General features: G+C 33.2%; 7 protein-coding genes across 10 annotated transcripts in view; 4 read left to right on the forward strand and 3 right to left on the reverse strand.

Annotated features, from left to right (window-relative positions):
• Window positions 1-57,754: 57,754 nt before the first annotated feature.
• Window positions 57,755-58,078, reverse strand: LOC129885132 (protein SRC1-like). The gene has a single exon (XM_055959337.1). It carries the CDS (start codon window positions 58,004-58,006, stop codon window positions 57,755-57,757), a length of 252 nt encoding a protein of 83 aa, XP_055815312.1. The 5' UTR covers window positions 58,007-58,078.
• Window positions 58,079-60,218: 2,140 nt separating this feature from the next.
• LOC129884376 (inactive protein RESTRICTED TEV MOVEMENT 1-like) lies at window positions 60,219-61,087 on the forward strand. Its single transcript, XM_055958686.1, has 2 exons — window positions 60,219-60,480; window positions 60,550-61,087. The coding sequence occupies exons 1-2, from the start codon at window positions 60,284-60,286 to the stop codon at window positions 60,860-60,862; spliced, it is 510 nt and encodes a 169-aa protein (XP_055814661.1). The 5' UTR covers window positions 60,219-60,283; the 3' UTR covers window positions 60,863-61,087.
• A 6,364-nt stretch (window positions 61,088-67,451) lies between these two features.
• LOC129887638 (60S ribosomal protein L30-like) lies at window positions 67,452-70,301 on the reverse strand. Its single transcript, XM_055962806.1, has 5 exons — window positions 70,156-70,301; window positions 69,951-70,056; window positions 68,707-68,808; window positions 67,798-67,866; window positions 67,452-67,667 (listed from the first exon to the last, which is right to left on the reverse strand). The coding sequence occupies exons 1-5, from the start codon at window positions 70,174-70,176 to the stop codon at window positions 67,627-67,629; spliced, it is 339 nt and encodes a 112-aa protein (XP_055818781.1). The 5' UTR covers window positions 70,177-70,301; the 3' UTR covers window positions 67,452-67,626.
• A 16,371-nt stretch (window positions 70,302-86,672) lies between these two features.
• LOC129885133 (serrate RNA effector molecule-like) lies at window positions 86,673-92,134 on the forward strand. 2 transcript variants are annotated; one of them, XM_055959338.1, is made up of 2 exons: window positions 86,673-87,230; window positions 91,959-92,134. In XM_055959338.1, exons 1-2 carry the CDS (start codon window positions 86,785-86,787, stop codon window positions 91,969-91,971), a joined length of 459 nt encoding a protein of 152 aa, XP_055815313.1. In that variant the 5' UTR covers window positions 86,673-86,784; the 3' UTR covers window positions 91,972-92,134. The 2 variants fall into 2 exon arrangements, with proteins under 2 accessions (XP_055815313.1, XP_055815314.1); XM_055959339.1 differs by lacking the exon at window positions 91,959-92,134 and adding an exon at window positions 90,577-90,600.
• Window positions 92,135-100,052: 7,918 nt separating this feature from the next.
• On the forward strand, window positions 100,053-113,980 carry LOC129887639 (serrate RNA effector molecule). Of its 2 annotated transcripts, none has more exons than XM_055962808.1 (12): window positions 100,053-100,610; window positions 104,161-104,276; window positions 104,940-104,997; window positions 105,876-105,950; window positions 106,123-106,197; window positions 106,279-106,326; window positions 106,491-106,559; window positions 106,647-107,447; window positions 107,528-107,576; window positions 110,227-110,504; window positions 110,625-110,792; window positions 113,412-113,980. In XM_055962808.1, exons 1-12 carry the CDS (start codon window positions 100,165-100,167, stop codon window positions 113,470-113,472), a joined length of 2,244 nt encoding a protein of 747 aa, XP_055818783.1. In that variant the 5' UTR covers window positions 100,053-100,164; the 3' UTR covers window positions 113,473-113,980. The 2 variants fall into 2 exon arrangements, with proteins under 2 accessions (XP_055818783.1, XP_055818784.1); XM_055962809.1 differs by having other exon boundaries at window positions 104,161-104,273.
• A 1,202-nt stretch (window positions 113,981-115,182) lies between these two features.
• Window positions 115,183-118,598, reverse strand: LOC129887640 (uncharacterized). The gene is made up of 5 exons (XM_055962810.1): window positions 118,321-118,598; window positions 116,820-116,884; window positions 116,663-116,723; window positions 116,408-116,554; window positions 115,183-115,467 (listed from the first exon to the last, which is right to left on the reverse strand). Exons 1-5 carry the CDS (start codon window positions 118,559-118,561, stop codon window positions 115,364-115,366), a joined length of 618 nt encoding a protein of 205 aa, XP_055818785.1. The 5' UTR covers window positions 118,562-118,598; the 3' UTR covers window positions 115,183-115,363.
• Window positions 118,599-124,367: 5,769 nt separating this feature from the next.
• Window positions 124,368-129,838, forward strand: part of LOC129887641 (transcription factor GAMYB-like) — a 6,367-nt gene continuing 896 nt past the window's right edge. Inside the window, exons 1-4 of one of the 2 annotated variants that reach the window (XM_055962812.1) lie at window positions 124,368-124,839; window positions 126,386-126,424; window positions 126,528-126,892; window positions 129,236-129,838. The exon at window positions 129,236-129,838 is cut by the window's right edge and continues 349 nt beyond it. In XM_055962812.1, the coding sequence (XP_055818787.1) occupies window positions 126,542-126,892; window positions 129,236-129,838 (954 nt within the window). In that variant the 5' untranslated portion in view covers window positions 124,368-124,839; window positions 126,386-126,424; window positions 126,528-126,541. The remainder of the gene's footprint in view (window positions 124,840-126,385; window positions 126,425-126,527; window positions 126,893-129,235) is intronic. The other variant, XM_055962811.1, reaches the window with a different exon arrangement.

Below are 129,838 nucleotides of genomic sequence, written 5' to 3' on the forward strand. Positions count from 1 at the left end.
GAATAAAATGAGGAAATAAGGTAGGTATTTATAGGTGGGAAAGAGGGACCTAACAATAAATAAAATAATTATAAAGAAAAATCTAAAAATTTAGTGGAATATATTGATGTCATGGATGATATTAAATAGAGGACAATTTATGTCATGAGTGATGTCAAATGTATCTAGATCTTTCTATGGTAGGTAAAATGAGTTATCTTTGACAGAATACTCTTTTTGGGAGCTGCGTTTGAATAAGATAAATTCCTTATTAGGATTTGGTGTCTGCATAAGAATTGTAGATATGGAAGTCTAGTTTCATATCGTTTAGGAATCAACCAATTTGGATAAACCTACAGTGAGATATGATTTTTCTTCTATAAACACTCATTTCCGTCACAGCATCCTACCTTACACAAATTAATTTATTTGACCTACTTAACCTCCGAATCTTAAAATATGGTCTTCATAAAAGTTGTAGGTAATGATCTTGTGGTTTCTCAAAAATTTGAATCACGCAATTCGGAAATTCCTATGAAACGTTATGCCCAAAATACAGAGGTTGTATCATGTTTAGGCGAAAATTGAAAGATCGTATACAAAGTTTTTAGGGGATGTTACATCAGTACCTCTCAAGGTCATATGGAGTTGTCCGATAAAGAGGTGTACTCAAGTCCTACGGTGGCACGTAGTTGTAACATCTCCTAAAAACGTTGTATACGATGTTTCAATTTTTGCCTAAACATGATACAGCCTCTGTATTTTGGTAATAACTTTTCATAGGAATATCCAAATTGAGTGATTCAAATTTCTAAGTAACCATAAGATCATTACCTACAACTTTTATGAAGACCATATTTTAAGATTCGGAGGTTAAATAGGTCAAATAAATTAATCTTTGTAAGGTAGGATGCTGTGACGGAAATGAGTATTTATAGAATAAAGTTCATATCTCACTGTAGGTTTATCCAAATTGGTTGATTCTTGAACGATATGAAACTAGACTTCCATATCTACAATTTCTATGAAGACACTAAATCCTAATAAGGAATTTATCTTATTCAAACGTAGCTCCCAAAAAGAGTATTCTGTCAAAGATAACTCATTTCACCTACCATAGAAAGATCTAGATACATTTGACATCACTCATGACATAAATTGTCCTCCATTTAACATCATCCATAACATCAATATATTCCACTAAATTTTCATATTTTTATTTATAATTATTTTATTTATTGTTAGGTCCCTCTTTTCCACCTATAAATACCCACCTTATTTCCTCATTTTATTCATCAAGCTTTCTCAAGCAAATCTTCTCTCTTTACACTTCTTTACACATTCTCAAATATAGTTTTAGTTCTTAGTAGTGAAGAAATACTATTCCGATGATTCATATATTCCGGGTAGTACACAAAATGTTCCGGCAAGGAGAGAAGCTAGGACTCAAGAGTGGTCATTAAGTCTTCCGGTACCAACTAAAGCTTCGGTTTCCAGGTATGTAAGGCTTCAATGAGAGTATTCCTTCCACTCTCATGTCTAAATTATTTTGATTATATGATAAATTATATTTATTTTCTCTAAGCTCTACTCTAAGTTATGTGGGTATTTATCCATGGGTTCTTTCACCCATGTAGTCCAAAAACTCTTTCAATTAAGTCTTTTGATTTCAAGTAATATTTTCTTATGATAATTCTTATTTTTACTTAATAGTATGAATCATGGTTAAACTAATGATTATTGATCTATTTTAATGCAACATAATTTTATATGTATGAATTGATGGTTTACAAGTAATTCCTCTATTTATCTATTTAAAGGTTCTTGAAATTCATGGTGGGTTGTTTAAAGCATGATTTTTAATTAATGGATTTCAAAGTATTTATGTATATTTATTTACATACATATTTGCAAGTTGAAGTGATTTGAACCTACTTAGTTTTACTATGTTTTTAATAAAGTTTGACTTGAAAGCTTTGACTCCAAATAAATGTTTATGAAAGCAATATCTATGATCAAAAAGGGAGTTTTATGAAATGAAAGAATGATGAAATGATATGAATGATGGATTCTTTATGCAATAAGGACAATTCTTGCATATTTGAATTATCAAATGTTTTAATACGCTATTCTACCGAATATGATGTTTGAATTCTCAAGTTATATGCTATGAATATTTTGAAGTATTAAACTATTCCGTGGAATTGACTTAGCACTGAATGAGGCATTGAGGTGGGATTCGGTAAGGAAATCCTAGTAGCAACCCCTTGTCTCATTAACTATGTGCCAACATAGGAGCCCTTGTAGGCTTAGGCTAATGGATCCATAAATAGCCCTTAAAGTTAAAGTTAAAGAAACGAATGAAGTTGACGGAGTTCTACCCGGCAAGTAGTCTCCCCGGCCAACGTAGGGGGTTATGTTGGATTCTATGTAATAGCTCGCATGGTCTTAAATGTCGGTTATGGTTAATTTCCCACAAAATGAATGTTTTAAAGGATATCTATATGATTTATTATGCATACATTAAATTATGTTCCATATTACATAAATTTTTTAATGTTTCCTCAATGTTCATGCATCCTTACATACTTAGTACATTCAAAGTACTAACGCATACTCTTTTGCCTACATGATATCACCATGTAGGGATCGGTGCTCCTCCTCGTTCTCCTCCACGTGGCTAGTTGATATTCCATTGGAGACTACTTTTGGTGAGTTCCCATGTTCCGGGAACAATACTCCTTTATCTTTCTAGTTTATGATATGTTAAGATATTTTACTATGACATTTCTTCTATTATGATTGAGGGTGAGCTAGGGACTTGTCTTAGCCCCGTTAAATCTAATAATTAGAGGTATTGTTGGACATATGTAAGTTGAAGATTTACTATTATGATTTCCGCTTATTTATTTATCATCATTACCTATGAAAGGCTAAAAGAATGCTAAGAGGCTTGTTTGAGGTACTTTCGGGTTCCTCATTTGCCATGTCACGTCTAGGCCCTAGGCTTGGGTCGTGACATTAGTTATGGAACTTAGGGGTTGCTACTAAAGGTCCACGAGCGCTAACGGAAGCCTTCATCCCTAAAGTCCACTCGGTGCTTAATAGTCCTCCCAAAATAACATAAATACATATTAATCTTAATAAGTATAAAAACTGTCAATATATCTGAATCATATGTGAGACTAAGCTCAAAAGTCATGTCTTAAATCATAAGTGAGACTAAGCTCAAAAATCATATCTTGAAGCATAACTGTTGTGAGGCAATGCTCAAATATCTCTTTTACAAACATATCTTTACTTCTATGCATATGACTTTAAACATGAGACAACTTACTTGAAATTATGCGTAACCAGTAAATACTCAAAAGTAGCTTTCATAACTTCATAAATAATGTTGAAACATTGTTGGAGAATCACAATCATACAATAAAACATGTAGTTCATAGTAATTCATTGATATGCATGAGAAATCTTTCACAAAAGCTTTAATTTTGCATAAAAATCATAGCTTGAAGAAGATTGGGTAAAACCATAGATTTAAACAAAATTCATCATATAATCAAAATATTTAGGCATGAGAGCGAAAGGAATACTCTCATTGAAGCCTTACATACCTGAGAGAACGAAGTTTGAAAGAAAAACTTGCTTGGAATCCTTGAAACCCTAACTTTTGCTTTTCTTGCTATAGTTTCTGAGTTGAAAGAGTTGAGAGCGTAGAAATTTAGGAGTGAATGAGAGGTTTTAATAATGAAAACTGATTTCCTACACGTTTAGGGTCATTTAGATAACTCCCCAAAGGTTTTTAGGACAAAAATACCCTTAAAAGATTAAAATCGATGAAATTCGTCCTTCTGATGTCGTCTGGGTGATAGACCGTCACTCAGGCCGTCAAAACTGGCCCAAAAAATGGCCTTTCTGTCTAAGTGTGATGGCCAAGTCTGACAGGCCGTCACTTTTTCTGTCGAACACTAACAACTTGCAGCGTCTCTGATAAGATGGTCATAACTTTTTACTCCTAACCTAGATTGATACAAACTTGGAGGCATTGGAAAAAACACTCAAATACCTTTAATCTGATAGGTCACGGGATACCTAATTCTTTATATTCTAGGAGATATGATCATTTGAAGTTGACCCTTATATGACTCATGCGAAAACTTAGTCAGTAGGAAACATTCGCACTTGGGTTGGTATTTGAGGTTTCTTATGACCGTAACTCACATCTAATACACTTCAAATACCTAGGAATGAACTTTAACATACATGTAGAACTTAGAAATCTTCAGGTTCAGGCCTATACACATACGGAGAATGGTTTGAATATTTGCTTATAAGTTTCGGGCGTTACAGGCATGATCCTCTTGACTTATCTATTTGACTTGACATGGCACGTCACTTGATACGTGACACCAAGATGAGCTCATCTATTATAGCCCAAATCAATGAATTTGGATTTTAATTAAATCCATATTTATTGACTTAAAAATTAATTCAATTATATTAATTCACAATATTGATCTGGACTAATTTATCTTGAATTTAATATAATTCGAATCATTTATAAATTTATAGTTGATAAATTTAAATGATTATGCCAGCCACCACGGATTGGATCGTTACATTCAACTTGACATTTGGAGTACAAATATCGCTTAATTATTCATTAATTAACTCTTGATTTTGAAGTTTTGTAGCTTTTCCTCAAGAGTATTTCTCTTAGCATTTTTTTAGACATGGCTCCAAGCTCAAAAAAAAAAAATTTGATACGATGAAATACATCTAGAGCCAAACCTTATAAATCAACTTCAATTTATATAGCTATATTAATTAATCAACTTTGAATTAATTTACAAATTGCCTCTACTGGGAAGGAGTAATGAAGCTATTGTGGGCTAGCTTTCTCTTCAATAATTTACAAATTAAATGTAATTTTCTTAAGCTCTCCTTGTTTACATCTACAACATAACCTACTCAAATTTTGTTGTGGTTAAAAATTAACTTGGTCACACTTATGGGTAGTTTCGTTTAAAGATAAGTTATGATGGAATTAGTTATTCTGATTTTATGTTTTATTGATTGTTTAATTTGCTGTATCATATTTTTTAGAGAACGTTAATTATGTATAAAATATGTATATTATATGTATACAAATAAATAAATATATATACATTCAGATTATTATTTTGATGTGCAAAAATCTCTTAATTTTACCTTGCTAAGTATCACAGGAACTTAACAAAAAAAGGAAAATGATATGTTTTGTAACCTCTAATTGGAATCATGTCTTGTAAGAATAATTTGTCATAGGAACGAAACTATACCAATTTACTATTATCACTATATAAGTATCATATATATGATCGTCAAAGACATTGTGGACATATATAACATTATAATGAATAGTATCTTGTAACGGTGCTAACTTGGGGCTATGGGGTTAATCCGAACTCTATTCGACGGAAATTACATTATTTATATATGGTTAAAATTATTTGAATAATTTATCGTTGGAATAATGTTTCTATGTAACATAGAATGAAATTGCAACATTATGAATGATTCACCTACACAAAAAAGGACAATCCTTCCCCAAATAGTTACACAAATTTCTTTTATAACCTAAAAGACACTCAATTTTGGTTATTTTACCTGTAAAGTCACTTTACCTATTTAATTAATGTTTTCATTAGAATTTGCTGATATGAAATTTTTATTTAAAACCAAAACGGTAAGAAATAAAAAGATATTCATTTAAACCATCTAATGATATGCCCCACTTAACCCGACCTACTAAAAATACAGTATTAACCTTTTTTGTTTTACCCATTTTCCTCCTAAATTGATGATCTTGGCCGCACCATTGGTGGTATAAATTCATGGAGAAATCTAGTTTATGAATAAAATTAAATAGGAGAATTGAAGAGGAACATGAGGAATTGAGGATAAGAGTCAATGAATAACAAATTGTTTCCTGTTTATCCTACTGTTTTTCATCTATTGCAAATTGTTTCCTGTTTATCTTACAATTTTGGCATTAAATAAAAATTGCATTTCAGCCAACTATAATGAAAAAATCAATTAAATAAATTGGTGATTTTGTAGGTAATTAAAACATTCATAGTTGGGTGACTTTAAGATCATAAAAGAAAGTTGAGTGACCATGTGCGATATTATCTTGAACAACTACTAACGGTTTTTGTGTATGGAAAATGACAATTATTTAATTAGGTTTGAAAATTTTCCTATCATGCTCTAGAATTTCTGTAGATCCGGAAAGAAGCAAGCACCAACTGATTAGGACAATGCATTCGAGAATGACCCATCCCATTTGACCTGCCTTGTTAAAAACCTATTTCTTATAGTTTTGATTTTAAATAAAATTGTGTGACAGTAAATTCTAATGAAAAAATTAATTAAATAGGTTGGGTAATTTTGTAGGTAAAATATTCATAGTTGAGTGACTTTGAGGTTTATAAAAAAATGAGTGATTTTTTGAGAAAAGAATCCTAAGTTGAGTGATATCTCGAACAACAACTACCAGTTTTTCTGTGTGGAAAATGATAATTGTTTAATTTTGTCTGAAAATTTTCCTATCATGCTCTAGAATTTTTTATGGATTTGGAAAGAAGCATGCATCGACTGAGGAGGACAAAGTGTTTGAGAATTCCCTAGATATAATAATCAATTTACAAAGATTGCAACATCATTTTAAGAGATCGTATAACATGAGTGTTGGAATCCCACATCGCTTGTGAAATAAAAACATAGGCTCTGAAAAGAGCTTAAAATATTTTTTTAACTATGCGAATTGGTACAAAATTACCCTTCATCTACCTATCGGGCCTAAAATGCCCCTCACATTAACCTTTAGGCTCTGTTTTACCCTTATCTCTAACAGTCTAAATATTAAAAATAATTAACAATTTCATTAATGATGTGTCACTATCTTATTGGCTAACCTAATATTTAATTAAACTAATTTTAAAACCCTAAACCCATACCCACTGTAACGCCCCGAGAGGGTACCCTAGGTGTGGCCGGAACTCAGAAACCATCTCTAGACTCCGAGAGAACCACTTGGTCTCATCACTCATTCGTTCATCAGCTAAAGACTTAAGTGAAAATAAGAATACTTATGTGGGCTCGCCATCATCAACGTCAAATGAAAGAAATAATCCTTAGAAGAAGTAGTTTCAAAGGAGAACTACTCCAATTACATCATCAAACTCTGTCTATGAAGCTTCTAACACCATCAGTCGGTGCCAATGATATGTCCATGGCTACCTCAAAAGAAACATAATACTCAACAATAATAAAAGGATAAAGAGCTCCTCCGAATACAAGAAGGACTCACTAAATAGCTGAAAAGTAATGATCTTTAACGATGCGTCTGTTGAGGATCTCTAACACATGTATTTGCATCATAAAACGATGCACGTCGAATGATGTCAGTACATGAAATGTACAAGTATGTAAAATGGAAATAAAGTAAGGACAGATATCAAGTAACTCCTCTCAGGAAGACTCGACTCAGAACTCAACATTGTAACACCCCTAAAACGTTGTATGTGGTGTTTCAATTCTCGACGAAAATGATACTACTTTTGTATTTAGGGCATAACTTTTCATAAAATAGTCCAAATTAGGTGATTCAAATTTCTGAATAACTCAAACGGTATTACCTACAACTTTCATGAAGACCATATCTTAAGATTCGGAGGATAAATAATTGGTCAAATAAATTAATTTTTGCAAGACATGGTGTTGAGACGAAATAGAGTATTTGTAGAAGAAAATTCATATCTCACGGTAGGATGCTCCAAATCAGTTGATTCTTAAACGATATGAAAGTATATTTCTATATCTACAATTCATATGAGACACCATATTTTAATTAGGAAGTTATCTTGTTCAAACGCAGCTCCGAAAAAGGATATTCCATTAAAAGAAGGATCATCTCACCAACCATGGAAAGATCTAGATCCATTTGACATCACCCATGACATCAATAGTCCTCCATTTGATATCATCCATGAGATCATAATCCTCCATTGAATTTTCAAGATCATCCTTTGTAATTATTTTTATTTATTGTTAGGTCCCTCCTCCACACCTATAAATACCCACCTTATTTCCTTATTTTATTCATCAAACTTTCTCAAGCAACTCTTCTCTATATAAACTTCTTTACTTATTCTCAAATATAGTTTTAGTTTTTAGTAGTGTAGAAATACTATTCCGATGATTCTTATACTTTGGATAGTACACAAAATTCTCCGGCGGGAAGAACAGGCTAGAGGTTCAAGAGTGGTCATTGAGTTCTTCAATTCGGAGTAAAGCTTCGAATTCTAGGTATGTAAGGCTATTCATAGCATTGGATTGAGCTCGTCCATAAACTCAATAATTAAATTCATCATAATTGAGTTATAGTTGAGTTTTACTCTAATTCTTGAATTCTAAATGAGCTAATTCTTCTTCTATTGAGTTAGATATATCTATGCATTAAGATTATTATTATTTTTATCTCTCATATTATTAGAATTATTATTCGTGGCTACTTTTCCATGAACTCTAATTGATTTGATGTTGATGAATATTTTTACACGTGTTTTGAGTAAAGATGTTGGCTTTTAATATTTATTGACAAAAAGAGTGATTTGAATTAATACTATATATGTATTTTATTGAGTTTGAAAGAGCAAAAGAATTGAGTTTAAATGATATTTTGAGCAAGATGTTTTGATGAGATATAAATAATGTTTTGAAGTGTAATGATTGATGAAGAGGTAATAAGATGAGTTTGATATTTTTTCAATAAGACTAGATGATGATGTTAATATGAGCACATATTTTGGGAGTAGTATTGAGCACCGAGTTGGGTAAGAGTTAGATTGACTCAAACCTCAGAACTACGTAGCCAGCGTAGGATGGAGGCTATACCTCTTAAGTCCCAAAAAGAGGACTTTGATTATTAGATCCAAGATGGTAATGTCCTTTACCCTGGCAAGGTATTGGATGGAAGTGGCAACGACATCGCTTTGTTATATCATCACTAGCTCATAAGTAATGGTTGTCGGTTAGAGAAACTCCCAACTGAATAAGCGTTGTTTATTATTATTATTATTTTTAAACTTGCATTACATATTGATGTTGAGATGATATTGAGTTCTGAGTCGAGTCTTCCTAAGAGGAGTTTCTTGATATCTGTCCTTACTTTTCTGCCATTTTACATACTCGTACATTCCATGTACTGACGTCATTCGACCTGCATCATTTTATGATGCAGATACATGTGTTAGAGATCCTCAACAGGCGCATCATTGAAGATCATTACTTTTCAGCTATTTGGTGAGTCTTTCTTGTATTCGGAGGAGCTCTTTATCCTTTTATTATTGTTGAGTATTATGTTTCTTTTGAGGTAGCCATGGACATGTCATTGACACCGACTGATGGTGTTAGAAGCTTTATAGACAGAGTTTGATGATGTAATTGGAGTAGTTCTCCTTTGAAACTACTTCTTCTAAGAATTATTTCTTTTATTTGATGTTGATGATGGCGAGCCCACATAAGTATTCTTATTTTCACTTAAGTCTTTAGCTAATGAACGAATGAGTGATGAGACCAAGTAATTTTCTCGGCTAGGGTACCTTCTCGGGGCGTGACAATATACATACTAATTGATAGTATATTATGAGTATATTTGGTATATTTTATAAATATATATATAATATATAATTAATTATATCACTATAATATATAGTATAATGTTAGTATATTAGATATAGATTGTAAGTATATATATAATATATAATTAAGTATATCACTATAATAGATAGGATATTGTGAGTATATAAATTGTTATAATTATTTTTAAATTAACTAGATAACGATACACTATACTGACGATTGAGTCAAATTTTCGAATATATAAATGCCGCAAAAAAAATTAAGCCCAATGGTCCCGGTTCGGCCCATTAAGCCCGGACCATATACCCTTAATGGATCATGGGCTGTGTTTTTAACCATTTCTTTACTATTGAGATCGGACCGAATCGGCCCATTAAGGGTCCGGTCTAATCCAGCCCGGTCCAGACCCGTTAATCTAAAAAAAGGTGGGCCGATCTGATCTGACCTGGCCCACTTAACATCCTTGGTTATGATAAAGGCATTTGTCAAAACAATATTGATATAAACAACAACTACATGTCAATTCCAAGCTAGTTGGGGTCAATTCTCTTTGTTTTTTGGATCAGGGCCAGGTGGAATGGATATATAGGTGGCATGTATAAGTTATACTTCTAATTTCCACCACTACCTTAACCTAATAATTGGATTTGGAAGACATAAGGAACTTTGGAGATTGAAGGTGCTCCAAATTCACTTAATACCTACCTAGATTAGAAGGGTTCATGGAACATAATGAAAAGGCTAATCAAATATATTGTTCATGAGAGGAAGGTTCCTTTTGCATCAAAAATATATTTTTTTTAGCATACAACCCAAAACATTACCTGATCATCGATGAAATGAGTTAAAAATCATGATGTATCAAGTACAATTTCTGACAGAAGCAAAAAATCTAGGTAATTTCTTTTGTTTATGCCTTGAAGGATAGAGTTATACCTAGTACCTATGTTGGTGAGATGATGAGATTCTAGATGTAAGAACGATAAAGTGAACCACAATCAAGCAACCAAGATATATGATTTAGAAATAGAAAGAAAGAGGGAGATATACCAATTAATGTTATTCTAGATGCAAGAACAATAAAGTGAACCACAATCAAGCAAGCAAGATATATGATTAAAAAAATAGAAAGGAAGACAGAGATTTAGAGAAAAAAAGGATGATCTAGCAACAAACGACATTTAATTACTAGAACAAATCTTAGGGTGAAAGATAAATTAAACTCATACAAGTAAAGACTTACCCAAGTAATCAAGAGGGTTCAGTTGAACATATATGAGGGTTTCCCCAAACTCACAAAGGAGGCTAAACATCAAATGATCATTCAAAAACTAACCTGTAACAACCCCTAAAATATTGTATGTCGGTATTTCAATTCTCGACAAAAATAATACAGCCTCTGTATTTTGGGCATAACTTTTCATAGGTTGGTCCAAATTAGGTGATTCAAATTTCTGGGTAATCACAACATCCTTACCTACAACTTTCATGAGAACATAACTTCAAATTCGGAGTATAAGTAGGTCAAATAAATTAATCTTTGCAAGATATAGTGCTGTGACGGAATTGAGTGTTGATAGAAGAAAATTCATATCTCACTGTAGGTTGCTCCAAATTGGTTGATTCTTGAACGATATGAAACTAGACTTCCATATCTACAATTCTTATGAAGAAACCAAATCCTAATAAGGAATTTATCTTATTCAAACGTAGCTTCGAAAATGAGTATTCTGTTAAAAAGAACTCATCTTACCTACCATGGAAACATCTAGATGCATTTGACATCATGCATGACATAAATTGTCCTCCATTTAACATCATCCATGACATCAATATATCCCACATTAGTATTATTAAGTCTTCCGCTGATGAACAAATGAGTAATGAGACCAAGTGGTTCTCTCGGAAGCCAGAGATGGTTTCTGAGTGCCGGCCACGCCTAGGGTACCCTCTCGGGGCGTGACATAACCCCTCAAAATAAACCCTAGTTTCTACTATTTATAATAGTAGACAAACTAACCTAAGCTAGTTAAAATAATACCCTTGAGCTAACACCAAGGAAAGTCTAGCCTATTAATTATTTAAAATGTACATATCTCTTGCTTAAATTTCCACTTTGGTATATTGTAGATCTTCCATGCTTCTTTCATTAATCTTCCAAGGTCTTCAAAATATTTCGAATCTACTTGATGGTCTTCATATCCATGATGACTAATCCATATCCCATAATAAGAGGTATAGGAAACCACTACACGAATAGAATTTTCTTTTAAGTGTTAATCTCAAAATCACAAAATATATTTATATATGTGTGTGTGTTTGTGGGAGATCTATTAGTAATGTGTAATGACTACATGTGTGATTTGGAATAGAGTAATTAAGATCTTCTAAGTAAGAGATTGAAAAGTTCCCTTTGATTCTCCCCATAGATGACTTTCTCTTTTTAGCCCATTTTTAAACTCGAGAAAATTTCAAAATTCTAGAATAGGTTTTTTGGGGTATGTAGAAGTATCGGAATATGGTAAAGAAATGTCAATCAGGTAATAGTTTCAAAACAGTTCAAATATGGAACTTCCAAGATTTCATGAGTTCCTCATATAGATAGTTACTTCATCCCCCTTTCACAACTACTTACATTCGAATTGTGCAGGCATATAATCAATCAAAAGTCCATCTAATAGATGATGATAGTATGGGACATTTCTTGAACATTAAAGATGACGTAACCCTTAAGAGTTTTCTCCTCCAAATATTTGAGAACAATATGAAATTAAATTGAAATTGTTGATTCTCTGATTGAACTCTCATGCACTATGACCAAGGATGATTTACTCTTTAGCTATCAAACTCTTATACACAGTATTTGTGAAAATCTAAGGAATAAATGCCCCCCTAACCATTAAACTTCCATAGTAGAGGAGTCTGGTAAACATTGAAACCCTTCTCATGTTCAAGTACTTATGTCATGGACTTAAATATAGAAAATTCTCCTTTTGGTTTGGATCGCCTTGCATGAAGAATGTGCGAACAAGTAAAAGTACACCAGGATGATAGATCGATGCGAGGGATCCTACTTATAGATTATACCTTCGACCTTTATTTTGGTAGCAACAAAAGGGAATTACGCACATCAAATCAAGAGGGCACAATATTATCATCTGCGGAAAAATGGTCCACATTCTCTTTCATCATTAGCTAAAAGGAATATGGAGAATTCTTACCTTATAACTACACTTCCATATTCAATATTGGCGTATCTTACTTTCTATAGACAAGATTATTTAAGTTAGAAAAATGTATTGCAATTAAAGAGGAGTGAGTCTTAAATGGAGATGAAGAAATTTCAAAGAATTTACTATTTTGTATGGACAAAGTGATTTCACAATATCGTTTTAACAATAGAATAATGAAAAGTGCCAAGAAATATAAGTGAGATGCTTCCTCATAAATATACGGACAACATATCGGAATTACTCAAAAAACAAATAAAATTCATTAATTGAGGACAAAGAATGGGAGAAAAAAGAAAGAACTCCTAGATTAGCACAATGGAATATATGAATAGTAATTAAGAGTTCTTTAAGTTACAATCCTACTAAGGTCAAGAAACAGAATTTTTCTCCCGTTTCTGACAACATGATTATTTTTGAACTATTTTTCTTAACGAGATCTAAATTGAAATAATAGCATATAAAAATTCTACTTGTGCAAATCACTCAAAAGAGTCAATATGTTAACACACTTGAAAACCCTTCATTGTGACAAAATACAATTTAGCTAACTTTGGTAGCTCACTCCATCTAAGTTGACCTGCTTAATGGATAAACTACAGTTTCAAAGCTTCATTGAAAGCCTACGGGTGTCAAATGAGTGGGTTGAGCTTAATCTAGTTGGGTTAATATGGTTGACTTAATAAATGGTCGAATCATTAACTCACCCAAAGGTTACTTATTTTGAGATGGATTGAGTCAAGATGGACTAACCAATGGATTTCAAATAAGTGTGTTGGGCGAATTTGGGTAGGTCAACATGGCTGAGTCAATAAATGAATGGCTCTCAACCACATGGATAGTTCAATGTACTCATAGGCGTCTGACCCTGAACCTGACCTTGAGATGTGGATCATCCAAGGCATATTAGCATGAAGTACTCCTCGTGTTTAGACCGAGGTTTGAAATCGACCTCCTTCTCAGAAGAATAGATGGGAAGATTCGGGTGGTCATTAGCCCACCCAAAGGTTTTTTTTTTTTGAGATGGATTGGGTCAAGATAGGCTAAACAATGGGTACCCAAATTTGAAGTTTCACCATAAAAATAAAGTTTTTTGTTTTTGAAAATTTGCTATGCAAGCTTTTGACAGCAAATCCATCAAAATTAAAACATGAAACAATGAACATCTAAAAATCTTAGTTTTGCCAAGTTAATGTTTGTGTTATGACATTTGTTTTCAATTAGGTGCCAAGTTTATGTTGAAGTTGGGGGGCGATAATTACAATGGTTTATGCCTGAAAAGTGAACAGGGAATTTTCTCTCTTTTTGTTGGGTTTTGATTTTTGATTTTTTAAAGAATCAATTTCGCGAGGTGAGTTTATTTCGACCTCTTTTGAAGTCGGTTTTTAGATCGGTTTGAGGCATTTTTTTAGTAGTGAACAACATATTTAATATAATCTTACGGTTAAATCTAAAAGATAGGATGGACAGAGATCTTACCCAGATCTTTGCGGTATAAAAAGGTTGTTTCTAATTGAACCACAATTCAAAAGATGGGTTTACTCAGACATCTTTTGATGTCGGTTATTTTAGTAGTGAAAAACATATTCAATATAATCTCACAATGAGTTCGAGGAGAGTATGTGTAACAACCCCTAAAATATTGTATGTCGGTATTTCAATTCTCGACGAAAATAATACAGCCTCTGTATTTTAGGCATAACTTTTCATAGGTTAGTCCAAATTAGGTGATTCAAATTTCTGAGTAACCACAACATCCTTACCTACAACTTTCATGAAGAACATATCTTAAGATTCGGAGTATAAGTAGATCAAATAAATTACTCTTTGCAAGATATAGTGCTGTGACGGAATTGAGTGCTTATAGAAGAAAATTCATATCTCAGTGTAGGTTGCTCCAAATTGGTTGATTCTTGAACGATATGAAACTAGACTTCCATATCTACAATTATTATGAAGACACCAAATCCTAATAAGGAATTTATCTTATTCAAACACAGCTCCGAAAAAGAGTATTCTGTTAAAAAGAATTCATCTTACCTACCATGGAAAGATCTAGATACATTTGACATCATTCATGATATAAATTTTCCTCCATTTAACATCATCCATGACATCAATATATTCCATTAAATTTTCAAATTTTTCTTTATAATTATTTTATTTATTGTTAGGTCCCTCTTTCCCACCTATAAATACCCACCTTATTTCCTCATTTTATTCATCAAGCTTTCTTAAGCATTTCTTCTCTCTATATACTTCTTCTCAAATATAGTTTTAGTTTTAGTGGTATAAAAATACTACTCCGATGATTCTTATACTCCGGGTAGTACACAAAACGCTCCGACGAGAAGAAAAGGCTAGGGGTCCAAGAGTGTTTCAATTCGGAATAAACCTTCGGATTTAAGATATGTAAGGCTTTCAAAGCATTGGATTGAGTTCGTCCATGCGTCCAATATTTAAATTCATTATAATTGAGTTATAGTTGAGTTTTATCCAAATCTTGAATTCTAGATGAATTAATTCTTCTTCTATTGAGTTTGATATATTTATGCATTATTATTATTATTATTATTATTGTTATCTCTCATATTATTGGAATTATTGTTCATGGCTACTTTTCCATGAATCCTAATTGATTTGATGTTCATGAATATTTTTACACATGTTTGAAGTAAAGATGTTGGCTTTTTATTATTTTCATTGATAAAAAGAAAGTTATATGAATTAATATTATATATGTATTTTATTGAGTTTTAATTGAGCAAAAGAGTTGAATTTGAATGAATTTGAGCAAATGATATTTTGAGCAAGATGTTTTGATGAAATGTAAATGATGTTTTTTGGAAGTATAATGATTGATGAATATGAAATGAGATGAGTTTGATGATTTAAATTAAAGTCCAATGAGACTAGATGATGAGTTTAATATGAGCACATATTTTGGGAGTAGTATTGAGCACCGAGTTGGGTAAGAGTTTAATTGACTCAAACCCCAAAACTACGTAGCCAGCGTAGGATGGAGGCTATGCCTCTTAAGTCCCAAAAAGAGGACTTTGATGAGTGGATCCAAGATGGTGATGTCCTTTACCCTGACAAGGTATTGGATGGATGTGGCAACGACATCGCTTCATTGTATCATCGCTAGCTCATAAGTGATGGTTGTCGGTTAGAGAAACTCCCAATTGAGTAAGCATTGCTTATTACTATTATTTTTATTATTATATTTTAAACTTGCATTACATATTGATGTTGAGATGATGTTGAGTTTTGAGCTGAGTTTTCTTGAGAGGAGTTTATTGATATCTGTCCTTACCTTCCTTCCATTTTACATACTCGTACATTTCACGTACTGACGTCATTCGACCTGCATCGTTTTATGATGCAGATACAGGTGTTAGAGATCCTCAACAGGCGTTTTGTTGAAGATCATTATTTTTCAGCTATTTGGTGAGTCCTTCTTGTATTCGGAGGAACTCTTTATCCTTTAATTATTGTTGAGTATTATATTTCTTTTGAGGTAGCCATGGACATGTCATTGGCACCATCTAAGAGTATTAGAGGCTTCATAGACAGAGTTTGATGATGTAATCGGAGTAGTTCTCCTTAGAAACTATTTCTTCTAAGAATTATCTATTTTTCTTTTGATTATGACAAGCCCACATTAGTATTCTTAAGTCTTCCGCTGATGAATAAATAAGAAATGAGACCAAGTGGTTCTCTCGGAAGCCAGAAATAGTTTCTGAGTGCCGGCCACGCCTAGGGTATCCTCTCGGGGCGTGACAGTATGATATACACAAATTTTACCTCTATTTTTGTGTGATAAAAATGTTGTTTCTAATAGACCCACGATTCAAAAGAAAAGTTTGGAATATGGTTGGAAGAAAAAAATATGACAACAAAATAGCAATAGAGAAAACAAATTTAGATTTACTCGTAGATTTTCTTTGAGTGATCAAATAGTATAGTGTTTGTAAAAAGTAAAATAAAAAATTGTAGGATGATATATATATATATATATATATATATATATATATATATATATATATATATATATATATATATATATATATATATATATATATATATATATATGGGAAAATCAAGTAGTTTTTGTTGGTGAAATTACAAAATTACAATTGAAAATAAATTTTCTTCAAGTTGAGATCTTTTCACTGCAGTAATCATCTTGACTTATCCCCCCCCCCTTCTCCAGGATACAACACAGCCCAATCTCAAAATACAATTCAACAAATTCTGAATAAGAGTTGAGTTCAAAGACCCACGTAAGGATAATAGGATAGGAGACAATTTAATAATAAAATAATATTAAAATGCTCAAATGTACGAACAGTTTTATGTTTAATATTTTTTTCTGGGTCAAAAACTAAAAGAGGTTGACGCAAATCACATACCAAACAATTGTTCAAATCATCAATTAAATTATGTTAATTCAATTATGTGACTTTTTTTTTTATTCAAAAAACACAAAACCTAGAGAAAAAAAAAGGCACTTGACGAGGGTTAGGAGATTAATTATAGTCTCCAATCTACATTGAAAATAAAATGTGAAATATTACCATATCAACAAAACAAAAAAAAATTTAATACACCTAAAAATCATCTATAAACTCGACCATTTTCTAATAAGCTTCACTCTTTATTCCAAAATACTCTTATTTTCTCTTTGTCTTTCTTCTTTGTTTCCCTTTCCCATTATAATCCAGATCATTCTTGAATTCCCAAGCCTTAGTTCTCACTCTTGCGCTCCTCCTGACAGATGACTCACCTTCTTGAGCTTTGTTACGCGCATTATATGCCCTTTTCTCCAATTTTTGTTTGGCCAACATTGGGTTGCCTGCTGCAGCTAATCCACACACAATTTCGCGACAAAATAAGGGTTTCTTACCCATTTCTCTCACAACAATGGCTCTGAGTTCAAGCGCGACAGAATATTGAAGAGTTTCATTTGGGTAATAAACAATGGCGTTGTTGAACATCAATAACAGATCTCTAAAGAAGCTGGATATTTTCAAGTTCGAATAAACATCTTGTTCTAACTTGTTTTGAATAATCTGTAAATCCATATGCACCTTAATCTGGTTAATATAATCTCGATCTTCCTGGAAAAATATAAATATTAGCACTAATAAGGAATAAATAATCCATGTCTTATGATCTTTATAAATTTGACTTCACAATGAGTTTAAAAAGAAAAAAAATGACTGTTGGTATTAAACATGTCAGATACTTCCTTCTTTCCAGTTTTATGTAACACCATTTTATTATTAATCTGTTAAAAAAAATGACATATGTCTATATTTGAAAATAATCAAGCTATAAACTTTCCATTTTTCCATTAGATGGGGAATTGGCAATACTTTGGAATGTCCTTTATGTGTCATTAGCAAACCACAACATATAAATTAGCAATGTATTTACCTGACTGGGAAGTGGAGATTCAAAAAGACAACAATGCTTGTGAGATCTCACCACATCAAGGATTTTTATGAAATCTTGATTAATATGCTCCATTTTGTCATTAGATTTATCATAACTTTTTTTCTCATTTAGCTTTATTCTTTCTTCAGCTTCCTGTTTGAAAATATTTGGAGACTTTTTCCTACATAAACATAGCATAAATAAAGATATCAGTAATCAGATTACCTTTTTGCTGTCCAATTTATTAAAAAAAAACGGGGAGGATTCGACTCCTACCTTGAAGAATTTCTAGTTCGGAAAAACGCCATAAAAATATGAAGTTTTTTTCTCTTGAAAGATTTAAGCAATTTGACTTGTCAAAATTTTATTTTTTCCTTTTTAGTATTATTTTTTACAGTGTAACAAAAAAAATAGATTTACAAACATAAATTTGGACAACAAAAGTAGCCAAAACTAATGAATAATTTCATGGGGCAATTATCAAAGCTAACAATCAATTAGTGATTTTTATAGGAAAAACATGAATTAACTACGAAATTCGTTGTCAAAAAGTATGTAGCTAATAGTATTGTTTGACAATTTTTCCCTAAATATGATTAACGATAGAGTTTTGATGTTTAGTGATAAAGGTTATTCTTCTTTTTTTTTTGTGATGATAAAATTGGAATCAAGAACATTTTATTTGAAAGAAAAAACAAATATTTTAGTGCAGATTGTACCAATTAGTGATACTTTATTTGTGTCCTAGCTAGCTAACTCCTAAGCTTTAGTCTCCTAAATAATTTTGTTTTCAAAAGGACCATCATATAAATGTGGATCACACAAAAAAAATAGTGAAAACCCACAAATCTCCAAACATCATAAGTAAAAAATAATCAAAAAAAGAATTTATGAAAAAGATAAATCATACTGAAGTGGAGTATCCCTTAGTTTGATTTTCTCTGTCCAATAATCTGTATAAGTCTTTGTAAGTTTATCTGCCATCAACTTTATGAATGCACTCTCATCATCATCTTGTTCAGTAAAATCTGTCTGATATAAACTCTTAAAACGTTCTTTTAAATTTTCGTACTTGGCCTGACATTCTACAGATGAAAATTGAAGAATACAGCGACGTCGATCGGAAATGGAATTAGAGAATTCGGCAGCCACCATTTTCCAATTTTCTAATCCATGGCGTCGCACTGAACATGCCAACACCATATCTTCTTCAACTTTCTCCATTGTTAAAGAAATATTTTGAGTGATTTTTTAGAAGAACTAAATCATTTGGTGAATTATAATACAATTTTTTTTCTTCTTAAAATGGAAATACCTTGCATTAATGAGTAGATGTTAGATTTTGTAAATCTGATTTTGGTCAAATATGCATTGAATAAACCAAAACCAGCTAATGCAAATGTGGCAAAATGAAATAAGTGTTTTCTTGTTCTTTGTTATCTTTTCATAAAAACCATGGTCTATAAGTTATATTCACTTTTCTTTAAAAAATATAGGGATAATACATAAGTACCCCCGAACTATAATTGAAATCTCAACGATACATCTTAACTTAACTAGGGTCGTACAATTTTTTCACATTTTCGTGCATCTTTTGTATTGTTGTGGCACCTTCAATCAAGTAAGTTTGTTGTGTTTGTACACACGCGCCTACAACGTCAGTAAAAAAAAAATCTTTTTTTAAAAAAAATAGATTTTTTTAAAAGTTTTTAATTCTTTTTAAATCTTCTTATTTTCTTTATCTTTTATTTAAATTAAGTTAATACACATATTGTTTTTAAAAAAAATCCTTGCATTTAATTTTTTTTACCTTCATTCATTGTCTTTTCTCTTTTATTTTTCTATTGATTTTATTTACTCTTTTAATTTTTTTTGTCTTTTCTTTTGATTTGATTTCAATTTAATTCCAAATTGTCATGACCCAAAAATCGAGGTCATGATGGTACACATCCCAATAGTCAACCTGATGTGTAAACCTAAAAGTAAAACTCATACAAGACTCCTAAAGGGGAAGTCAGGCCACAAAATAAATGAAAAGAAAGACAACGAAGAAAAAATATATCAAAATCTGGTGTCATAAGTATAAAGATCATCTAATATAAAATCTGAATCTGAATATACATCATAAGTCTTCGAATACTACAAAAGATTGAAAAATAAAGGATAGAACTAATGGCAACCCGAATCCCGAGATCTCACCATTAATCTGAGTGTGCAGAATCCGCTAGAACGATCGACTACCACGTGAGGTTCACTGACTAGTATCTGCATCACAAAGAGACAAAAGTAGGGGTGAGTATAATCCACATGTACTCAATAAGTTTGACCGACTGAGTGTAAGGAATTAATAAAACCTATGAAATAAACTAAGGAACGCTTCCACCTGCATACAGAAAAGTCTTATTCCAACATTGATGCCGCCAATTTATATAGAACGACGCAATAAAAGTAAACACATAAGGACAGTTCATTATTATAATTAACCAGATAAGTCAAGTAGTACAAATAGCAATGCAGTACAAATAGCAATGCAATATGATGATGTAATGATGTGGTGGTATAGTGGAATCAAGATTGTCGCACAACTTGTCGTATACATTTGTTAAGCTAAGGCTTCCAAACAAGGACCCATGGGGGACTCGCAGTCCATATTCTAAATCACAATCTCAATATCTCACCAACTTGTCACTTAACTTGTGGTCAAGAATATAAAAAGGTGCCACATTTTCTTTCTCAAAAAGAATTTCACAGTTCTCAACTTTCCAAGATTAATGATGTAATGGAATGAGGATGAATGTATCACAACACATATGGTATGGAGGCAATATTCAACTCAACATGTAGTACAAAGTTCAAATTCCTCAAAACTCAACCTAAATTGATATCCACCCTCAATAGATAGTAATGGAAAGGAAATACATTGAAATAAGTGTTCACCTTTTTTTGAAAATGTTTCAATACTCAAGTATGCTCAAAACCCCCAACTCAACCCCTCAGATGGCAATACAAGTCAAATAGTCTCCTCACACCTCTCTCACAGGAAAATCATGAATCACATGCTCTAAAAGCAATTAAGATAGTAAATAAGACCCCACAAGGGCTACATAACACAAATAAGCTCTCACACGGGCATCACAGTATAAATAAGCCCCTACATAGGAATCAAAATAAAAATAACAATCTCAAATCATTCTATAACCCCATCCCAAAGTCTATGAATAACGAATGAGTAAATTACCCAATCTTAATCTCAAAGAAAGATAGCCAAACCTAACTCGAATGTCGAAACTTTGCACAAATACTCTAAATGGAGCTCAACCCATGAATACTGACTCTGAAACGATTATCCACCTCAAGAATGACAAAACTACATCAAAAAGAGACTAATAATATTCATATTGCTAGGTTTAGCATCGGGGTCAAAATCGTCCAAACACTGCTTCAAAATCGTAGAGGCCGAATCTGAAATTTTATTTTAAAAAATATATTCTACTCATCAAGGGGAGTTTATGGTTGAACATCCATAAAAATAGGCCAAGAAATGAGTTAAAAATTATCAAAACTCTCATTTTGAATTTGGAAGAAAACCCCTCAAAAACCCAAAAATCAAGACTTTACAATGATTTAAGAAGATATAATTGATAGAAAATGAGTTAGGGATGATAGATGAACTTATCCAAGTGAAATTCCTTAAAATATTAAATCAAAATTGCCTCCCCCAAAGCTCCAAACAAATGAAAATGGTGGCATTTATATAAATGGTCTATTTTTTGAAGTTATTGTTTAGGGACGCCAGATTACTCATCGCAATCGCAGGCTACTAACCCCCTAAATCGTGAAGCGCAAGATCAAAGACTATCGTGAATGCGAGATGCCTGTCCGTGATCACGAAGCACAATGACACTATACATCGTGAATGCGATGGCCTCTCTGCGATCGCGAAGCACTCACTCAAGGACAACTCACCGCAAACGAGGCCATACGGTCTTGAATGCGAAGAACAATGAAGCAAGCACCAGAAATCATATTAAAGTAGATTTAAAAAGTCCAAAATACTTCTGATTGGACCCTCAGAAATTATTTGGGGTTTGATAAAATTAAACCGAACATTTTACTACACTGAATTTGATATTTCGTACTCAATAGAATCGTCGGATTTTCAAAAAAAAATTGTTATGAAAAAATTACCTGTCACGATCCAAAATCCGAGATCACGAGGTCATAAAGAGTATCTAATACAAAGTCTAAATCTGAAAATACAACATAAGTCTTTGAATATTACTAAAGACTGAGAAATAAATATAGACTAGTGATGATTCGAATCCCGAAATCTCACCACTAATCTGGAGATATAAAACTCGCTAGAAGATCAGTTTTTGCGTGGAACACCCTGACCAGAATTTACATAAAAAAAACACAGAAGTAGGGGTGAGTACAATCTACATGTACTCAGTAGGTTAAGCCGACTAAGTATAGGAAATTAATCAAACCTATGAAATAAACTAAGGAACGCTTTCACCTGCATACAGAAAAGTCTCATTTCGGCATCAGTGCCGCCAATTTATATAGAATGGCGCGAGTAAATTAAACACATAAGGATAGTTCATTATCAACAATAATCATATAATTCAAGTAATATAGATAACTATGTAATGCAATACAGTATGATGATGCAATGATATGGTGGTACGTTGGAATTAAGGCTATCGCACAACCTGTCGTATATACCTATCGAGCTAAGGCTTTTGTACAAGGACCCATGGAGAACTCACAGTCCATATACTGAATCACAATCTCGAAATATCATCAACTTGCCCCCTATCTCGTGGTCAAGGATCAAAAGGTAACACATTTTCCTTCTAAAAAATGACTTTCACAATTCTCAACTTCCCAAGATCAATGTTGTAATAAATGAGGATGAATGTATCACAACACATATGGCATGGAGGTAATATTTTACTGAACATGTATATACATGGTATAAGTTCTATAAAATCAACCTAAACATAATATTCACCCTCAATAGATAGCAATGGGAAGGAATTTTACTAATCATAAATGTTTCCCCCTCTTTCGGATAGAGTTCAATACTCAATTACGCTCGAAACCCCCAACTCAACCCCTCAATCGGGCATTTCAAGTCAATAGTCTTCTCACACCTCTATCACAGATAAAACATATCATATATTCTCAAAAAAGATAAGATAGCAAATAAGGCCCCACGCGGGCTACATAACACAGATAAGCCCGCACACGAGCATCGCAGATAATTTAACAGTCTCAATCTACAATACAACCTCATCCCAAAGTCTATAACATAAGATTGATAAATTACCACATCCCAGATTCAAGAAGGATAGCCAACCCTACCTCAATTGCCGAAACCGCACCCGAAAATTCCTACCAAACGAACAACCCTCAAATTTAATGTTCAAATTGACAACCCACTATCAAGAATGAAACATACACGTCACAAAAAGTTCAATGACACCCATATTTATAGATTTTAGCATCGGAGGTAAAATCTCTCAAAAACCGTTTAAAAATCAAAAAGGTTGAATCTGGAAATTTCTATCAAAAACACATTCTAATCATTGAGGGGAGTTTGTGGGTGAAAACCCCACAAAAATTGACCAAAAAATCATCAAAAATCATTGAAAATCCGAAATTAAAATTTGGGAAAAAAAATTCCAAAACCCACCTTTGAAAACACAATTTTTGAATGATTTTAGAAGGAAAAAACGATGCTGAATGAATTAGAAATGAAAGAAATATTTACCCAACTGAAACCCTCAAAAAATTCAATTGAAAATCGCCTTCTCTAAGCTCTAAATTGATAAAAAATGGTGGAATGATGAAAATGGGGAAATTTTCCGAGTTTGACAATATTTAGGCGAAAAATGTGCATGGCGATTATGAGCCACTAATCGCCTACAACACCTTCGCGACTGCGAAGAGTAAAGGGGAGGAAAGACCGTCGCAATCGCGGAATGCAATCGCGAAAAACAAAGATATGCTGCACCAAAACTAGAAAACTATAGATCACCAACATAGAAAATGTCTCTTATTGGACCCTCGAGATTCGTTCGGAATTTTGTACACACAAATCATATATGTACTCCTACCTACATCAACGTTCTAGACTCAATGAAACCATCAGAATTCGAATTCGAGGTCTCCATGACTCGAAACTCGATAAGTCGTAACTAAACTAATTTTGAACTTCAACAAGACCAAAACAAGCTCAGGACCTCCAAAAATTATAATGAAGCCGCTTCTAGGCCTAAAATCACCCACTGAAACCAACAGAATTATCATAAATCCAATCTGACTCACCGAACTTGAATTATTGACCAAAGTCAAACTTAACTCATTTAAAATTAAACTTTCCGACTTAGGACCTCGATTTCACGAAAAAACTCCGAATTGAAAAATGAAGACACTCTTAGACTAACTTTCATATTTCGGAGCTGATGGAACTGATGGAATTCAATTCTGAAATTCGTAGCTCCAATTGATAGAGAAAACCACTTTTTGAGTAACTTAAACCTCTAAAACCCACACAATTCACAACCTTTTAAGAATTTATCAAAATCAACTACACAAACTGGTCCAATAACACCCGGAAAACTAACGAGAGAGGTAAAATGGTAATTTCTCAAGAATTTCTGAAAATGACACTCAAGATCATTACATTACCCTCCTGGACCCTTTTTAGGCTATACTCAACTTTTAGCCTATTTTCCCAAAATGAAAACTAAGATTTCGGGGCTGTAGTCAATACTCAACTAGACTAAACTCAACGTTTTTGTCACGACCCAAACCTAGGGCCTAGATGTGACATGGCGAATGAGGAACCCGAAAGTACCTCAAACAAGTCTCTTAGCATTCTTTTAGCCTTTCATAGGTAATGACGATAAATAGACAAGCGGAAATCATAATAATAAATCTTCAACTTACATATGTCCAACAATACCTCTAACTATTAGATTTAATGGGGCTAAAACAAGTTCCTAGCTCACCCTCAATCATAATAGAAGAAATGCCATAATAAAATATCTTAACATATCATAAGCTAGAAAGATAAAAGAGTATTGTTCCCGGAACATGGGAACTCACCAAAAGTAGTCTTCAATGGAATATCAACTAGCCACGTGGAGGAGAACGAGGAGGAGCACTGATCCCTACATGGTGATATCATGTAGGCAAAAGAGTATGCTTTAGTACTTTGAATGTACTAAGTATGTAAGGATGCATGAACATTGAGGAAACATTAAAAACATTTATGTAATATGGAACATAATTTAATGTATGCATAATAAATCATACATATATCCTTTAAAACATTCATTTTATGGGAAATTAACCATAACCGACATTTAAGACCATGCGAGCTATTACATGGAATCCAACATAACCCCCTACGTTGGCCGGGGAGACTACTTGCCAGGTAGAACTCCGTCAACTTCATTCATTTCTTTAACTTTAACTTTAAGGGCTATTTATGGATCCATTAGCCTAAGCCTACAAGGGCTCCTATGTTGGCACATAGTTAATGAGACAAGGGGTTGCTACTAGGATTTCCTTACCGAATCTCACCTCAATGCCTCATTCGGTGCTAAGTCAATCCCACGGAATAGTTTAATACTTCAAAATATTCATAGCATATAACTTGAGAATTCAAACATCATATTCGGTAGAATAGCTCATTAAAACATTTGATAATTCAAATATGCAAGAATTGTCCTTATTGCATAAAGAATCAATCATTCATATCATTTCATAAGACTCCCTTTTAATCATAGATATTGCTTTCATAAGCATTCATTTGGAGTCAAAGCTTTCAAGTCAAACTTTATTAAAAACATAGTAAAACTTGGTGGGTTCAAATCACTTCAACTTGCAAATATGTATGTAAATAAATGTACATAAATACTTTGAAATCCATTAATTAAATATCATGTTTTAAACAACCTACCATGAATTTCAAGAACTTTTAAATAGATAAATAGAGGAATTACTTGCAAACCATCAATTCATACATATGAAATTATGTCGCATCAAAATAGACCAATAATCATTAGTTTAACCATGATTTATACTATTAAGTAAAAATAAGAATTACCATAAGAAAATATTACTTGAAATCAAGAGACTTAATTGAAAGAGTTTTTGGACTACATGGGTGGAAGAACCCATGAATAAATACCCACATAACTTAGAGTAGAGCTTAAGGAGAATAAATATAATTTATCATATAATCAAAATAATTTAGACATGAGAGTGGAAGAAATACTCTCATTGAAACCTTACATACCTGGAAACCGAAGCTTTAGTTGGTACCGAAAGACTTAATGAACACTCTTGAGTCCTAGCTTCTCTCCTTGCCGGAACGTTTTGTGTACTATCCGGAGTATATGAATCACCGGAATAGTATTTCTTCACTACTAAGAACTAAAACTATATTTGAGAATGTGTAAAGAAGTGTATAGCGAGAAGATTTGCTTGAGAAAGCTTGATGAATAAAATGAGGAAATAAGGTGGTTATTTATAGGTGGGAAAGAGGGACCTAACAATAAATAAAATAATTATAAAAAAAATTTGAAAATTTAGTGGAATATATTGATGTCATGGATGATGTTAAATGGAGGACAATTTATGTCATGAGTGATGTCAAATGTATCTAGATCTTTCTATGGTAGGTGAAATGAGTTATCTTTGACAGAATACTCTTTTTGGGAGCTGTGTTTGAATAAGATAAATTCCTTATTAGGATTTGGTGTCTTCATAAGAATTGTATATATGGAAGTCTAGTTTCATATCGTTCAAAAATCAACCAATTTGGATAAACCTACAGTGAGATATGATTTTTCTTCTATAAACACTCATTTCCGTCACAGCATCCTACCTTACAAAAATTAATTTATTTGACCTACTTAACCTCCGAAACTTAAGATATGGTCTTCATAAAAGTTGTAGGTAATGATCTTGTGGTTACTCAGAAATTTGAATCACTCAATTTGGATATTCCTATGAAACGTTATGACCAAAATACAGAGGTTGTATCATGTTTAGGCAAAAATTGAAACATCGTATACAACGTTTTTAGGGGATGTTACAGTTTCTGACGCAACAGAACTGATGAAATTCCCATCTAGCGCTCAAATCTCAATATGTTGACCAAAGTCAACCCTATCAATGAAACTTCCCACTCAAGGTCTCAAATCGCCAAAATCCCACCCGATCGCTTCAGGAACTGTGCCAACCATCCCCAATCACAAACAGAGTATGAAAACACCACGGAGAAGGGCAAAATGGTCATTCTCAATGAAAAGTAATTTCTCAAGAATTGACATTACACAAATGCATTGTATTTAAAATAAGTTAATTTCGAATGGATATCAAAATAAGTTTTAAAAATCAAATAAAACATAATTAAAACGTTAAATGAAACAAGGAACACTCTACTATTTTATGTAGTTATTTAATACTAAGGATAAATATAAAAAAATATCCTGATTAGTAAAAATGAACAAGTGAAATGAAACATTTATTCTTAGTATAGGGAATACTCTCTCTGTCGATCTTTACTTGTCTATTATACTATGAATAATTGTCGAATTTTACTTTTTCAGTTTAGAAAATCAAAAGATAATTTATCATGTTATGTTTATTTTATTCTTGTTATTAAATACTATTCATTCCCCAATATTTAAATAGCTTATAATTAATTGGAATGATATAGTAAAATTGTCGTTTTATTTATTGTCTTAGGGAGTGTATTAAATGAAACATTTACTGGAGCACATCATTGTTATTCCTTCACAAATGGAGATTTCGGAAAGAAGGCTAGAACACAAAATAGTTAATTTGTAGAGGTACAAGTGGTTCTTTAAAGGGGAAAAACAAGAACTTCTATCTTGTATTCTTATGAATTCTACTCGAGGAACTAGCTTCATATTTAATGTTACTTCGATTGAGGTGTTTAGGATTGTGTTATCAAGGTATTTATAGTTGTTCTTTCCTCATATTTGTATAGTTTATTGTACTTACATTGTGTTGCATAATATGAATTTAAATGGAGAAACATGAGTTAAAAGGATTCATATAATTGTCCCCAACTTATCTGGAACTAAGATGCAGTTATAGTGTCATACTTAAATTGACCATCTCTATCTATTTCCATAAGTATCGAAGTGTAGAAAACATAAGATACATGGAATGACAATCTCGGAATGATCTCTCTTTATTTTCCTGAAAATCTATCTCTTAGAAAGGAGGACTAATCATGAATAGCTTGGTGCTGGGGCTTCAAATTTATCTTTCTCCAGACTCCACTTGTGAAATTCTGTTGGGTATGCTATTGTGGTTAGTGTCTCTCACTATTAACTTTTTTAGTAAGATTGTAATTTAAATAATTATTTTTCTTCCTTATTTCCCCATTCTTTGTCCTCAATAAATTGAGATTTGTTGTTTCTCGAGTTATACTTATCTTTTATTCGTTATTTACATAAAAGCATCTCATCTATATCGTGAAATCAGTTTTGCAATACAAAATTTATAATTTATCTCAATTTGAGACTCTCCTCTTCAAATATAATATGAGTTTCCTACTTAATTAGTCGTGCCTTTTCAAAGTAGGAAACACCAATATTGAAAATGGAGGTACAGTTAAGGTAATAGTCATCTATAGTCCCATTAGCTAATCACGAAAGAGAAAGTGAATTTGGATTATTTTTTTTCTGTTGATAATGATAACTTCCTTTTTGATGCTACCAAAAAAATGATCGAAAGCATAACTGATTAGTAGTAACGCTCTCATCAATCTGTCATCCTTGTTTACTTTTACTTATTCACCCATTCTTCATTCAAGGTGATTCCAAACCAAATGGAGGATCTTCCACCTTAAGGCCATAACATAAATACTTTAACACAAAAAGGATTTAAATAGCAGCTAGACTCCATTAATCTGTAAATTTGTTAACTATGGGGATGTCAATTCCTAAAATGTTCTCGGCTACCATGAATAAAAGTTTGGTATCTCAGGAACTACTTCATCTTTGATCATCATGCATGAGAGTTAATCAAAAAATCTACAAATTCAATTCCACGTTATTTACAAAAAATATTGACGAGAGAGCTTGGAAGGGCTACTTTACCTTTGGTGATCGCAGAATGATCCATACATCGATCACTAGCTACAATAGATGGAATTTTGATTGATTATATTTATTAAAAAAAAATCCAAATGAAAGTAGTTGGGAAGGAAACAGAGAGTATTCTATATGAGGAACTCACGAAAATAAATTTAAATACATTAATCAAGAAAACATATATGGATCTGATTTATTGAACTATCTTTATCATAATAATTGAACTTAAAAAAACTGATTTCTCTCTTTTGCACTGCACTCTTTTTCATGTTGTATGATGAGTATAACCTTCAATTGTAGTTGAGAGAGGACTAGTTTAGTAAGACTACTTTATACTCCAATTACACATAGAGTAGATGCATATAACATAAAATATTATTTTCTTGATGTATAACAATGAAGTCATAATGAGTATTTATAGAAGAAGGATGATTGCGCCAACGCGACATATGTGTGACACATGTCACATATAGGGCTGTTCAAAACCGTCCGCTACCGATAATCCAACCGCAAAATTGGCTTATTGGCTTATTGGTATTGGGTTATCGGATTAGCGGGTGGGAATGGATTTAAATTTTATAATTAATGGCTTGTCGGCGTGGGGGACGGATTACTCAATTTTGTTATTGGGTAAACCGTTAATCCATTAAGAATTTATTATATTTTAATATATTTTATCCCTAAACATATAAAATATGTATAATATTGATAATTTTTATTTGTAAACCTAAAATAAGGGCCAAGCCCATTTAATTAAACAGGTCAAACCAATTTAATTAAATAGGCAGTGCCATTTCTACTAGAAGCCCTACTTGGCTACTTCAAGTCTTCAACTCTTCTACAGAGTTCTACAAAGACTTACTTCAGTTCCGCCCCTCTTTAGACTTTAGGTTTAGCGAATTTGTGACTACTTCCGCCTCTGTCTCAGTCTCTCTCTCAAATTCTCATCTTGCGACGCCTTGTCTCAGGTTTAGCTACTCCATAGTTCATGCAGCTTTCTGAACTAAGAACTGTTTCTATCTGCTATGAAGAGATACGAAGAAATCGTCGGATTGCGGTGATGTTTTTCATCTCCACAAGATGAGGTTCTATCTTCTATGGTTCGTATTTCCTGAGCAGATCTTCTTCTAATCCCTAATCTTTTTCTCTGAAACATTTTTTCTCTTCTTCTCAAACATGAAAAGATTTTGCAACAGTTCCAATCTTTTCCCTCTCATTCTGGGATTCTTGTTATGTTAGTTTATGTTGATTAGTTGAACCCAATTTTCTTATTTTTTCTTTAGCTTCTTGCTTTTGTAAAGCTTGATTTGATGTTCATATTAGTCCTGTATTTGGCTCAAGTCTAGTCTCCTTTATATTTTCTCCCGTCTTCCTTTTTTAGTAATCGTAACTATATTTCATTGAAGTAATGGTTGGTAGTTATTTTAAAATATAAACTCAACAATTATGTTGGGACTTGTATACATTCAAATGGTATCTTTGCTTGAATATTTGAATATCATGTCTGTTGTTTAGCTACTTCTTGAATACAGTAGTTTAAATTAATTAAAGTGCTTCTTGTTTAGCTATCTCCTTTGTTCTTCTATTTTAGTTAGTGATCGTCAATAAGGGATCAAATATTTCATCTTTGTTTTACCTCCTGTTCAATTATTTGATTTAATATAATTTGTATTCATTTGTTGAATGCAGGAGAACTGGAGAAGAATGTGCTTCCACAAGAAAAGAAAGACGAGCAGAAAGCTGTTTGAGTTGATTTTGATCAGTAATGGAGTTGCAGTTGCTTTTATATGTTAGTGGTTTTATGACTTAGGATATCTTCAATACATTTCTGATAAAAAATTCCAATAGATAATGATCTTTTGCACCACTTCAGGAGCAAGAGTGCATTAATCTCAGTGTAGTGTTAACTGTCAAGTTGTGTGTAGTGTCAACTGTGAACTCTTCTTGAATCTTGACTGCCATGGACCATGGTGGCTGATCTGAAGCCCTGTATATTGTTGTTAATCTGTTCACAACTTCACATATGACATATTGATTATCTCCTTACCTAAATTACATTGTGCATGCCTGGTGTGAAGGGGAATTGAAGTAAGTGGCAGAAATTTTACATGTTATCATACCACCGATACACCGCCCGATAACCGTCCAATAATTGCTAATCCGATACCAATCCAACCGATATCTTATAGGTTGGCTAGCGGATTAGTACTTTTAAAAGTCGATAACCGTTAAGTCAAATCGTTAAACATAATAATCTGTCTGATCCGCCTGATAAGCACCCCTAGTCACACATGCAAATCACCTTCATGCATGTGTGATAAGTGTCATACATGCACTTTACAATGTGTCAAGTGACACCTCTTATGCATGTTTTGACAAGTGGAAACCATGCAACACCCCTCTCTTCATGTGCAACACATGTTCATCATGTATGGTTCGTGTCATGCGACGTGACATTTGTCATGCTGACATGTATCACATTTCTTATCCACTTTCATACATGGGCACCTTCAGTGGTTCATGCCTCTTCCATAACTTTCATTTCAAAAATGATAGCGAAAAACAATATTTGTATTATACATAATACCAAGATCATTAGTAGTAAGAAAGATGTTATCAACATGCAAGACTAAAATAATAAACTTACTTCACAGACCTTCAGATATACATAATATTTTTTAAAATTGAAAGGAGACAATAATTTTAACAAACTTTAAGTATCATTTGGAGGTGTCTGTGCATGATAAAGTAGCTGAGAAACGTGATACATGTTAGCATGATTAGTTAGTGTGATATGTGTCACGTCGCATGACCTGTGCCATATATGGTAGTCATGTGTCGCACATGCAGAGATGGGACTTGCGGGGTTTCCACTTGTCAAATCATGCACAAGAAGTGTCACTTGACACATTACAAAGTGCATGGATAACACTTATCACGCATGCATTAAGGTGGTTTGTGACATGTGTCACACTTATGTCGCACTTGCACAATCATCCTCCGTCTATAAATAGTTCATTATGACTTCATTGTTACATATCAAGAAAAGAGTAATTTCATTTTAGCTATATACATATACTCTATGTCAATTGAAATATAAAGTAGCCCTAAGAAACTGGTGTTCTCTCAACTACAATTCACAATTATTTCCATCAAATAAAGAGAGAAAGAGTGCAGTGCCAAGGACAGAAATCAATTTCTCCTAAAATTCGTTCATTCCTCCAAAGATAATTGAAGAAAATATCATGGATCCATGTATGTTTTCTTGATTAATGTAATATGATGTTTCTTTGTGAAAATCATTAAGTTCTACAATCCTAAAGTCATGTCGGATTTCAATTAGATTATTCAAGTTCACTATCTATAACCGAGTAAATCCTAACACTTAACTTATATATGTAATCAGAGGTGGATCTAGTATTTCTAGACTATTAATTGAGAATTGTTCTTTGTTCCTCAAGGTAAATAACTCAACACTAAACCAAGTGCATCATTTAAGCTCTTTAAAACATGGGAGACAATCGATAATATTAGATCAATTCTAGGAATATGAAACTTTAAAAGTGAATATGTCCAGACCTTTGGCACATTATCACTAATTTGAGAGTAAAACCAAGTTGTGGATTTAAGCGTTAGCTTTTGGTATTGATGCCGCTATAAAGAAATGAATGCCAAATATTTGGTTATTGCTCTCGAGTATTTAGTTTGTGATTGAAAGATTTTTATCCTACTTCAATATTCTTGTTTCAATTTAAAATAACTATGGAAAGTTGGGGCAAACCTAGTATTTATTTTGTTCATTCACTTGCATCAACTTATGAATTTGGACTTCATTACATATTGCTATCTATAGAAACACTAACTATTCATTCAATACTACACAGTAAAGTTGAGAATAACAATATGTTCCTTGTAATTTTGCATTCATACAAAATTAGATAGAATTAAGCAAAATCACATTCGATAGTGATGCAAATAACAGGCAGAGAGGGTGGTTTGGATTGGGCTTTGACATATTTTTATCATTTTAGGTTGAAATCAAGTGCACATAAGCACTTTCAAAAATTAGTCAAACGCTCCAAAAGTGCTTAAAGACTATTTTGGATAAAAAGCACTTAAAATAAGCTAATCCAAATAGGCTCATAGCCATGTTCAATGTCAACCTCCATATGCTACGGCCAATAGGTTGGTGAGTGAAGGTTTTAAATAGAGAGGACTAAAGTAACATAGAAAGGAGTTGTCAGGAAAGAAATACAATTTCTTGAATTTGGTTACAATGGTAGGAAAACATCTATGTAAGTGATACAATTAGTTAAGATTAAGTTTTTAAGAATCTTGTATCTGATTAGATATTTATATGTCAATAGAGAATTGACCCCAATTTGCTCGAAATTGATGCATAAGTATTGTTTATATCGATATTTTTTTCACATATATATCTTTATCAAAACTTCCACATTATTCCTAATTGTGTAAACCTTTTATACTAATATGATAGTATACTTATAGCTTCAATAGTTCATTGAAATTTTGCTTAGCTTGGTATTGGATTACTTAGAATTGCAAAACATATACTAAGTAATGTTCTTTAGTATGTACAAGTTATGTTTAAGAGTTTTTCTTCCTTTAGTAGTGATTAAACAATAAGTTTAGATGTATATTCGGGATTGAAAATATTTCAAAATCATAATGTCATTGTATCATATTTTTTGTTGTTGAAAGGAATTTTTTTGTAACATTACTAAAAAAACTGCTAAAGACGACGGACGAAAAAGTGACAGACTACATCGCAAGTAAAAAGTGACGGCAAAAGCGATATTGTTCATCATTTTAATATTTTATTATTTATTTTTTTAAAAAAACGACAGACACTGTTCATTAAAAGCGCGGACAGCATTGCTTTTAATTAATTTTAATTTATAAATATTTTTTTAATTATTACGACGGACTGCATCGCTTATGTAACAACCCCTAAAATGTTGTATGTCGGTATTTCAATTCTCGACGAAAATAATACAGCCTCTGTATTTTGGACATAACTTTTTATAGGTTGGTCCAAATTAGGTGATTCAAATTTATGGGTAACCACAACATCCTTACCTACAACTTTCATGAAGAACATATCTTAAGATTCAGAGTATAAGTAGGTCAAATAAATTAATCTTTGCAAGATATAGTACTGTGACGGAATTGAGTGTTTATAGAAGAAAATTCATATCTCACTGTAGGTTGCTTCAAATTGGTTGATTTTTGAACGATATGAAACTAGACTTCCATATCTACAATTCTTATGAAGACACCAAATCCTAATAAGGAATTTATCTTATTCAAACGCAGCTTCGAAAAAGAGTATTCTGTTAAAAAGAACTCATCTTACCTACCATGGAAAGATCTAGATACATTTGACATCATTCATGACATAAATTGTCCTCCATTTAACATCATCCATGACATCAATATATTTCATTAAATTTTCAGATTTTTCTTTATAATTATTTTATTTATTGTTAGGTCACTCTTTCCCACCTATAAATACCCACCTTATTTCCTCATTTTATTCATCAAGCTTTCTTAAGCATTTCTTCTCTCTATATACTTCTTCTGAAATATAGTTTTAGTTTTAGTAGTATAAAAATACTACTCCGATTATTCTTATACTCCGGGTAGTACACAAAACGCTCCGGCAAGAAGAAAAGGCTAGGGGTCCAAGAGTGTTCCAATTCGGAGTAAACCTTCGGATTTAAGGTATGTAAGGCTTTCATAGCATTGGATTGAGTTCGTCCATGCGCCCAATATTTAAATTCATTATAATTGAGTTATAGTTGAGTTTTATCCAAATCTTGAATTATAAATAAATTAATTCTTCTTCTATTGAGTTTGATATATTTATGCATTATTATTATTATTATTGTTATCTCTCATATTATTGGAATTATTATTCATGGCTACTTTTCCATGAATCCTAATTGATTTGATGTTCATGAATATTTTTATACATGTTTTGAGTAAAGATGTTGGCTTTTTATTATTTTCATTGATAAAAAGAAAGTTATATGAATTAATACTATATATGTACTTTATTGAGTTTTGAAAGAGCAAAAGAGTTGAGTTTGAATGAATTTGAGCAAATGATATTTTGAGCAAGATGTTTTGATGAGATGTAAATGATGTTTTTAGAAGTATAATGATTGATGAACATGAAATGAGATGAGTTTGATGATTTAAATTAAAGTCCAATGAGACTAGATGATGAGTTTAATATGAGCACATATTTTGGGAGTAGTATTGAGCACCGAGTTGGGTAAGAGTTTAATTAACTCAAACCCCAGAACTACGTAGCCAGCGTAGGATGGAGGCTATGCCTCTTAAGTCCCAAAAAGAGGACTTTGATGAGTGGATCCAAGATGGTGATGTCCTTTACCCTAGCAAGGTATTGGATGGATGTGGCAACGACATCGCTTCGTTGTATCATCGCTAGCTCATAAGTGATGGTTGTCGGTTAGAGAAACTCCCAACTGAGTAAGCATTGCTTATTACTATTATTTTTATTATTATATTTTAAACTTGCATTACATATTGATGTTGAGATGATGTTGAGTTCTGAGCTGAGTTTTATTAAGAAGAGTTTCTTGATATCTGTCCTACCTTCCTGCCATTTTACATACTCGTACATTCCACGTACTGACGTCATTCGACCTGCATCGTTTTATGATGCAGATACAGGTATTAGAGATCCTCAACAAGCGCATCGTTGAAGATCATTTCTTTTCGACTATTTGGTGAGTCCTTCTTGTATTCGAAGGAACTCCTTATCTTTTTATTATTATTGAGTGTGATGTTTTTTTTGAGGTAGCCATGGACATGTCATTGGCACCTTCTAAGAGTATTAGAGGCTTCATAGACAGAGTCTGATGATGTAATCGGAGTAGTTCTCCTTAGAAACTACTTCTTATAAGAATTATCTATTTTTTCTTTGATTATGACAAGCCCACATTAGTATTCTTAAGTCTTCCGCTGATGAAATAATAAGAAATGAGACCAAGTGGTTCTCTCGGAAGCCAGAAATGGTTTCTGAGTGCCGACCACGCCTAGGGTACCCTCTCAGGGCGTGACAAACTTGGTATCAGAGCACAGAGTTTAATAGTCCTAGGGTGTCTATAAAGCCATGTCTAGTAGAGTCTTGTTTATGGGTGTGTCGTGCACCACACTTATAATCAGGAAGCTATAGGACAATAGGAATTATTTCACTTCTTTCATAATTTGAGTTCGTGCGATAGAGTTTAACTCTATAAAATCTTTCTTTCTAATTCGTGCGTTGACACATTTCAGACATGCCTCCTAAACGTTCAGCTAGTCAGAGGAACGCTGCCAGCACTAAGGTTCAACAGTCAGTGATGCCTCCACGGAGAACTAGGGGCCGACCTGCAAGGTCTACTGAGGTACCCCAAGTACCTACTGTTCAGACCACTCCTACTTCTGAGGAAGATTTTCGAGGAGCGATTGCTATGCTCACCCAGTTGGTGGCTGCTCTAAATAGTAGCCAGAGATTTTCTGAGAATAAATCCGCCGGTCTTCACGGGTTCCAACGTTGATGAAGACCCCCAAAATTTCATTGATGAGATGTGGAAGATACTAAAAGCGATGCATGCTACAGAGATTGAAGGGGTTGACTTGGTGTCTTATCAACTCAAGGATGTGGCAAATGTCTGGTATAACCAGTGGGAAGAAAGTAAAGGTGAGGATGCAGAGCCTGCTCTTTGGGATGAGTTTGAAAGAGCATTTCTTGATAACTTCTTTTCCCAAGAGCTACGTGAAGCAAAAATTAAGGAGTTTGTCAACCTCAAGCAAGAGAGTATGACTGTGAAAGAGTATAGTTTGAAGTTTATTCAATTATCCAAATATGCCCCAGAAATGATTCCTCATATGAGGTCTAAGATGAGGAAGTTTGTCTCTGGCCTAGGCAAACATGTAAAGAAAGAATGTAAGGCAATGCTAATGATTTCTGACATGGATTTTTCTAGATTGATGGTGTATGCTCAGCAGGTTGAGGATGACAAGAAAAATGACCGAGAGGAACACCTAAGCAAGAAGGCTAAGTCTGCTAGGCATGAGAATGAGCAGAAGCAAGGGAAGGGTAACAAATCTTTCTTTCAGAAAAGGTCTTCCAATTATGCACCTTCCCTAACAAATGCTTTTACACCTAATACCAGGTATGATCAGAGATTGCTAAGTCACCAAAACTTTCGATCTCAAGGTTCTCAGTCCCAATTAAGTGTGGCTCAAGGTTCTAGAGGGAAACCACCATGTGCTAGATGTAGGAGGCTCCATTTGGGAGAGTGTCGTGTGGGAACCAATGCTTGCTATGGATGTGGAAAGACAGGTCACTTCCAGAATGAGTGTCCTTCAAAGAGGCAGAGAGATGGAAGTAGTAGAGCTCAGTTTTCTTCTGCAGCTCCACAGAATAGAGGTAATCATAGAGGTGCAGCTTCAAGTGCAGGTGGGAGAACCAACCGTCTGTATGCTATGGGTAGTCTCCAAGATCAAGAGAATGCACCCGATGTTGTTACTGGTATGCTCCGAGTCCTTTTTTTTGATGTGTATGCATTACTTGATCCGGGTGCTACATTATCTTTTGTGACTCCTTACTTGGCTAGTAAATTTGAGATCCTTCTTGAGTGTCTTCTTGAGCCTTTCAGTGTGTCTACTCCTGTTGGTGATTCTATCTTAGCTGAGAGGGTCTATAGAAATTGTACTGTGTCAATCTATCATAGGGATACCATGGCTGACTTAGTTGAGTTGGACATGGTTGATTTTGATGTGATTCTTGGTATGGACTGGATTTATTCTTGTTATGCTTCAGTTGATTGTAGGACCCGAATTGTCAAGTTTCAATTTCCAAACGAGCCTATCTTAGAGTGGAAGGGGAATTCTGTAGTGCCTAGGGATAAATTTATTTCCTACCTTAAGGCCAGAAAATTAATCTCTAAGGGATGTATATATCATATAGTCCGAGTCAAAAATATTAATTATCAGACTCCATCTCTTGAGTCAGTTCCTATTGTGAATGAGTTTCCTGAAGTCTTTCCTGAGGATCTACCCGGAATCCCTCCTGATAGAGAGATAGACTTTGGTATTGATGTCCTTCCTGATACACAACCTATCTCCATTCCTCCTTATAGGATGGCTCCTGCTGAGTTGAAAGAGTTGAAAGAACAACTGAAAGACCTCCTATATAAGGGGTTTATTAGGCCAAGTGTCTCACCTTGGGGCGCTCCTGTCCTATTCGTGCGAAAGAAAGATGGGTCCCTTAGAATGTGCATTGATTACCGACAACTAAACAAGGTCACCATTAAAAACAAGTACCCTCTTCCCAGAATAGATGATTTATTTGACCAACTTCAGGGTGCCACATGCTTCTCTAAGATAGACCTCAGATCAGGCTATCACCAGTTGAAAGTGAGAGAATGTGACATCCCGAAGACGGCTTTTCGAACCCGCTATGGTCATTTTGAGTTTCTTGTTATGTCCTTTGGATTGACAAATGCTCCAGCAGCTTTTATGGACCTCATGAACCGAGTATTCAAGCCATACCTAGATACGTTTATAATTGTCTTCATCGATGATATTTTGGTCTACTCTAGAAGTAAGAGTGAGCATGCTAATCACCTTAGGATTGTCCTTCAAACTCTTAAGGAGGAGGAGTTGTATGCTAAGTTTTCAAAGTGTGAGTTTTGGCTTGAGTCTGTAGCATTCCTAGGCCATATTATATCTGGAGATGGAATCCAAGTTGATACTCAAAAGATTGAGGCAGTTAAGAACTGGCCCCGACTCACCTCTCCAACCGACATAACGAGTTTCTTAGGTTTGGCTGGTTACTACAGGAGGTTTGTTGAGGTATTTTCATCTATATCCTCACCATTGACTAAGCTGACTCAGAAGAAGGCTAAGTTTCAATGGTCTGATGCTTGTGAGAAAAGTTTTCAAGAGTTGAAAGCTAGATTGACTACTGCTCCAGTACTATCCCTACCCGAAGGAACGGATGGTTTTGTAATCTATTGTGATGCTTCAAGAGTTGGGTTGGGATGTGTATTGATGCAGAAAGGTAAGGTCATTGCCTATGCCTCCAGGCAGCTTAAGACTCATGAGAGAAGCTACCCCACTCATGACCTTGAGTTGGCAGCTGTGGTATTTGCTCTTAAGATCTGGCGTTACTATCTTTATGGTGTACATGTGGATGTGTTCACAGACCATAAGAGCTTACAGTATGTATTCAGCCAGAAGGAGCTGAATTTAAGGCAAAGGAGATGGCTAGAGTTGCTCAAGGATTATGATATGAGCATTCTCTACCACTCAGGTAAAGCAAATGTAGTTGATGATGCTCTTAGTAGGTTATCTATGGGGAGTACAACCCATGTGGAAGAGGAAAAGAAGGAGTTGGCAAAGGAAGTGCATAGACTTGCGCGTTTGGAAGTTCAACTTATTGACTCTAGTGAGGGTGGTGCAATAGTACGAAATGGAGCTGAATCATCTCTGGTTGCAGAGGTGAAAGAAAAGCAAGAGCAGGATCTCATTCTTCTTCAACTGAAGGATGAGGTTCACAAGTAGAAGGTAATGGCTTTTACCAAAGGGGGAGATGGAGTATTAAGATATCAAGAAAGATTATGTATTCCAAGTGTTGATGGTATTCAGGAGAGAATCATAAAAGAAGCACATAATTCTAAGTATTCCATCCATCCAGGTTCAACAAAGATGTATCATGACTTGAGAGAAATATACTGGTGGAGTGGAATAAAGAGAGATATAGCAGAGTTTGTGTCCAAGTGCCCGAATTGCCAACAAGTTAAAGTTGGGCACCAAAGGCCTTGTGGAGTAGCTCAGAACATAGAGATCCCAGAATGGAAGTGGGAAATGATCAATATGGACTTCATTACCGGTTTACCACGAACCCGCAAACAACATGACTCTATTTGGGTGATTGTGGATAGGATGACCAAATCGGCCCATTTCTTGCCGGTTAAAACTACGAATACTGCAGAGGATTATGCCAAACTGTATCTTAGAGAGATTGTTAGACTGCATGGAGTTCCTTTGTCTATCATCTCTGATAGGGGAGCTCAATTTACTGCTCACTTTTAGAAGTCATTTCAGAAAGGCTTGGGTTCAAGAGTGAACCTTAGTACTGCTTTTCATCCGCAAACAGATGGCCAGGCAGAGCGTACGATATAGACTTTGGAGGATATGTTAAGAGCCTGTGTCATTGACTTCAAAGGTAATTGGGATAATCATTTACCTCTTATTGAGTTTGCATACAATAATAGTTTCCATTCGAGTATTCAAATGGCTCCTTCTGAAGCTCTGTATGGGAGGAGATGTAGATCACCAATTGGTTGGTTTGAAGTTGGTGAAGCTGAGTTGATTGGACCAGACTTGGTTCACCAAGCTATGGAGAAGGTGAAAACCATACAAGAGAGGTTGAGGACTGCTCAAAGTTGCCAGAAATCCTACACTGATGTTAGAAGAAGAGATTTGGAGTTCGAAGTGTACGATTGGGTATACTTGAAAGTTTCACCCATGAAGGGTGTGATGAGATTTGGAAAGAAAGGGAAGCTTAGTCCCCGCTACATTGGTCCTTATCAGATTATGAGGAGGGTAGGTAACGTAGCCTATGAATTGGAGTTGCCTCCAGAATTAGCTGTTATTCATCCCGTGTTTCACATCTCTATGCTTAAGAAGTATTTGGGAGATCCTTCACTTGTTGTCCCAGCTGAGAGCATTGGGGTGAAAGAGAGTTTGAGTTATGAAGAGATTCCAGTTCAAATTCTTGATCGTTAGGTTCGCAAATTAAGAACTAAGGAAGTGGCATCTGTTAAAGTCCTATGGTGAAATCAATTTGTTGAAGAGGCTACATGGGAAGCTGAAGAAGATATGAAGGCTAACTATCCTCATCTATTTATGCCTTCTGATGACGATATTCAAGGTAATATTCCTTACTTCTACCTTTGAGTCGATGTTTATTCTTGAGTTTGAATCATTGACCATTTGAGTATCGGAGTTTTTGAGAAATTGATGTATTGATGATATTCATTCTTTATGTCTCCTATTTTTGTAACATCCCCTAAAAACGTTGTATACGATATTTCAATTCTCGCCTAAATATGATACAGGCTCTGTATTTTGGGCATAACTTTTCATAGGAATATCCAAATTGGGTGATTCAAATTTCTGCGTAACCACAATATCTTTACCTACAACTCTTGTGAAGACTATATCTTAAGTTTAGGAGGTTAAGTAGGTCAAATAAATTAATTATTGTAAGACAGAATGTTGTGACGGAAAGGAGTGTTTATAGAAGAAAAATCATATCTTAATGTAGGATTATCCAAATTGGTTGATTCTTGAACGACATAAAACTAGATATCTATATCTACAATTCTTATGAAGACACCAAATCCTAATAAGGAATTTATCTTATTCAAACGCAGCTCCGAAAAGGAATATTCTGTCAAAGATAACTCATTTCACCTACCATGGAAAGATCTAGATACATTTGACATCACTCATGACATAAATTGTCCTCCATTTAACATCATCCATGACATCAATATATTCCATTAAATTTTCAGATTTTTCTTTATAATTATTTTATTTATTGTTAGGTCTCTCTTTCCCACCTATAAATACCCACCTTATTTCCTCATTTTATTCATCAAACTTTCTCAAGTAAGTCTTCTCTCTATACACTTCTTTACACATTCTCAAATATAGTTTTAGTTCTTAGTACTGAAGAAATACTATTCTGGTGATTCATATACTCCGGGTAGTACACAAAACATTCCGGCAAGGAGAAAAAGTTAGGACTCAAGAGTGTTTATTAAGTCTTTCGGTTCCGACTAAAGCTTCATATTCCAGGTATGTAAGGCTTTAATGGGAGTATTCCTTCCACTCTCATGTCTAAATTATTTTGATTATATGATAAATTATATTTATTTTCTTTAAGCTCTACTCTAAGTTATGTGTGTGTTTATCCATGAGTTCTTCCACCCATGTAGTCCAAAAACTCTTTCAATTAAATATCTTGATTTCAAGTAATATTTTCTTGTGGTAAATTCTTATTTTTATTTAATAGTATGAATCATGGTTAAACTAATGATTATTGCTCTATTTTGATGCAACATAATTTCATATATATGAATTGATGGTTTGCAAGTAATTCCTCTATTTATCTATTTAAAGGCTCTTAAAATTCATGGTGGGTTGTTTAAAGCATGATATTTAATTAATGGATTTCAAAGTATTTATGCATATTATTTACATACATGTTTGCAAGTTTAAATGATTTGAACCCACCTAGTTTTACTATATCTTCAAAGAAGTTTGACTTGAAAGCCTTGACTCCAAATGAATGTTTATGAAAGTAATATCTATGATCAAAAGGAAGTCTTATGAAATGAAAGAATGATGAAATGATATGAATAATGGATTCTTTATGCAATAAGGATAATTCTTGCATATTTGAATTACCAAATGTTTTAATGAGCTATTCTACCGAATATGATGTTTGAATTCTCATGTTATATGCTATGAATATTTTAAAGTATTAAACTATTCCGTGGGATTGACTTAGCACCGAATGAGGCATTGAGGTGGGATTCGGTAAGGGAATCCTAGTAGCAACCCCTTGTCTCATTAACTATGTGCCAACATAGGAGCCCTTGTAGGCTTAGGCTAATGGATCCATAAATAGCCCTTAAAGTTAAAGTTAAAGAAATGAATGAAGTTGACGGAGTTCTACCTGGCAAGTAGTCTCCCCGGCCAACGTAGGGGGTTATGTTGGATTCCATGTAATAGCTTGCATGGTCTTAAATGTCGGTTATGGTTAATTTCCCATAAAATAAATGTTTTAAAGGATATCTATATGATTTATTATGCATACATTAAATTATGTTCCATATTACATAAATGTTTTTAATGTTTCCTCAATGTTCATGCATCCTTACATACTTAGTACATTCAAAGTACTAAAGCATACTCTTTTGCCTACATGATATCACCATGTAGGGATCAGTGTTCCTCCTCGTTCTTCTCCACGTGGCTAGTTGATATTCCATTGAAGACTACTTTTGGTGAGTTCCCATGTTCCGGGAACAATACTCCTTTATCTTTCTAGTTTATGATATGTTAAGATATTTTATTATGGCATTTCTTCTATTATAATTAAGGGTGAGCTAGGGACTTGTCTTAGCCCCATTAAATCTAATAGTTAGAGGTATTGTTGGACATATGTAAGTTGAAGATTTACTATTATGATTTCCGCTTATTTATTTATCATCATTACCTATGAAAGGCTAAAAGAATGCTAAGAGGCTTGATTGAGGTACTTTCGGGTTCCTCATTCGCCATGTCACGTCTAGGCCTTAGGCTTGGGTCGTGACAAACTTGGTATCAGAGCCCGAGGTTTTGAATGATCCTTAGAGTCCAACATACTGCGTCGAATAGGGTCTTGTTCATGGTTGTGAAGCGCGCCACAATTATGAATAAGAGACTGAGGCGTTTAGGAAAATTTTCACTTCTTTCAAATTCATGTCGTGCCTTAGAGCATCCTAAGCTTTCCTTTAACTAATGACCCATTTTATGTTCTTTACATAATGACTCGTGGAAGACCACCTCGAAGAGCAAGGGTTGACGATGAGGACCAAACTCCTCCGGTTCCCAATACCCAACATCATGAGGATGGGGTAACCCATGCTGAGTTTCGCAGTGTTATTACTTTGTTAGCTCAAGTCGTAGCCAACCAAGGGAATCTAGGTGTTCCTCCTCCCCAAATACAAAATCCAGCCTCTAGGATTCGGGATTTCCAAAGGATGAATCCGCCCGAGTTTGATGGTTCTAAACTAGATGAGGACCCTATAGAGTTCATTAATGAGGTATACCAGATTGTGGCTATTATGGGTGTGCCACCAAATGAGAAGGCCGAGCTAGTGGCCTATCAACTCAAAGGTGTGGCTTGAGTGTGGTATGAACAATGGGTTGTTGAGAGGGATGAAGAAATAGGGCCGATAGGATGGGAAGAGTTTAAAGGTGCCTTCCTAGATCGCTTCTTCCCATTGGAGCTAAGGGAGGCCAAAATCCAAGAGTTCATCAACCTCTGTCAAGGGAGTATGAGCGTGAGGGAGTATGCTCTCAAATTCACTAAGTTGTCAAAGTATGCTCCCTTCATGGTCTCTGACCCAAGAGCTAGGATGAGCAAGTTTATTTCCGGTGTGTCAAGCTTGGTTTCCAAGGAGTGCAAAACGGCCATGTTAGTCAAGGAGATGGATATCTCTCGGTTAATGACTTACGTAGAACAAATTGAAGAAGAGAAGCTTAGAGAGAGATCAAGGGGGTTCAAAAAGGCTAGAGTGGATGGTGGAGGGTTTAACCCTCAAAGGTCCGATTATGGTAACAATGGCAAAGGCCAAGGTGGGCAACGATTTATGGGACAAGGTTCCACCAATACTCCTTCTCCAAGGTTCAACAAGGACAAGAGTGGTAAACCAATGATTCCAAGAGAGAATATTGCTACTCAAACTTTCCCCGCTTGCAAGAAGTGTGGAAGGACTCACAAAGGAGAATGCTTAGCTGGCTCCAATGCATGCTTTAAGTGTGGCAAGCTGGGCCACCATGCTAAGGATTGTAGAGATGGTGGTGGTAGGACTCAAGGCCAAATTGCTCATGGTCAACAATTCCAAGGAGGTGTCCAACGCACCAACCGTTTTTACGCCTTGCATGGGAGACAAAAGGTTGAGGATGCACCCAATGTCATTACCGGTATGTTAAAGGTCTTTTCTTTTGATGTGTATGCACTATTAGATCTGGGTGCAAATTTATCTTTTGTTACTCCATTTCTTGCTAATAGATTTGATGTTTTACCTGAAATATTATTAGAGCCCTATTTGGTGTCTACCCCCGTTGGTGAGTCAGTTATTGCAAGAAAGGTCTATAGGGGTTGCCTTGTGTCTATCTTGCATAAAGTTATTCCTTGTGATCTCATTGAGCTTGACATGATAGATTTTGATGTCATTCTTGGGATGGATTGGTTGCATGCATCTTATGCTTCCATAGATTGTAGGAATCGTCGAGTCAAATTCCAATTTCCAAAGGAGCCTGTTATTGAATGGCAGGGTCATGATTCGGTGGTGAAGGGTCAGTTTATTTCTTATCTTAAGGCCCGCAAAATGATTTCTAAGGGATGTATTTACCATATTGTGAGGGTTAGGGATGTCAACTCCAAAAGTCCTCCTCTTGAGTCGGTTCCTATAGTCAATGAATTCCCCGATGTCTTTCCCGAAGACCTTCCTGGTGTCCTTCCCAAAAGGGAAGTTGATTTTGGTATCGATCTCCTCCCTGATACCCAACCTATCTCTATTCCTCCTTACCATATGGCCCCGGCAGAATTAAAAGAGTTGAAGGAACAGTTAAAGGACTTGTTAGAGAAGGGGTTCATAAGACCAAGTATTTCGCCATGGGGTGCTCCTGTGTTATTTGTGAGAAAGAAGGATGGATCGCTTCGAATGTGCATAGACTACCGTCAATTAAATAAGATGACCATTAAGAACAAGTACCCACTCTCTAGAATAGATAACTTGTTTTGAGAAAATGATATTTTGAGCAAGATGTTTTGATGAGATGTAAATGATGTTTTTGGAAGTATAATGATTGATGAACATAAAATGAGATGAGTTTGATGATTTAAATTAAAGTCCAATGAGACTAGATGATGAGTTTAATATGAGCACATATTTTGGGAGTAGTATTGAGCACCGAGTTGGGTAAGAGTTTAATTGACTCAAACCCCAAAACTACGTAGCCAGCGTAGGATGGAGGCTATGCCTCTTAAGTCCCAAAAAGAGGACTTTGATGAGTGGATCCAAGATGGTGATGTCCTTTACCCTGGCAAGGTATTGGATGGATGTGGCAACGACATCGCTTCGTTGTATCATCGCTAACTCATAAGTGATGGTTGTCGATTAGAGAAACTCCCAACTGAGTAAGCATTGCTTATTACTATTATTTTTATTATTATATTTTAAACTTGCATTACATATTGATGTTGAGATGATGTTGAGTTCTGAGCTGAGTTTTCTTGAGAGGAGTTTCTTGATATCTGTCCTTACCTTCCTGCCATTTTACATACTCGTACATTCCACGTACTGACGTCATTCGACCTGCATCATTTTATGATGCAGATACAAGTATTAGAGATCCTCAACAGGCGCATCGTTGAAGATCATTTCTTTTCGACTATTTGGTGAGTCCTTCTTGTATTTGAAGGAACTCCTTATCCTTTTATTATTGTTGAGTGTGATGTTTCTTTTGAGGTAGCCATGGACATGTCATTGGCACCTTCTAAGAGTATTAGAGGCTTCATAGACAGAGTCTGATGATGTAATCGGAGTAGTTCTCCTTAGAAACTACTTCTTATAAGAATTATCTATTTTTCCTTTGATTATGACAAGCCCACATTAGTATTCTTAAGTCTTCCACTGATGAATTAATAAGAAATGAGACCAAGTGGTTCTCTCGGAAGCCAGAAATGGTTTCTGAGTGCCGGCCACGCCTAGGGTACCCTCTCGGGGCGTGACAAATAGTCCAAAGTAGGTGATTCAAAATTTTGAATAACCCCAACGTCATTACCTACAACTTTCATGAAGACCATATCTTCATATTTAGAGGATACATAGGTCAAATAAATTAATTTTTGCAAGATTTGGTGTTTTGATGAAATGGAGTATTTATAGAAGAAAATTCATATCTCACGGTAGGATGCTCCAAATCAGTTGATTCTTGAACGACATGAAAGTATACTTTTATATATACAATTCATATAGACACCAAATCCTAATTATGAAGTTATCTTTTTCAAAAGCACCTCCAAAAAAGGGTATTGCGTTAAAAGAAGGTTCATCTCACCAACCATGGAAAGATCTAGATGCATTTGACATCATCAATGACATCAATAGTCCTCCATTTGACATCATCCATGATATCACAATCCTCCATTGAATTTTCAAGATTATCTTTTGTAATTATTTTTATTTATTGGTAGGTCCCTCCTCCACACCTATAAATTCTCACCTTATTTCCTCATTTTATTCATCAAGCTTTCTCAAGAAACTCTTCTCTCTATACACTTTTTTCCTCATTCTCAAATATAAATTTAGTTTTTAGTAGTGAAAAATGTTATATTCCGTATTTTTGCATCATGGACTATTCGTGAGCTAACGGATATAAATTCAAGGACTTTGAATTTTGAATTTTAAAATGGCAAGATTTGTTGTAAATGACAAGTTATATGGATAATATATGTGAAGTAAAAGACATCTCAAGAAGTACACTTGAGTCAAATCAAAGTAGAAGCCATCAAATATTTTTTTCTTAACGTCACAATTTCGGTTAAGCTGACTTTGGGAAGCCATAACCCCTTTATAGTTTTTTAATTTGGGAACACTATCAAAATTAAAGTTGTAGAAAATTTAAATATCTTTCCAACCATAGGTCATGGGTCTGGAGACGACATCGGCATAAGGAGATATGGATATTTTAAGGCAGAAGGGTCAAGCTGAATAGTGGATTTGGCCCAACCTGATTCCAACTCGGGTCAGGCCCAATACCCACATCATCTAAGGGATATTTTCAACTTCCTTCTTTATTATCAAACAAATAAATATCCAAAAAATTCCAAAGAGAGAGAGAGGAATATCTTAGAGAGAAACACCAAATCTGACCAAAATCCGAGTCGAGAAATCCGAAGCTCATGAAGAGAAAAGTGTTGTACGTCGTGTTGCCTTCAATTTGAGCTAAAAATAAGCCAAGAAGGAGAGCTTTAATATGGTTGCTGCACACTTGAGGTAATATTAAAGTCCTTTTTTCATTCTTAACAAGTTTATTTAGAGTTCTAACAGATTAGAATGGAGAAAATAGCGTTATAAACTCGTTTGGTGATTTGTTGAAATTTATGGGTTAAGGGGCTGTTTTAGGTGGATTAAATGGATGGAATTAACTTAGTAATGATGTATAATAATGGTTGATATTGTTTTGATGTTGTTGATGAGTTGTTCTTGAATTTGGAGGATTAAGGTGTATGGAGATTGTAAGTGTTCAAATTCGTTTTTGGAATTGCGTAGCTTGTAGTAATTCTTGAATATCTCATTGTTTAGACCTTTGATTTTAGAAAATAAATATTTTTTGGAAAGCTAATACACGTACCTACAACTCTTATGTTTATGTTGGAGCCTATATCTACTGTTATTACATTGAAAAAAAAAGATGAATAATAAGACAAGTTCTGTTCATATTCTTGATTGAAAAATCCCTCATGTATAGCTGTTAGTCTTTTGATGATATCTTTTTGTACAAAATGAGTTTTGAATTGATTTCTTTTGAATTAAAAACTTAAGACATAGATCGAAAAGTTTCATGAAGGTCAGCAAGTCCAATTTTTCCATTTTTAATTTCAAAATTTAGATACAACTTGAGGTATTCGGCTTTTTGAACTTACTATTTTGGTAACATAATTTGGGTGGCTACATTCTAGGCTTATTGTCAATAATAAATCTTATTTTATGTCAATATTTTGGATTGTTGATATTACGTGATGATTATATGGCTAGTTTGGAAGTGGAAAAAGTGAGCGGTATAGGGGAGATGTTGTCCAATTATTTTTGAAATAACCTACTAACGATAGAGTACGTTTTATTCCTATCCATAGCTTAACCATAGTGCTTAATGTTTTAATATAGGTTGAGACAATATTGGTCAGCATATACGTATAAACGCTAAAGATATGTAAAGCCTATCCCTTCTTTCTTTTGGCATGATCCATATGAAATCAACGGACGACGAATGCATAAATTCCAAAGAACCTCGTATTCTTAGATACACTAGGATGGCTAATGTTCTTGATTTCCTAGAACTTATATCATTATGACTTGATACATGTGTATGACTCCAGCCATCCTAATTTGGTATAATTCATATTTTGGTATACATCATGATTCTTATTATCTCCTTAATATTAGAACTCTTACAATAACTGAGCTATTGCTTCTCAAGTTTTTTTTTCTATACGTTGGGAAGTAGTAAGCATGTAAAGCTAGCCCTTTCTTCTCCTTGGCATGATATTTATGAAATAAATATATGATTTTTATATGATTCCAAGGAAGTTCCTATTCATAGAGCCACTTGGATGGCCAATGATCTAGATTTCTAGAGGTTCTATTTTGATGCAATCCATAGTGACATTCAAAAGGTACTTGATATGTCTATTCTCTTGATTTTGAATGATAGCTCATTTTGATTATTCCATCGAGTCTCAAATATGATTTAACTTGCATATGGTCGCTCACTACTCTGCTCGTTCATGTCTCAATATATCTTTCACTGAGTCCCAGGCCAGGTATGTATTCGTGCACAGTTTCACTGCATTGTTCACCGAGTCCCTCACTAAAGGGCCGAGTACGATATATATATATGATTATATGATATGATGATATGATGATGTGATGATGGCGTCGGGCCCCATGATGGACCAAATATGATAGATGTATATGACAGATTTACCGAGTCCATAATGGGCCGGATATGATATATGATATAATCATGCATGATTTTATTTCATAAGGCACAGGTACAGTGATTTCTTGAGTATCATACTTTTCTCCTGAATCTCTACTTCAGATGTGATCTCATTTATAATATGTTATGCTTTATATACTCAGTACATATATCGTACTGACCTCCTTTCTTCGGGGAGCTGCATTTCATGCCCGCAGGTACAGATATTTATTTTGGGGATCCGCCAGCTTAGAATTTCCACTCAACTATTTTGGAAGTGTTCCATTGTCCCGAGCCTAGAATCTCAGTATAGATATTTTGATGTATATATTTATTTATCCATGGGTACGGTGGAGCCCTGTCCCATCATATGTTACTATTGATGTTCTTAGAGGTCTGTAGACATATATGTGGGTGGTATATAGATGTTATCCAGCTGTACTAGTATGACATATATTTTGGAACGTTCCTATTCATAGTGGCAGCCTTGTCGGCTTGCGTATATACATGTATATTTTGGAATGTGATGTGTAGTGGCAGCCTTATTGGCTTACATACTATATTATCTTTTGACGATTGTGACTCCCCAAGAGACAGGTGGTTTATATATATATATACATGTATGACAGTTTTGAGGCGATGTTCTACTCGTATAAGTCCCCTATCATGTTTAGTTGCTAATTGATTATAGATAACAGGTGTATATACGAGTGTCTAGTTCGGGCACTAGTCATGACCTATGGGGTTGGGTCGTGACAAAAAAGACCCTCCACCACTATCACTGACATGACAACAAATTTGAGAGAGAGTTTCTCAATTGCCTAAAGTTATAAAAGTTCCACCTTCTAGACTTTCTGGATATGGTATTAAACATAATTGAACCAAACAGAGCATATTCTAGGAGTTGTTGTATTAGAAGGATAATCTTCTACGATATAATCTTGATGTGATGCACATTGAGAAAAATTATTTTGACAATTTGTTTAACACAGTAATGGATGTTAAGGGCAAGACAAAAGACAAGCCAAGAGCTAGAATGGACTTAAAGGAATATTGTAGGAGAAAAGAATTGTGGTTGCAAAAACTACAAAATGGTAAAATTGTCACGACTAAAGCTAGTTTTTCATTCACATTGGATGAGAAATGTGAAATATGTGAGTGGGTTAAAAATTTGAGGAAGTTAGGGGATATGCTTCGAATTTGGGTAAGCAGACAGATCTGAATGAAGGAAAGTTGAGGTATGAAAAGTCATAATTATCATGTATTCATGAAAACTTTGATTCCTATCGCTTTTTCTTTAGATGGTCTTTTCTATTGTATAATTTTCTATTGTCCGAGTTGTTAGCCATCTACTTGACAGGATATGGAAGCCAATCACAAAGATAGGTTTTTTTTTAGAGATTTATGTTCAGGAAAATAGTTTAGACATGATGAAGGAAAATATTCCTGTTGTTACTACAAAGATGGAGAAGATCTTCCCATGCGGTTTCTTAGATGTGATGGAGCATCTTCCGACTCATCTTGTATAAGAAGCCTACCTTGGAGGTCCAATTCAAACAAGGTGTATGTATCCATTTGAGAGGTAATAATTTTCTTATATAAGTAATTGAGTTATTTATAGTATATATACTATAATTATTTGTCAACATATATTGATGTATACATACAGAAAAATTGGAAGTTGCAAACAAACAATTACGCAGAGGCGAAAGATCGAAGGATCAATTGTTCAAACTCATATTGTGAGAGAAACTGGTGATTTTTATTCTTGGGGATGAAGTGCCATGTAGGAGCAATAGGCCTGATCGCAATGATGAGGGTGATAGTGATTCGATGTTCCCACAGATTGAATTTTTTAATCAAAGTGGACGAGGATCTAAAAGGCGTGAAAGAGAGGCATCACTACTATGGAAAGACAATTAGTTGTGACCCATATTCTGCTTAATTTTCCAGAAATTCAGCCATATTTTAAATAAGTGTTAAATTATATTATTAAATTACATAATAATAAATGTTTACTAACTAACAAAGTTGTACATATCAATATCAGCTTGTTCGTAAACACATGGAGCAATGAATTCATATATACGAGGTTTTCCAAATGGCTAAAGGATTATGTAAGTGTGAAAACTTATATTGAATCAATAAGCATTTAATGTATTCATTTTATAGTAAATTGTAATATTTTGAAATCAATTTGTAGGTTTATGATGAATACTCAAATGTCCAACATTCGCCATTAGTGAGAGAGATCGCACTCGGGCCTGAATCTTCAGTACATACAATGAATAAATATTGTATGAATGGTTTTAAGTTTCAAACTGAAGAAGTTTCAATGTACAAAAAAACTAATAATAGTGGTGTGTGCGTTCAAGGCAATGTTGACGGTAATGGCCAAATTGTTGATTATTATGGTGTCATTCAAGAGATTGTTGAAGTAAGATATTCAGGTTGGCCTAAAAAAGATAGTATTGTTTCGGTGTAAGTGGTTTGACCCATCACACAGAGGCACAATGGTGGACCAATAACATAATATAATTGAATTTAAGCACACCAGATAATACGAAAGTTATGATCCTTTTATCATTGCTCAAAATGCTAAGCAAGTCTATTACGCTCCATATTCATTGTGTAGAGATAAGACTAATTGGTGGGTTGTTATTAAGACAAAATCTGTGGGAAGAATTGAAATTGAGAATGTATTAGATGTGGCGTATCAAAATGATGTTGAGTTGGAAACCACACTAAAACATCCTCAACACATACTAGAAGAGGCTTTTGATGATGAGCTTATAATGCCAAATGTTGAGAAAGAAGTAAACAAGGAATATAAATCATTTGCGGAGGAGGAATGGGAGGACAATGAATATGAAACAATTGAGGAGGAGGAATGGGAGGATGACGAAAATGAAATAAGCGAGGCAGAATAAAGTGGTGAATACATAGCAAATAGTCCCTAGGTTCCTATGTAGTTTATGAACATTTTGATTTTTTTGGTTAAGTTTGAAAGACTTTAAAACGTTATAAATTATGACTTTATTCATTTTGAGTGATTAATTATATATGTTTGTTATTATGTATTTTGCGTATTTTGTTTGTTGTTAGTTGTGTTGGAATAGGTTGAATTGAATTGAATTTTACTTGCAGGTGGACAGCAGAAACTAGTCAAAAAAAGTTGCAGAAAAAACGACAAATAGAGTCCTTTAGTGCATCGCTTTTTGGGATTCTTTTTTTAAAAAAAGAAAAGAAAAGCAACGGACAGTGTCCTTTAGTCCGTCGCGTTTCTGAATTTTTTTTAAAAGAATTTTCAGAATAGCGACGGACAGGGACCCTTTTTCAAATACACCAAGAACAAAAGCGACGGATGGAGACCCTACTGTCGTCGCATTTCTGAAAAAAATAATTAAAAATTTAAAACGTAGCGACGTTGTCCGTCATTTTTCGACAGTTTTTTTAGTAGTGTAATTTCTACTTGTCCTTTGATAAATTTTGATAACATATGTTGTTTGGATTGCGAAGATATTGACACTTCAAACGTAGACTAATCTAAACGTCATTGTCCCATTGAAATTTAAGAATCTGCTTAGAATTTCACTGTACTTTTGTTATCAATGAGGTTTTTAAATTAAGAAACAGATAAGATCCATTTTCAATGTGTTACTGCATTGTTCTTTTAAGAAAGAGTGACTTGAAACACTTATGGTTCCTCCATGTCACTTAATGAGTTTGTAGTTTTAAAAAGTTTGGACTTCAGTTATCGCAAGCATGATAAAATTTTACGTTATTTATCTATGTTGCTCAACTCTTCAAATATATCGTTAAATGTAAGCTACCAAAAGTATCTTGTTCTATTGGAAAATATAATGTTATCTCCAAATGGAGTTAATATTCATCATTGCTTTGGAAAAACAATCTTCTTGGAATATTTAGTATTTAGTATAATATTTTATCACATTTAATGCAGTCAAACTAGCCGTTAATTTGCCGTTATAGAAACACTTATATATACACCACTTTGATGAACACAAGATAGATAACTTTTTCTATCTACTTTCTTCTTCCCCTGTGTGGGCTTTATTTTTTGAAGTTTATTCTTTCTGCTTCTAATTAATCACTGAAAAACTCATTGAATCCTGAAGAATACACCTAACTATATATATATATACTTGAGGAGATTGTCCATAACAAGACTCTAGGTAATTTCTATTCTCCGCGAAGTACTATTTTACTATGACTACACTTGTGGCTTAATTATTTTGTCAATTAACTCTTGTATTCTGAAATTTGCCTTTTTTTCCCTTAAATATATGAATATTTTCAGACTCAATAGCGTTTACATCTTTAGTCAATTCTTTATAATGATATATAATCACTTTGATATCCAAACTCGATATTTATTTTACATTTTCATAAGGTTACTTGTGTCACCATTGTTGATCATATGATGTTGCTAAGGCTTCATACTTGTTTTAAATGAACTATTTATATATATTGTTTTAAGTGTGTCATGCATTTATTAATTCATATCTCTTCACAAGTTTATAGAGAGGTGACATAGAGTCTCCCACATCAAAAAAATGGAAAATAGAAAATTTTGATTTTAGAGCAAAATAACTATAAGTGTCTTTTATAAAAAAAAAATTATTACTATCTTAATTAACATCCTACTTAAAGTTTGTACTGAATCTGATTGTTCAAATGAGATATACATGAAATTTAATTGACTTTGTGAAAACAATTTAAATTTATTTGGTCAAAGTCTAAGAACGGATTTAAATTTGGTCAATGTCTAGGAACGGTCAACATTTATTGACTTAGGTAGTGAGTTTGATTGTTCAAATACATATTTGATTAACACTTTTGGAACTATTTGAATTCATTTTGACATAGTCTAAAAATTATAGACACTTGTGAACTAGAATAAGAATATTACTAAATTCATTCAACTTAAGTATTAAGGAAATAGCACATCGATCAAAAGGAGACATATAAACACAATTGAGATAATATTGATTTGCTTCTTTATTTTACTCATTATTATTGTTTGTTAATACTCTTACAATGAAGGAATTAGCTTATGTAATTGCACTTGTGTTCACTTATATATTGATGGTTTGATTAGCATATTGTCATTGCTTTATTAGATATGATAACTCAGATTTGCAATTCTTTTTTGATTTCTTTTTCCTTCGTCTTTTTTAAGTTTTAATAAATGTTGGATGAATAGTAACAAAATTAACAAAAGCTTCATTTTTTCTGTTCTCCATTTTCTTTTATTTCATTATTTATCTCTCAATTCTATTGATCTAAATACGGTATATTATTGCAAGTGCTCACATCTTACACAAACACACACAAAAGGGTACACCAACATATATTTGATTTCTCTTGGTACAGAAAATATTTGTTCCCACTTTTTGCCTCCTTGACTTTGTGGTAAAATTGATTCTTTTCTTATGTTCGTTTTTAGATTTTGATCCGTTGGCCACATGTATCAATGTTTTAGTGTCGGTGTTTTATTGTTTTGTATGAATATATACTGAATTTAATTAAATTTAAGCAAAGCATAATGATGATTGGAAAAAAATTTCCTCTTTTTAGATTCTTATTGATTCGTTGATGAATTATGAATTATGAATCAAAAAAGGGGTAATTTTTTTTTCATTCATTGTTATGATTTGCTTAAATCAAATTTAATTAAATTGAATATATATTCATACAAAAATACTGACACGAATGCTGATAAATGTGACCAAAAAAATCAAAATTTAGAACTGAACATAAGAAAAGAATCAATTTTCTACAAAATCAATGCGGCAAAAAAGTGAGAACAAACATTTTTTGTACATAGAGGAACCAAATATATGTTTTTGTACCCTTTTGGATGTATTTGTGTGAGATGTGAGGACTTGCAATAATTTATTGTATTTAGACGAATACAATTGAGAGATAAATAAAGAAATAAAAGAAAATGGATAATAGAAAAACCTAAGATTTTGTTAATTTTGTTACTTGTCGTCCAAAATTTATTAGAACTAGAAAAGAGAAAATGAAAAAGAAATCAAAATAAATGCAGATATGAGTTAACATCTTTAATAAAGTAGTGACAATATACTAATTGGCCCATTAATATATAGGTGAACACAAGGACAAAGAAGAGGAAAAAAATCATTAAATGTCAAAATGAGAATTGGATAGAATGAAAGTCATCATCACATAATTTAAGTCATTAATTGTAAGAAAATTAATGAAAATACTGAATTAAATAAAACAAAGAAACAAATCGGTATTGTCTTAGTTGTGTTTATATGTCTCCTCTTGGCCGTTGAGCTCTATTTCCTTAATACTTAAATTGAATGAAGAAGCAAAATAGCATTACCCTATTGATTAAAATGCCTCCTCTTGGCCTATAAGATATTCTATCGAAAATAACAATTAAAAAGAAAAAGCGAATGAGTCAGCGTCTCGTGTTTTATATGTATTGTCTTGGATGTTTAGTTGTAATTCCCTTGTATATTAAAAGTGGGAAGATGTCAAGTCTAAAGTTGAATTATTGATTTACCTTTAAGCTTATTTTGAGAGTTAGAAATTAAGGTTTACTTTCGTTTTTTGTTTTGTTAACGCATTGAAAACTTACCTCCTATTAAATATGATTAATAATAATCAGATCAAAAGTCACTCTCTTAATTCTTGTAATTACATCTCCTAATTATGTTAATCACTCACTTCCCATCTCATCTACAACCGGTTGTTTATCTTTCTCTGAAACTAATTAATGTAGAAGTTGAAACATATTTGTTTCAATTAATGAGAAATTGAAGGGAAAGAATCACATAGTTACAGAATATGAGAAGTTTTTATCATTGAACGTTGAAGACTACTATATAAATATGCATATAATTCAGTCAATGATTTTATCATATGCCTTTATTTTATGCTATGCTAGACATTAAGATTTTACACATCAATTTATGCTACTGGTCGAAAGTATTTGGTTCAGATATACCCAAGACTATAATGATGTATTCGCCCCTGACCTTATGAGAGTATTAGTTGGAATTTAATTTAGCATTGATAAAGTATTCTTTTTGTTGGAGCTTTCATGCAGGAGGAATGGCTGAAGATTCAGAGGAGTGAATTAATCGTGAATGTACGAGTTCTTTCTATCAGCAATATCACATCTGAATGTATATTAAGTACCCTAAACAATCTTCAAAGTAAATTAAATGTCACCTTATAAATACAATACCATTTTCATGATTGAAAGGTGATATACACCCACATAAGTGACACCTTTATAACACTTTGACAACACTTCAAATAGAGAACGACTTTAGTTTTCATTCCTTTCGTCTTCTCCATTTCACTCATCTTCTTCATTATTTCAATATAATACAAAAGTAAAAGTTACCCTTGGCAAAAATCTAACACCCACATGGCAACTTTTAACAATTTGACGAACATTATGGCTGGAGGTTCTCCTAAAAAGCAAAAAATATAAAAACACCTTTCACTTTGTATTAAAATTAATGATAACTGTTTAAATTTGGTAATCTTCAATATTAGATCATTTTTTTCATATTATTATGATCATCTATAGAAATATCACTTCATATTTAAAATCATAAATTTAAATAATAGATGAAGGAAGGAAGGATTAGATGAGATCTAATCGCTATCGCTTCCACTGCTGCTATCATCGTCGTGCTTCTTCTCCTTCTTCTTCTTCTTTTTCTTCTCCTCTCCGTCCTTGTGATCTTCCCCATGAAGCTTCTCTTTGATCTTCTCCCTATGCCCTTCCTCACCCTTCTCCTTCTTCTTATCCTTGTGCCCCTCACCCTTTTCCTTCCTCTTATCTTCAACGTCCTTGTGCTCTCCCATGTGGAGTTTCTCCTCTATATTGTGCATTATTCCCGACATTTTATCTGATTGCAGTGATCTCTATATTTTACGAGTACATGATGCTTCCAACACTATTATATACTGGTAATTTAGGAAATAAAAAAAGTCATAGAACAAACATTTGTTGCATCACCATCTCCATCGGTTACGTTGAAGGGAATAATTCAACCAATTGTGTTCCCTACCCCTCTTCTTGCCTCTTGTTACTCCATTATTTACGCAACGATAACATCTCAAAATAAAGTGAATAATATTTTCGTAGGACTACATAACATGATTAATCTAAATCTAAGTAGATATCATACATAATTTATAAAACAGAATTAACTTGTTTTTCTTGCAGCGGAAGCAGAATATATATGTATAAATAATTCTTTATATATTAAATTTAAAATAATAAATATAAAAAAAATTATCTTGAACCTTGACACTTGAATCTAGGGATGAATTTTATTTTTTAAAAAAGAATAAAATAGATAAAATAGATAATTTTTTTAGTTTCATAATTGAAAAAATAAAGAAAGAAAGAAAAAATAAAGATAAGCAAAAATAAAAAGGAAAAAAGACAAAAAAGAAGGAATGAAAAAAATAGAAGGAAAAGAAAAGAAAATTAAAAAAAAAACATAAGGAAAAATAATAACGAGAAAAAAAAAGATAAAAGGAATAAAAAAGAAAAGAAATATAACTTTTTTAGTTTCATTTAGTTATCAAAAGTACAAATTTTTTTTATTTTGTTAAGCTTAGAGGGCAATTTTATCCAAAATATTTTTATTTAAGTTAATGGAGGCTATTTTTGTATGACTTTTCTTACACAGCCTATATTCTTATGAAAAATAATTTGGGTCTTAGAGTAGAATTTGCGAGGTGTTATATTTTCCAAGAACTTTTTTAACCTACCTTTTTATGTAGCTGATGTGAGAGCAACATATTCGACTTTCATCATAGATAGTGATATATATGATTATTTTTGATACTCCATGATATGGCGTCATTACTGAGTAAGACAACATATCCTGAGGTAGACTTTCTCTCGTCTATATCTCCTCCATATTCAGCATTATTGTATTCAAATAATCGCAAATCTTTATCACCATGATAACAAAATACATAATCAACAGTTCCCTTCAGATATCTCATGATTCTCTTTATTACATGTCAATACGCTAAATTTAATATCTACAAAGAGTAACAACTTGGTATGAAAAGGGTAAAGGAGAAATTACAAAGTCTATGATTTAAATACACTACAAAATAAATTAGAGTACTAATAATAATTAACATCTATCGTCAATATATATTGAAAGTTGTGTTGGATAAAAAGAAAATTGGTATAATTTCTTTTTTTACCTACACACGATTTTAATTCCTAGTATTTGTATACAGGATTTGTACATGAGGTAAAATCCTAGAGGCATTAGAAGTATTAAATATTATGATTTTTTATCTAGAAAAAATAATTAAATCTAAAGAAATTACAAATCCATTTAATTGTGAAGAAATTTTACCCAAAAAGGGCACGTGAGGGAAAACATAAATTCTATAGAACTTTTACCTCAATATACAAGAATTTTCACATTTAATAATATATAAATTGGTAATTTTAGGACTCTAGTGAAAACTACTTAATTTTAATATATTTTAGGAATCTAGTAAAAGAAAATTACTTAACTTTTCTTTCCATATATTTTTTAAAAGTCTAGTAAAGAAAACTATTTAATTTTTAATTTTTAAGCTATTTTTGGGACTTTATTAGCTATATTTTTTGGACGTTTTTAAACCCTTTTTGACTATTTTTTGCCTAATTATTTTTGGGACTTTTTTTAAACCTAGTCTATTTTAGTTGAAAAATTATTCTGTAAAAATTTTCCTATAATAAAAAAATCTTCTCCATTTAATTTTTATTATGTTTATTATAATAAATATTTAATATCAATAAAACAATAGTATAATAATTAAGAAAAATAATGAAAAGAAAAGATTTTTTCTAAAGCGAAGTCTTTTAATGAAAGGGGGAAAAAAATTAAATAGTATTATTAAGAACCTTCATTCTTTTAATATAGTAGTTAAGTTAGAGTTATTATTATTGTTGTTATTATTATTTTGTTGGTATTAATTAATTTTGTTGATTTTCGTATACTCTAGAAAAAAGGTAAGGTAAGTACTAGATAAGAACGTGTTAAACTAAAAATCACATTACAATCGTTGAAACTTAAAAGGACTCTAAAAGTTGTTAATATCACCCTCATATAAATTAACAACTATATTTCATAGAGCAAGAAATAAGTTAATATTAATATGAATTTGATAAAGGTTGGCCCTGCTGGAGGGAAAAAAGGAATTGCTTGGGATGAAAAGGGTAAAGGAGAAATTGCCAAGATTTTTATTTCCTACGATGAAAACGCAGTTTATTCACTTCAATTCTTGTTCTTTGAGAATGGTAACTTTGTTTTGTCTAACACACATGGCGCTGCACACCACTATAACTTTACTATGGTAAAATACGGAATCTACGTACGAAATATATTTGTATAATTAACATCTATCGTTAATCTGTATTGAAGGTATATTGTGTTAGATCATCCATCAGAGTTTCTTACTTCGATAAAAGGTTTCTACGATCTTGAATCATTTTGTACGTCTATATATTTGAGATCAATAACGTTTGGCACCAACAAGGGTACGTATGGACCATATGGCATGAAGACTTGTGTTAATTACAAAGTAAAAGAGCTCAACCTTCAAATAGGAGATGATGATCGTACGTTTGGTGGATTTCATGGCACTAAATATGGTGATAGTATTGAGAGTATTGGGGTCTATGTGAAGGCCATCACATCCTCCATGATCACTCAAAAAAGGGTTAAAACGGAATAAGGTTAAATCAAAATATATAGTTATTATCTTATAACTATGTATTTATTTGGACTAGTTATACTTTACTACTCATCTTTAGGTATTTAATTTTATGCGTATTTGACCATCTTTCGTCTATCATTTATCTTTGCTTAAATTTATTGATTAGAGTTTGCTTGAAAATTTATATTGTAATTGGATTTGAGTATAATTAGTTGAAGACTTGGAGTGGTAAATGTTCATTTATTCAAGGTTTTGGATTCGAGTGTTGTAGGGTACGGAATTGTCTTTGTTAGAAAGTATTTTACCCACGATGGGATACTTCTCAAGTATGGATTCCTCTTTGTTAGGGAGGGGTGTTCTACCCCCAGTGTGAGACTTTCCTATGCAAATTCGAAATTTAGTCCAGTGAATATCGAATACGAAGTGAATTTAAAAAAAAAAAATGTCAAACCTTTCAAATTTGTAATTGTGAACTTAGATTGCTAATTTCATGAATGATTACCAAATTTCTATTATATTGCTCTAAGTTATTAAATTATCTTTTGTAATGAATAAATCTTTTGAATCTACATAACTATTCAAGAAAGTCATTAAATTATTTTTTGCAATCAACACGATAATTAACGTTGTCTAAATATCATAGCGACACTAGGCAAAAATAAAGAGACTTTCTATATTACTTAGGCATAAATTAGAATTACGATAAGATATTTTGAACCTAAAAAAGGGCATAAATTAGAATGATTTTTTTTTTGTAACAAAATTTATTTAGAAATTTTTCGTGATATTTGAGTAAAGTTGAGTGACAATGAAGAGGCAGCTTAGAATGCTTCAGTTGTTAGGGATGGTAAGGTGACTATGGAATTTGTTCTTATGCACCTACCGATGCGATTAGCAAAGCCGAATCATATTACATTGTCAACAACATTTAATAAAATCAAGAAGAAGTGAAAAACTATCAAGTGTTTATTGAAAAAATTGGACAAAGAAGACAAGAGGAAAATATTTCAAGCTAAGTTGGACTGGCAAGCTATCATTTGAGTTCATAGATATATAAAATGAAATCTGGGGTTGATAGCTCAACTTTATTTTTGGTTTTTCTATTTTTGCATTACTTAAGCATCCTTATTTGTAATATCATCCTAGAGTATATTATAAACTCTAAAAAATTTACATGAGAACGTTTTTCAAAGTATTTAGAACCCATTTGCGAAAATCATTTCGAAAAAGGAGTTAAAATCGACCCACAATCACCATTTTTTGTAATATTCAACAAAACCCCATTTTGAAGTTCAAAATCATGATAAAATCAATGGTTTGAAGAATATTCGTTAAAAATACTTACCAATTGAAGAATCTCAAAAATCTTTTAAAAATTCGCCTAACCCGAGCTTAGAAACTCAACAGGAAATATTTCACTGATCAATGAGTTTTTATCTCTGCAACCGCGGAGGCAAAACACTGAAACTCCACGAACGCAGCTCGAACCCAGTGAACATGGAGAAGAAACCCATCCCATCTCCGCAAATGCGGAGGTCAGTGACCTGGCCTTGTACAAATGCTATATGCCTCTGCGAACGTGGAGAGTGACGCACCATACACCAGAAACAACACCCACCTCAATGTACAAATCTCTTAATGGGCCCTCAGGATTCGTTCGAAACCCCGTACATACAAACCAAATATACTACCCCACTAAATTCGACGTTTTGGACTCAATGAAATAGTCAGAATTTGAATTTGAGGAATCCATGATCCGAAATTCATTTAGTCGCAACTAAACTAACCTAAGGCTCAAGAAGACCAAAACGCCCTCAAAGTTTTCGAAAAATACACTAAACCTCTTCCTAGGCCTAAAATCCCTCCTGAATCCAACGAAATCATTGGAAATCCAATCCAAGCATCCGAACTCTGAACGTTGTAAAAAGTTAGTCCAGAACAACTTAAACTTCCAACTTAAGATCTCAAATCCCCAAAACAACTCCAAATTCAAAAACGGCAATTCTCCTTGATCAAATTCCTCATTCCGGAGCTGATGGAACTGACGGAATTCCATTGTGAAACTCGTAGCTCCGGTTGATACTAAATACCACTTTTGAACAACTTAAGCCTTCAAAACTCAAAAACTTCCAAAAAAAAATCTAAACACCCTCCTCCCCCTTACTTGTACTCTTCTCTTTGAAGTTGGCTTTTATTTATTAATTAAAAAACTAGGCTTAGGCACCTTGTCTAATGGATTCGATTAAAAAAAAAGACAAACATGACTAAAACTTTAACCCCTTTTATATGTATTTTGCTCATACATCACTTAAACGCAGATATTCATGAAAAATAAATATCTACGTGGCTAATTATCATGTTCAATAAGTAAATTAAGGATAATCCGGTGCATTAATCTCTTGCTATGTCGATATTGAAAGAAAACTTGGAGAACAATAAATCTGTTGTACATATACTTTTACAAGAGACATTATTTCCAAGACTTAAAGAGTTCCTGTTTACACATCACAACTCTTCACGTTGCGCTAAAATTTATTATGAAAAAAAAGAGTTAACATCTTTACGAGATTGATTGACGCAATATGACAAAAGGCAAAAATTGGATGAAGACGGTACAACAAAATAACAAACTACACTACAACAAATAAAGAATTTTGCAGTAATTATTTAGCAGCAATAATATAACTGTCGTTATATTATATTTAGTGTCAATAATAAATATGTGCATTTATAATCAGCACTCTGTATAAATATCAGTAAATAGTTTAGCGACTCTGAACGGAGACGGTAGGTTCATGAAATTGATCTCCTTTGTTGGTTAATTGATGAAGTTGATTTCCAATGGCAGTGGGTTATTTGGTGGTGGCTTAATGATGTTTGTCAAAGTATCGACGCTCCTTTTTATGTCGCTCTGACTTCTCTCCTTTCACCTTCCCTTCATATAACCTTAGGAGCCAGTTGGTACCTCAGTTGGTTGGTTACTTGAATTTTTATCTTGTTGGTGAGAGTTCGATTCTCCATCTTATAATCCCCTTCCGTTTTTTCCTTGCCTTTTTGAAATAAAAAATCACCAGCCAATAATATGCTTGCTCTGAATACTCATATAGGAAAATGTTAACTACAGCCAAAGAAAAGTAAAGGCTCAAAAATTCTAAATAACGCATTTTTTTAAAAACTAAAACGTGAAATAATTAAAATTTGAGAATTGGAAATCACAAAAAAGCAAAGTAAAATGCAAGTCTAGAAACACAAACTAACAAACTAAAAAATTAGTACCTCTTTTTGCAACATTTAGATTTTTAGCTCCATGTCTCACACCTTCACTTGCCAATTAATTTTTAGACACTAAATTCTCAAGAAAACTTTGGGAAATTTATTAGAAATTTTCATTGTCATTGTTTTTTTTCTTTATTGAAGTTCTAAGCAGAGGGAGGTGAAAGGAGAAAATAATTATGCAATCGAAGTTCTTCTCTTTGAAGTTATAAGTAAAGAGGAGTTTTGGGGCGACAATAACAATGTAACGTATTTGGTCGTATACCCTTTCAGTTGTTATCTTCAATTGAATTAGAGGCGAGAATCTTATTTTTACTTTTTATTCAATTGTGATTTGGTGTACAAGTTTTTTTGATCGTATCCTTTCTGTTGTCACATTTTGTCTTCAATTGAGTTGGGGGCGAGAATCTTGTTTTTACTTTTTATTCAATTGTGATTTGGTGTGCAAGTTATTTTGTTCGTATCCTTTCTGTTGTCACATTTTGTCTTCAATTGAGTTGGGGGCGAGAATCTTGTTTTTACTTTTTGTTCAATTGTGATTTGGTGTGTAACGTTTTTTGTTTGTATCCTTTCAGTTGTCACATTTTGTCTTCAATTGAGTTGGGGGCGAGAATCTTATTTTTACTTTTTGTTTAATTGTGAGTTGGTGTGCAACTTTTTTTGTTTTCCCAAAACATGCATTACAAATAATAAAGTAATGGATGTTACTTTCTACAAATTTCACAGATATTTTATCCAATTGCCCTCATTTAATACGTACTTAATTTTTAAACAAGCTTGTTTACGGACACGTGCATTACACGTGTGTTCCACATAAATATTTTAGATATATTAGAACGATTAAAATTCTATGAAAATATGCATATAATGAGTAATAAAGCGAGAATTTTGTTCTTACTTTTTGTTTAATTGTGATTTGGTGTGCAACATTTTTTGTTCGTATCCTTTAAGTTGTCATATTTTGTCTTCAATTGAGTTGGGGGCGAGAATCTTATTTTTAGTTTTTGTTTAATTGTGAGTTGGTGTGCAACGTTTTTTGTATTCCCAAAACATGCGCTACAAATAATAAAGTAATGGATGTTACTTTCTACAAATTTCATGGGTATCTTATTTGATTGCCTCTTTAATAAGTATCTAATTTTTAAACAGATAGTTTATGGACACATGCATTACACGCGTGTCCCACATAAATTTTCATACATATATTAAAACGATTAAAATTCTATGAAAATATTCATGTAATGAGTAATAAATCGAGAATCTTATTTTTACTTTTTGTTTAATTGTGATTTGGTGTGCAACGTTTTTTGTTCGTATCTTTTCAGTTGTCACATTTTGTCTTCAATTGAATTAGGGGTGAGAACCTTGTTTTTAATTTTGTTTAATTGTGAGTTGGTGTGCAACATTTTTTGTTTTTCCAAAACATGTGTTACAAATAATAAAGTAATGGATGTTACTTTCAATAAATTTCACGGGTATCTTATTTGATTGCCCTCATTTAATACGTACCTAACTTTTAAATAAATAGTTTATGGACACGTGCATTACACGTGTGTTCCACATAATTTTTTATACATATACTAAGACGAATAAAATTCTATTAAAATATGCATATAATGAGTTATAAAATGCAATAATTACAAATAAACTTTAAAATATGACAAAAGACATCAAATGAGGAGCATATTTTAATGTTTAAAATTAATTTATTTAAGCAATCAACTGTGAATTTTGAACTTTTGTCAGTAGTTAGCTAACTTCTAATAAAGTCATATATGGCTCATTTGAGCCCAAATAAAATAAAAACTTACGACAATTAAAAATCCATATAAAATTAAGGAAAAATTACTTGGGTAAATATTTTTAATAAATAATTATTAATTTTAGCGATACTTTTTATTTATTATCATTTATAGCAATTCATAGCAATATTATGATATATTTGCTATATATTAAAAGTGAATTATGCATGCAATATAAATGTATTATAAGTGTTTTAAAATATATTATGCTTGTTTGGTAAGAAATTGACACAATGTATTATAAGTGTATTAAAGTGTGTGATAAATATATTATCCATGAATAAAACTTGTATTGTATGAGTTTTATAAATTATTCTTGGTAATATGTATTAAAACTATATTATAAATATATCATTTGTGTCCAGTGAAAAGAAATATTATTGTTATAAATGGTAAATATTTTTTTTAAATATAGTATATTTATGTAAGTTTCCCTAAAATTAAATTGAAGAAGTCTAATAGAACGAAAACATAAAAAAAAATTGAGAAGAAAATATACAACGTATGCTTTCTTTAATCATAATAATATACGAAAAAAGAAATACAGAATTATAAGTGTTATGAAAAAAGAAATATAGAATTATAGGTGTTCACTACTTTAACTATAGAATGAAAAGAACAAATTTGGATAGGGATCTCATTAAACAAAAAGGATGAATTTATATAGATGAAAGTTGAGAAATACTAAAAGATATCTTAAAATTTTAAATTAAATATTTGAAGGTTATGGAAAATAAAAAATATGAGAGTTATAGATATTAAAAGTAGCAATTGAATAATTAATTAGATATGAGATATGAATTGAACATTTGAAGTAAATAAAAAAAGGATATAAATTCTGTAATACCAAAACTAAAAAATAACAAATATATAACATAAGACATACCATTCTTTTTTGAAAAAATATTCAAACGTAAGGGAGTTGGCCGGAAAAAAAAAGAACAAAGAATGAAAAACAAAAAGGGATATATGTAACACCCTAAAGTTCCTAAGTACCGATATCAGATCGGGAATGTACAGAAAATCCAAGTCTATAGATTTTTTTGTGTTTTATGGACAAGCAAACCGTAAGAGGATCCACAGACAGTAAATAGCATCCGTAAATGGACGTCAAAAAAATTAATCTGAAATTTACAAGTCTTAATTCATAGATCAACTTCAGAGACTTGAACTTTCACTTGAACAAGACAGACTAGATTTATGAATCCTAAACCCTTTTATGGGTCACAAATGGCTCTGTAGACCAAAGTTTTGAAACTCAGATTTCTGCAAACAGGGATTTACAGCCCGTAAATGAAACCGCAGACCATAGATGCCATCATGAAAGTTACCAAACCCAGTTTTTAGTCAGGGTTATTTTGGTCTTTTTCCACATTCCTATACCGTCTTTTTGGACTATCCTAAGTGGGATTAAAGAAAATTAGTCGACCTAAACCCCTCCTCAATAGTAGGTTGAATTTCATCATTAATCTGGAAGACAGCTTACCAGAAAGTAATTAACACAGGAATATGGGAATTCAACAAAGAGAACAGGAGGAACAGATCAAAGTCTACATAGTAGATTGAAAGATAACTCGGAAAAATTGTTAAATTAATCAGATTAAAACATCATCAAAACTTTCTTCCAAGTGATAAATGAAGTTGCCAAACTCATCAAATAGTAGCTACTTTTCTTAATAACAATGGAGCAACTTCCGAGAACGCCTCTCACTGGTCAGAAGGCAAGCTCTTAATGATATCAGAATCACCTGTAATCCAGAAAAGTAAATGGGGGGAAAATTAAGAAATCAACAAGACAGAAACATGCTTTTTATGATAGCAAAAGCAAGAAATACAATTAATTAATGGACGCTATGAGGAACACCACTATATGCCCACCTGGGTCAATAATACTGAGGCAACAAACTCTGAAGTATTTACCACAGGCAGTCCCCAAGTCTACGTTGTCTGCAACAATGGAAAACATACAAGCATAAGAACAATAACATCACCGAAAAATTGAAAACAATCTACCAATGTGATGACCTCCAATCATCACAAGAACAATGAAAAAATTAGAAACTTAGTTTCCACTAAGAGGTTTCACAACGAAATGTAGTTCTCTACACAACTAAAAGCATAAACAACTCACTAAATTTTTTGACAGGTGAATCAACAAAATCACAGCATAAGAAACCTTACAAGGCAAGAGAAACTATGCAGGCATAACCAATATACATCTGAACATAAGCTAATCTAGAGGTCTACATTTTTTTTTGATAACCGAGAAATCCATCTGTGGCCTGCCCTTTGGACCAACCATAGCCTTCTAAACGCTGGATGATGCGCCCACACCTCTACCCTTCTACACTCAACTACCAAACAACAAGCAGGATTAAGTTGATTGTTAGCCCTGTGACAGATATTATCAGGTTTTCCCCCTCAACGCACAATATATAAACTTAGTTTGCACCCCAGACTATTTATGCTTAGATATCCTTTTCATGATATCAATCCTATTAATAGAGGAGATTTTTGTGGAATTCCATCCTGATCACTATTATGAGCACCTTTAGTGAACCCATATGCAAATCCAAACAAAAATCTTTCCAAAACAATACCGATACAAGAACTTCAGACAGAAATCAAATGTTATGAAAGAATTATTATCAAAGAGGCACCCAAAAGAAAGTAAATCACTTCAGTGAAAGCCATATGTTGAGAACAATATCAAAAACACCAAGGCCACTTTGGGAGCACAAAGAGATATTGGTATCCAAAAGAATGTAATAAATGACAGGGACTCACTTCCGTTGTAGTGGTGAACTCCAACCTTTGCCAACATAGCATAGTACTCTATCTCGGACTTCCTGATAGGAGGACAGTTGTTGGCAATGATGACAAGTTTTGCTGTAACATTCAAAGATATAGAAACCCAAGTTAGAAAACAACAAAGACTACTCCCTCTCTGACAAGGAATCGATAATCAGGAAATATGCATCCTTCCCCTCTTATTTTAAATAAAAAATAGTCCTATTAACCTCACAAAAATTTCCAAAGACCATTCACATGGAAAGGGAGTAGATTTCTAAATTGCGATGTACTATTTGCAAGAAAAAAAGGACATGAATAAGTTGTTAACACAAGAATCAAACTATATAGCCCAATCAAAGCAAAATGAATAGAGGATCCATAAACTGACACCAACCACATGAGGTTGATGATACAAACATTAATTCCTAAATAACCTTGCTATAAAACCTAGCAAGAATTGATATAGTCACACATTACAGATTTCTCCTTAATTATATGAATGTTGATACCAGAATTTTTCATCTTCAACTCCTCAATTTGATCAGTATAGGTAAGAACTATGTGGTGACCGCTTCTTGAGACAGTGCTCATTAAATTTTCTTCCTGTTTAATTGGTATAATTAAAAATTAAAACTAAGATCTGATTGGTTAAAAATTGAGAAGTCATTTTCAAAATTAACAGCTTAAAAACCTCTCCACAAGAATACTAGCCAGCCTTAGTAGTTTAGGGTCATCTTAATAATATCACAGATCAAGGTAAATATTTTAGAAAAATTGATCTATTTTATGCTCAAAGAGAAAACCCCCAAATTATATTTACCAATAGTCATCAATAAGGGTCTCTGTTATATTTTGTTGACTCAAATGCTACAACAATCCTGCATCCCAATTCGATATTAACCCTTCTCCCCTAAGGGATTAGTCTTTTATGGCTACATTTCAAACACAGAGAACTGATACATAGCAAATATTATGCTGAAAGAGAAAAAACACCAAATTAGATCATCCAATACTCATCCATAAGGGTCCCTGTTATATTGTTGGCTCGAATGCTACACAATCCTTTATCTCAATTCGATATTAACCCTTCTCAGCTAAAAGATTACTCTTTTATGGCTACATTCCAAACACAGAACACTGATAGTAATACAACAATCCATAGCAAATCGCACATCAAAATTATACCAGATGACTTTTTGCCGAAACTGAAGAGTGATTGAGTTCACTATAAATAATACCTTTGGAGCTTCTAATGGTCTTGAGAACAGTTTTGTATCCCAATGTGTATTTCCCGCTCTTCATAACAAGAGCGAGCCTGTTGTTAATGCTCTCATGAGTCTTCTTCTATAAAATTCACAATCATCGGGAGAAAAAAAACCTAGTTTAGCATTTTCATGATCCGATTAGTACACATATATTGATTGATGAAGAACAGATACTTACGGTCTTCTTTGCAGCCACCATCGTGGATTCCGGTGAGGATGAACGATGTCGGAGATGGAGGATTGAAAGAAGCAAATTGCGTCGACGGCGGCGAACGAAGCCAAATATGTGCGGAGAGGCTTTCAATATATAAGCTGATGAGTGCTCTCTAGGGTTTGGGTTGAAGACTGATAAGCCCAAATTCTTCTGAGCCCAAACTACCAAGGTAGTACCCGGTCCATATTTATCAACCCGCACTTTTGTTTGTATTTTACGTTGATTTTTAATTTTTATCTTTGAACGCAAATAACTTCTTTTATGGAAATATAAATTTTAAGTATAATAAATAAACGCATTCTTTAACTTGATTTCAAATAATATTATGATCTCTAATTTTGAATGTACATCAATAGACTTTTAAACTATCCAAACATTAAACAAATAAAATAGATTATAACCAATGAATAGGCAAATATTTAAGCATACAAAAAAAAAATACAAATCTTGAATAATTTTTTTTTTGATTCAAAGAGAATGAGCGATGAATTTTAGAAGCTTAGGATAGGTTCTATTGGAGCAGAATTAATGAAGTAAAAATTTATTTTCTAAATGAATTTGTTTTCACGTTTCACCCTATTATATATTATTATTATACATCATCATCATTATTATTATTATTATCTAAAATCTACATGTAACTTTATAGTTAGTTGGCAATCATAAAATGGCTCACTAAACACGTAAGATCTTGAAAAAATTGATAAAAATAATAGATATACGACTTTTTCAAAAGCAAAATAATCAAATATAATAATAGATTAAGTGTTGATGAAGAGTTTATTGGCTTATTAGATGAACCAAGTAAAAATAGTGATGCGGAGCTAGATGTTTTAACATAATTTATTATATTTTTTGATGAATTAATTTTTTATATAAAAATAATAATATATATTAGGTGGCAAGGTGCGTGCATCAACTTTGAGCACAAATTTAGGTGTGACTCTTTAAAAGGTTATATATTTTTCTTTTAAAATGTCTAGGGGTAATAGGACTTCCGTGAAATATAAATATATAGTAACAACAACAATAACAACATATCAGTGTAATCCTAATAGGTAGGGCTGCACCCTGAAAAAGGATAAGTGTGTGGTAAGAATCCTATAATAGATTAGGAGGTATTTGACTATTTTCTCATTTTTTTTCCTTCTTTCATAATTTCATCCTCTTTTTTTTTAGATTATGAGGTGTTGTAGTCTTCTTAATATCTTAAAATTTAACACTTAGGTTCAAGAAATACCAATTAAAAAGATTAAAAAACTAAAAAAGTTTCACTAAATAATTTATTTTTGAATTTCATGTTTATTTGTTTTTTATTCAATAAAATAAAAATATACGTAAACTTACTTCTCTCAAACATAAAAAAAGCAGTTAGGTGCACTAAGCTTTCACTATTCGTGGAGTTCAGCGAAGGATCGGACCACAAATGTCTATTGCACATAGTCTTACTTGCATTTCTACAAGAAGTTGTTTCTATAGATCGAACTGACACTCCAAATCACATGACAACTAACAAAACGAACCATTAGAAGGAGATAATAGATAACTAAGTGGGAGCTTTTTTCTTTTTTATGTTTTGACGAGTTTCAAAGTCGAAAATTTCAACCCAATTTTGACCTCAATTTACATTGATTGTGACTAAATGAAGCATATTACCCTTATATATAAGCCATTAAGAGAGGGACGAACACGAATGTATCGTAAATGCCTTAAATTTTTTCCTCTGTCTGTCCCAATTTTATTAGCTATAGTCCCTTTATATCCACGTGTAAGCAACTGAAATTATCTCTTCTTTTTTATTCTCTATTACTTTCTCTTTCAAGCTTGAAAATGGTGAGTCTTTTTGCCCTTTTTCTGCATCTATTTTTTTCTTCAAAGATTTATGTTTACCCTTATATATAAGCCACTAAGAGATGGACGAACAAGACTTTATATAGTAGTACAAATAGTAATCTAAAGTGTACCGTGAATGCCTTTAATTTTTTCCTTTATGTCCCAATTTTATTAGCTATAGTCCTTTTATATCCACGTGTTAGCAACTAAAATTCTCTCTTCCTTTTGATTCTCTATTACTTTCTCTTTCAAGCTTGAAAATGGTGAGTCTTTTTGCCCTTTTTCTGCATCTATTTTTTTCTTCAAAGATTTATGTTTACCCTTATATATAAGCCACTAAGAGATGGACGAACAAGACTTTATATAGTAGTACAAATAGTAATCTAAAGTGTACCGTGAATGCCTTTAATTTTTTCCTATATGTCCCAATTTTATTAGCTATAGTCCTTTTATATCCACGTGTTAGCAACTAAAATTCTCTCTTCCTTTTGATTCTCTATTACTCTCTTTCAAGCTTGAAAATGGTGAGTCTTTTTGCCCTTTTTCTGCATCTGTTTTTTCTCTTCAAAGATTTATGTTTTTTTTTTTGGTAACTAGCTTTCCATTAATCACCAAAAGTGTTCTTTACATTCCGTAGCAAGCTGTAACTCAGCATTGCTATCTCAAACAAAAAACAAATCAGATCCACAGCCTATCCTAGAAAACAAAACTTTGAACTAACAAACTTATTCTAGGAGGACTCTTACACAACTAACTTATGTAACTTCTCTAACTATAGCTTCTCAAGATTGGTTTCGTTTCTCAAATATCCTCATATTTCTTTCTTTTCATATCTCACTAGTTGTTTCTGCATATACCATCTTAAATATCAGAGCTTTCTGTGACTTGCCTTTTGCATTGTTGATTACCCATTGCATATGTTCATCCCATGTATTAGCATTATAGGTTGAACTTTGCATCCAAAATAGTATCCTGTCCCATAATCTTCTCACATATGTGCACTGTACAAAGAGATGCTCCCTTGATTCCTCTTGTTGTTTGCATACGCTGCATGTTTTCTCTACTTCAATCTCCCACTTGCTTAGTCTGTTAGTTGTCAGCATCTTACCATGCAGTTGTAACCAAGTTGTGAATTTAGATCTTGGTCTAGCTGCATTCAAAAACATTAGACATTTTCAAAGGACTCTAGATTTGTAGGAGTCAGGTCTGCGTACACTTTACCCTCCCCAGACCCCACGATGTGGGATTTCACTGGGTTGTTGTTGTTGTTGTTGTTGTAGACTCTTGGCAGGATTGCTGAAGGGGATTTGGGCCATTAGTCTACTTGTTTCCAATAATTTCCTGATCATCCAACTAGCCTGTTGTGGTATTTTGTTGTTCTCATCTTACTCCTCTTTTACGTAGTATGCATGGATCCATTTAATCTATAATTTATCAACTTTATGCTCCACATCCCAGTAGTTATTTGCTATAGCAGTCTTATTCCATAGCCTCAGATTAGTAATATTCAGGCCTCCCATACATTTAGGAGAACACAAAATTCTCCAAGCCACTAGAGCTTTCTTAGTGATTGTGTTGTAACCTGACCATAGATAGCTCCTACAATATGCTTTAATCATTTTTATCACCTTTGTTGGTATCATAAAGAGTTGTGCCCAGTAAGCTTGTATGCCAAAAAGTACTGACTGGATGAGTTGAGCTCTCTCGGCATAGGATAGTTTCTTAGCTGTCCATGAAGATATTTTCTTAGTAATATTTGTGATGAGAGGTTGTCATTGGATAAGAGAATTTTTTTGAGTACTGAGAGGAATCCCAAGGTATTTGAATGGGAACTCACCCTTGGTGAATCCCAATCTAGCTAAGATTTCCCCTTGTTCATCTTGTGAGACGCCCCCAAAATATACTGAACTCTTTCGTTGATTGGCATGCAGCCCAGATGCCTTGAAAAAGTCATTAAAACATTGTTGCATCACTGTAACTGATTCTAAATCCCCTTTTGAGAACAACAGGAGATTATCTGCAAAACATATATGGCTAATTCCCAGCTTACCACATTTTCTTTGAGATTGTGTAGTAGTCGACTCAGATACTCCATGGCAATTGCAAACAGGAAAAGGGACATAGGATCACATTGCCTTAGCCCGCTTGCAGTATTAAAAGGGAAGGTTGTTTCACCATTAATCATGACAGCGTAACTTACCATATTAACACATTTCATCACCCAACTGAGAAATCTTATTAGAAAACCAAGTTCACGCATCACCTGTTCAAGATAGATCCATTTCATAGAATCATAAGCCTTCTATAAATCTATTTTGATCATACACCTAGGAGATATGTGTTTCCTGGTATACCCCTTCACTATCTCATGAACAAGAATCATATTATCTCCTATTTTTCTTCCTGGAATGAATCATGCATGTGCTTCACTAATCACAGTAGTCATAACCTTTTGTAACCTGGAAGCTAAGATCTTTGAAATGATATTACACATGACTGAGCAGAGGTTATAAGTCTATACACATAACTGAGCAGCAGTCTATAGGTCTGTACTCTTTGATGTTTGCAGTATTAGCATTCTTAGGTACAAGAGTAATAGTGGTACAGTTAATAGGCCTGTAGAGTGTACCTGTATTAAAGAAGTCTAGAACTACTCAATGATTTCATTTTTAGTGATTTTTCATGACTTCTTGAAGAATACATCATTATATCCATCAACTCTCGGAGCCTTATCATCTCCAATAGACTTCAGACATGTTACAATTTCAGCTTCAGTGATAGGCCTACATAGTTGAATTTTTTGATCTTGTGATAGAACTAATCCTTTCTTCATTACTGAGTTGTCAATTGCAGGGAGATTCTTTATAGAAGAGCCCATTATGGATTCATAAAAGCTAATACCTTCTTCACTGATCCCATCTTGGCCAGTCAATGGAGTATCTTTGAGTGAGATAAGTTGCTTGATCTGTTTTTTTTTAATTTCTCTCCTTCATCACAACACTAAAATACTTAGCATTAGAGTCTCCTAGTTGTATCCATTTAGCTTTGGATTTTTGTTTCATTATACTTTCCTCCATTATTGATCATTTTTAAGCTCCTTCATAGCATTTGCTTCCTGCATTTATAATGTATCACTATATTGGCCTCTGAGCTGTTTGTGCACCTTAGCCAATTCACCTCTAGCTTTCTCCATTCTCTGCATAGTGCTTTTAAATTTCTTATTGTTCAGTTTTTAAAAGTCGGTTTGATAGCCTTCAGATTATACCACACATTCTGCATGCTTTGAGTAGCATATTTATTATGCCATACCTATTGCACTATAGTAGGAATTGCTTATGATGAGTCCAAATATTAAAGAACCTGAAGGGAACTTTGATGCTAGTATAACTTTCATCCACTTTGACAATCATAGGTAAGTGATCAGATATATTTGGCAACTCATATTCAAGTATCACATGTCCCCATCTTATCATCCATTCACTGTTCCCAAATGCCTTATCAAGTTTACTACAAACCCTTTCAGTCAATTCAAGTATCATGGGTGAGATTTATGTTTTGTATGTGATGATCATAAATATACCTATTTTTATCTTCCTAATGAGTATTTGTTTTTAGTTCTTGGGTGGTTTTATTAGATTTTCTATTTTTTGTAGGATTTTGTTCTTGCATGTGCCTAATTTGGTTTGATGTACTCATGGATGCTTGAAAATTGATGTCCCCACTTCTAATTCTTCTCACTTCTCTCTTTTTTTCTTTGGCAAGTTTACATGTTTGTAGTCACTTCGATATTTTATTTTCACTTCTTTTATTATGCATTTTCTGCTTTTTGAGTAATTTATTGTAGAATTTTGTAATTTCATGTTCCTAATTAGATTTTATTTACTCATACATGTTTTGACATTGTCTTTTGCCCTTGGTGTTCCTTTCACTATTTTCGTCTCTATCAGGGGCTTCTCGCAATCGATTAGTTCTTTTACATTTACTGTTTTTATACTCTCTTCTGCATGTGAGACACCACTATTTTTTGAGACTCTCTTATTTCTTAATGTGAATGTTGAGATGTTATTGATGATATATTTTTGGGGGGATTGAAGAAACTGTATAAAATAAAGAAGGGATCGAACGAGATGAAAGATGAAGTTACAACTCTTCGTCAGATACAGATAAAAATTTCCTTCAAACTTTTATTGTTTATTCCTCTTCATTGCTGCTCTGGAAATTTTGATCTTCTCTCTTTAAAAGTTCGTCCTTTTTTTTTTGCTATTTAGATTCAATTTTGGCTGATTTGAAATGCAAAGTTTTAGTTATTAAGTGTTTAAAGCTAATTTGGGAGTCCTTTCTGAAATTTTAGATTTTCTTTATTTTGATAATCAGTATACTAATTTTAGAAATTTTTAGAAGTTTGGGAGGGATATGCTGGGTAGTTTATTTTGCAAAGGATATTTTCTTATTGTAAAATATTGATGAATTCATCAGCCTTATTTTTCTCTCTTTTTTTCCCTCTAATTTATTTATGTACTAAAACAACAAGAATATATTGTATATGTTGTTGATCATGAATATAGTGTATTGTATCTTGGACTATTTTATGTTTCTTCTCTTTTTAAGAATTTGTCAATTTTTCTTCTATTTGTGCAAGTCTGAGCTCACTATTTTTTAGAGTCATTTGTATTCTTGATGATTGAATTTGATTTGTAGGCTACGTTGTTGTTTATAAATAACAAGAAGAGAATTATATGCAGGGGCGGAACTACAGGGGTGCGAGGGGTGGCGACCGAACCCCCTTCGTCGGAAAATTGCACTATATATATATTGCGAATTTTTTTATTCATGTACAAATATTATTTTTGCATCCCCTTAACAATTGTAGATTGTGGATTAGTGGATAAGGCGCCTGTGATTAAGCCTGTGGTCGTGGGTTCGATTCTCGACAATGACACATTTTTTTACTTTTTTCATCCAATCCCTTATTTTTTAATTTTCTTGAACCCCCTTATCAAATATTCTGGTTCCGCCCCTGATTATATGTGGAGCAATGATAAAGCTGAAGTGATTTCAAAGAAAGAACAAATGTATATTTTGATCTTAAAAATAGTTTCATTTTAAAAAATAGAAAAAGATCATGTGAATGTAATGTGTAACACATGTGTTTTTTCTCCTCCTTCGAATCGTTGGCCTTTCATATCAATATGCTAATATTTATCCATTTGATGAGTAATTTTAATGGTGTTTTCTTATTTTACTAGCATATGAAAGGAAGAAAGCACAGGAGTGGACAAGCTGAAGGTAAAAATCAACATATTCTCGGGATAAATAAAAATCTTATGTGTGCTTCAGCTAATAATGAAAATGAATCACATCTCTCAATCATTCTGTACGAATTTTATAAGATAACTAACAATGTGATTTGCAAAAATATTATCTCTTTGATGAATTTGTCTTTGTTATTATCTAATTAGTGCATATAACTAAATCGTCCTATTGAAATTTGAGGTGGAAAAATTAGTGTGCAAAAATAAACTAGCCTAAGCATGCACTCAAGATGTTACTATTTCGGTGATTCTTATATTCCGGATAGTACACAAAACGCTCCGGCAGGGAGAAAAAGATAGGGGTTCAAGAGTGTTCATTGAGTCCTTCAATTCGAAGTAAAAGCTTCGGATTCCAGGTATGTAAGGCTATTCATAGCATTGGATTGGGTTCGTCCATGCGCTCACTATTTAAATTCACCGTAATTGAGTTATAGTTGAGTTTTACCCTAATTCTTGAATTCTAAATGAGTTAATTTTTCTTGTATTGAGTTAGATATATTTATGCATTGAGATTATTAGTATTTTTATCTATCATATTATTGAAATTATTGTTCGTGGCTACTTTTCCATGAACTCTAATTGATTTGATGTTCATGAATATTTTTACGCGTGTTTTGAATAAAGATGTTGGCTTTTAATATTCATTGACAAAAAGAGTGATTTGAATTAATACTATATATGTATTTTATTGAGTTCTGAAAGAGAAAAAGAATTGAGTTTAAATGAATTTAATTCTTTGGATTAAATAATGTTTTGAGTAAGATGTTTTGATGAGATGTAAATGATGTTTTGAAGTATAATGATTAATGAAAAGGTAATGAGATGAGTTTGACATTTTAAATAAAAGTCCAATAAGACTAGATGATGAGGTTACTATGAGCACATATTTTGGGAGTAGTATTGATAATCGAGTTGGATAAGAGTTTAATTGATTCAAACCTCAGAACTACGTAGCCAGGTAGGATGGAGGCTATGTCTCTTAAGTCCCATAAAGAGGACTTTGATGATTGGATCCAAGATGATGATGTCATTTACCCTAGCAAGGTATTGGATGGATATGGCAACGACATCGCTTCATTATATCATCACTAGCTCATAAGTGATGATTGTCAGTTAGAGAAACTCTCAACTGAGTAAGCATTGCTTATTATTATTTTTAAACTTGCATTACATATTGATGTTGAGATGATGTTAAGTTCTGAGCTGAGTCTTCCTAAGAGGAGTTTTTTGATATCTGTCCTTATTTTCCTGCCATTTTACATACTCATACTTTCTATGTAATGACGTCATTCGACCTGCATTGTTTTATGATGCAGATACATGTGTTAGAGATCCTCAACAGGTGTATCGTTGAAGATCATTACTTTCCAGCTATTTGATGAGTCTTTGTATTTAGAGGAACTCTTTATCCTTTTATTGTTGTTGAGTATGATGTTTCTTTTGAGGTAGACATGGACACGTTATTGGCACCGTCTGATAGTCTTACAGGCTTCGTAAATAGAGTTTGATGATGTAATTTGAGTAGTTTTCCTTTGAAACTACTTATTTTAAGGATTATTTCTTTCCTTTGATGTTGATAATGGTGAGCCCACATAAATATTCTTATTTTTACTTAAGTCTTTCGCTGATGAACGAATGAGTGATGAGACCAAATGGTTTTCTCGGAGGTCAGAGATCTGAGTACCGGCTACTCCTAGGGTATTCTTTCAGGGCGTGACATTATTCTTAGATTATATTGTGTGACACTAATTCTAGAATGACACTGATCGGAGTGGAGAAACAACACCAATCAAACTTAAATATGAATTTGTAATTCTGCCACACGCATCTTATTTTAAGCTTTCACTTTTTGAGCATTCTGAAAGACAAAATAAAGCTACACAAACTGTAGCTTTTTACTAACTACATCAAAAGCAAAATTCTCAAATTCAAATACAATGTAGTACAATTGATTTTTCTTAGTTACTGTGGTGTGCATATGTCGATGGTAGTCGTATGTGTAGTATATTTCAGAGTAAAATGTTAATATTCAACAAATTGACATATGTTCTACATAGCTTGACCTTGATCTTTGATTTTTGCAAGTGAAAAACATATTCTAATATTGCACTATTTTTAATAATCACAACAATTAAAATAGAAAGGAGAGAGTATTAATTTTATAGTTAAATTATGCCACTAAAAATAAAATAGAAATTTCACAATTATCTTTTAAAAAACATATTAAGTGTAGCCACATCAATTCCCTGTTTGCATCTTTATGTGAGAAAAAATAAAAAATTGTAAAGATTCTATATATTATAGAAGAAAAATATGTAGAACATTCTTTGCGAATGCATTTTATCAAAGAAAATTCAATTGTACTGCATTGTATTTGCATTTGAGGATTTTGACATAAAGCAAGTTGTCAATAGCTTGTCCTTGATCTTTGCAAGTGAAAAATGTGAATGCATTTTATCTCTAAATTCACTAGATATCTATATTCACTTCACAGTGTTAAAAATTCATAGTATTTAACTGTTGTAGCTCACTGATTCTTCTTGCCCAGATTAATATGAAGATATCTTTGATAAACAAATGGCTTTAAGATTCAATATTGAAGTAATAACAGCTAACACTTTCAATTGGACTTGTAAAGTCCAAATTATGGACATGAGTCGAGCGCGACAAAGTTTGAAAAAGAAAATTAAGTTTCAAAATCTGATTTTGAAAGATGAACAGGTGCTCTCGCTTATAATTGTGGCATCTCATTTTATATGTATAATTATACTATTTATCTGCATCTCAAAAAGTACGTCAACATCGACTTTTTAGGAGCAACAAATCAGGACAGCTCTATATGGTGATGATATCAACTATTATGCAGAGAAACTTAAACTTTTGAATACATATCTAATCTTTATTGTCGGAGTCAAAGTTTCACCAACTTCGTACGGAAGACTGATACATAAATTTTACTGGGTGCTTGATAAAAAAGCTCTAACTTAACATGTCAAATCAACTGGCGAGCTTGAGAAATCACTGTCGCCTCTGATCAAGTTAAATATCACAATTTTTGCCAGTATTTCTCAAATGACTCCAGGTCCTGCTGCGGATATTGGTACATCCCTCCTAACAAGCATTACTTGGCTGAAATTTATGTCCTGACATGCAAAGAGCTCATATTTCTTTATTTATTACTACCAGATATTCTGAGAGTTATTCTCTGTTGTGGTCTTTCAAAGTATGCAGGCCGTAGTCAAAATAAATGTTGTGATGTTACTGTTTCCGATGATTAGTAAGTACAACCTTCTGTGTTATACATTGTTATTTACGTTTTCAAATTTTTTAACCATCTTACAATGAATTCTGGAAAATAATAATATATATATTTTTCAGAGAAAATTAATTTCTGTTCACTTTATGGGACGATTTTGAAGAAATTGTAGGAACTTAGAAAATTAATTTCTGCTCACTTTATGGGACGACTTCGGAGAAATTCAAAAAACTGAATTGGAGGCTAAAATGGAAAAGGATAAAAGTTCTCTGTAATCGTTGGAAGGAACATTGAAATTTCTCCTTATCAAGGTATGTGTGATTTATAATATTATACTTAAATATCACCCTTTTACATTATACACTATTACACTATTATTCTATATGTATAGGTTTATCGTTGCTAATCAGATTCAACTCCACAATCCGCATAAATCTTACTTATTCACAGGCATTAGAGCTCATCAGCTGGTACTGACTTCTTACTCTGCATTTTTATCTTCAGCGTGCCATAAATAATATATATAATAATTCATTTGGTATGATAATAGGGCAAAAACAAATAAAGTCATGCTTTCAGGCCATGCATCGAGCAACTTTGTCGGGTCATCCACCGTTCTTACCATGAATCCTGTTCACGGACGAGTTACTTTTATTGCAGAACTTACCTCAACAACTTCAGTAAATTTAACAAATATCTAGACTTAATATCTACACTTGCTTGATTTAATGATGAAGCGGAGTCACGTATATAATTTTTTTGGCTCTACAGAGGGGAGTCTTTTACATTGAGACCAAAATATTAATATCAAATGATCTTCAAAAGTTCTACGTGTTATAATGTTCAGGGTGCACAAAGCAAAAACGCACAAAAAACAAGAAATAGTTTGATTGCATAAAATATGAAAAGAAGACAACATAAGTGCCTTGGTATTACATTTACAACATATATATACATTAATTTTAGTGCAGCAAAATCTAGCATATATAAATAATATTTAAAGTATTAACTCACTACGATTGCAAGTGTACCTTTCGAATTAATTTGATTGAGGATAGCGGTTCGACAACCGCCTTCATTTCTAGTCATTTTGCTGAAAACTTCTCTTCATGAAGGCATATGACATATTTGACATAACCTGCGTCAAGGTTACCCCTTATTTATATGTCTTAATGCGTTTATGTATGTGTATGTATATATATGATATTTGCTTTTGCAAATGAGTTCTTCTATTTCCAGAACAAACTCCTCTACGTTGATTATGCCCAATAGATGTTGTCAAATAGGCTATTTCACATTTAACTAAAAAAGTTAGCCTGAATAAGCTCTAATGTTACTCAATCAAGTCTAACAGTTCTGTCTTACACAGAAAATGAACACAACTCTCCACCAAGCACTAGCGAAAGGAACATTAAAAAGGCCAAGTCGTTCAAGCAAGCGAGATGGAGCTGAAAACGACAACTATTGAGTCCGAATCTTCAAATATTGGTCTGTCAATTCAACCACCCTCACCAATAAAAAAACTATAAAAGATTAGTGAACCAGAAATTCTTTAGTTACTTCCAACCTAATAAGTAAGTAACATTGAATAACTGATACTAAACGACTACAACAAGACTGCACCTCATCCGGCACATTCAATTTCCAGCACATATTAATATATAAGGTATATTATGACTTCAATTTTTGAAATTCATCTCTCATATGAAAGCTTTTAACATTTTTGCCTTTGTTCTTATCTAATTAGTGTACAATTAAATCGTTTTGTGACAAAATTCAGCTATTAAAAGTGATTGAAATTTAGAAGTGAATTGTGATTTTTGCTCTTCTTTCTTTATGAAGTACTAAAATGGTATGTTTCAACTATTATTAAAATCTTACATTCTCATGGTCTGAAAATATAGCCCCATATGGGCTATGACTAAATACTAGAGTATGATCACAGTTTCATCGGCAGTGTCATGAAAGTTTTGATTCTGGGCCTGATGTATGAGCATTTTGGACCTATTTCTTGGTGGCGTGATATCCCAAATTTATAATTTCAATGTAAGGATAGAGTTAAATGTGATTTAATTTGTATTTTATTACGGACATAAAATTCTAGATCCACATTTGAACAACAACCGTACAATATACTTGGTATAATCCACAAATAAGGTCTTAAGAGAATAGAATGTACATAAATTTTATTCGATATTTTGACCAATATGAATAGATGGAAAAACAAGCAAGTGGGGCTTCAGGTAGAGTTGCCAAAAGGACTCAGAGCCACTCAAACAAGTTCATTTTCATATTATGCTTTATATTTAGTGTCCGTGCATTTTTGAAATACATTAATTTTTCTTAAATCAATGCATTTTTTTAAAAGATAGTGCTTTTCAAATTGAATAAAGAATTAATCCAACATTTATTCATTGTTCTAAATTCTAATTCGTCAGTTTGTATTTTAAACATATAGTTATATTATTAAAACATTGTCTTTAGTTTTTGAGCACCAAACAATTCTGCAACTTTACAGTGATCCTTGAGTTTTCTTCATATACGGAAGTAGCAAATTAAGAATGCATGGATACACCTCTAGAGAATAAAAAAGGTATCATTAAATACAAAAAGGTCCCATATTGTTGCTGCTCAGATAAAGGAACATGGCATGTGCGTTGACAACTTAGGCAAAAATTTGCCTAAAGTATGAAGAATATGTTACTTGGGATGGATATCACTTTCAACTTATATGGTAGTGTAGATACACACTTCTCTGTATTACCATTTCCATTAATGATTGATTGTATCATTCACCAAACTGGACATCATCGTGTAAAGTTGAAAAATGAAACTATACAATTCTAAAGTTGTGTCATGAATTTTCTTTATGGCATTTTTATTTTTGGCTTTTCAGTTCATGACAGTGATAACATTGTTGACTACTTAAATGGTATGAGATTCTGAAGATATGACACACCCACTTAAGCATGCTTTTTTTATATGCCTGTCTTCTTTTACTTGAGTTGACCATGAATTTCTAATTAATTGCATTTGTTGTTTTTTTGTTTGTTGTATCAGTGAATCATTGTTGCATTTTCATTTTGATAACATGCTGGGGACATGCCTTTTGGTTATGGACTACTTTCAACATTTAACAATTCATAATTTTCTGATATTTTCATTTTACTGATTTGAAAGATGTAGTTTTGGCTAAACAAATTTAGATGACTATTATAGTTTGAGACTTACATTAATTTAAAAGGCATATCTAATTTGGTTTCTAACAATCTTTACATTGTCTAATTACAGGAAGTCTCTTTTCTGTTTTTGTGACTTTTGTTTGCTGGAGAAAAGAAGTTTGGATTGTCAGTCGGTCAGTTCGTTCAATAGCAAGAACAAAGTAAATCATTTATTCAGCTTTTTGCTCACCTCAATATCCTTACTTTACAGGTGACGTGATATACCACTTTCTTATATAATATGTCACTTTCTTATAAGTTTCTCTTTCAGTAACAATTGCCTCAACTTTGCAGGATTACTAATGCTACACATTTTTGTCAGAAACCTCAACAACTTCCTATGCTATAGCCTTTTGAAATGCAGAAGAATGGATACTAAAATTAAAATTCGAACTCAGCACTTTACGTCTACTAAATTCTGAGTATATAACAATGTTTGCATATGGTTTAAGTAGACACCATACTTTGTCTGTTGTACATATTATGGATATCTATAATAGTATAATATTATCCATATTCTAAAGCAGTCTTGCATTATTAATATTTTCAAGTGCAATTGTTTAGTCTGAGAACAAATTGTTAGTGTTAGGTCTGTGCAGTAGCTAAGTAGATAACTATAATGAACCCAAACAGAAGAGACAAGAAATGTTAGTTATCTTTTGAAGAATTGGGAATGAATTGTGTTCTTATGTGTTTGGCTAAATATTATTATCAACAACACTGGTCTGTTTTTTTTTAAATGTTAAGAAAATAATAATACGAAAAATGAATTGAGCAACAACAATGAAGAAGTATATAAATTCAAATTGAGGGACAACTTCTAAGAAAATGAGCTTTAGAAAAGAAAAAAAGATAAATTATTTTTACGGATAATGCATAAGTACCCCTCTAAACTATAATTGAAATCTCAGCGACGCATATAAAGTTAACTAGGGTCCTAATATCTTCCGCCCTCTCCCTCTAAACTATTTTAAAATGAAATAAACCCACTCAAAAGCTGTTATGACAAAAATAACGTGCACACTTTCTTGAAGGCAAGTGAACAATGAAGAAATTGGACAAATGTCATTTTTTAATTGATCTATTTGCAATTAGTTAGTACACATAATTATTAACATTAAAACTTACATGCATTTAATTATTTTCATTTTTTCTTTGTAAAATATTTATTTCCCTGCTCACTTTAAATTTTTTTAAAAAGTTCCTTTAATTTCAATGTTTTAATTAATTTTTTTATGTTTTATTTAATTTTTTTCACTTTTTCGATATTCGTCCGAAATTAACTTATTTTAAAAATAATATATTTAAAATTAAATTTGAAATCAATCAAAAGAAGGCAAAGAAAATAAAAAAGATAAATAAAATCAATAGAAAAAAAAGAGAGAAAAAACAATGAATAAAGTTTAAAAAATCAAAAAAAAAGTTTAAATACAAGGTAAAAAATTTTAAAAAACTTTTGTGTATTAACTTAGTTTAAATACAAGATAAATTAAATAGGAAGACCTTTATATATATATACACGCACGCGTGTTATACCAGCTATCAACTTTACCCGACTGAAGTGCTACATCAGCACAAAAGGTGCACGAAAATACATAAAAGTTGAGTTCGGAGGGGGAGGGGGAAGGGTAATATGACCCGACTTAAATTAAGCTATGTCGCTAAGATTTCGGTTATAGTGTAGGAATACTAATTATCCTATTTTTTATGAAGAAGTATGAGAAGATCCAATTATGAATGAGTAATAAAGGGGAAGACGTGTTATTATATATATGTGTGTGTCTGTGTGAAATGAATAAAATTTGTACCTAAAGTACTTTCAACCAGAAGCGAACCTAGAATTTGAAGACTACGGGTACACCATAAATGGTTAATGCATGTTAGTTTAAGTTTTTCACCGAATACCAATTTGTATGATAATTTTATTTAAAATAAATATATAAAACCAATGTACTAACGTATAAATATGAATTCAATGACTTTGCTAGATAAAGTTTGCTTTGTGGAGTGATGGTTTTGAACTTCACTCTGCACCATGAGGTAGCAAGTTCGAAACTAGCCACCCCCTTATTTTATTCAACATTTTAAAGCTTCACAAATAAAAAGAAAAAAAAACATAGTACCTAATTCGAATCCCGTCCCTTCATGTCAACGGTGTGCAATGTTCAAACCAGTGCACCAATTTAGTTTTAGTATTTTTGGGTGCCTAATAAATTATATATCATATCTCAAGGTATATATACATAATTTTTTGAAGTTAACGAGTGCACGTGCATCTTAAAGGAGACACGTGGGTCTGCCATTGCTTTCAACGCAATATATGATATAATTTTTGAAGTTGTTTTCGTCCCACCTACTTTCATTTCTATATGTAGTAGTTATAGTTATTAGCAACACATTCGTATTTACTTAAAGACAAGGAAATAATGATATGAAAAGTGAATTAAACGACGATAATGAAGAAGTATGTAAACCTAAAGGAAAAAATAATTTTTACGTAAAGTGAGCTTCAGAAAAGAAAAAAGATGATAATTGTTGATGAAAAAATACGAGAAGACAAGAATCTTATAAGCCAAATATCATAAGTTAGGAGTTAAAAATACTTAAAAGTGCTTAAAAATTATTTTGAGTTAAAAACAATTAAAATAAGTCAATTCAAACTAATTTCACAGCAATAGATGGTACAATTTTTAAAGTTGTGTAGTAGAAGTGAAGTAGAAAAAACAAGGTGGGTAAAAATCTAAAGCTCATTTTTTTGTGGGAAACTAGGTAATTAAAGAATAGTTTTGGGGGGTAAACGAAAACCGTCCATCTCCTTAAAACTCCAAAATTTAATATTTACTTTCCACCCCTCGCGATTCTTCAATTCTCCATTTGTCAATCCTAATTTCCACATCTACAAACAAAGGCAAATAAAGTACTTCACTCTGAGCTAGGGTTTTCTCCTCCCGATTTTCCTCAGCCATCGTCTATGGCCGAAGTAATGGATGCTCCGGCGGAAGGTTTAGAACGTCGCCGTGAACGAAGCAAAGAAAATCCAAACAAGTCCACGGAAGAGCCACCGGTATCTTCTCCTCCACCGCCTCCTCCTCCTCCTCCGCCGAGGCGCGGCCGCGATAGAGATTCAAGGGAACGGAGGGATGACAGGGATTTTGATCGTCGAGGTGGTCGTGGGGACTATTATGATCGTAACCGGTCTCCTCCTCATCCTCCGCCTGTTCGAGAGCGTGACTACAAACGTGGACGGCCTAGCCATAGCCCTCCTCCTCCTCTTCCTCCTTATCGAGACCGCCGTGGTGGATATTCTCCTCCTCATCGCCGTTCGCCTCCATTTCCACCTTATAAGCGCTCGCGTAGAGATGACTATGATGGCCGCCGTGGAAGCCCTAGAGGTGGTTTCGGGCACGGCGATCGAAGGTAAATTACAACCTTTTTCTCTGCATATGCTCGTAAATCCTCTTATAAATCTTCAATAATCAGTCTGATTAGCCAACCAGTATGAATTTTACTGAGGCATAGTTATGGTTGTTATAGCTAAGTAGTAGGATTACAGAAATAATTAAGTGGAGAATGGTGGAGGGGCAGACCCATGATTCACCTTGTTTCAAGCTGAAAAATAATAAATTTCTGGGTTATAAAAGGAAGAAGTAGTAGGAACTTACATACTAATACTAAAATAAACGTGCTGAAATACAGCACTTGTTGGTCAATTAGTGTGTTAGAATAGTATATGCAACAACAATACAGTATACTTTCCAGGGCATTGCCCATTTCCCCAATGAAATTGCAATGAAAATGTTTAGGTGCTGACAAAGGTTACCTAAGGTTGGGCTTTTTGAGTGTTTAGTATTATTAGAATAGTGGTGTTAAGCTTAAAAAGGTAGCTTCTGTGAGGTTCCAGTTTTGGTATGTCGTATGATGCACATATTTCTGTTGTTCAAACAACAACATTGATTACACCTTAATGACGAACTAGACAGGTTGTTCATATCAATCCTCTACATCCCTTCCATCCTCTTTGTGTCTGTTTCATTCAAATACTCTGTAATGGGCTCTTTATTTGAAGACCGACAGAACTTTTGTTTAGTTCAAGCTCACTTACATGTTAAAAACAGTTGCAATTTTGTCTGTCTGCGCTAGCAGACACATTAAAGTGCCAATGTTGTATGTAAACGTGAAATTGGAGGATAGAGATTTTCTTTTGAGAAGCTAATAAGTTGTATCTATTAAGCACAAAATAGTAGCAAGAAGGAGATTCTTCTTCCTATCTTATAATTAATGTTCTGGAAGAAGCTGGGCCATAGTTCTTTGATGCTTTTCCAAACTTCATCTCCCTGTGGTGGGGGTCCTATATTTGAATACCATTCATTTAATTTGAAAATATTTCACTGTGATTACCCTCTTCCCTAGTGCACTGTCTTCCGAATTAAATCTACATAACCATTTCATCAAAAGGCTCCTATTTTGTGTTCTCAAGTTCTTGATCCCTAATCCTCTTCCTTTCTTTCTTTCTTGATCTGATGGTACTCCATTTGACTAAGTGGAATTCTTGCTTCTTTTATACCTTGATGGGTATTGAAAAAAGAGACATAATATAAGATGACATGGAAACCAAAACTCTATTTTGTAAGAATTAAGCGACCCCAAGAGAGAGAGGTATTGTCTCTTCCAGTTGGCTAATCTCCTTTCACATTTCTCTATTACACCTTGCCAAATTGAATCTGCTTTCTGTTTTGCCCCTTTAGGCATGCCTAAGTACACTGTGGGGAGACTTTCTGTTGGACACCCAGGAATGGTGGCCAAAACCTGCATATTTTGGACTGAATTAACTGGAAACAAGCTGCTTTTGACCATTTAATATGGTGTCCTGATACAGCTTCAAAATCATTTAGGATCACGTAATTGTTTGCATAATTTCATGAAAGAGTATCATCCATGCCTTCGGGATGATTTATTGCTGTTTTTTTAATTGAATTTTTAGGAGTTATTAATACTCTACTTGCATTTAACACATTGCCGTCTAACAAGCTATTGTCAATAGAAAATATGTTGCTGCTTTCTCTGGTGAATAATAAAGGACCCGGTTTAAGCAATTTCTATTGCTATTAGCTTTCGAAAACATAGACAGTACTCAACAGTGCTTGGGAAACCCTCTGAGCCCAAGATCAGGAATGACGGACTAATTGTAGGAAATAAAAGGATTTTGTGGACGGTAGTTAAGTTGCAAATCCTCCGATTTATTATTATCATTAAGGAGGAGCAAACGGAAATCAGATAAAAAATGTCAGGTCCTCTGCATCTTTCAAGAGAGTTGCTTGATCTTACAGTTTAGGAATCCTCACTCAGACGACTGGTGATAAGGAAAATGGAAACCTATCAAGCTGTTATTTCACCTCTGTAGAATCTGGGAACTATGCATATAATTTGCCGAATACACGAAGAGTTGCTTAACAATCTTGGAATCACCTTATAATCATTATAGGTGAATTGGTCAACAATATTTTAACTTACCAGCTTTTGTTTTGAAGCTAAAACCATTCACTTTCTTAGGCTTCTAAACATTAGATTAGACATTAGGGAATATGTCAAGATCTATCAGCAACCTTTGATATGTTGGTGTAAGTTTCCTGCTGTCAGAGAAATCAAATATGAATACAGAAAACTGTTATTTATCCGGTTGATACTAAATACCTTCAAACTTTTATTGTTTATTCCTCTTCATTGCTGCTCTGGAAATTTTGATCTTCTCTCTTTAAAAGTTCGTCCTTTTTTTTTTGCTATTTAGATTCAATTTTGGCTGATTTGAAATGCAAAGTTTTAGTTATTAAGTGTTTAAAGCTAATTTGGGAGTCCTTTCTGAAATTTTAGATTTTCTTTATTTTGATAATCAGTATACTAATTTTAGAAATTTTTAGAAGTTTGGGAGGGATATGCTGGGTAGTTTATTTTGCAAAGGATATTTTCTTATTGTAAAATATTGATGAATTCATCAGCCTTATTTTTCTCTCTTTTTTTCCCTCTAATTTATTTATGTACTAAAACAACAAGAATATATTGTATATGTTGTTGATCATGAATATAGTGTATTGTATCTTGGACTATTTTATGTTTCTTCTCTTTTTAAGAATTTGTCAATTTTTCTTCTATTTGTGCAAGTCTGAGCTCACTATTTTTTAGAGTCATTTGTATTCTTGATGATTGAATTTGATTTGTAGGCTACGTTGTTGTTTATAAATAACAAGAAGAGAATTATATGCAGGGGCGGAACTACAGGGGTGCGAGGGGTGGCGACCGAACCCCCTTCGTCGGAAAATTGCACTATATATATATTGCGAATTTTTTTATTCATGTACAAATATTATTTTTGCATCCCCTTAACAATTGTAGATTGTGGATTAGTGGATAAGGCGCCTGTGATTAAGCCTGTGGTCGTGGGTTCGATTCTCGACAATGACACATTTTTTTACTTTTTTCATCCAATCCCTTATTTTTTAATTTTCTTGAACCCCCTTATCAAATATTCTGGTTCCGCCCCTGATTATATGTGGAGCAATGATAAAGCTGAAGTGATTTCAAAGAAAGAACAAATGTATATTTTGATCTTAAAAATAGTTTCATTTTAAAAAATAGAAAAAGATCATGTGAATGTAATGTGTAACACATGTGTTTTTTCTCCTCCTTCGAATCGTTGGCCTTTCATATCAATATGCTAATATTTATCCATTTGATGAGTAATTTTAATGGTGTTTTCTTATTTTACTAGCATATGAAAGGAAGAAAGCACAGGAGTGGACAAGCTGAAGGTAAAAATCAACATATTCTCGGGATAAATAAAAATCTTATGTGTGCTTCAGCTAATAATGAAAATGAATCACATCTCTCAATCATTCTGTACGAATTTTATAAGATAACTAACAATGTGATTTGCAAAAATATTATCTCTTTGATGAATTTGTCTTTGTTATTATCTAATTAGTGCATATAACTAAATCGTCCTATTGAAATTTGAGGTGGAAAAATTAGTGTGCAAAAATAAACTAGCCTAAGCATGCACTCAAGATGTTACTATTTCGGTGATTCTTATATTCCGGATAGTACACAAAACGCTCCGGCAGGGAGAAAAAGATAGGGGTTCAAGAGTGTTCATTGAGTCCTTCAATTCGAAGTAAAAGCTTCGGATTCCAGGTATGTAAGGCTATTCATAGCATTGGATTGGGTTCGTCCATGCGCTCACTATTTAAATTCACCGTAATTGAGTTATAGTTGAGTTTTACCCTAATTCTTGAATTCTAAATGAGTTAATTTTTCTTGTATTGAGTTAGATATATTTATGCATTGAGATTATTAGTATTTTTATCTATCATATTATTGAAATTATTGTTCGTGGCTACTTTTCCATGAACTCTAATTGATTTGATGTTCATGAATATTTTTACGCGTGTTTTGAATAAAGATGTTGGCTTTTAATATTCATTGACAAAAAGAGTGATTTGAATTAATACTATATATGTATTTTATTGAGTTCTGAAAGAGAAAAAGAATTGAGTTTAAATGAATTTAATTCTTTGGATTAAATAATGTTTTGAGTAAGATGTTTTGATGAGATGTAAATGATGTTTTGAAGTATAATGATTAATGAAAAGGTAATGAGATGAGTTTGACATTTTAAATAAAAGTCCAATAAGACTAGATGATGAGGTTACTATGAGCACATATTTTGGGAGTAGTATTGATAATCGAGTTGGATAAGAGTTTAATTGATTCAAACCTCAGAACTACGTAGCCAGGTAGGATGGAGGCTATGTCTCTTAAGTCCCATAAAGAGGACTTTGATGATTGGATCCAAGATGATGATGTCATTTACCCTAGCAAGGTATTGGATGGATATGGCAACGACATCGCTTCATTATATCATCACTAGCTCATAAGTGATGATTGTCAGTTAGAGAAACTCTCAACTGAGTAAGCATTGCTTATTATTATTTTTAAACTTGCATTACATATTGATGTTGAGATGATGTTAAGTTCTGAGCTGAGTCTTCCTAAGAGGAGTTTTTTGATATCTGTCCTTATTTTCCTGCCATTTTACATACTCATACTTTCTATGTAATGACGTCATTCGACCTGCATTGTTTTATGATGCAGATACATGTGTTAGAGATCCTCAACAGGTGTATCGTTGAAGATCATTACTTTCCAGCTATTTGATGAGTCTTTGTATTTAGAGGAACTCTTTATCCTTTTATTGTTGTTGAGTATGATGTTTCTTTTGAGGTAGACATGGACACGTTATTGGCACCGTCTGATAGTCTTACAGGCTTCGTAAATAGAGTTTGATGATGTAATTTGAGTAGTTTTCCTTTGAAACTACTTATTTTAAGGATTATTTCTTTCCTTTGATGTTGATAATGGTGAGCCCACATAAATATTCTTATTTTTACTTAAGTCTTTCGCTGATGAACGAATGAGTGATGAGACCAAATGGTTTTCTCGGAGGTCAGAGATCTGAGTACCGGCTACTCCTAGGGTATTCTTTCAGGGCGTGACATTATTCTTAGATTATATTGTGTGACACTAATTCTAGAATGACACTGATCGGAGTGGAGAAACAACACCAATCAAACTTAAATATGAATTTGTAATTCTGCCACACGCATCTTATTTTAAGCTTTCACTTTTTGAGCATTCTGAAAGACAAAATAAAGCTACACAAACTGTAGCTTTTTACTAACTACATCAAAAGCAAAATTCTCAAATTCAAATACAATGTAGTACAATTGATTTTTCTTAGTTACTGTGGTGTGCATATGTCGATGGTAGTCGTATGTGTAGTATATTTCAGAGTAAAATGTTAATATTCAACAAATTGACATATGTTCTACATAGCTTGACCTTGATCTTTGATTTTTGCAAGTGAAAAACATATTCTAATATTGCACTATTTTTAATAATCACAACAATTAAAATAGAAAGGAGAGAGTATTAATTTTATAGTTAAATTATGCCACTAAAAATAAAATAGAAATTTCACAATTATCTTTTAAAAAACATATTAAGTGTAGCCACATCAATTCCCTGTTTGCATCTTTATGTGAGAAAAAATAAAAAATTGTAAAGATTCTATATATTATAGAAGAAAAATATGTAGAACATTCTTTGCGAATGCATTTTATCAAAGAAAATTCAATTGTACTGCATTGTATTTGCATTTGAGGATTTTGACATAAAGCAAGTTGTCAATAGCTTGTCCTTGATCTTTGCAAGTGAAAAATGTGAATGCATTTTATCTCTAAATTCACTAGATATCTATATTCACTTCACAGTGTTAAAAATTCATAGTATTTAACTGTTGTAGCTCACTGATTCTTCTTGCCCAGATTAATATGAAGATATCTTTGATAAACAAATGGCTTTAAGATTCAATATTGAAGTAATAACAGCTAACACTTTCAATTGGACTTGTAAAGTCCAAATTATGGACATGAGTCGAGCGCGACAAAGTTTGAAAAAGAAAATTAAGTTTCAAAATCTGATTTTGAAAGATGAACAGGTGCTCTCGCTTATAATTGTGGCATCTCATTTTATATGTATAATTATACTATTTATCTGCATCTCAAAAAGTACGTCAACATCGACTTTTTAGGAGCAACAAATCAGGACAGCTCTATATGGTGATGATATCAACTATTATGCAGAGAAACTTAAACTTTTGAATACATATCTAATCTTTATTGTCGGAGTCAAAGTTTCACCAACTTCGTACGGAAGACTGATACATAAATTTTACTGGGTGCTTGATAAAAAAGCTCTAACTTAACATGTCAAATCAACTGGCGAGCTTGAGAAATCACTGTCGCCTCTGATCAAGTTAAATATCACAATTTTTGCCAGTATTTCTCAAATGACTCCAGGTCCTGCTGCGGATATTGGTACATCCCTCCTAACAAGCATTACTTGGCTGAAATTTATGTCCTGACATGCAAAGAGCTCATATTTCTTTATTTATTACTACCAGATATTCTGAGAGTTATTCTCTGTTGTGGTCTTTCAAAGTATGCAGGCCGTAGTCAAAATAAATGTTGTGATGTTACTGTTTCCGATGATTAGTAAGTACAACCTTCTGTGTTATACATTGTTATTTACGTTTTCAAATTTTTTAACCATCTTACAATGAATTCTGGAAAATAATAATATATATATTTTTCAGAGAAAATTAATTTCTGTTCACTTTATGGGACGATTTTGAAGAAATTGTAGGAACTTAGAAAATTAATTTCTGCTCACTTTATGGGACGACTTCGGAGAAATTCAAAAAACTGAATTGGAGGCTAAAATGGAAAAGGATAAAAGTTCTCTGTAATCGTTGGAAGGAACATTGAAATTTCTCCTTATCAAGGTATGTGTGATTTATAATATTATACTTAAATATCACCCTTTTACATTATACACTATTACACTATTATTCTATATGTATAGGTTTATCGTTGCTAATCAGATTCAACTCCACAATCCGCATAAATCTTACTTATTCACAGGCATTAGAGCTCATCAGCTGGTACTGACTTCTTACTCTGCATTTTTATCTTCAGCGTGCCATAAATAATATATATAATAATTCATTTGGTATGATAATAGGGCAAAAACAAATAAAGTCATGCTTTCAGGCCATGCATCGAGCAACTTTGTCGGGTCATCCACCGTTCTTACCATGAATCCTGTTCACGGACGAGTTACTTTTATTGCAGAACTTACCTCAACAACTTCAGTAAATTTAACAAATATCTAGACTTAATATCTACACTTGCTTGATTTAATGATGAAGCGGAGTCACGTATATAATTTTTTTGGCTCTACAGAGGGGAGTCTTTTACATTGAGACCAAAATATTAATATCAAATGATCTTCAAAAGTTCTACGTGTTATAATGTTCAGGGTGCACAAAGCAAAAACGCACAAAAAACAAGAAATAGTTTGATTGCATAAAATATGAAAAGAAGACAACATAAGTGCCTTGGTATTACATTTACAACATATATATACATTAATTTTAGTGCAGCAAAATCTAGCATATATAAATAATATTTAAAGTATTAACTCACTACGATTGCAAGTGTACCTTTCGAATTAATTTGATTGAGGATAGCGGTTCGACAACCGCCTTCATTTCTAGTCATTTTGCTGAAAACTTCTCTTCATGAAGGCATATGACATATTTGACATAACCTGCGTCAAGGTTACCCCTTATTTATATGTCTTAATGCGTTTATGTATGTGTATGTATATATATGATATTTGCTTTTGCAAATGAGTTCTTCTATTTCCAGAACAAACTCCTCTACGTTGATTATGCCCAATAGATGTTGTCAAATAGGCTATTTCACATTTAACTAAAAAAGTTAGCCTGAATAAGCTCTAATGTTACTCAATCAAGTCTAACAGTTCTGTCTTACACAGAAAATGAACACAACTCTCCACCAAGCACTAGCGAAAGGAACATTAAAAAGGCCAAGTCGTTCAAGCAAGCGAGATGGAGCTGAAAACGACAACTATTGAGTCCGAATCTTCAAATATTGGTCTGTCAATTCAACCACCCTCACCAATAAAAAAACTATAAAAGATTAGTGAACCAGAAATTCTTTAGTTACTTCCAACCTAATAAGTAAGTAACATTGAATAACTGATACTAAACGACTACAACAAGACTGCACCTCATCCGGCACATTCAATTTCCAGCACATATTAATATATAAGGTATATTATGACTTCAATTTTTGAAATTCATCTCTCATATGAAAGCTTTTAACATTTTTGCCTTTGTTCTTATCTAATTAGTGTACAATTAAATCGTTTTGTGACAAAATTCAGCTATTAAAAGTGATTGAAATTTAGAAGTGAATTGTGATTTTTGCTCTTCTTTCTTTATGAAGTACTAAAATGGTATGTTTCAACTATTATTAAAATCTTACATTCTCATGGTCTGAAAATATAGCCCCATATGGGCTATGACTAAATACTAGAGTATGATCACAGTTTCATCGGCAGTGTCATGAAAGTTTTGATTCTGGGCCTGATGTATGAGCATTTTGGACCTATTTCTTGGTGGCGTGATATCCCAAATTTATAATTTCAATGTAAGGATAGAGTTAAATGTGATTTAATTTGTATTTTATTACGGACATAAAATTCTAGATCCACATTTGAACAACAACCGTACAATATACTTGGTATAATCCACAAATAAGGTCTTAAGAGAATAGAATGTACATAAATTTTATTCGATATTTTGACCAATATGAATAGATGGAAAAACAAGCAAGTGGGGCTTCAGGTAGAGTTGCCAAAAGGACTCAGAGCCACTCAAACAAGTTCATTTTCATATTATGCTTTATATTTAGTGTCCGTGCATTTTTGAAATACATTAATTTTTCTTAAATCAATGCATTTTTTTAAAAGATAGTGCTTTTCAAATTGAATAAAGAATTAATCCAACATTTATTCATTGTTCTAAATTCTAATTCGTCAGTTTGTATTTTAAACATATAGTTATATTATTAAAACATTGTCTTTAGTTTTTGAGCACCAAACAATTCTGCAACTTTACAGTGATCCTTGAGTTTTCTTCATATACGGAAGTAGCAAATTAAGAATGCATGGATACACCTCTAGAGAATAAAAAAGGTATCATTAAATACAAAAAGGTCCCATATTGTTGCTGCTCAGATAAAGGAACATGGCATGTGCGTTGACAACTTAGGCAAAAATTTGCCTAAAGTATGAAGAATATGTTACTTGGGATGGATATCACTTTCAACTTATATGGTAGTGTAGATACACACTTCTCTGTATTACCATTTCCATTAATGATTGATTGTATCATTCACCAAACTGGACATCATCGTGTAAAGTTGAAAAATGAAACTATACAATTCTAAAGTTGTGTCATGAATTTTCTTTATGGCATTTTTATTTTTGGCTTTTCAGTTCATGACAGTGATAACATTGTTGACTACTTAAATGGTATGAGATTCTGAAGATATGACACACCCACTTAAGCATGCTTTTTTTATATGCCTGTCTTCTTTTACTTGAGTTGACCATGAATTTCTAATTAATTGCATTTGTTGTTTTTTTGTTTGTTGTATCAGTGAATCATTGTTGCATTTTCATTTTGATAACATGCTGGGGACATGCCTTTTGGTTATGGACTACTTTCAACATTTAACAATTCATAATTTTCTGATATTTTCATTTTACTGATTTGAAAGATGTAGTTTTGGCTAAACAAATTTAGATGACTATTATAGTTTGAGACTTACATTAATTTAAAAGGCATATCTAATTTGGTTTCTAACAATCTTTACATTGTCTAATTACAGGAAGTCTCTTTTCTGTTTTTGTGACTTTTGTTTGCTGGAGAAAAGAAGTTTGGATTGTCAGTCGGTCAGTTCGTTCAATAGCAAGAACAAAGTAAATCATTTATTCAGCTTTTTGCTCACCTCAATATCCTTACTTTACAGGTGACGTGATATACCACTTTCTTATATAATATGTCACTTTCTTATAAGTTTCTCTTTCAGTAACAATTGCCTCAACTTTGCAGGATTACTAATGCTACACATTTTTGTCAGAAACCTCAACAACTTCCTATGCTATAGCCTTTTGAAATGCAGAAGAATGGATACTAAAATTAAAATTCGAACTCAGCACTTTACGTCTACTAAATTCTGAGTATATAACAATGTTTGCATATGGTTTAAGTAGACACCATACTTTGTCTGTTGTACATATTATGGATATCTATAATAGTATAATATTATCCATATTCTAAAGCAGTCTTGCATTATTAATATTTTCAAGTGCAATTGTTTAGTCTGAGAACAAATTGTTAGTGTTAGGTCTGTGCAGTAGCTAAGTAGATAACTATAATGAACCCAAACAGAAGAGACAAGAAATGTTAGTTATCTTTTGAAGAATTGGGAATGAATTGTGTTCTTATGTGTTTGGCTAAATATTATTATCAACAACACTGGTCTGTTTTTTTTTAAATGTTAAGAAAATAATAATACGAAAAATGAATTGAGCAACAACAATGAAGAAGTATATAAATTCAAATTGAGGGACAACTTCTAAGAAAATGAGCTTTAGAAAAGAAAAAAAGATAAATTATTTTTACGGATAATGCATAAGTACCCCTCTAAACTATAATTGAAATCTCAGCGACGCATATAAAGTTAACTAGGGTCCTAATATCTTCCGCCCTCTCCCTCTAAACTATTTTAAAATGAAATAAACCCACTCAAAAGCTGTTATGACAAAAATAACGTGCACACTTTCTTGAAGGCAAGTGAACAATGAAGAAATTGGACAAATGTCATTTTTTAATTGATCTATTTGCAATTAGTTAGTACACATAATTATTAACATTAAAACTTACATGCATTTAATTATTTTCATTTTTTCTTTGTAAAATATTTATTTCCCTGCTCACTTTAAATTTTTTTAAAAAGTTCCTTTAATTTCAATGTTTTAATTAATTTTTTTATGTTTTATTTAATTTTTTTCACTTTTTCGATATTCGTCCGAAATTAACTTATTTTAAAAATAATATATTTAAAATTAAATTTGAAATCAATCAAAAGAAGGCAAAGAAAATAAAAAAGATAAATAAAATCAATAGAAAAAAAAGAGAGAAAAAACAATGAATAAAGTTTAAAAAATCAAAAAAAAAGTTTAAATACAAGGTAAAAAATTTTAAAAAACTTTTGTGTATTAACTTAGTTTAAATACAAGATAAATTAAATAGGAAGACCTTTATATATATATATATATATATATATATATATATATATATATATATATATATATATATATATATATATATATATATATATATATATAAACGCACGCGTGTTATACCAGCTATCAACTTTACCCGACTGAAGTGCTACATCAGCACAAAAGGTGCACGAAAATACATAAAAGTTGAGTTCGGAGGGGGAGGGGGAAGGGTAATATGACCCGACTTAAATTAAGCTATGTCGCTAAGATTTCGGTTATAGTGTAGGAATACTAATTATCCTATTTTTTATGAAGAAGTATGAGAAGATCCAATTATGAATGAGTAATAAAGGGGAAGACGTGTTATTATATATATGTGTGTGTCTGTGTGAAATGAATAAAATTTGTACCTAAAGTACTTTCAACCAGAAGCGAACCTAGAATTTGAAGACTACGGGTACACCATAAATGGTTAATGCATGTTAGTTTAAGTTTTTCACCGAATACCAATTTGTATGATAATTTTATTTAAAATAAATATATAAAACCAATGTACTAACGTATAAATATGAATTCAATGACTTTGCTAGATAAAGTTTGCTTTGTGGAGTGATGGTTTTGAACTTCACTCTGCACCATGAGGTAGCAAGTTCGAAACTAGCCACCCCCTTATTTTATTCAACATTTTAAAGCTTCACAAATAAAAAGAAAAAAAAACATAGTACCTAATTCGAATCCCGTCCCTTCATGTCAACGGTGTGCAATGTTCAAACCAGTGCACCAATTTAGTTTTAGTATTTTTGGGTGCCTAATAAATTATATATCATATCTCAAGGTATATATACATAATTTTTTGAAGTTAACGAGTGCACGTGCATCTTAAAGGAGACACGTGGGTCTGCCATTGCTTTCAACGCAATATATGATATAATTTTTGAAGTTGTTTTCGTCCCACCTACTTTCATTTCTATATGTAGTAGTTATAGTTATTAGCAACACATTCGTATTTACTTAAAGACAAGGAAATAATGATATGAAAAGTGAATTAAACGACGATAATGAAGAAGTATGTAAACCTAAAGGAAAAAATAATTTTTACGTAAAGTGAGCTTCAGAAAAGAAAAAAGATGATAATTGTTGATGAAAAAATACGAGAAGACAAGAATCTTATAAGCCAAATATCATAAGTTAGGAGTTAAAAATACTTAAAAGTGCTTAAAAATTATTTTGAGTTAAAAACAATTAAAATAAGTCAATTCAAACTAATTTCACAGCAATAGATGGTACAATTTTTAAAGTTGTGTAGTAGAAGTGAAGTAGAAAAAACAAGGTGGGTAAAAATCTAAAGCTCATTTTTTTGTGGGAAACTAGGTAATTAAAGAATAGTTTTGGGGGGTAAACGAAAACCGTCCATCTCCTTAAAACTCCAAAATTTAATATTTACTTTCCACCCCTCGCGATTCTTCAATTCTCCATTTGTCAATCCTAATTTCCACATCTACAAACAAAGGCAAATAAAGTACTTCACTCTGAGCTAGGGTTTTCTCCTCCCGATTTTCCTCAGCCATCGTCTATGGCCGAAGTAATGGATGCTCCGGCGGAAGGTTTAGAACGTCGCCGTGAACGAAGCAAAGAAAATCCAAACAAGTCCACGGAAGAGCCACCGGTATCTTCTCCTCCACCGCCTCCTCCTCCTCCTCCGCCGAGGCGCGGCCGCGATAGAGATTCAAGGGAACGGAGGGATGACAGGGATTTTGATCGTCGAGGTGGTCGTGGGGACTATTATGATCGTAACCGGTCTCCTCCTCATCCTCCGCCTGTTCGAGAGCGTGACTACAAACGTGGACGGCCTAGCCATAGCCCTCCTCCTCCTCTTCCTCCTTATCGAGACCGCCGTGGTGGATATTCTCCTCCTCATCGCCGTTCGCCTCCATTTCCACCTTATAAGCGCTCGCGTAGAGATGACTATGATGGCCGCCGTGGAAGCCCTAGAGGTGGTTTCGGGCACGGCGATCGAAGGTAAATTACAACCTTTTTCTCTGCATATGCTCGTAAATCCTCTTATAAATCTTCAATAATCAGTCTGATTAGCCAACCAGTATGAATTTTACTGAGGCATAGTTATGGTTGTTATAGCTAAGTAGTAGGATTACAGAAATAATTAAGTGGAGAATGGTGGAGGGGCAGACCCATGATTCACCTTGTTTCAAGCTGAAAAATAATAAATTTCTGGGTTATAAAAGGAAGAAGTAGTAGGAACTTACATACTAATACTAAAATAAACGTGCTGAAATACAGCACTTGTTGGTCAATTAGTGTGTTAGAATAGTATATGCAACAACAATACAGTATACTTTCCAGGGCATTGCCCATTTCCCCAATGAAATTGCAATGAAAATGTTTAGGTGCTGACAAAGGTTACCTAAGGTTGGGCTTTTTGAGTGTTTAGTATTATTAGAATAGTGGTGTTAAGCTTAAAAAGGTAGCTTCTGTGAGGTTCCAGTTTTGGTATGTCGTATGATGCACATATTTCTGTTGTTCAAACAACAACATTGATTACACCTTAATGACGAACTAGACAGGTTGTTCATATCAATCCTCTACATCCCTTCCATCCTCTTTGTGTCTGTTTCATTCAAATACTCTGTAATGGGCTCTTTATTTGAAGACCGACAGAACTTTTGTTTAGTTCAAGCTCACTTACATGTTAAAAACAGTTGCAATTTTGTCTGTCTGCGCTAGCAGACACATTAAAGTGCCAATGTTGTATGTAAACGTGAAATTGGAGGATAGAGATTTTCTTTTGAGAAGCTAATAAGTTGTATCTATTAAGCACAAAATAGTAGCAAGAAGGAGATTCTTCTTCCTATCTTATAATTAATGTTCTGGAAGAAGCTGGGCCATAGTTCTTTGATGCTTTTCCAAACTTCATCTCCCTGTGGTGGGGGTCCTATATTTGAATACCATTCATTTAATTTGAAAATATTTCACTGTGATTACCCTCTTCCCTAGTGCACTGTCTTCCGAATTAAATCTACATAACCATTTCATCAAAAGGCTCCTATTTTGTGTTCTCAAGTTCTTGATCCCTAATCCTCTTCCTTTCTTTCTTTCTTGATCTGATGGTACTCCATTTGACTAAGTGGAATTCTTGCTTCTTTTATACCTTGATGGGTATTGAAAAAAGAGACATAATATAAGATGACATGGAAACCAAAACTCTATTTTGTAAGAATTAAGCGACCCCAAGAGAGAGAGGTATTGTCTCTTCCAGTTGGCTAATCTCCTTTCACATTTCTCTATTACACCTTGCCAAATTGAATCTGCTTTCTGTTTTGCCCCTTTAGGCATGCCTAAGTACACTGTGGGGAGACTTTCTGTTGGACACCCAGGAATGGTGGCCAAAACCTGCATATTTTGGACTGAATTAACTGGAAACAAGCTGCTTTTGACCATTTAATATGGTGTCCTGATACAGCTTCAAAATCATTTAGGATCACGTAATTGTTTGCATAATTTCATGAAAGAGTATCATCCATGCCTTCGGGATGATTTATTGCTGTTTTTTTAATTGAATTTTTAGGAGTTATTAATACTCTACTTGCATTTAACACATTGCCGTCTAACAAGCTATTGTCAATAGAAAATATGTTGCTGCTTTCTCTGGTGAATAATAAAGGACCCGGTTTAAGCAATTTCTATTGCTATTAGCTTTCGAAAACATAGACAGTACTCAACAGTGCTTGGGAAACCCTCTGAGCCCAAGATCAGGAATGACGGACTAATTGTAGGAAATAAAAGGATTTTGTGGACGGTAGTTAAGTTGCAAATCCTCCGATTTATTATTATCATTAAGGAGGAGCAAACGGAAATCAGATAAAAAATGTCAGGTCCTCTGCATCTTTCAAGAGAGTTGCTTGATCTTACAGTTTAGGAATCCTCACTCAGACGACTGGTGATAAGGAAAATGGAAACCTATCAAGCTGTTATTTCACCTCTGTAGAATCTGGGAACTATGCATATAATTTGCCGAATACACGAAGAGTTGCTTAACAATCTTGGAATCACCTTATAATCATTATAGGTGAATTGGTCAACAATATTTTAACTTACCAGCTTTTGTTTTGAAGCTAAAACCATTCACTTTCTTAGGCTTCTAAACATTAGATTAGACATTAGGGAATATGTCAAGATCTATCAGCAACCTTTGATATGTTGGTGTAAGTTTCCTGCTGTCAGAGAAATCAAATATGAATACAGAAAACTGTTATTTATCGTCTGTTTGTATTTTTTCTAGCTTATTCTTTGTTATGAGTTCTTGCATTCGGTGACATGGTAATTATTTTTGGATGAAGTAATGGCATTTCATTTGAAAAGCCATCAAAAGATGCATAATTACAAAAACAGAAATAGAGATGTACATAAAAAGGAGTTTGTTAGCCCCGTTACAGTGTGTCAATCTATATAACTAGGGAGGTAAGTAAGTCCAAAAATTGGCAAGTGCTAATTACAGGTGTTAACTTAATCCAGCAAAAAGGAATACAATCTATATAACTAGAGAGCTAAGAAAGTCCAAAAATTGGCAAGTGCTAATTACATGTGTTAACTTAATCCAGCAAAAAAGGAAGAAGCAACATTTTGACTTGAGAAAGTTATTTAGAGTTGAGAATTCCATAAGAACATCTTTGATTCTTTTCGTTGCACAAACACCAAAAAATAACTGCAGGACTCATCAACTATGTGTTCTTGATGGCCTTATCAACTCTTGTGAACTCCATCTTCTTGTATAAGCCTCTCTCATATGATGTGGCATGACCCAATTCTAACCAAAAATACAGTAAAACATATTCTGCATGTCAGTTGCCACTGGACAATGTAGGAATAAAGTGACTTGACACTCTCCAGGAGGCTGACTGCTGGGAACCTTTTCTGTGAGGGTGTTTTGTTTTAAACATGCTCCATTTAGAGCAATCCAATTGAGGCATTTAACCTTGGTGGGCAATTTAGTTTTCCCTATCAGCTTCCATGACCAGAGATCAGTAACCTTGTTCAGTATACAGATCTGCTTGTAGCATTCTTTCACTGTGAAGATGTTCTTTTTCCCCAATTCAAAGTGTCAGGTAGGTTCTCATCAATGGTAAACCTCTCTATTCTGGCAAACATATCCATTTCCCAACCTTATATTAACCTTTTGAGTTGCACTTCCCAAATACTGCCTAGTCTAGTTTGTGCAATGGAAGAGTCCTTGCTAAAGAATGACACACAGATTGAGAATCAATAAAAGCATGATCAGCCGTTTATTTTTAAATAAGAAAAAGAATATAAAGGAGGAAACTAATCAATTCCTGCCTGCTTTTTCTCGTTATTTGCACACTTCTCTAGTTGTCCAAAGTAGCATCATTTGTAGTGATTTCTTTATTGTTCATGCTCCTTATTCATGGGCATTTGTCCTTTAGCATAATTATTGTCCATGCGATTTTCCTCCATTACAATTTTGATCTTTTCTTTTGTCGAATTACCTTGCAAGTGTTCTAATGATGGTGCTTTGGAAAACTTCTTGATATTGCAGATATGGTTATGACCATCAAGGCGGTTATGAGCGTGAGATGGGGGGTAGACCTGGTTATCCTGATGAGAGGCATCATGGACGATTTGCAGGACGCTCGTCAGGTGGCTATAGAGGTGGTCAGTCTCATTTATATTTTACTCTCTTAGAGTATCAGCAATCAGTGGGCATGTTAAACGTGTAGTATTTCTTCTATTTAAAGTTTTAACTTTTATTTTGAGTAATATGTAATTTTAGAGTGCGTCGTATAAATATTCATTGCTATATAGGGTTGTTAATTAGCAATTTTGCCCTTTAATTTGTTGTCTTAGATGGTTCCCTTATAATCCACTCATGTCTTCAACAAACTTGAGGGAGAAATGTTCATATTTGAACCCTTTTTTTAATGACTGTGGTGTCCGGGCCATCTTTTCCACACCTCGACTAATTCACGGGGGGTACCTATCACTTCCACCAGCAAGAGGTACCAGCAAGAGGTACTAGGTAACTCTGTCCACCAAGGCTAGGATAGATGGGAAGAATCACCTAGTGTTTTTTGTCTCCGCTGGGATTCAAACCTGAGACCTCATGGCTCTCAACCACTTGGCCACACCCCCTTGGTGCTCATATTTGAACCTTTTTGATAGTCTTTTAGGTGCAGCCTGGTTGATTTTGACTTCAGTTATCCATTCTTAGCTTTTAGTCTAGTATTATTGATCATGATCAAATTATTTGTTCCAAACTTCTTGTGGCGCTTGGCATCTCTAGGGATGGAGTTTTGACCTATATTTATTTTTTGCTAGACTGGGGCCCTGGTCGTGGAGGATTTGCAGATACTTTTGGCGCAGGGAGCACTCAAAGGTACAAGTTTGTGTCATAAATCATCTCTCTTTCCAATGTTATCGTTTTTGCCTTTATACCTCCTTGCAACTTCTATGATTGTGAAAGAGCATCCTTTCCCCCATCTACTCCCATCTAGTTAAGTCCTATACATTCCTATAGTAGGTGTTTAGTTTGCTAGTAACGAGCTCAGCTGCATGGCGAATGCTATTATTTGAGTGGAAGTGCTTGCTCCCATGTTATCTTTGTCATGTAACATTATGATGGCTGGATTCTTTGCCTCTGGTTTTTATTTGGGCATCAAGAATGTAACAAGAAAATTGTGTTTTACGAGAAAGTGGCTTGAGGTAACTGAAAAGAAAAAGAATAGATATTTTTTGCAGGTCTGCTTGAATGGAAAATGAAAGTAAAATTGTAAAAGGCTGTTTGGAATTTGGATTGGCTTATTTTAGGTGCTTTTAAGCCAAAATAGCTTTTAAGAAGTTTTGTAGTGTTTGGGTAAGCACTTGAAAAACATGCTCTAAGAATATGGGGTGGTAACAACTTACACAAACACCTACTTATCATCTAACCCTCCTCCCCTAGCAAAAAAGAACTTTTTCAGAGGCATGTCTCTTTTTCAACAAAACAAAGTTTGTAAATGTGATCCTCTCCCTCATTAAATGATGACGTAGATTAACTCTCATGCTCCTTCTTTTCCTTTTCCATTCAACCAAATAGTACCTTTATGCATGCGAGTATGAGACTTTTCCATGAATTTTGTGTGATTTGCTTTCAGTTGAATTGTTTTATGAAAATGACTTGGGACTTGTATTATTTCATCAGTCTTTCTTAAAAACTTTGAAATGGGGTTTTCATTTGGTTTAAATAATCAATCCACTCTTTTGAACATGTTGCAGAGAGGGGTTGAAGTCTTATAAGCAATTCATTCAGGAGCTTGAAGATGATATCTTGCCAGCTGAAGCCGAGCGCAGGTGAAACTGAAAACAAGATATGATATCTTGTTCTTTTGATGATTCAATTTAAGCTTAGTTTATTGGCCTCAGTATAACTTGCAGATTTTTCTTTTGTTTTGAGTAAATTTTCTCTCATATTTATGTAAATGTGTCACTGTAAAATAATGGAGCTAATTCTCCTTATATGCAGGTACCAAGAATACAAGTCTGGGTACATAGAAGCACAAAAAAGAGCTTATTTTAACGCTCATAAAGATGAAGAATGGTACACTTCCGGCTCACCTTTATTGCCCTGCTATCTCTATTTGTGTTTGAGCTCTCTAATAGAAGTTCTTTGTATATGCAGGTTGAAAGACAAATACCATCCGACAAACTTAATTTCTGTTATTGAAAGGTACATGTTGATATCGTTGCACAGAATTTTTGTAGGGAGAGCTTGAGAGATGCTCTTGTTTGTTACTTGGACTAAACTGCTTTTATACCTTTTACCTGTTGTTCTAGTCAGGTGTATGCTTTTGGTTCTAATAAAGTCTTCCTTTCTGTCTTAATTTCCTGTAGGAGGAATGAGCTTGCAAGGAAATCGGCGAAGGATTTCTTACTTGATTTGCAGAGTGGAACTTTAGACATGTAAGATCTGTTTGCTCTTAATATATGGAATGTGCAAGATGAAATAATATACTGCTTGCTGAAGTGATAAATCTTTGCATAAAATAGAGGTCCTGGTGTTACACCACCTCCTACGAACAAATCAGGACAGTCAAGTGAGCCAAATTCCGATGAAGAAGCAGATGAAAATGGCAAAAGGAGGCGGCATGGAAGGGGACCCACTAGAGACACCGACTTACTTTCAGCTGCTCCAAAGGCTCACCTAGTGAGTTCTGATCCCAGAAGAGTCCAGATTGATGTTGAACAAGCACAGGCGCTTGTGAGGAAGCTTGACTCGGAGAAGGGAATGGAGGATAACATATTATCTCGGTCTGATAATGATAGGGGAAGCAGAGACAAGTCTCATGGTTCCACAGGCCCAGTTATTATCATAAGGGGTTTAACTTCAGTAAAAGGTCTTGAGGGAACTGAACTACTTGATACACTTCTAACCTACCTGTGGCGCATTCATGGGGTGGATTATTATGGCCTGACGGAGACAAATGAAGCTAAGGGTCTTCGGCATGTGAGGGTTGACGGCAAAGCTTCTGATGCAACAAGCAATGGAGCAGAGTGGGAAACAAAAGTAGATTCACATTGGCAAGACAGGCTGAAAGGGAAGGATCCTTTGGAAGTAATGGCTGCAAAGGAAAAACTTGATGCTGTTGCTGCTGAAGCCTTAGATCCCTATGTCCGTAAAATTAGGGATGAGAAGTACGGCTGGAAGTATGGTTGTGGAGCCAAGGGTTGTACAAAGCTCTTCCATGCGTCTGAATTTGTCCATAAACATTTAAAGCTGAAACACCCTGATCTGTCAGTGGATCTGACTACTAAAGTGCGTGAAGATTTGTACTTCCAAAACTATATGAAGTAAGTGCAGTACACAGTAATATCTTTTTTTCCACCTTCTTACTTTTAGTTTCAAGACTAAAGGCTTTAAATGATCTCAGTGATGAAAATTCTCCTGGTGGGACTCCTGTAATGCTGCCATCTGTGCCGGTAAACCACACATTTCTCCTTCTTTATGTTAAGCAACATTTCTTGGGTTTCTTACTTTACATGTGTGTTTGAACCTCTTTAATTCTCTACTCCAGGCTTCTTCTCATATTTTTTTCTAATGGTGACTAAGTAATGCTGTAGTATCCAGCTATTATGTCTTGTGAACTTTGCTGCTTTCTTCCTTTACTCTTCGTGTTGAGGAATCTATAAAAACAATCTGGAAGGTTTTGTCATATTAATTTTGTGGTTGATTGGTTTCCGGACAAATTATACATGGACTGTAATAGAGGATTTTAGTTCTGTGAATAATGACTGCTATTTGTTTGTAGTGTTGTTAGATGTTTGGTTAATGGTATTAAAAATGATATATGGTAATCATCTAAGTATCTGTTCTATTTTAATTAGATACAGGTTTATTTCTGGTAATATCTTTGTCCCAAATAGAGGGAAGGATATGGAGGATTTATATAACAAACTCCAACTAGTTCGGGATAAAGTGTAGTGGATTGATTGATTATTAATTATTCTACTGAATAAAATAGTTAGTGTAGTATAATAAAGAGCTTAATAAGATGTATCGTTATCAAAATTTTTAATTAGCTCAAATAAAGAACAAAAAGAAAACAAAATTTAAAATGAGGTGAAATAAACCACTAGATCAATGAATAGAGGGTAGAGGGGCGGGTCCATAAATCATCAAGTTTTGAACCTTGCGCCATTGTTCTGTCAGGGATTTCTCGGTTATTAAAAAAGATAAATGTTGCATTCCTCTTTAAAACACAAAAGAGAACTTTCAAAAAATTCGTATAATTTAAATTTTAATACCATAAAACATACTAGAAGAAAATTTTTTAGTGACAACAAGAGATGATTGAATTTCCAATAATAATGCGAAAGATGCTGTTGTCATCTACATTTTTTTTTTGACTATTATCAGTTATTGTTCTTAGGGAAATCAAATATGGCAACAAGCCCCCGATTATTAAACTTGTAATTTGATACCATGAATATTTTCAATAACACGATTAGCGAAAACAACCTCTTTGAATTTGTCCAAGTGATAAAGACTTTTAGACTGGAATCCGTGATCTTCTATATTGGCGTCTGAATGATTCTGGCATCTTTTCTACGTGATAGACATTATAATATTGAATATTGTATGTTACAACTGATTTTATCTTCTAGAAACTAGTTATAGAATTGGTAGGCTGGAGAACTAGTAAATTTAGCATGTTCTCTTAGTTGTATCCAAGTTTTTCAACATCTTCATCTCTCTAGTATTCTTGTGATGTAAAAGAGCATGGAAATGAATCAAAGTTCTAAATTCATCATATTGAACGAATTAGAAACCTCTACTTATTATTTTCAGGTCTCCACGGCTTTAGTTCAATGGTAAAGGTAGTATAACATGAAATGTGCAGTAGGTACAGCACATCTCATGAGTTGAACCAAATCTAGTATTTAAGTGGAGAAGAAAATGGTATTGTGCCATTTATCCACCTAGTAGTGAAGCTAGAAACAACATATTTTTCTGTCATTAAAACACACATATACTGATAGCACTGTTGTTTGGACAAGTGTTCAGTACCTCATTCTCTCTCCATTTCAATTTATATGCATACCCTACCAAATGGAACTTGAGCAAGTTAATACTTCGAATTTCCCGATTCTACATGGACTTCTGGTCCTTAGTCGACAACTTTATTGAAATTATATGTTCTCTACTTACTCTTGCACAAGCAACAAAAAATGTGTTCTTTGACTTACAGACTTTTAAGGTAAAAAAGGTCTTTTGAAACTTATGCTCTTAGATATGCCATGACAGTTGTGTGGCTACAAGACTTTTGAAACTTATGGTTTTAAAAATAACGTTTCTGTGGTTATAAACGCTTGTCATTAAGTGTAAAATAGAAAGTTCAAGTTAAATTGCTTCCAAATATAGTAAAATGACATTCTTTTTGACTAATAAGGAGATAGTTCCTTTTTTTTTTAGGATAGTGTTTTTAAAATCGTTGAGGAAGTTTTAACAATGGTGAAGTCAACACTTTTTGATTGGTTTATCCTTGTGTTATAAGAATGTGTGAAGTGTTTGTTTTGATGCATAAACTAATCACAGGTCATCTGAGTCAGAAAATTGTTGATAGTGAATGCATGTTTTAACCCTAAATGTTGCCTTCACATGTGATGACAGTTAGTGATGTTTACCATAATTGGTTTGAACCGAGTAATTTTGGGTCTCTGACATCTTCATTGCTGTAGTGAATTTACATCAGCTGCAACAAGAGGAGCAAGTTATATTTCTACAATTTTCAATAAATATAAAATCAAACTCGAATACTCAATCATGAATAAATGCAGGCAAACTCAAGGTTATGAGCCTTGCGAGCTACTACCAAACTGCTCTATTGTTCTTGTTGTTAGCACTCGTGTTATAAGGCTGGTTCCATTATATGTCATCTGTGCTTCAATGCTGTTTCTTTTTTGTATTCTTTCTTATGTGACATAGGCACATCCCCCTGAAGGAGCTAGTCTGTCTTTATATGTTAATTAATTGAATAAGAGAGAATTTTGATCTCATGCAGTAATCAGTCCTCCTTTTACTAGAACCTTCAATCAGTGGTGATTTTAACAGCATGTTGGTTCTATGCAGAAAGAGAAGCCACTAAGGCGCCGGCCTGGGCTAGATGGCCGACTGAAGGATGACAGAGGGAACCGTAAAGATCGGGATGGACGTGCTAATGGTGGTGAAAGGTTTGATATGTCTGAAAATCCACAATCTGGGGATTTTCAGTCCAATAATGATGGTGCCAATGGGGGGAATCCTGATGAAGAAATGTTTGATACTTTTGGTGGACAAGGAATTCCAGTTGCTCCTTTCCCTTCAGAGATGGCTCCTCCACCAGTATTGATGCCTGTTCCTGGTGCTGGGTAACTTAAAATGATTCTTCCCCGTAACTTTTTAAATTTGCAAAACCTAGGTCTTAGCCATGACTGGGATATCACTCTTGAATTTTGATTTTTTTTTTTTCATTTTCACTGCATGTGTAGTCCTCTTGGTCCGTTTGTTCCTGCGCCTCCTGAAGTTGCAATGCGAATGATGCGAGAGCAAGGAGGCCCTACTCCTTTTGAAGGGGGTAGAAATGGGAGGTCTGGGCCAGCAGGCTCGATAATTGCTTTACCTCCCGGATTTCGACAGGATCCTCGTCGTTTGCGAAGGTATTTTGTGCCTTGTAATATTTTCTGATTGATTAATGGTGAAACTACTAGTTACCATCATTCAAATGTCCTATCTCACTAAAATCAGTAAATTGTGCTGTTTTTGTACTGCTCAAGTGAAATTGTTTCTCTTGGGTGAGGAGACAATATGAGTTTCAAAGTGTTGGTATAGTATATTGATGACTTGTAAAGCATGTCAGTAAAAAAGCCGATTCTAGATAATGGCTTTTTGGATGCTTTGATGTAAAATTATAATAAAGGCTTTGCACCATCTTGTTTGGTGTGTAGATGCGGGGAAAAAAAAGGAAATAGAAGGACTGAGTTTTAGGCTGTGTGAGCAAGGGCTCACAGCAGCTTATAAATGGCCCCTGGAAAGTGGGTTTGGAGGTCCGTGTTGACATAGCACCGGTCCCAAATTCGACGTGTTGGTTAACAATTATATATTTTAAGGTGGGTCAGATTCCACTTTTTGATGTTTTCTATATTGATGAGCTCTTATTCTTTGGGATCAAAAGGTTTTGATGCCCTGTGAGCTATAAATGTAACATTCTGAGGCAATCTTAAAAGTATTCTGAGGCTAGCAAATCTATATGTTGGAAACAACCCATGTATAGTTTAACGCTTCTAGCTGTCTATCTTTTGGTCATCTAGAATATCTTGTGCATTCTTCGTGCTTTTTAATGTCTGTTACTTACTAACCATAACATTTTCCTTATAATTTTCATTTTGGTATTTGGTTGTACCTTTTTGATGTCTGTTACTTACTAACCTAGTTTAGAGCACCTAATTTGCTTCCTCTTCTACTTACCCGTTTTAATATTATTATTCTATCATCTTATTCTCCAATTTTAGTACTAGTGTTGTTTCCGTTACTTTGGGTTTCTTTGCTATTTTTGCTGTCAATATGTTTCTTCGCTTGCCGAGGGTCTATCGAAAATAGCCTCTCTACCTGCCAAGGTAGGGGTAAGGTCTGTGTACACTCTACCTTCTCTAGACCTCACTTGTCGGACTATACTGGGTATGTTGTTGTTTGTATGTTTCTTCTCTTTGATATTTTCTTCATAGCTTCCTTACTTGTATTTTTCGAACCTATTTTGAAAAACGTTTTTTTTGAGTCAAGAGTCTTAACAGAAACAGTCTCACTACCTCCAAAGGTAGGGGTAAGGTCTGTGTCCCCACTCTCCCCCAAACCCCACTTGTGGGATTACAATGGACATTGTTGGGTACTGCGAGGGGGTGCACTATGTATTGGGCCTTTTCAGGAAGAAAGCAAAGATGTCAGCGTGGGATGTTGTTGCATGGATCATTAGCACTTATGTGGGTAGCATGGAGGGAAAGCAATAGACCTTTGAAGCTAATAAATTTCTGTTGATTTTTTTTAGATCGAGCAAAGTGTAATTTTATTGATAATGGAGAATATGTGATTCCTATTTGTACAGAAGATCAGGTGTCTTCGCAGAGAATCAGATGTTCCTGTATATTCTGTATTTTGTTGTACGCCTCTTGTACACTGGAGCTTTCCTACTATCAGTAAAATTATACTTTACTTGATTTTAAAAAAAAAAAGAAAGAGAAAAGAAACCATGATGCGTACACAACATGGTACTTGTGCTACAATTTGGAGCTATTCCCTTGTTCATGCATGGCTTTGTAGAAGCACTTCTTGTGAATACTAGTTATGGTGGGCCATGTCCAAGATAAATCTATGCATGCTGGTTTGTCTATGTTTTAAGATTAGATTAAAGTAGAATTTTGATCATGGGTTCCACGTTGAGAAGACGACAGAAAATAGTAGACAAATGGAGTCCAGTCTGTGTTAATTTCCGCCTGTTTCGTTTATGTTATCAAGGCAAGATTCAGAGTCAAGAAAAACTTTTTTGCCTCCCAAATATTTTGAGGAATGTCTATAAGTTGCCTAAATGAAGCTACTTCTGGAAATTCTTGGAAGTTGTTTTCTTACCTCTTGATCTGTTAGACTGATTTTCTTTGGAGTTGCAATTGCACTTCCAAAATACAACTACGCAAAGTGATTATGCTTCAACCAGTGTATAATGCTGGTGGTCATGTGTTATGTATTTAGTTGTCATGCGTTGTATTGTTGTAACATACTCTCATCACTCCTACAATTTTTGTAAAAATGTACGTGTGTTTCCATGCAATATAGAGAATTATCTTTGAGGAAGTTGAACTGGTGGTCTGAGTAAGATATATAAGGATTTGCAAATTGTTGCATTTTGTTGGTGTTTCTTATGCTGTAGTCGTCTGGTATGGAAGTTCTTCAACTTTGAATCTATTTTCAGACTTGGAGGAAAAAAAGTGGCAGTACAAAAGAGCTGTAAAAAAGCATTGTTACATTACATGAGTAGCTAATGATTATTTATCTAGTTATATCTTGGGAAACATTTTGTTTCTTTCAAGAGACTTCTGCCCTGATTAAATCCTGGAAATGCAGGTGTTTTGTATTTGAATGGTGATGTGACTGACCTAAATGCATTTACGTGAATACATGCCATGGCATTTCACGATTTAATTTCTAATGATCGAACACTATCCTTACTTTCTTTGGGAAGAAAACTATCCATGCTTCCTATACTGACCTACAGTTCAACAATTTTGCAGCTATCAAGATCTTGATGCGCCTGAAGATGAAGTTACTGTGATAGATTACAGGAGTTTGTAGAGTAGACATGGAGAATGTTGTATTTCTTCCAGTGAGTAGAGGCAAGTTGCATTGATGCAACATGCAACTGTGTTGATGTCGAAGCAAAGAGCAGATTCTTGATTGTCTTGAAGTTACAACGATTGATGGGACCTACTGCGTTAACATGCATAGTTGGTCTTTTAGTTGAAGAGGAATTGTGGCAGGGGGCTAGTAGTTAAGAGATTTTCTTGGTAGCAAGCAGTGCCTACGTGCTAGATCTTTCCAGGTTCTGCATTAGCAGTAAGCTTGTAGAATTTCCAATTTTTCTCCTACCCCCCACGTGTTGTAGCAAAATTTCAGGAGACGTGCTAATAAGAACTTGGAATGGTTGAAACAAGAAGGGCTAAGGTATGGTGCTGTAAAAAATTATTTGTGACTAGATTTGCCAGTTTGTTTTGTTGTTGCTACTTTGCACAACTTAAAATTGAAGGGAAATTGTGACTCTTGAGATTTCTGATAACATGAATGCTCTTGGATTGATCGATTATGTTTTATTCTGGCAAGGCAATTCTTTTGTTACACCATCTGCCTGAGCAAGCTCAAAATGGACAAACAATGTAAGAAAGAAGGCTATCCTACCCAAAGCCATATAGTGCCAACTTAGATTATTCCAAACTAAGCCATGTAACTATATATGTCTAAACAAGAACCTCCAATGTGAATTTGGATTTAGTCAAGCTCTAATGTGGATATCGGACACTGCATGGGAGAAACCAGAAAAAAAAGACCTCCATCAGTGCTAACGACGGTGAGTGTCAGGGAGTTTGGACTGGATCAGTTTGTATTTTTGGTGTTGAGCTTACAATTTTAACTGTTTTTTCCACAAAAAATTCTTCATTAACATCACAATTGTCCAAATAAAGTACTCATGTTAAATTTGTGTAATTACCCTCTAAATGACGATAATGCAAACCCAGAACGAGCATCCTAGTTTCAAACTTCTTTTAAATGTAACAAAATACATTGTAATTTGCGCACATACTAAACTCATTTCCAAAATGAAATGGTGGTGATATTGTACCTGATTGTAACTGTATGTGCCTGTATGTGTGACCGACTGGATGTGCATGTATGTGTTTTCAAAGCAAAAACTGATTGTAAGCCATCAATTGAATGTGTGGTCAAACTGAATTCAATGTATGTGTTTTCAAATTGTATGTGCACAACATTGACCAAACTGTATGGAAGATCAATTGTATGTGAAAAGGTATGTAAATTAATCCCTTCGTTCCCAAAATAAGTCATTTAGCAAAAAAAAAAATTATCTAGAAATAAGTGTCACCTTAAGAATTCAAGATAAATATTAGTATGTTTATTCAACTATACCTTCATACTCCATCCACTTTTCAAGAGATATTTATTAAATAAGGGAGTTTAGTAAATTACACATCGCATTTATTGATTTCTTAATGAACATGATTTTTACTATAGTGACACTTATTTTAAAACGTAGGGAGTATATATCAAATATCTGTTAAATGGTGGCAATCTTCGGTGAAACGTCAATTTTCTAGTGGCCAACTAAAACACTGACGAACGAGATACATGTTACATGTATATATGTTACAAACCTATGTAGTCTTATTTCCACATTCAAAAGTGGCTTGATTTTTAAAATGTTGACTAAAACTTAATTAGAGGTCCAAAAAAGGCTATTTATCAATTTCTCCCCATAACATGATGGGCAAATAAAAGAAACAAAACTCAAGGCTAATATACAAATTGGTGGGAAACAAAAATAAAGGGGTAATTAACCCCCAAGTCAAGAAGAAAATGGACAACATTAGTTCAATAAAAATCACATTTATATATATATATATATGTTTCCTCTGTTTACAAAATAATTGCAGATAATGGAATTCTGGACTTTTTAGCTGCTACTTGGTTCCTCTTCTTCAACTTCTTCTGGTTCAGATGCAGTAGTTTCCAACTTCTCAAGCTTCGCGACTCGAAATATTGCCAAATTGGTATCCCCTGAATGACAAGATTTTCCGAAAAGACTAATCAACTCGGGGTAGTAGAAAGTTTGACATATATGATACAAGAGTTTAACTTCTATAAACTGACAGTTTAAAAGAACTTTTAGAGTATCAAGTCACATAACTCATAATAACTGAGACTAGTATACCAAAAAAAAAAAATGAGAACATGCACCAACAGGTTAAAATACGTTGATAGTTTAAATGTTGTTTATGCTGTTAGTGTATATAAGTTAAATACTTGATAAATTCGCGTAGGCAATACAACAACACCATGGACAAGGAGGGATCCGTTCTCTCCACGTTGCCACTCATAAATCATAAGGAAGTATGAGGAAAAAATTTAGTGAATGGAAATGAATGCTTGATCATCTATTGTAAGTATGTCTTCTTTTTTTTTCCACAAAGATGATGCAACAAGGCTTTTTTGACGCTTAAGTGGATCTTGCATACTAGCTAGGAAATGCTGGTAAATCTTTTTCTTTGGGATAACCATGGTGTTTGAGCTAGCTTGCACACACCTCGACTGATTTCATCGAATACCTGCTACCTCCTACCAATAAGAGGTAACTCTATCCACCAACAATATTCCCCCCCTCCCTCCTACCCTCCACCCCCTTTCTTCCTTTTTTACTTATCTAATAACTTTTTGATGTTTCTCATTTCATCTAAGACAACATACCAAACATTTCATTTGGTGTATGCTACATAACCAACATTACAGAGTGGCCATTGACACATGTGTTTCTCTTGACAAGCTCATGCAGTCCAAATAAAGCATGCAACACGCTATAATAGGTTAAGTTACATTGACAATGTAAGGATTTCTTATATTGTCAGTGTATATAAGTTAAATTCAATTTACGTTACTTCTTAAAGAAAAAGGAAAGCAGAACACTGAAAGTAAAGTGTAGGATTGACTATGAAAGTTGTACCAAATGTAACGAGACTTCCAGGCAATGCAGCAGCAGCCACACCAGGTACAAGCCTTTTCTCACCGATGAATGTGCCATTCGTGCTGTCTAAATCTGTCACTACGAGATACTCCTCCATGTTCTGCAGCTGAGCATGTACAGCAGATACTGTTTGTACATCAACAGATTTTCAGATACACACGGAAACTAAACATTTTGTTTGTCAACAATTAGAATGAGAGGTTATATATGCTATCACACAAATGGTTTTATTACCTGTTGGCACCGGAATGACTACATCTACCTTATCGGCAACACGTCCAACAGTTACTGCACCCTAAAGAATGTAACAAAACTTGCAGTTAACGTACATGGCATACGCGGAAGTGGAAATAGGATTGTTACGAAAGAGCATCACCATCATAATACTTACGGAAGGTATTTCAAGAGAGCGTGGCTTTGCAGTTGGAGAACCAATGTGCCTTGTGTCTCCATCACCTTAATTTTGAATAGTGAGTCAAAACGTCTAAGCTAAACATAAACAAATGAGAAGATCACAACAAAATGCTAAAAACTCCTCGTATTGTTAACCATATCTAGAGTTTACTTTAATCTGCAAGAGGTAATCTTGACAATTCAAGATCCAATTCCGGTTATAACAAATTTATTATGAAAGCTTCTGCAAGTAACATAAAATTTTAGGACTTGCTTCAAAGTATCAACAATTAGCAGTACATACAGCACAAGATTCATAGTAATGAAGTCAAGGACAAAGTAAAACAACAAATTAGAAGGGGAATCGTCGATTTTGATCCCTATATTATTTGACTAAGCATATCTAACGTTTAACTAAAAAATCGTCTGAGTCTGGTCCCTGAAGTTAACTTAAAGCTAAGCAACGTTAGTTTTATCTTCCATAGGTATCAATGACTCAATCTTTGAGCTTCTAAGGTTGAGTGAAATGGTTTTTTGTTCTTTCTTTTGTTAACTTTGGTGTTCGGATTAGATTGTCACACCTTGACTATTCTACCGGGTAACTCTTACCAACATTGGTACCAGGTAACTCTACCCACTAAGGATTGTTTCATCGGATATCTGCTACCTCTTACTAACATTTGTACCTGGTAACTCTACTCACCAAAGTCTAATGGAGAACATCGCTTGACATTGTGTCGTATCATTTTCACTCACTTCATTGACCTTTAGGCAACATTCCTAAGTGCAACTTGATTTTTTTTATTTTCCTTTGTCAAATGGATCTTGGGCCTAACGCACATTTCAAAAGCTAGCTCAAAAGGAGAAGGATTGCCCAAGCATATAAAGAGTCCAGGGTTATCGGCCTTCACCAATGTGAAACTCATTCCATTCATCACCCTTTTTTTTCTTTTAAGTACTACTCCCTCTATCTCAATTTACTTAACCTCTATATCAAAAATAATGTTTCATTTTACTTGTCAATTTTAGCAAATCAAAAGATTTTTTTTCCCTTTACTACATAACTATGTAAAGTAGTGATAGCTAGTCAAATTTAAAATTCCAAAGTATCACTAATAAGGTTAATTTAATAAAATCCACTTCTAATTAAAAGATTTTTTAAGGGTGTGCCAAATAATATGAAACGGAAAGAGTACTAGCATTGCACATTATAAATTTGATCCCATTTTTTTTCCATTCGATTAGAAAACATAGAATTAGCTACGAGATTTATTGGTAATCTCTAGCTACTCCATAGCTAAATAGCTCCTAGTTAATTGTATTTTCATATAATCCGTCATTAATCCATAACTAAATGAAATTAGCATGGAATTTTTGCTTTTTGGCTAGGAAATTTGTCTGTCCCTAATTGCATTGTTTTCTTATAGTATATACAATTCAGTACTAACTCATGACCAAAAAACTCTTACATGTAAAAAAAAAATTTAAAAATCACATACCTATAAATTCAAGAACCCATGATACTGAACCATTAGTTGAATAACTCTCAACCACAGAAGCATGGATAGGTCCAAAATGCCTCAATTGGCTAGCACTACATTTTAGTCTTTTGGGTATACAATTAAATCCAAGAAAATTAATGGAATTGAAAGAACATAGAGTAGTTCTATAAGGGAAAAAATATGGTATTTTTTGAAGATTAACATAGGAAATAGACTGTGAAGTTGTAGTTAATTCCATCTCTTTTTTTGATTTTTTGGTTCACTCTTTATGACATGTATATATTATATGGTCTGTGGATAAAATGGCTTTAGAGGAAAATGTGGTTGAGAACTTGGCTTTTATAAATTGTCATCATCAAGATTGTGGATAACAAAAATGTTAAAAAGTAATACTAGTGCCACTGGGAAAAATTAATTTTGTAGGTTACTTGTATTTATTTTTTTAGGTTTATGATTTTTTATTATATATTAGATCTTTATTTTTGATACAATACATAAATATGTCATTTAGCTTGATTTTAACTAATATCTATATTTTTTTAACTTTGGGTGTGTACAAATAAACATATACATCTTACATGACATAATATAAATATATTCGAGTGTATCACTCAAATACTCAAAAATTAGGCTATACAATCTGAATTTTGAAATGTTAGCATGAAATTCGTGACCCAAAAAAAGGAAAATAAGTCTCAAATAACTTTATATAAAATCTCCATCGAAGAAACTACCCCAAATTAAAACTCTAATCCAAAAAAAAATTGAAAGTTGAGGTCTTTTATTTTTTGGTTGAATTTAGGTTAAAAAATATAATTGTTTTTCACTTGAAAGTTGTTTGGGCTATGAAATAAGAAGAGAAAGGGGTGGGGATGTTATGACGATGGAGAATTGAAGCGGGTGTGGGTGTGCTTCATCGTCGAGAAGAAAAAAGTCCAAATCACCGACGAAGGTCATGAGTCTTGACAATGGATAACTAGGAGGGGAGAGGGTAATTAAAATAATACTATTTTTAGGCTTTAATTTAGATTGTGCCCTTTATATGTTTCCTGAATTAAATTCATAATATACAATTTTTTTCCTCATTAGTGAATTTTCACTCTATTTCACAGAGAAAATAGAAAATTAATTAAAAAATATCAACTTAAACTTAAATATAATTAATTATTTGTACTTGTCTAATTAAAAATGGATCTTCAAGAGAGTAAACAACTTTGTATGTCATCTCAACTTTAAAGAGTGTATTTATTATACTTTAAAATAATTTATGCTATATTAAAATGTGTTGCTGAAATTTTATATATAGTTAAAAAAGAGACTTATTGTATCTTTTTCCTGTAAATAACACAAAAATAAAATTAAAAAAATCTTTGTACACATGTCCTTCACATGGTTTTCAACTAAGGTTTAAAACAAAAGACATTTCATTCTTGAACTTTTATGTTTGTTTGCTCTTATTTTGGATAAAATTAGGTATATGTGAAATGAAATATTTGAATTTCACATGTACCAAACATCTTACCATATATATAGAAAGATATGTATAGGAATGTTTAAGAAAACCTTTCTTCTTATCATGTGGTTTTATTAATAAAAAGGGTAAATTGATTAATTACTCTATCCATAATATAATTAAAAAGTTCCATTAGTTGAATTGGTCATTAATTTCTTCATTATTATCCATGACAATATTAGAAAAGGAAAATAATAAATCTATCCTTAACAAAAATAACTAATCTCTTTATAGACTTGCTGATAAAGTTCATAATCATAACTATTAAGTAATAATGTTATATGATTTTTTTTTGTATCTAAAGATTTCTCATAAAACACAAAATTGCTCTTCAAAGATAGATCAACGCATAAAAATATTTTTTTCGTCAAGACAAACAATTCATTTATGATTAGGATTTTCTGACTGTCAATAAATAGTTAATTATCAAACGCAAATAACAAATTCGGCAGATTTTTTTCTAATATTGTCTCCCATTCATTCTTTTTCGCTTTATCATTTCATTGTGTTATTCTGTTCATAGGTCTCAAATCCTTCTTAGAAAACCTTCTTTTTTATATTTTAACATTAGATGAGAAATGAGCATTTTTATCTAGTTTATCTATATAACCATCTTTGCATTAAAAAAATTTATTATATTGAAAAGAATTTTTAAAAAAGAAATCTTTATACAAATAGTTAGATTAATTTACTATTTATTTTTTCTAATTAAATATAAATTTACATGATTATATATATAATACATCGTCAACTATTTTTAATATAATTAATTAAGTAAACGAGTATTTAGATTAATTTTCCTATAAAGAATTTCAGATAATACAAATCCCTTGTCTGCGTTAAAGATATTTAGAGAATATTAGGTAGTACAATCTAGCATAAATAGTACTAATTAATGTCACTGACTTAAATTGTACTTTTAAATTATTCTCTGGCTATGTTTCCTCTTATTTGGGGCTATGAAATTATTAAAGAAAATCTTTTTTTAAATTGACCAAATTTATAACTCAAAGAGGGAGGGTTGGGGGAAGCCGGGGGGGGGGGGGGACTATGAAATTATTAAAGAAAATCTTTTTAAAAATTGACCAAATTTATAATTCAAATTCCTTATGTGGTACTTTCTCCTCTGATACATATTAAGTGATGTTTTTTATTTTTTTAATTTAAATTTAAAAATAAGGGATGTTTGATATGATTAAAAATATATTAAAATTTTACTTGATAAATCAAATTCAGATGTAGAAATGCATGTTTTGTCTCATACACATTAATATCATGAATAGGTGAGTGAGATATATATTTTGGAAATTTTTTAATTGGTTAAGATTTTTTTCGTTAATAGTACTTCTCCTATTTTAATTTGTTTATTCTATTTTCTTTCTTAATCTATTTATAAAAGAATGCATATTTTTTAATTTGACAATTCTTTAATTTCGATATTTCATAGGGCAAGTTTGTACATTATATGTATCTTTTGGATTCGTATGCATCTTTTTAAAATTTTGACAATTATTTAATTTCGACATCTCATATGGTAAATTTGTATATTATACATATCTTTTGGATCCATTTGGTCATGACAATTTTTTTACCTTTTTCAAAATGTTTTTTCTACTTTACTTAAGAGTTAGTGTCTGATCTTGAAAATTTCAAATTCAACTTGATATTGGACTCCAAATTAGGAAAATAACGTATAATATATTTTCCAACTTCATCTTTATAATTTCAAATAAAAGGTCATCTTCTCTCTTTTGCAAAAAAGTATAACTAAACATAACTTTATCTTCAACTCCATTTCAAACTTCAATCTCACAAATTTCAACTAAATTAAAAAATATTTAAAGCTTATGGCTAAATATCTACTTGGTTTAAGAAATGAGATATTCGGGACAAAGTGAGAGTGGATTTGATGGAGGACAAGAAGCAAGAAGCGAGAGTGGAATGGTTAGTGCATGTGAAGAGGGGATGTCCAAATGCCCTAGTGCGCATGTGTGAGAGACCGGCTATGGATGATTTCAGGAGAGTTAGAGTTAAATCGAAGAAATATTGGGGAGAGGTGATTAGACATGGCATGACGTAGTTTCAGCTTACCGAGGATATAACTTTAGATAGAAGGTTGTGAATGACGTGTATTAGGATAGAATGTTAATAGGTAGCGGTGCATTATCTTGTCGTTAGTCCATACTAGTAATTGTAGTATTGCTCAGATAGTTTTTTATCCTTTGATTTCTATTATTATTTCTACTTCTGAAATAAGGAAAAGGTTTGCATATATTCTACATATCTCCAAACTCCAGTTTACGAAATTAAATGGTTATATTATTGTTATTATTTAAGATTACCAGATTCAGAAAAAAAATTTATCATACCCAATTAAATTAAGATAAAGATAAATAAATTGGAGCAGAGGAAGTAGCACCAATATTCAAAAATAAATAAATTAAAGGGGGATTTTTTCTTAATCATGTAATGCCAAATTGCTCCCCCCCATTCAAAAATAAATAAATTAAAGGGGGATTTTTTCTTAATCATGTAATGCCAAATTGCGCCCCCCCCCCCCGCCCGAAAATCAAGCTCTCCTTGTTGGATTATGTGGATTGTGGTATATTTAATTTCAAAAAATGATATATTTTATATCAAAAAACATTTTAACTTTATTTTTTTTCTTGTACCTTATGGCATATATTTACTTTCTTGAAAATTATATGAAATATTTAAGATCACAAAATTATTTTTTTAAAATCTTTTTTAGGTCTAATCATATACATTGTTAGAGGAGATTTTATTGAATAGTCGTCTAATAATTGGTACAAACAATCAATTAGTTCATGAGACTCTTGAAGGAAATTTGTGAATAATTCTTATTTTAATTATTTTATTTATGATTGTAAGACACTAATAAATAATTTTTATTAGTGTATGCTTCTCTAATTAAAAAACCAACAAATTAAGGTGTTCATGTTTTATTAGCTAATATAATTATTTCTCTGTCTAGTTTGATAGAAAGGGTTTTCTATCATTTATTTCTAATATAATATACTCACTTTTGATTTGAGTATGAAAAGGCTCTTCTTTTAAATATATATATAAGGAATTACTAAGTCACATGACTTGAAACCAATAGAGTAAATAATTCTTTATTTATACAATCCTACATGTTAACAACTCCTCTATTTTTCTTTGTTTTATATTTGCAAAGTTATTCAAGATTTCCTTTGCTAAACTTCTTGTTTTTTTTTTCTTAAGAAAGAAGAAAAAAATAAGAAAAAAATGGTGAAAAGATAGAGAGAAAATAAAGAGTACCATCAAGTGGTACTGTAAATAAAATGAACTCTAAGGCGGAGCTTTATTTATTGTCTTATTCCTTTTCTCTGACCAAAGTCGACAGTAAAGGTTATATAATTCTTATATAAGAAATTAATATTAATTTTTATATAATTTATATGATATTTGATAGGTAGATAGAAAATAAGTTATTTATGTATACAAATAATAGATGTTTAGTTGATAATTTAGAAACCTATATAGCTAATATATATATAAATTATGAACGAATCTATGTATTATTTTATACAGGATATAAAATGAAATAGCTAATATGTGTATAGTAACTAATCCATATATAACTAATACTTACATAAAATAATACGATTCACTCATAACTAATTCCTATGTTACTAATATCTGCATAGCTCTAACCAGCTACCAAAAGACCCTTATGGGCATATTTAACATGAATCTAGATTAGTCAGACTATAATGCAAATACCAGACACCCGATGAATCTAGCATAAAATAATGTGCATTTTACATAAATTTCATTGTGTTAAGAATTAATTACATTATTTTCCTACTCTTTTTCAAATTACAAAAATCTCTTAAAATTATGAATTTTGGATACATTACTAGACTTCCGAATACATATATCACCGAACATCTGGATATATAGGAGAGGGATGTATTCGAGAGGGGAGTGATTTATTAAAGAAGGGATAGAAATGTATCAGAGAGGGGATAGAACATCCAGATACATATGAGGATGTATCTGAGAGGGGAGGAATGTATCTGAGAGGGGAGAGATGTATCTGAGAGGGAGATAGGGATGTATTGGCGAGAGGGGAGTGATGTATTCGAGAGGGAATTTTTGATTTTTTTTTAAATAGTAGGAAATTTTAGAGATTATAGTAAAATAAGATGTGTATTTAGATAATTTTTTCATTTTAGACTCACTCATAACTAATTTATATGTTACTAATACATGCATAACTCTAACTAGTTAACAAATAATCCCTAAGAACCTGTCTAATATAAATTTGTATTAGTTAAATTCTAATGCAAATATCGAACACCCGAAGAAAAACAAAATAAATAAATAAAGGATGCAAAAGCTTCAAATTAAAGAAAGCAAATGATTTCTTTTTCCTTAATTTAATGATGTGGGTGTTTATCTATCCCTAATCTTTCTCCTCAATTTTCTCACTCTTCTTGTTGCCATGTAAAACCTCTCTCTGTCTCTCTCTTTATTTATTTTTTTCCCTTTTGGCTTCTTTTTTTTGAAATTCCTTAAGCTGCTGACACCTTAGATTATCTCTTTGTTGTGTTTCTCTTTTCTCAAAACTCTTTTTTTTTCATTAATAAGTGGATCTTGATTTCTTTTCTTCACCAAACCACAATTTGGGTTTTTCTTAAAGATTCTTCCTTTTTGTTCATTTACCCATTTTTAAAGTTTGGATTCTTACATCGCCATTTCATCTTTCAGTTTTGTTTAATGGGTCTTGAAAAAGTTCAAATCTTGGGTTTTGTATAATCCATATTTTGGGTTTTTGACTTCATTTGTAAAGGGGTTCTTGTATATTGGGTTTTAAGCTTACTTTCAGTTTTTTCTGTGTTGAATTCAATTGATTTTTTATTTTGTTTTGTTGTCTTGAGTTTTGTTAAGGTACTGATCAGTGGTCACTAGCTCCAAGACTCTGTTGGGCTGCTTCATCAGATTTCTTTATTCAGGTATGAATAAATCTTAATTCTGTGATGAAATTTTTAGTTTGAGCTTGTTATGTTTCCTGGTTTTGTTAGGCCTTTATATGTCTAAGCATTTTTCTTTGCTTTTAATTTGGGGTGGGGTGGGGTAGGTGTGAATGGGTTTTTATTGGTGTGAGTGAAGTCTGTAAATTTTAAACTAGGAATTCATTTTCATTCTAACAACAAGAAGTAGAACATTGATACCACTGTAATCTCATAAGTGGGGTCTGGGAGGGTGGTGTGTATGCAGTCTTACCGAACAATGAAAAGAAAGATTGATTCTTTGGGATCACTTGTGAATTTAGAGAGAATGTTTCTAATACTCTCGATTTCCTGGTTTTATTAGACGTGTTAAATTGCTTTTGGGGTTTGGAGGGGGTGGGGTAAGTGTGAATGGATTTTTATTGGTGTTAATGAAGTCTATAAATTTTCAACTAGCTAGCATTTGGCCATAGATATTGGATTAGATTTTGAAAATTTATCTTCAAATATCTGTTTGTCTATGAAATTTGATTATATTTTGAAAAATTTATCTTCAAATTATTTTTCAAGTTCCCAAAAATGGCCCTAGACCAATTTTTGAGGAAAAACTCACTTCCACTCACAAAATTTTTAATTTTTAAAAGTAAAATGCATGTCCAAACAAAACTTCAAGTTCCAAAATCACAACTTCAAAAACTCAAAATTTTCTAGTTTCAACTTCAAAATTTATGGTCAAAACGGGAGCTAAGTATTTTGACGGGGTTGAGGGCTAGCTCACTTGGTATGCTCCTTGCCTTCCATAGTGGAGATGGAGGGTTCAAACCCCATCAGTAGTGTAGCTACCACATCCCTTTCCCCATCCCCTGATGTTATTAAAAAAAAGTGTAGGTATTTTAACTTTTTTAGGCTGAGGTTATGCTGTGCAATGCAATCAACAGGACATTTTGTGCATTTTTTCTTATGTTATTTTACTCAGAATTTTCATAGTGAAACCAGCAAGAGCCTATTGGTCAAAAGGTTCGCCAACAAAATTGATTTCCTTAGCAGCTAAATCGTTGAGTTCATGGTATTGAAGCTAAATGATTGATCAATAATATCGTCAGCTTCTTTTATTTATTTGTTTTCAGAAGTTAGCGGCTTCTTTGTTTAATTTGACAGCTATGACGTATGTGTTTATTTGCTTTGGTCAAATCATAAAGTTGTTATATATACCTAGGATTGAGCTCAGTGAATTTCTTTGTGCACTTCATAATATAAACGCTTTTACTGATTGTGTCGTGTTATTTGGTAGTTAGATGAGATAAGGTGGATCTGGTGAATTTTTAGAAGTTTGATGCCCTGAATTATGTATCGAGAGTTCAGAATAAGTTATCCCATTTCATTATTTATCATTTTACCTTTTATGTATTCTGTGAGAATCTATGTTTACTTGTTTTCTGAAGTTGGTGGTTTATATCTATCCATTCTAAGTTCTGTGGGTTCAGCTCTTTTGTGGTGCTGTTATTTGAATAAAATCCTTTTACTTATCCCAAATTTCTTTTTTTGGCAGTTTCTGATGTTAAGCTCGACTGGCTTCGTCATGAACGAGGTCACTCACTTGGAATATATCGCCTTTATTTTTCCCTCGACTTTATAACCAACAATTTCATCTCCTTCTATTGGCAATTACATGATATTTTTTTTATTTATAGAACATTTTTAGGATATGATCATCACGAGTGAAACCGATAATAGGATGACATCCAAAGTTGGCATGGATTCGCCAGATGAAGCTAGTGGTGGAGATTTAGGAGAAAGTATACCACTAAAAAAAGGCCCCTGGACTTCTGCGGAAGATGTGATTTTAGTGGATTATGTCATGGCACATGGTGAGGGGAACTGGAATGCTGTCCAGAGGCATTCAGGACTTGCTCGTTGTGGTAAAAGCTGCCGTTTGCGGTGGGCAAATCACCTGAGACCAGATTTAAAGAAAGGTGCATTCACTCCAGAGGAAGAGCGGCGGATACTTGAACTTCATGCTAAGATGGGAAACAAATGGGCACGAATGGCTGTTGAGGTTCATACTATCTCTCTATCTTTTCATAAAATCTTCAAGTAAAATGTCTTTAACTGGAATCCTTCATTTATGTTTTTACTTCATATTAATTCCTATTTAAGTTGGATGTCCTACCCCCGATAAGTTCGTGGTCTCTGCCATTCCTGTGGACAGAATCCATATCATCGCTCCTTCCGTACAATGTCTAATAGTCCTTGATAGGTACTTTTTCTATCACTCCCTTAATCGGATTTTATGTGATATACTTTTCTTTTTAGTCTATCCCAAAAAGAATGACACATTTTTATATTTAGAAACAATCTAACTTTTAACTTCCTATTTTACCCTAATGAGATGATTTATTACTGCAGAAGTGTCTATGGCCTGTTTTATGCCTCAACTCCTCAAACTTCAAAAGTCTTTCTTCCTTAAACTCCGTGCCTAGTCAAACAACATCAGGTAAAATGAGATGGAGGGAGTAATACTTATTTGAATAAGTAATTAGTACTCCCTCCGCCTCAATTTATGTGGCACCGTTTGACTTGATACAAAGTTAAGAAAGAAAGGAAGACTTTTGAAATTTGTGGTCTAAAATAAATCTTAGACACTTGTGTGGCTATAAATCATTTCATTAAGGGTAAAAAGGGAATTTAAAAGTTAAGTTGTTTCTAATTATAAAAAAAAGAAACATTCTTTTTGGTACAAACTAAAAAGAAAAGGGTGTCACGTAAATTGAGACAGAGGGAGTATTATTTTGATCAGTTTGTCGTCTAATTGTGAGTTTCTGCTAACCTTCAAATTTCCAGCTGTGTGTCAGGGGACCTTGATCTGTTCAATCTTTTTGAATCAGGTTTAGCTTTTCTTTCCTGTATGCCCCTGCTTGTAATCATGCTATCTCAAATTCTATATTTATTGTCAACTTTTTTGTTATCGTATGAAATTATCATAAATAATCCTCAATGATACTACAATGTACGAGTGCAGACTGAAAAAAGAACAGTAAGATCCTCACTAAGAGCACCTCATAAAACCCGTACTGATGGCTCCTCTTGTTGGACTGGAAATCGGACTGCCTAATTATTTATCAAAGAACTAGCAACTGAGCTAACATTTGCATTCATCAATAGCATCAGTCATGACAATAAGCTGTCTCTAGTGCCAGCAGGAGTGTCGTTAAACAGAAATCCCTCAGTTGGCACTTAACCTCCGGAGATTAGAATAAAAGAATGCCCTCATTTCATACTTCCTGCCCATAGCTCTCGCTTAAAGTCATCCGTAGTTCTTGTTGACACTTGTTGTGTAATCAAACCTCTCCTGTTTATTGATAACAGTTGGCCGTCCATAATTTGCTATGCAACTAGAGCTGTATTTCCTCTTTAATTCCTGGTCAGGATTTGAAAATAATTCCCTAACTTATAGACCTATTTCACTTATCTATAGTGATTGGACTCATTTTAAGAATTGAAGTGGACTCAGATTAATCTATCTTTTGAAAATGAGACTTTATTTAGAAATATAAGAATATTACTACGAGATGCAAATTTCTTAATTCATAGCAATCAGCATTTGTTTTGCTCTATGCTCGACACGAAGGGGTGTCTAAAAAATCCACCTAGTTATGCCATGATCAGTAGAGATATGACATGGATTTAGAGATTCATATACCACCTTAAAAGTTGCCAGAATCCAAGATGTAAAAGGTTTCTGGCTCAATGAGACTTGTTGCATCATCAAGTCCCGTCTACCTTAACAGATTTATATGTACATTTATTATGCACTTGGTCATTGTCCCTTGACCGGGACAGGAAAAGTTGGCAAAAGTGTTTGCCTGGTTAAAAGGTGAGAAGTGAAGTTACAAATAATGAACGCCACATTGTCAGAGCCCCTTTCTCCCAAGATGATTTTCTCTATACTGTCCGCTGTCACTTGTAATAGTCCAAGCTACATTCTTCCATCATCTTGATACACATGATTATGCTATGGGTCTTTGGGTGATATGTGCGGTATATCTTGTGCGTTAATAAATAGTGCTTTTGTTCTTGGTAGAACTTATACTTCTTTTAGTACTTTTCATTTAAAAAAAAGTCTCCATGACTTTGTAAGAATCTGTCTCAAAAGTCTATTGTGGACTAGAAAAGGTTCAAATTCTTTAAAACACTAACCTGTCATTTCCACATTTAGACCCGCTTCTATATAAATACCATAATTTCAACTCTTATCGAAATAGCAATTAAAGAGACAGAATGTTAGGCTGAAGATATTATTGATTAAGTAATTAGGAGTGTGATATCTTCAAATTTTCAGTTGGATAAATGGTGGTATACGATTCGTATTAACTTTTGTTATGCCCTTTCTACCTTTCAGTTGCCTGGCCGCACAGATAATGAGATAAAGAACTACTGGAACACCAGAATAAAGAAACGACAACGTGCAGGCTTGCCAATTTACCCTCCAGATATTTCTTTCCTGGCAAGTCAGAACAAACAAAATGAGGAGTTGGGTGCATTCTCCTCTGCAGATGCAGAAAATCCTGATGTCTTGGGAATTAACAATTTTGAGATTCCTACTGTGGAATTCAAAACTTTGGAACTCAATCATCTGTTGTATCCGCCACTACTTGGTGAAATCCCTGCTCGTAGCTTGCTTGATAATCCTGTAAGTAGCTCTCTGGCCCAGGGTCATAGAGCTGCCTATAGTAGTACGTATTTCCATTCTACAATGCATCCATCTAAGCGTATACGAGGATCAGAATCTGTGTTCTCCGGTTCAAATGGTGATCTCCTCGCCTCCTTACAATATCAGAATGGCGATTCTTTGCTTGCTCAACCCTTGGGGTTTTGTTCATATAACCAGAATTTAACATTTGATGATCACCGATCATTCTCAAATGTAGTTCCGGGCGGCCATGCCTGGTTAAATGGCAACTCCTCTTCATCAGAGCCCACATGGGCAATGAAGCTGGAGCTC

This window comes from Solanum dulcamara, chromosome 4 (assembly GCF_947179165.1).
Source record: "Solanum dulcamara chromosome 4, daSolDulc1.2, whole genome shotgun sequence".
NCBI classification, from domain to species: Eukaryota; Viridiplantae; Streptophyta; class Magnoliopsida; order Solanales; family Solanaceae; genus Solanum; species Solanum dulcamara.

Bases quoted from the DNA above. Each gene is read 5' to 3' on its own strand.
- LOC129885132 (XM_055959337.1), bottom strand. From the start codon at position 58,006: ATGTCGGGAATAATGCACAATATAGAGGAGAAACTCCACATGGGAGAG.
- LOC129887638 (XM_055962806.1), bottom strand. From the start codon at position 70,176: ATGGTGGCTGCAAAGAAGACC. The intron at 70,057-70,155 runs GTAAGTATCTGT...TGAATTTTATAG, and splicing joins TGGTGGCTGCAAAGAAGACC to AAGAAGACTCATGAGAGCAT. The intron at 67,668-67,797 runs GTGGGCATATAG...TCTGGATTACAG, and splicing joins CCTCAGTATTATTGACCCAG to GTGATTCTGATATCATTAAG.
- LOC129884376 (XM_055958686.1), top strand. From the start codon at position 60,284: ATGAATTTGATAAAGGTTGGCCCTGCTGGAGGGAAAAAAGGAATTGCT. The intron at 60,481-60,549 runs GGTAAAATACGG...TCTGTATTGAAG, and splicing joins CACCACTATAACTTTACTAT to GTATATTGTGTTAGATCATC.
- LOC129887639 (XM_055962808.1), top strand. From the start codon at position 100,165: ATGGCCGAAGTAATGGATGCTCCGGCGGAAGGTTTAGAACGTCGCCGT. The intron at 104,998-105,875 runs GTACAAGTTTGT...AACATGTTGCAG, and splicing joins GGCGCAGGGAGCACTCAAAG to AGAGGGGTTGAAGTCTTATA. The intron at 106,560-106,646 runs GTAAGATCTGTT...TGCATAAAATAG, and splicing joins CAGAGTGGAACTTTAGACAT to AGGTCCTGGTGTTACACCAC.
- LOC129887640 (XM_055962810.1), bottom strand. From the start codon at position 118,561: ATGGAATTAACTACAACTTCACAGTCTATTTCCTATGTTAATCTTCAA. The intron at 116,885-118,320 runs GTATGTGATTTT...TTCAAAATTAAG, and splicing joins ATGGGTTCTTGAATTTATAG to GTGATGGAGACACAAGGCAC. The intron at 115,468-116,407 runs GTACAACTTTCA...CTTGTCATTCAG, and splicing joins TGGAAGTCTCGTTACATTTG to GGGATACCAATTTGGCAATA.
- LOC129885133 (XM_055959338.1), top strand. From the start codon at position 86,785: ATGGCCGAAGTAATGGATGCTCCGGCGGAAGGTTTAGAACGTCGCCGT.